At 35.8% G+C, this 144,179-nt stretch overlaps 2 protein-coding genes across 4 annotated transcripts; one reads left to right on the forward strand and one right to left on the reverse strand.

The window, feature by feature from the left end:
* Positions 1–402: 402 nt before the first annotated feature.
* On the forward strand, positions 403–95,209 carry LOC131160245 (uncharacterized). 3 transcript variants are annotated; one of them, XM_058115687.1, is made up of 10 exons: positions 403–755; positions 20,175–20,250; positions 21,785–21,824; positions 23,359–23,417; positions 23,496–23,533; positions 23,823–23,886; positions 24,087–24,140; positions 32,108–32,209; positions 33,874–33,961; positions 67,045–67,356. In XM_058115687.1, the coding sequence occupies exons 1-9, from the start codon at positions 556–558 to the stop codon at positions 33,928–33,930; spliced, it is 690 nt and encodes a 229-aa protein (XP_057971670.1). In that variant the 5' UTR covers positions 403–555; the 3' UTR covers positions 33,931–33,961; positions 67,045–67,356. The 3 variants fall into 3 exon arrangements, with proteins under 3 accessions (XP_057971670.1, XP_057971669.1, XP_057971668.1); XM_058115686.1 differs by lacking the exon at positions 67,045–67,356 and adding an exon at positions 95,118–95,209 and having other exon boundaries at positions 474–755; XM_058115685.1 differs by lacking the exon at positions 67,045–67,356 and adding an exon at positions 94,787–95,016 and having other exon boundaries at positions 474–755.
* Positions 68,068–91,750, reverse strand: LOC131160244 (ubiquitin-like modifier-activating enzyme 5). Its single transcript, XM_058115684.1, has 14 exons — positions 91,535–91,750; positions 89,655–89,723; positions 89,447–89,560; positions 88,636–88,764; positions 88,336–88,404; positions 73,979–74,131; positions 73,786–73,822; positions 73,600–73,682; positions 73,350–73,424; positions 72,941–73,015; positions 72,560–72,646; positions 72,341–72,456; positions 71,912–71,958; positions 68,068–68,487 (listed from the first exon to the last, which is right to left on the reverse strand). The coding sequence occupies exons 1-14, from the start codon at positions 91,622–91,624 to the stop codon at positions 68,351–68,353; spliced, it is 1,281 nt and encodes a 426-aa protein (XP_057971667.1). The 5' UTR covers positions 91,625–91,750; the 3' UTR covers positions 68,068–68,350.
* Positions 95,210–144,179: the final 48,970 nt, after the last annotated feature.

Genomic DNA, 144,179 nt, shown 5'->3' on the forward strand with positions numbered 1-144,179 from the left:
AGACTCTCTAGTGCCTTAAAATCACTTATTTCTTGGTCCCAATGCAAGGTTTAGAATTTTTGGATATTTCAAGGTAAGGAATAAGACTCAATGAAGGTGCTTTGTCAATACTAGTCGCCTAGACAAGAATTAGGTTAGAAAATGGACAGAGAGAATAATAACTGAAATTTTCGCGGCTAACAACTTTGTTGACGATGAAAAGTGGAATTTGCAGCTGGCATGGGGCTGAAAGAAGGATAACGTCATCTAAGGGATATGCCCAATTAAATATATATGCAGCTAAATTATAAAAAAAATTGTTGTAAAAATAAAAAATAAGAAATAAAAAAGTAAACCAAAAATAAAAAATACATTTTCGAATATATCATTATTTTATTTTCTTACCATTTTCCCTCTCAAAATATCCAAAGGAAAAAGGCCGGCTCGCCATGGCCACCGGCCCATTGGCGACACCACTCCTAAGAGCACGTGCGTTGCTTTCACTTTTTCCCGCCGCTTCTATCTTTTCGGCGCGCAAGCTCAAGTGGGACTGCAGTACCCTTTCTCACCCGCTGTATGTGCGCCTCTGCGATGAACACAAGAGAGCTTGCTCTGATCTCTGCGGCCACAGCCTTCGGCGCCCTGGCGTCCGCACTCGCGATTTGTTTCTTCTCGAGCACTAAAAAGCGTTCTCTTCGAATAGATTCATCCTCAAATGGCGTAATTGCTGCGAAAAGTTCGTCTCAGAGCCCTTTCGATCCTACCAAGCGCAAACGGTCAGTTAACAATACTCACTCCAATCATCTCAAACTCTAGTGTCAGTTACCTATTCAGGCTGCAGTACACATCTTACTTGAATAATTTTCATTTGTTTATATATGTTAAAAATAAAATATATATACACTGGCGAATCAGATGTATCTTCAAAACATGAAACTTAATTCATGATGCATGAATTTTACTGGAGACTTTGAACCTACATGTATCTGTTTTTTATTTTTATTTTTATTTATATTTCTTATTTTTATAAATACATTCCACATTAATCAAGTTCACATATTGGAGAAGGAACTGTGTTGTGAAAAACAAATTGCACAACGGAATAAATTGATCTTACAACGCAGCACTCAACGGTGAAATATACAGAACAATAATCACACAGATTATAATGAAAGCAATAACAATAACACAAAGAATTACGTGGTTCAGCAATGCCTACATCCACAGAGTAATTGACAATGTTTTTCTTACTATTTTGTGTCCAAAGACATGAACATTCTGAGTTACAACATATACAACATATATATAACCCTCTCAGAGGTTTTCCCCCCGAAACCCAACCTATCCAACATCCCAAAATTCAAAATTCGAAAAACCTGCGTCGGGAACCCGAGCCAAATTGTCGACGGTTTCAAACATACCATCAACGGTTTAATATTGAGAGCAAACAGTCGAAGTAACAAACTCAAAACCGTCAACTGTTTCACTGCACTTGGGCAAATCGTTGACCGTTATAGGGAAACCGTCGACGGTTTGATCCTGCAAAGCAGTTTCTTGTTTTCTACCATGTTTTCTCATTGTACATGCATGCCACTCAATGTATGAGCCACATATCACAACATATTGAAAGCCTGCAGATAAACTCACTAGTATTGATACTCCATAGCACTTCTCACTTTATTCCAAACTCAACATTTTTTCATGTAATGTTTGGTCATGGAGAGTTTGACGAAAAATGTTTTCTTATTGTATATGCATTTTACTTAATATATGAGCCACATATCACAACAATCTCCATCTTGGCGAATATACGCCCCTTAGGAGAAAAAATCGAAAACATAAACCCGCTGCTCCACTTGGGACAAAAATCGGTATAGGTTGGGACTGCATCCCGTCCAGCAACTGGAGACAAAAACCAAGTCCAAGCAATGCTTGAACTTGTTTGTGGCAGCTTCAGATTCTGTCATAAACCCCGACTCAGTTGTAAATAGTGCAACCTGAGACTGTACCTTGGACTTCCAACAATCAGGCCTTCACACAACAGTAAACACATACCCTGTTGTAAACCTTCTGTCATCAAAGCCCCCTGCATAGTTTGCATTCACAAATCTCATAACTGATGGATCACTCTGTTGCCTGTTGAAACACCCCACTGCACTAGCATAGGGGACCTTTGACATATCTCGAAAATCACCATCCGTCCTTGGATACCGAGCGGTAGACAATTTACATTGATTCTTCTGAGACAACCACAATCTTCTTGCAGTTCTGTCCACAAAGCCACCCTAAGATAACCCTAATCTCCCTGCAACTCTGTCTTTGCGAATCTCCAAACCAAGATTCTCCTTGGCCGTACCCAAAATCTTAATGTCAAAACCTTTTCTCAATAGAGTTCCCAATTGATTAGCCTCAGTCAAAGCCTTCCCAACAAATAACATGTTATCCACAAACAACAGAAACATCTTCCCCTTGCATCCTATCACCCCCCTTCCCTTTTGGAAGCTCCACTAACTCTCACATATGATTCTTATACAATAACTCCATTTCCTCCACCATAACACTCATCCATCTATTTTTCCCTTTGCTGTGTACCGCATTTGAAAAATAGTAGGAACCTTGTTGGTAATAATGAATGCATAAAACACCAGATCATCAAATTTATGCCTGAGTGGTGGCCTGATAGTGCATCTGGATTCATTGTGATCCTGCTGGTATTTTGAGTTAAAACTCCCTGTATTATGAACAACGTCAAACTCCACCTGCATCACATGTTCATTGCTGTTGCAGTTTCTGGCACCTGTTTTTCTTCCTTTACCCGAGTACGTTGCACCATAGCTTTCTCACCAAAAACCATGTTTCCACTGATCATAACCTTGTTTCCCATTGGATCACTAAGCTTGAACCCACTTTTCTTATACCACAGAAAGATGTACCATATGGACATTGCACCAAACTTAGATCTCACCTCACTAGAAACATGCACGATTGGACATCCAAACACTCTCACACCGGAATGGTCTACCGCATAACCTGTCCAAACCTCTCCTACAAATCTCTCATCTAGTGATACCTTTGGCGATCGGTTAAACAAGAAACCTTCCATACTCACTGACTCTACCAAGAAGTTCCTTGCAAGCCCTGCATAAAACCCGCTTTGCTGTTCACAAAACTCCTTGAACAAAATCAGCGTACTCAATTCCAATGTTTGACCTGTGCATCTCTCTCTCGGTTTAGTTTTTTACCTCAGCCACAAGTTAAACCTAGAAAACATCTCTGACTTGTGCCGCATGAGATACACCAAGACCTTTTGTGATAAACCCACGAAATACATATGTTCACCCTGTGATGCTATCCTCACCAGTCCCCAAACATCTGAATAAATGTAGTTAAGAATACCCCCTTTCTTGTGTGTGGTTATTTTACACAAAATAGTATTACCTGACTCAGATTCTACAGCTACAGCTCCACCTACAACTGTGGTACCCTACAGTGCATAGATATTACCCGCTAACTTCTATCCCTTCATTACCATCAAATTGCCTTCACACACCTTCATTATCCCATTTTCAAACTTGTAATTATGCCCATCACAATCTAAAGTGCCCAATGAAATCACATTCTTCCGTAAATCTGGTACATGCCTTACATCACATAAAGTTCTCACAACACCATCATACATTTTAATTCTGATATTTCCTATTCCATTTATTTTGCATGAAGCATCATTTCCTATTAGAACATAACCAAAATTAACTGACCTGTAGGTGTTGAACCAATTTCTATTTGGTGTCATGTGATAAAAGCATCCCAAATCTTCTGGTTTGACTGCTTTCCTTGGTTTCCTTTTGGTTAGAAGGTTTAAGCCTTAGGCTAGCAAGGTAAATGGATTTCGGAAAGATAAGCTTTCATAAGGCCAAAGACCACCTGAGCCCTTTTTGGCTCCAAAGACGACTCTCATCCTATGAATGTGCTAAGGAAGAAAAAGAAAGACTCGACATGTCTTGGAGACTGCTCGTGTTAATTGTTCTGCTCGTGGGATATCTTCTACCAATTCCTGCAAAAGGTGCGCAAACAGGATTTATCCCGAAGCCTTTATTCTGCTAGTCTGTGTCCGTCCCATGTCTGATTCTTGGCATCAATTCCTAGCTTTACTCTGTTGATTAGACCTCCTTCCTTTCCCCATGTGGAATCAGTCCCTGCTTTGGTTTGGCTCTTTTTGTAACAACCTACCGGGCAAGATAAGGAGGGAACGGATGTCATCAGTCCCACAGATCCAAGAATCTATGAGGCGTTTTGAACTCGATGAAATAGAAAGCATATCACCATCACTGCTCCTCGAGTCTCCTTCTTCTGCTACATTTGCAGATTTTGATGAACCCTATTGATTTTTAGCATTCCCCTTCTTCCACTCCGGACACTCCGGTTGTATGTGCCCAATTTTCCCGCATTTAAAACACCTCATATCTTTCTTATTTCCAGACTGCGACCGATTTGATATGCTCCGAAACTTGTTTCTCCCACGTTCTTGGTTTCCTTTCACCACAAGCCCTCACCATGTGAAATTTCATCGTTGGCCATCTTTCTTTGATGAAAACCCAGCAATGCGCTTGTTACCCCTTCCAAATTCAGGGTTTCTTTATCCTATGTTAGAGTAGTAACCAAGTTCTTATACGTGTGAGACGCAGGTAGGGAATTCAATAGCATCAACGCCTTGTCTTCCTCCTCGAACTTTACATCAACACACATCAAATCATTTACAATCTGATTGAATGCATTGATGTGTTGGTTCAAATCCGAACCTTCCACCATCTTAAGCCAATACAATCTTTGCTTAAGAAATAACTTGTTCGATAAAGACTTAGACATATACCGATTTTCCAGTTTCTGCCAAACTACTGCCGGAGAATCCTCATCCATGACGTGATACAACACGTCATCAGCCAAACAAAGTCAGATAGTCAACACCGCCTTCGCTTCCAATTCATTCCAACTTGTTTCATTCATGCTTTTCGGTTGAACTCTGTATAAAGCCTTCACCATACCTTGATGCACTAACAGATCCTTAACCCTTCTTTGCCATAAACCAAAGTTTCCTATTCCATCGAACTTGAAATCATCGAACTTTGCATGGGGAGTTCGAGAAGCCATTACAACAATGTTCTGATACCAATTTGTTGTGAAAAATGAATTGCACAGCGGAATAAATTAATCTTACAACGCAACACTCAACGGTAAAATATACAGAACAACAATCATGCAGATTAATTTGAAAGCAATAACAATAACACAAGGAAATATGTGGTTCGGCAATGCCTACATCCACGGGAGCAATCGATAGTATTTTTCTTACTATCTTGTGTCCAAAGACATGAACATTTAGAGTTACAACATATACAACGTATATATAACACTTTCAGAGGTTTTTCCCCTGAAACCCAACCTATCCAACGTCCCAAAATTCAAAATTTGGAAAACTAGCGCTAGCAACCCGAGCCAAACTGTCGACGGTTTCAAACATACCGTCAACGGTTTAATACCGAGTGCAAATAGTCGAAGTAACATGCGCAGAACCGTCGACTGTTTCACTGCCCCTGGGCAAACCGTCGACGGTTATAGGGAAACTATCGACGGTTTGATCCTGCAAACCAACTTCTTGTTTTCTACCATGTTTTCTCATTGTACATGTATTCCACTCAATATATGAGCCACATATCATAACATATTGAAAGCTTGCAGATAAACCCACTAGTATTGATACTCCATAACAATTCTCACTTTATTCCAAACTCAACATTTTTTCATGTAATGTTGGTCATGGAGAGTTTGACTTGAAAAAATGTTTATTTGGTAAAGCTTTAAACTCTTCCATTTACAAAATCAATGTGAGTCAGATAGTTATATAAAGTATCATAGGGATAAAAATGTGATCTACCACAAAGGTTTGTGTATTAGGTTTTAACTGTAGAGTACTTAAATATTCCTAAAAGAGAGCCAGATTTCCGCGTCTCAACCTAAATGGATTCACACTTCATATCTAATCATTTTGTTATTTATTTTCATATATTTCGACATATTTCAAAATAATTTAAAGGAGAATGGAACCTATACTTGAAAAACCCAATAAAAATGTTGGAGATCTCAACAAGTTTTTTCATTTCAAGAGAGCTTACTTCAAGAGATAGAAAGGAGATTTTCCCTTTGTCTCCTCAAAGTCACCAATATCCTTGTTTAGAAGGATTCAAAAATGGTAAATTTAATTTCTAATAGTCATAATTATTTATGAAAGCTCAATTGAAGCATAAAAAATAAGATAATGAGAAATTGTTCCACCAAAATAATAGGGGCAAATCTAAAAAAAAAGAAAGGAACCAATTACCCCCTTTTAATCAAAACAAGGGAAATAATAATTTCTATTTTGTTTGTGGAATAAGTGGACATATTGCTTAAGTTGGGAAATTTTGGAGACACAAACATATTCCTTAAGCTAATAATGTTGTGGAGCCATGTCTGTTACCATAAAAAAATGGTTCAAGGTGTACACTCCTTGTAAGGAGTCCAAAACTATCATGCTTGGTAACTCTCCATACCACTCCAGCACTTGATAGTGGTGGAAGTTCACTTTTGGAAGAGTATCAACATTAAAAGATGTGTTTCACACTCCTTCCATGCGAAAGGACTTGATGCTAGATTTTCTTCTTAATAAGATTGGTTTTAAGAAAACAATGGAATCTGACCAATACGTGGCCACTGGGAATGAGATATTTGTGGATAGAGGTTATACTTGTGAAATTGTGTTGGTATGTTTAAGTTGAATGTTGAAAATGATAATAAAGCATCTTCAAGTTCTATTTGCATTTTTAAAAATAATTTTTATATTTTTTATTTTTTAAAAGATTTTTGGTATATTTTTTTTGTCGTAAATAGTAGATATGTAGGAATCATGAGTAATTTTAGATTAATTCGAAATGGATTTTGAAAAATATGAATTATTTCGGAAGGCTAAAATCGCAAGAGATCCTTAGAAATGTGATAAAAGAAATACGTAATTGTTAGGATTAATTCATATAGATTTTTGTGAATTCTAAGGGGTTTTAACTTGTGGAGAAACTAGATATTTTATCACTTTTAGGTGAAGAAAAGAGAAGACATGAAACTTCAGATTTGAGATGTCTCAAATGGGATAGCCGTTTTCAGGTTTTCCATTAGAATTTGGCGTTAGAAAAGTCATATTGGAATAAAATGCTGCTTTTACCCACTTTGTAAAGTAGTCAATAGCCACCAGAATGAATCGATGACCATTTGATGCTTTGGGTATGATTGGACCAATAATGCCCATGCCCCACATAGAGAGAGACCATGGAGCCACCATATTGTGTAGGAATCTTGGGATAATTTCTTGTTAAAGACTGAAGCATCCCTTATTTTGTTACATAAAAAATTGGACCTGGTTTTGGAGAGCCTAAGCTGAGGAAGACAGTTTAGTCGTTAAACTAAGAATGAGTGAAGTCAAGTGTTAGCAACTTCTTTAGACTTGTTAAGCGAGTACGAAGATGCTACGCATCCATTGGTGCGACTACTCTTCTAAAGCTATGGGTTGATGGTATTTCAAAATTTATGCATATTAATTTGTTAAAAGATAAAATTGATGCTTGTTAACGATTGTCGTTAAAATTTTTTTTGCTCTATTAGAGGTTTGAAGCAAGGGAATCTCCTTTCCCCTTTACTGATTATATTTGTTGTCAAAGTTTTAGCCTTATGTTGAAAAAGCTTTTGAATTAGGCATCCTCAAAGGTTCTAGCATTGGAATGAACGGGAGGGAAATGGAAGTCTCCTATCTCCTATTTGTGGATGATAGCATTACTTATTTTGCAAATATGATCCTCAGACCCTCAGTCTTAGGTGCATCCTCATTGACTTTGAAGCTGTCTTTGGGTTGAAGGTGAACTTGGGAAAAAATGAGCTTATTCTGCTTGATAACATATTTAAGGGGCCTCTTCTTGTCAGCCTCTTGCAATGTAAGTTGGGGGCTCTCACAATTACCTACCTTGGGCTTTCACTTGTGCTAAATTCAAAGAAAAAGGTGTTTAGAACCCAATCATTGAAATATTTGAAAAAAAAGCCATCCGGTTTGAAAAAAGAATTATCTATCTAAAGGTGGTAGACTTACCCTTGTAAAGAGAACTTTGTCTAATTGTTTGGTCTATTATATGTCCCTCTTTCCTTTCCTTTGCTTAGTTGCCAAAAGGTTAGAGGGAATTAAAGGAGATTCCTTTGAGGGAGGTCGGGGGAGGATTTTAGATGTCATCTTGTAAAATGGAAAAAAAAAAGGGGGGGGGGGTTGTTAAACAACCTTGATGTGGAGGTTTAGGGCTAAAACCCCTATATACTTTCAGTAAATCTCTCCTTGGAAAATGGCTTTGGAGACTCATGATGGAGAAGGATGATCTTTGGAGGGAAGTAGATGCTTCAAAATATGGTCTTCTACATAATGGTTGGACCACTAAAGCCAGGAGAGGATTGCATGGCGTTGGGGTTTGGAAATTAATTAGAAATGATCAGGAGGATTTCTTCTTTCCTTGCATCAGTTTCTTAGTGGGGAATGGGGATAATATCTTCTTTTAAGGCGATATTTGGTGTGGCCAATCTCCCCTTAGTTCCAAATTCCCTTGTATCTTCATTTTGACTCATGGCAAGGATGCCCTTGTCAATAATCATCTTGAAATTTCTAAACCAAGCGAATTTTTGGAACATTGATTTGTTTTGGAATGATTTAGATTGAGACATGGAGCAACTAATTGACTTTTCTTATTGCTCATACAAAATCCATTATCGTAACACCACAAAAGTGGACCCTGAACAATAATGACTTGTTCATGTTCAGATCCTTCTATAGAAAACTCACTCCCTCGACAAAAACTATTGATAACTTTCTTCGAAACTCATATGGAGAGCATCATCCCCACTAAAATCATTTTCTTTGTTTGGGAGGCAGTTCTTGGGAAAATTTCTTGCTAGTCAATCTTCAAGAAAGGGGGCTGTCCCTTGTAAACCAGTTCTTCGTCTATTAAGTGCAGAAACTATTGATCACATCCTCTTGCAATGTTCCTGGACTAGAGCCCAATGGAACCTGTCCTTTTCCCCAATCAGAGGCTATTGCCAGAATAGTGGATGGAGAGTGATGAGCTTGGAAAGGTATCTACACTAGTAAGGAGAGGAAGAAAGCGTTGTCCCTCATTTACCTTGCCATCTTTTGGTTGGTGTGGAGGGAAAGGAATAAGAGAGCTTTTGGAGGAACAATAACAACTCAACATATTTTTAATGGCCAATGGATTATTGCTCTTACGAGATGGCATGGTGATTTGTCTTTAGTTGACTTACTTGAAATTCTTGATTTTGGCAGGTAAGTGTTGTTGTTTGTACATGGGTGGCATCCCCTTGATACCCTTTATTGACTCTCCTTTGCTGGTAAAATAAAAAGAAAAGAAAAATAAATTTGATGCTTTTTTAGAAATTAAAAAATTTCCTTCTTAACTTTGAAAATAAATTCTGACTTTAAGTTTGAATTATTGGAATTCAACTCATATGTTCAATTTTTGGGAATAATACACGAGTTTACCCCACCTTAGTCATCTGTTTGACTAATGTCATGTTGATAGAGTTGGGTGTGCCTCTTAATCTTAGGGGAGTAGTAGTTTTAGTTGCATGTATTAAATAGAATGCCACATAAAAAACAGAAGATAAACGTTTTGAACTTTAGAAAGAGCATAAGACCAATTTATGATATTTTATAGTTTGGGATTGCTTAGTTTTTTTTAAGAGCTATAGATTCTTAAGGACCTAAATTGGGTTTTAAAGCTTCCAACAAACAGTATTTTGGATGTTGAGAATAATGTTATTTTTGAATGGAGATGGTGGAGTGCTAAACATTGACATAATGTTTCAGTTGAACCAAGCTCTCTACTATTATTGCAAAATGAATTTTGAGATTGAACCTAGAATGAGTAAAAGAGCTAGAGTTGAAAAACATTTGGGTCTTGACTTTTGTGTTTATAACTTAGAGGTGAAGCAAATTACCTTGCAGCAGTTTTATCACCTGATGCGGTAATTTTGAGAGAGTTGGTAAATGATGGATGGAATTTTTTAGAAGAGAATAGGTTATTTCAGCAATTAGGCTGTGTGAGTGGGGTTATTTCTGTCAATAAGACTTTTATTATTGTTAATATATTAGAGGGCAGACCTGCTCTGTACGTAAGTCTCCTGGAAACAGCTTCCACATTCTTTCTCTTGCTTTCTTCTTCTTTTCTTCTTCTCTCCTCCATCTCAACTCTACAACATGGTATCAGAGCATTAATCACCTTAAGTCTGATTTATAATAGCTGTTTCTTTAGATAGTCTATGTTTCGTTTTTTCTCTTATCTTCTCCCAATTAATTCTCAAATCTGATTTTTTGGTTGGTTGGAGAGTCACTTAGGGACTCTTTTTCATTGTGATTTGGTTTTGCAGCATTCTTGATAGGTTGTTGTCTGTTTGTGGTAGTTTGCTGATGTGAAGCAGGTACGCTCTGTTTTGGGTTTACAGCCTGTGCTGTTCTGCTGTCTGGCTGGTGTTGGCATGATGAAGCTTTTTTAATGTTACGTGTTCATGATTGCTTGCTTGCTCGCAATCTTGTTTCAGTTGCTGGTGGTTTCCATTGGTGTTCAAAAACTTCGCGCTTTCTTTAGTTGCTGCCAGCAACAATTCCTGCGGCTGCTGTTCTACCATATAGTCTATTAAGTGCTTGTTGTGCTTGTGTGTGCTGCCTGATTCTCTGTAGTTGCTTCATTACTCATTCCCGGTAGTGTATGTGCTGATTGTAGTGTATAGGGGATGGTTTTGATGGCCTTTATAGAGAGATCTTCGGCTGATACTGTCAACGTACATATCACAACCATCAAATTGGTTGGATCCTCCAACTACTTGTTGTGGTCTCAGGCAGTGTGCTTGTATATTAATGCGAAAGGGATGCCCAAGTATTTTTAGCATTCTCATTGGTCTCTAGACTCCAAGGATTATTAAGATTGGCTGAAAGAGAATGATATATTGTTTGTGTGGTTGTGGAATAGCATGGAGCCATGAATTGCTGCAAACATGATGTTTCATAAGATAGCCAAGGCTGTATGGGATGATCTTCGTGAAAGCTTCTCTCAAATTAAAATTCAAACTCGTATTTTTGACCTACATGAGAATTTCTTCAAATATAACCAAGAACGTAGGTCCATTAGCGAGTATTATAGCACTTTGAAGGGTATGTGAGATGAACTAAACATCTATCAACCAGTTAGTTTCAACTTTGAGATGATTAAGAGGCAAAGGCGGGATTTTGGGCTGTCAAGTTATTGTCTAGGCTGAGTTTTGAGCTCTAACTGTGATCAGATTCTTGCCAGTGAATCCATAACATCCATGAATGAAGCATACGCTAAATCCAACAAATCACCAAGATGGCTCTCAATCTTCTCATCAAGCTTCTTCCCGTGATAGTTCAACAATGTTTAGCACTGCCTCCAATCGTAGTAAAGGAAGTGTTGGAGGACGAGGAAGGGGTTTGCAAAGCAAAGGTAGTGCATCTAACCGTGGAGCCCATTATGGAAATTCTCGCATGTCAACACATTGTGGCAAGAAAAACCATATTGTTGGTCATTGTTGGGATCTACATGGGAATTCAACTTGGGCTAGTAAGTCTGTTATTGAGGGTGACTCCATTGTTGAAAGTTCTAGTGCACTTAGCCACTCGAATGGGGAGTTAAGTACATCATCTATCGTGTCTCGAGAAGAGTATAACAATCTTGTCTGCATGGTTCAACAACTCCAAACTTCTTCTACATCTAATGCTACTTTGGCCCCCCATTCATGTACAAATGGGCTTCTTGCTCTTCATCCTCTTTACCCTCACTTATTGATTTTGATGCCTCCTCCCATATGACTAGTAGTCCTAATTTATATCAGTCCTTAAAACCTACTTCTTTACACTCTAAGGTTACTCTTGTTTAATAGTTCAATGATGTCGATTTTTGGCTGTGGCAATTTTCTTTGGTTTCCTTCTATGCCTCTTTCCTCTATCTTATGTGTGCCTAAATTTCCCTTTAACCTATTATTAGTTAGTCAACTAACAAAATCTCATAAATGTTTTGTGACCTTCTTTCCTTCTTGTTGTGTTATTCGGGATCTCTAGATTGAGAAGAAGATTGGTGGAGGGCTTGAGAAGGACGACTTGTACTATTTCGATGGTGGTAATGGTCAATCTAGTTCTTGTTAATACCACTTCCTCAATTTCTACTATGGTGTTTCTTTTGATTAGTGGCATGCTCGTTTTGCTCATCCATTCCTTTAAAAACTACAAGTTTTTCTTATGTTTGAGTCTGTTTCTCATTTTGAGTGTAATGCATGTTAGTTGGGAAAGCATGCTATACTAAATCATTGTTTTCTTTTACTATTTCAAATATTTGGGGTCCATGTAGAGTCAATAATTTGATTGGTCATCAATATTTTGTGTCTTTGTGGATGATTTTTCGTGCATGACCTAGATTTTTTTTTTTGTTAAAAGGTAGGTATGAATTTTTGAATGTATTTACTCAATTCTACCAAGAAATAAAAACTCAATTTGACATTGGTATTCAAATTTTTCTATTTGATAATGCATTTGAATTTGTTCAAAATAAGCTTCATTCTTTTTGATTGGCCAAAGGGATTATTAATCAAACATCATGTGTACATACCCCTAAGAAGATATGGAGTAGTTGAAAGAAAAAATAGACATTTACTCGACATAGCACGGTCTCTCCTCCTTCATATGCATGTTCCTAGAGCTTTTTAGACTAATGCTCTCTTACAATTTCTTTTTTGCTCAATAGGATGCCTTCTAGTGTCCTAAAGGGACAAATGCCCCTCCCATTCGTGTATCCAAAAACATCCATGTTCTTTATTGTGCCTTATGTCTTTGGTTGCACATGTTTTCTTTGTGTTCCACATACTTGACAATACAATTTCTCTCCTAGTGTTGTTAAATGTGTCTTTGTTGGGCACTCAAGCACTCAGAAAGGTTATAGATGTTATGATCCCTATACTTGCAGGAACTATGTTAGTACATGCAAGGTCTTAAATTTCGATTTCGACTCAAATTTCGAAGCTCCAAAAGTATGGAAATTGTGACGGAAATTTCGATTTCGATAGAAATTTTGATTTCAATTTTGATTTTGATTTTAAAAAATAGTGAAAATTAGTAGTAAAACATTGAATTCTTTTGTGAAACTTTAGAAATGGTTAACAAACATAATAAAATAAGTTTTAGGACTAATATATAACAAATTAAATGCCTCTATGTTTTGTATGAGGTGGAAAAGTTGTAAAATAGTATGTATATCAAACATATTTGTAAGATAATATATATTAAGCATATTCATTTAATACAAATGAAATTCATAAATCATTTAAATGTTATCTATTATACAAATAATGATAATTTAGACATGAATGGTTAAATAAAATGTTACTGTAAGTTTATTTTTTCATATAATTTCAAAAGCACTTGTAATAATCTTTTGTTTCGATAAAATAAATAAAATAAATTAAGATAGAAATTTCACTTCACTCCTAAATTTCTCATTTGAATTCTGACGAAATTTCATTGTATAGTTAAAATTTCGACAAGTTTCGCTAAAATTTCGAGATTTCGATAAATTTCGAATGATTCGTTGAGACTTTGATGGAAATTATGCAAGACGGAAATCGACTGCCATTTCGATTGAGGGTTACGGAAATCGAAAATTTCGACGGAAATGTTGACAATTTCGTGGAAATTTAAGACCATGAGTACATGCAATCTTTTTTGAAGGAACACCTTATTTCTCTAGTGCAGGGTCCTCCTTGGATGAATCCATTTTGAGTCCATCAACGATTTTTGATTCCCCATCATGTGTTGATCCTTTTGTTCCTTCTGTTATTCCTTTCTAAAAATCTGCTGCACTTCCAAATCCATTAGATACTTTATGAATGAAGAAAAACTAGCACATATGGTATTGAAGTGCTTGCAAATCTTGGGTGGAAGCATGCAATGGATGTGGACGTGGATGCTTTGACCATTCGGGGGGCATAGGACTTGGTGGATCTTTCTCCGTTAAGGAGTTGGTTAGGTGTAGATGACGGCTCTATTGAACGACTTAAGGCTCGATTGGGTGCCAAGGGTAAACCCAAGCATACAATACTCATTATTTTGACCTTCTCTCCTGGTGCTCGACTAAATTCTGTTCGTGTTGATTTGGTAGTTAATTTCTGATTGGCCCTTATACCAATTGGATGTGAAGAATGCCTTTTTATATGGAGATTTGCAAGAAGAGATATACATGGAACAACCTCTTGGGTACGTTGCTCAGGGGAAGGATGGTAAAGTATGTTAGTTGCATAAGAGCATTAATGGTCTTAAGCAGTTTCCTAAAGCCTACTTTGACTAATTTAGTGTGGCAGTCTCTACATTTGGCTTTATCCTATGCTATTTTGATCATTTGGTCTTTGTTTACAAAACAGAGGCATGTGTGGTACTTTTAGTAGTTTATGTTGATGATATCGTCATTGGCAGTGACTAGAGTGGGATTGTAGATGTCAAGCAGTGGCTTCAAGCTAAATTTCAAACCAAGGTCTTGGGTACTCTGCGTTACTTTCTTGTTATTAAGATTGTATGGTGCAATAAAGGGTTGAGTCTATCTCACGAAAATATACCTTGGACTTGCTAAGCGAGACTGATTTGTTACGAGCTAAACCAACTATTGCTCCTATGGATCCTAACATGAAGCTGCTAGGGATGTTGGATCAGAATTTGAAGATGAGTGTTAATATAGGTAGTTGGTTGGCAAGTTGATCAACTTGATTGTCACTAGACCTGACATATCTTTTGTAGTAGGGGCGGTGAGTCAGTTTGTGGAAAATCCCACAACCACATCGTGATGCCGTTTGTAGGATTTTGCAGTTTCTAAAAAGGCTCTCCCAACAAAGATTTGGTATATAAATGTAATAAAAATAGTGAGATCATGGCATGCTCTGATGTAGATGGAGCTGGTTCTATTGATGATCAAAGTTCTACTGTCAGATATTGTACATTTGTGGGAGGTAATTTTGTTGCTTGGCGTAGAAAGAAACAAGTTACTATAGCAAGATCTAGTGCTGAAGTAGAATATCGAGCTATGGCTCAACTGTGAGTGAGCTTATATGGCTGAAATCTCTTATGTCAGGGATGGGGTTTTTGATAGCGAAGCCAGTGGATATGTTTTGTGATAATCAAGTTGCCATTTGTATTGCTAGCAATCTAGTCTTCCATGAGAGAGCAAAGCACATTGAAGTTGATTGTCATTTTGTGAGGGATGTTGTATTGAAGAAGGTCGAGGACTCCTTTTTTGAAATCTGCAGATTAGTTAGGCGATGTTTTCACAAAGCCTTTATTTAAGCTTACCTTGTCTAATGATTGTAACAAGCTGGGGTTGGGTAATATTTATACACCTCTAGCTTAAGGGGGAGTGTTAGGAGAGAATAGGTTATTTCAACAATTAGGTTGTGTGAGTGGTGGTTTTTTTCGTTTAAAGACTTTTATTATTGTTAATATAGAGGAGGGCAGGCCTCTAGCTGTGCGTAAGTCTCCAGGAAACTGTTGCCTCATTCTTTCTCTTGCTTTCTTCTCTTCTTTTCTTCTCTCCTCCATCTCTAAACTTTACAACAGGATTTCTAATTTCAAATAAAACTTGGAATTTGGTAGATTTCATCAGGTTGAGAAACCATAGGGTTTAAAATGGGTACTTAGAAAGAAACTCAAATCAGATGGGTGAATATACAAGTATAAGGCTTGACTTGTAGCTAAAGTTCTTAAACAAAAAGAAGACTTTTTGATCGTCTTTCTAGTTTTAGAGGAACATCCATTGGATTATTAATTGCGAATGCTGCAATTTTTATTTACAAGTACATCAAATGGATGTAAAAATATTTTAAAGGAGGACCTAGATGAAGGAATTTATATGAACCAACTAAAGGCTTTGCTAGAGCTTGACCAAGAAAACAAAGTGCTTTAAATAAATCTTTTATGACTTAAAGTAGGCCCCAAAATAGTGACATGAAAAGTTTGATTCCTGCATGACTAGAAGTAGTTATAAAACAAGTTTGATAAGTGCATTTATTATGAGTCTTTGAAATAGTCACATGTCTATGTGGATGACTTACTAATATTTTATTCAAATTAGCATGTCATTTATAAAACAAAAGGCTTTAAAAATAATTTGAAATGAAAGGTTTAGCTGAGAATGAAGTAATTAATCAAAAGGAACATAATAGCATTTTTGGTAGCCTATGATATGCAACTAATTCTACTAGACTTGAAATTACATATGCAAAAGTATTTAGTTGATTTTCAAACAAGCCACAAAGAGAACATTGGCATGCCCCCAAGTGTTTAATGAGATATTTAGTTGGTGCAAAAAATTATGGCTCATTTTCCGTATAAGGTATCTTACTATGCTTGAAGGTTTTTGTGATGCTGACTGGCATAATTTCTGTCATGTCCCTATTTTTGGTCTGTGACTGGCTGTGACTCCATCCAAAATCTGATGGAGGCACCAGGCCCAGGGGAGAAATAGTTTTGCAAATATCATCACTTGACTGCAAGTGATAAACAAGCTGAGAAAAAGTGTTTGTTAAAATATAAGATAGATTCCTATATTTCATAAGGCAACCAAAATGGTTTTACTTCCACTGACAAGCTCTTTACATTAGGCTGTAGTTTATATACAACATTTACATTGCATTTCACTTTATATAAAACATTTTCACTTCTTAGACTAAATACATATTCACTAACAAAACAAATGCTTAGTATCTTCTTGCCAACTTTTAGTATATGTCAAGAGTGGCAGTCTCTTAGAAAACTTAACAAGCGGGGCTTTCCTTCAATTTGAATCTGAAATTATTATAGATTTAGGGTGAGCGGCTATAAGCTTAGTAGATATTATTAATTTCCCCTAACTCATATAAGGATTTCACTAATTTAAAATGTGATTTCTTGATATGCGTGCATAATCATATTGTCATGAACACATTTCTTATTCTAAGCAATCTCCTAATTTAGAGTGACCATCACAAGACATTCAAATAGCACACATATCATCATCATTTCAGCTATCTCAAATAATTGCCAACTTTCATCTCAAACAAGTTTCAATTTCCAATCTAGCCAACCACTACTTAACTCGGAGATACCCTTTGAAGGTTTAGGGCTTTTCACACAAGGGAGACACAATCCCTACTTGTTCAAATTTCACAATATCAAATCCATAACCACACAGTCTATTTTAAATAATAGCAATTAAATAGATGCACACACAAGTTATGCCATAGCAAGTAAAACTATCATCCTTAAAGATCAATATCCATTGCATGTAAACTTCCAAACAAAAACAAAAATATGCAGCTATGAAACCCCGAGAGAACATATTTGCAATCATATCTAGCAATTAGAACCAACAAGCTTAAAATCCTTTGTTAAGATTCAATTCTGTGCAAGTTTCTATCTTTTTTCCCTTGACTACCCAAAATCCCTAGATGCATAAAAGAAAATTAAGAAAACCTACCTTGAATATCAGTTTCTCCAAATTATTTTGGGGTTCCTTTGAATTTTATGTATTTTTTCCTAATTTTCTATGAATTTTTCCTTATGTTACTGGATTTTCTGCAGAATTTTCTTTTTCTTCTCTCTGCTCTCTTTCTAGAATTAGGTTTACAGTTGGTAACTGGTATATTTTGTTTTTGCTGGTATTCCTAATGCTGGAAATGGATTAGGACAGCAGCTTCTGCAGTGCTGCTGGCTGTGTGCGAGGTGTCTGCTTCTGGTTTGCAGTGTTGTCAGCTGCTGCTAGATGTGTGCTGCTGGTCTGCAGTGCTACTAGCTGCTGCCAGGTGGCTCACCTGGTTTCAACATGCCCCTGCTTTGTTTTTATTTATGTTTTCTTGACATGGGCTTTGTTAATTTCCTTTCACCTAAGCCCCTCCTACTACTAATAAACGAAATGAAATTTCCAATATCAATTAACATAATTAGTGCACAACATGCTTAGTATAAATCCATCCAATACAAAATCAAAAGCAACAATTGCAATTTATGAAAGTAAATTAAATTTACCATGGCTTAAGGGTATGGTTATCACACTTTGTCATGTGATTCTCTCTCTACCTCTAGCTATGTTTGACTTTAGGTGGTGGTTCTATTTGATTAAAATCTAAAAAGTAAATTATTATTGTTTAAGTTGTTAACTCACCATGGAAGCTAAGTTTGCTGGTTTAGCTTGAGCAAATGAGGAAGCAAATTTATATTGATGCTTACCTTCTTCCAAAAAGAAGTGAAGAAGCATATTGGTTAAGAGATATGTTATATGAAACTTCAATTTGGAAAAAACTGCTACCACCTATCTTAATTAATTATGATGCTGCTAGAGTGAATAACCGTCATTATAATGGTAAATCCAAAACCTTACGAAGAAAACAGTGTACCATAAGATTTTATTTAAAGTTTTGGCATCATTAGTCTTTATACCAAATCTTGTGATGATCTTGCAAATGAGGCCTTAGCAAGAGAAAGGTTTGGTAATACATCTAAGGGGATGGGGTTAAAGCTCATACAAGGATGAAGTGATGAACAATGTATAAGGATACAAACTCAAGGATGAAAGATCTTGTAATGGGGTTCACTGGAACAACGAAGCATTCAATGGTCACTAGAAATGTGTTATTTTATTATTTAGCCTATTCTATAGTGAGTGCATTTATTCTGTAATATTGGGGGTTGAATTTTTCTACCTCAATGAAAACTTGTATCTCTCATGAGTGGAGCGTCAGATTTATAGGAATACCCTTACGGATTTCACACATGTGAGTACTGAGTATGAGAGTGGGGCTGTTCTTTATGAGAATTGGGCTTATTCTCAATATGCTCGTCAAATTGGGATAAGCATGAGGCTGGCATGCTGGTTATTAGTGCTCATGTGAACACTTAGTTAAGTATGAGTAGTTTATTACATATAACTATCCCCCTTTGATTGACAAACTCTCTGCCAACTTTAATATTAAAATGAGTGAGGGAAAGTGGGCACATTTTAATATCAAAATAAATATTCATAGGTGAATGTGTCTTGGGAAAGATAAATGTATCTTACACTGAAATATTTTATACATGATTCTGTTTTGAATCATGGATTTTAAACGCTAAATTCTTGAATGTACTTTGAATCTACAAGTATCTCTTTTTACATATACATTTCATATTAATTAAGTCCATGTATTGAAGCCGGTTTTGTGAGCCTATAGATAGATTCATTAGCATTGGCACTACATCACAATTCTCGCTTCATTTCAAACTCAAAAATTCTTTATATAGTTTCAAGTCATAGAATTTGGATTTCAAAGAAAGATGTTTCTTAATTGGAGCTCTGGAATATTGTATTTTCTGTAGAATTTGTTTGAGTCATACGATTTAATCGAATTGTTGTATCTTAGGGGAGACATGTCAAGAGGTGATGCGCAGTTGCGCCCCAATTAACAGCTAAAGCCTAAAAAGATTACTTGAATCTGCATAAAGAGAGCTGAAGCTCATGGATCAGCCTAATTAGATTCATGCTTCTACTCTGATCTTTTTGTTATTTATTTTCTTATGTTTGTACATATTTCACGACAGTTATTTATTCATTCCTTATTATATAATAGCCATTGAACATATGTCTTCATTTATTTATTTATTTATTTTGTGAAATTGAGTATATATAATTATTTTTATATGTTTTATAATGTAATAAAAATTCTTTTTCTATTTAATTTTTAGTTACCTATGAATTATTGTAAGTTGTTAGGTAAATATGACCCAAGTAATAATAATTTTTTGATTGAAATTTAAAATTGCATAAAAATATTTTACGACGTTAAAATAGACAGAGATAGAGTTTTCAGTAGTCATAGATTAGTTATGAGTTATTGGATATTTGTATGTCATTTCTGAGTAGTTATGAGTTGATTACTAGATGTGTAATATATTCTTGTAATGTTACTCAGGGGTAATTCCTTTCATGTATCTATACTATTCTATAAAAGAAACACCTTTAGTAGATGTTCAAAATATCCAAGTTTAATTGTGTTGATTGCAGGTACTTGTCATGGGATGACTATTTCATGGCCATTGCATTTCTATCAGCTGAGCGATCCAAGGATCCTAACAGGCAGGTCACATCTCTGCTTCTTTTTTGTTAAAAAAGTGTTTCTTTCAATTAGTTGTGCTGACTTAATCCTGATTTCCCCCCATTAACCATGCAATACCTCAAAGAGAAGCTTCCACAGTGTCTCAAATACTCGATTTGGCCCACAGTTTTGCATGCATTTTCCCTTGATGCCTCCTTTATGAGCTACTGCTCTGCAATCCTACATTTCATGTTCATTCAGGTCAATTCATAGCTTTCTTTTTATTAACAATAGCCCTGGGGTTTGCTATGATTTTGGTAAGTCAGGCAGAATCCTTTTTTCTCTGTTATAGTGGCATATATGTTATATTATAGCTTCCAGTCTTGGTTTGTTTTTAAAGGTGCTGCTTTGATATATTGACATCTTGTTATAACAAGATCATTTTATACTGGAGTCCCATTAGGGATCCTCAAAAGTTAACTAGTTACTGCAATAATTTGCTTGTTGTATTGTGAAATTTCGGAAAGAGGTGCTGGGAAAAGACTAATGATTTATATAAGACTATTAAAAGATCAATTTGGTTTAGTGCTTGGGGATTATGGTAGCTGTTTCTGTATTGAGGTGACTGATTGATTGGTGTAGAAAGTAGAAAAAGTTTGCCCATTGGTTTAGAGTAACACATAAAAGGGTGGTAGTTTAATGAAAGAAAAGGTAATGGCTTGGTGTCAAGGTTTGCCTGCAAATGATGTGGCTCTGATTCATAATTTGTTTATTTATTTCTAGAGATGGGGTACATGCAATGCTTATATAGGCATATAGCTCTTAAAAAATCTGTAGATCAGTTGGAAAGGAACGCATATAGTGTTGAGAGTATACTGTACCCTTTCACTATTGTTTTTTTTTCTTTGAAAAAAAATACTATTTATTCCATTTTTCAAACAAGTACGGAAGATGATAGGGAGACTAAAAGCTCTTCCAATTTTGGATTCCATAAATGGTGGAAATGAAAACCTTAGCAAGAAGGGGATTGGCTGTTATGTTGATTATGAAGAACCTTACTCTGTTATTTTGCTATGTAATGCACAACAAACTAATGCAATTTCCACTTGATATCCAAATGCACCCGAAACTCTATGTTTTCTAGTTTTCTTTTTATTAGTTCAGCTGTATAATAATTATTTCTATGCTCTTCTCTCTCTCTCTCTCTCTCTCACTCACACGCACACACACGCATACACACACACACAAACACACACACACACACACACACACACACTCAAACTTATAAACTTGTGCATCTGAGATAGCTAGGATAAGGCCTTGTTCAATTGAATTTTTCCTTTGCCAGTTGATAAAAATTATTTGTTTCTTTTACTATTGATATTGGTATCCCTGCCATTTTTCTGTAGAACAAGAAGTAAGGGCTACATTGATGCTTTTTCTCTATCCAATTCAATTAAAGGCTATTGCTTTATTCAAAACTAAATTATATTAAATATTTTTTTTTTTGCATAATACTATGAAAAGTCTAAATGTTTGATTTGTTGACTTGAAAGTATGATTTTTTGTCTTCTTGTAGGTTGGTGCATGCTTGGTGAGTCAAAATGGTGTGATACTCGGTATGATCATGTAGTGTAAATAAAGCAACTTAATATCTAGTGCATAATACAAAATGTTCTATGCAAATTTCTAATGTTATCATTTGCAATCTGAAAAAGAAAAAGGAATCTGAAGTATCTAATATATGTTAATAAGAGTATGGATGGAAAACTATGATTGGCAACACAAGCTATATTTGCACTTGTGTGGACAGGGCTTTGTTTACATACAAGACAAATAGATTGCTTATGAGTGGTATTGTCATATTTTTTATTCTTCTCATGGTTTGTGTGTGTGTTAGTGGCAAAGTGAGTACCATATATGACTTGCATTAGACCTATTGAGGGTAATAGTGGTTTTGATGGTTTTTTTAATAACGGCCCAATAAGGATTTATTCCTTCCTCTTCATGCTACAATTGGTAGTAGACAGCCTTTTGTATCTGCCTCTTTATTTGATGAGAAAAAAGCAGATTTAGGTTCCTCTCTTTTACAAAAAATTGAATAATTGGAAAGTTGTTGGTATTATTGATCTTCTGGATTTGCTCCACAATGTATATGCTTAGGCCAAGAGAATAAAGGATGGCGCCAAATAATGATGAACTAAATTTTAAGGAGTGTTTTTCCACACTCTCATTTTCAAGTTACTTAGTATGTTTGGTGTTGCAGTTGCAGTTGCAGTTGGTGTTGTTGGTTGCTTTTGCAGTTTGCAGTTGTTGTTGCCATTGTTGTTAAGGTTCGTAGTTGCTATTGTAGTTATGGTTGGAGGACGAGGTAAAAAGTTACAATTTGGAGCTTTTGCTAACGATTGATTTTTAAGGTTTTATTAGCTTTGTTAGAACATTACCAAACGCTTAGATAAAACACAATTAAGCATTTGATTAATGCTAAGAATTTCCGAAGACACTTACTGTTAAAGCACAAACTATAATCTCCAAAAACATTTCAAATTGCTAAACCAAAAACACACTTAGCATATCTTCCGGTCATGGAGGAAAATTATTTAAAGAAACCAAAGCACTCACTACTCTTCGTTCCGGTCATTTAGGGTGATTTGCTGAGAATATTATTTATCCAAATTCCAAAAAGAAAAGGTAGAAACAACTGAACTGCTTATTGGTCTAAAACCTGCAATAATCATCAAATTAGTCTGTACCTGTGACTAGTCCACTGCCATTAACAACCACAATGACCACCACAACTATGAGCCCACATTTATGATGGGACATGAAGGATCAGCAACTTCCTTCATAACTTGGATGATTAACTCCTAGTTTAGATCAATATCACTGTTTCTCATTTGTTTCCATCAACCAAGATGAGGGGCAACGTTTACATTTCTTCCTTCCATATTTATCTTTCATATCCACTATTTAAATTGTGTATAATTGGTAACAACACAAGAAGCAAGTGGGGCAGCATGACTTGATGAAATAGCAATTTTATTAAGTTTCTAAAATCACAGGCAGTTACTTTAGTAAAATTACTCTGATAAAATTGTTTCTATCCAATATTATTCATGGTTCAATTCTTAAGCTACGTCTTTCTTTTGGCAGGCATTGGCTACAATGGATTCCCACGTGGTTGTTCAGATGACAAGCTGCCTTGGGCAAAGGTTGGTGTACACACACATTATTTCTTATTTCCTGATATTCATTATGGACTAGCAGTAAATCCTGCTCTTACATTTCAGAAATCCAAAAATGGGGATCCTCTACAGACGAAGTATCCGTGAGTAATCCGACTGTGTGAACACAATTCTTGATTTGCAGCTTTTATTTGATTTGATACCCCTGCTTTTAACTGCCAGCTATTTATTAGTATTATGGATAATGTCTGTTATTTATTCTAGTGTAAAAATGAATGTTGTGCAACTCCGCACTCTTCACATCACACATAATTGTGGATGCTAAGATTTATTAAAGCATTTATCTGAATTTTTTTTTCTTAAATTGTACTTTTTATTTTTTATTTTTCAATTTTGAGTTGTTTCTGATTCATCTCTAATCCTCTCTTTCAGTTATGTTTGTCATGCTGAAGTTAATGCTATCCTGAACACAAATCACGCATCTGCAGCAGGACAGGTTAGGTTCAATCTTGATATTCATATTTATGTTTTTTTTTTTCTGTGTTCTCTTTTGCTCTCTCATCTTATGCATACTTTGAATTTAAAGGAGAACGGTTTTTTTTTAAATTAAATTTATTTAAAGCTGATTGTATTATTAATTATTAAATAAACCTTTTATTTTACTGATGAGTTTATTTGTCCCCTGGATCTGTGCAGAGGCTATATGTTACTATGTTCCCTTGCAATGAATGCGCGAAGATAATTATACAGGTTTTGCAACCATGTTTTATTTCATTTTTGTAGTGCATTCTAATAGTCTCAATTATGATAATCAACTTTGTCCTTCTGGAGGCTGTGGGGGAGAGGAGAAAGACATCAACATTGAGTAAAGAGCTAGGTAGGCTTATTTCCTTGGTCAATACTCTAATGAGAAGGGAGATAGGCCTTGGGTAATGTCAGTATTAATTATTGAACTTCTCTCTTGAAATGTTTGGGGGCTAGGGAGTAGTAGAAAGCGTAGAGTAGTGAAAGAGTTAATCAATAGCATGGTTTTCAAAATGGGACCAGCGACCAACCTAGTAAAGCCACTAGGTTGGTCGAACCGGTAATATAATTAATAATTTAATACACACACACACACACACACATGTATGTATGTATGTATGTGTCTGTGAGAGTTAAAATATACTCTTTAATTCTTTATAAATTATAATAATTAATATAAAATAATAAATGATTAATAACACAACTTAAAATTTGTATTGCTTTTCTTATTGTTAAAAAATTGTGAAATTTATTATAATAATATTTTGATTATATAATATTAATGAATAAAATGTATTCAATTAAATCACATGAATAAACACTACTTATATATTTTTCAGGAAAACCACAACACAAGGTTTGTGTCGATGCGGTGGTAGAAGCCATAATGCTCTTTCAAGGGGTATAGGGTTCAAGTCTTGACTCCTCCCCACATTTCCCATTATTGTTATAAAGACCCTAGGTCAACCCAGTTGAACCGTCCGGTTTGGCTGAGTTAGGATGAGTCAACTAGTTCCAGCCGAGTTGACCGTAGTCCATGCCAAAACTGTTTTCATGACATGATCCGAATTGACCTAGTGACTGGTCTTGGTTAAGCCGAGTCGGATCGGACGGTCTGGTTTGGTGTTAAAAACCATGATCAATAATGTTGCTTTTGATACCCTTTTCCTTCAAGAATCTAAAGTAGGGGTGGTGGATAGTTTTCTGGCAAGGGGTGTTCAATATTCTAGGCTCGTGGATTTTGGGTGTTTCGCCATTCCTTTGGAGCATTTGAGGGTTATATTATTGTGTGGGGTATAATTTATCTAGGATTGCGTAGTGTGATCTTTTTCTCTGCCTATGTTGTTAGAAGTGTTGGTTTTTGGGATTGGCGGTTCATGCCTGTTTATAGGCTCTCATTGTCTTCCATGTTGTTTCTCTTTTTGATAAATTGACTAGTCTCTTCAGCCTTTTGTAGCCCACATTGGGTGGTTGGAGGGGATTTCAATGTCATTTGGCTGGCTGGTGATAGGTTATGGGTTTCTTGGGTGACTAGTAGTATAAGGATGTTCGACTCTTTATTTGGGATTGTGAGCTTATTGATATCCCTTTGGCTAATGGTCAGTTCATCTGGTGGCTTTGGGCGGTAGATTTGCTTCTTCTCGTATAGATCGTCTCTTGGTTATTGGTGATGGGGAAGTCATTTTTCCTATGTGTTGCTTAAGAGGTTTCAGGTAGACCGATTTCAGATCGCGGTGTTGTTGAATTCCAATCCCATTCAAAAAGGTCTTTACCCTTTTAGATTTAAAAATGGTGGTTGATGCATCCTTCTTTTAGGCAATGTGCTAAAAATTTGTGAAGGATTGTTTTCTAGGATGGGTGGGTTTAAAATTTATGGATAAATTGAAGTTTGTGAAAAATAATTTGGAAGTGTGGAATAAAGATCTTTTAGTAACATAAACAAAAGGAAGATTGTTATTGTTGTTGAGAATGAGTGTTTGATAGATGGGAGGAGTGCGATTTGGCTGGTGAAGAAGATAGGCTAGAAGGTGTTGCCTAGTAATAACTACTTGGATTTGATCCTTTTCCGAAAAGGTACTGGTTGGAGACAAAGTCTAAGGTTAAGTGTGTGAAGGAGGGGGACCATAACACCAAGTTGCTCCATAGGGTGGCCAGCAGAAGGAGGAGGAAGAGCCTTGTTAAGGAGTTAAGAGTTAGATTCAGGGAATGTGGTGTAGACCAAAGCATATCAGGGAGGCAATTATGGATTTCTATAGGAAGTTAGAGTGTACAGGTAGATGTTAGAGGGTTTTGATTGGAGTTTTATTGGTGAGGACCTAGTTGTTTGGTTAGAGAGACCATTCCATATGAGGAGGTGATGTAGGACAAGAAGCGGTCTTGGGCAGATCCTTGTTGGAGAGTAATTAAGAAGAATTGGATTGATGGTTGTTGGGTTTAGTTAGTAGTTATTAAATGTTTAGTATTAATTAGTATATGATTATGTGTACTTGGGGGTGGTTTGTAATATTTGTGTAATTCAGGGGTTTGTTTGTAGTTTCATGTAATGTTAGGGGTATATCTGTAATTTCATGTCGTAGAGGCTTTCTTATAAATAGTGAGTGAAAGCCATGTTGTAGACAGTTGTTGAATTTGAATTGAGTTGTGAATATGAGTTCCCCCTTGTATCTCTCTCCTGGCTTCCCCTTCCTCCTCAATTTCTTCTAGTCTCTCCATGGCAGCCGATCTTTGGTTCTGCCCCAGCATCATTTGGTATCAGAGCCCAATATCAAATTCTGTTCTTCCATTTCAGTCGTCCCATCTTTCCCTTCTCTCTTCTCTTCTACAATGTTCTTCTCTCCTTCTTTTCTTCTAGTTCTCTCTTAATTCTCCCAACTCTCTATTTCTGATTCTCTTCTTCTTCTTCTTCTTCTTCTTCATCTTCCATTCTCTCCATTAATCACTCCCCCTCTCTGTTAGTCTCTCATCTCATAATCTCTGTTATGAAATTTCAGTATTTAAAAAATAAAAAAAAAACCACCGAAAAGAAGTTTCTTAACAAATTGCAAAATTCCAGTCATGTCCCCAAATTTTTGAACTCCACTTTCCAGCGACCATCCTGTAACGCCACCCACACCCTCAGTGACAGAACACCGTGACCCCCCTTCCCCACAATTTCATCATCTTCCAAACACTGCAAAGGCCCCTTGTGCCGGTGGAAGGTTGGCCAGCTGACTGCCCTTCGAAATTCCCAACATCCTGTACTTTTCTCATCACTCCACCAGCACTGATGTAATCCTATCACCAGATCTACGCTCAACTGAAATTTTGTCACTGGCATACTGGTTCCAGTTTCGCGAGAATTTGCTCCGCCACGATGTTTAAAATTTCTTCCATGACATTTTAATCTGTGACATTATATTCTGTGGACCTGCTACTTTGCAAGCAAGCATGATAATTTGACACGGAATTCTTGAAATTGAAGAATAAGTGTACCATTGGAACTTTGGAGTGTGGATTTGTCACTGCCAGCAATAAAAAGTCAGTTTGCATCGCCATGTTTGCTAGTTTTCTTTGTGAATTTGTTTCATTTCAGCATGACAATCAATATCAAAGGTACATTGAAGATAATTTTTGAGAAGGGCGCAAGGCTTGTGGGCAATTTTTGTTAAGGCTTATGGTGATATATAGTTGCAGCATATATGAATAAATCCAGCAATAGGGCGACAGCTTACTGGGAAAATGAATGGCTTTTGTCATACTCTTAGCAAAATATTAAGCCATTCCACACCTTTCTTGAGTTTGGGGAAAAAGTATGCAAATTCCTTTTTTATGGAAGATGTCCTATGAATGTTGTTTCTACAAATGGAGTCATTCGTACGCAACTTCATCCGGAACCCCATCCAAAGCCTTATGACATATCTTGAATTGATAACACTACCTTATATGTTTGTGAAAGATGTTTGGTTCCTATCCATATGGGTGACTATTTTGATAATATTTGGTGTGATATCACACCCATGAATATTGGCCATGTACTCCTTGGTTCTCAATGGTTGGATGATTTGGCTGTGATCCAAGGACTTGAGAACACATAGGTCTTCCACCATAATAGAAAAAAATCATTTTGAAGCCTGCTCTACCAATCAACCAACACAAAGAATCAGCCATAGCAACTGAGCTTGAAGATACTACGAGCAAGGAAATGCAAGTGTCTAAAGACATCCAAAGTCATTCAGACATTCCTATCGTTGAGTTTGTCATACTTGATATGTTCATTGCTGCTAATTCTCAAGTCAAGTCAATAGTATAAGCACTGGTTTTTGAAGAATCCAAGTTTGCTTCTCACTTTTGATCCTAAATCATTTCAAAATTTGAGGCTGAACTTTTTCTAACTAGAGGAGAGTTGATGTAGGACAAGAAACAAGGCCTAGGGAAGATCCTTGTTGGGGAATACTTAAGAAGAATTGGATTGATGATTGTTTGGTTTAGTTAGTAGTTTATTGTGTTTAGTATTAATTAATATATGATTATGTGTATTTGGGGGTTTGTAAATTTGTGTAATTTAGGGGTTTGTTTGTAGTTTCATGTACTGTTAGGTGTATATGTGTAATTTTTCATGTCTTAGAGGCTTTCTTATAAATAGTGTGTGAAAGCCATGCTTTGGATAAATATTGTTGAATTTGAATTAAGTTGTGAACATGAGTTCCCCCTTGTATCTCCTCTCTCCTCCCTTCTCCTTTCCTCAATTTCTTCTAATCTCTCAATGGCTGCAGATCCTTGATGCTGCCCTTGCATCAGGAGGTTGCAAAGAGGGGGGGGGGGAGTGTTTGAGGTGGAGAGGGATAAGGCTCCCTGGCTTGATGGTTATACAACAACTTTTTTTTTTTTAGGATAGTTGAGAGGTGATTCGGGAGGATATTATGAGGTTTTTCAAGAGTTCCATAAGATGGGGTGGTGGGGAAGAATGTAAATTCTACTTTTATTGCTCTTGTTCCTAAGAAGGAGCCATTCTAAGAAGGCGAGAGACTATCAATCGGCTTGGTTACTGGTTGCTACAAAATTTTGGCTAAGTGTTGAGTGGTGTTGGAGAGAGGGGGGGGGGGGGGTAGAGGATGCAAGGAGGAGGAAAGGGAGGAGAATTCTACTCAAATTGGATTTTGAAAAAGCCTATGAAGGGGTGAGCTGGGGTTTTCTAGATGAGATGATGGCTAAGAAGGCTTTGGAGAGTGATACGGAACCCCAAGAATGAACGTCCGGAGACCTCAAATCAGATTTATCAAAACCCCAAACCCAAAATAAGATTCAACATGGCAGTGGATCCTTTACCTATTGCTTGACGCGAAGCACAAACCAAGAATATCAAATTAATGGATGAACGCCACAAAGGTAGCACCTTTGATAAGTTCGGTGAAAGTTCAATGAAGAACTTGAAGAGAAATAAACCTCACTTGTAATTGTATTTAGCCAAAAATAATCAACCTCTAATACAATAGAGAGTTGGCTACTTATTGAAAATAAAAGAAACCCATGACATCAGTTTGGCCAATAAAAATAGGCTATGACATCAATTTGGCCAATAAAATAGCCCCACATTACCTTAAGCATGCCATGTCATTTAATGAAACATGTGCAAGTCACATGTCATGCTTAATTGACACAATTGGCCCACTATTTAGTCCATAAAAATTCCCCAAACAGCCCTTATTGGCTTAAGGTTCCAGCTTCACACGTCTTTAGACAATTTACCATCTTAGGCTCTTCAAGAAAGTCCTTTTCTTTAGTGTCCATGGCCCTCATTGACTCTTGCTCAAGCAACTTCTCGATTAGTCCTTGCATAGCCTCCTTGACCTTCTTGGCTCTAGCTCTTGTGATGGGTCTGCTTGGCATGTGCATATCATTGTGTGCAATCGGAGCTTGTGGGTTTATATCAGAGAGGCCTTGAGGAAATTGATTAAATGGTGTTTATCCATGCTGACTATGTTTGTCATAGTGAATGGTCAACCAAGGGAGTCTTTGAGGCCTTGAGGGGGTTGAGAGAAGGGGGATCCCCTCTCCCCTTTTCTATTCACACTAGCAGTTGATCTATTGAGTAGGACAATTAGCCATGCTCAAGACCTTTATGTGATTCATGGCCATAAGGTATGCAGGGAGGTGGTTGTATTGTCCCATCTTCAATTTTGCTGATGATACCCTTCTTTTGCTCGAAGATGGAGTTATGAAAATTTGAAAAATTTTAACTGTGAAAATTTTGAGAAAATTTCAGGATTGAAGGTCAGCATGTCTAAGGGTGAGGGGCAGGTATTTATATGGCGAGGGGTGAGTTAGAGGGTTTTTTGCATTTGACTTATTTGGGTCTTCCTCGGAGGCAATCCTAATTCCTTTATTTTTAGGATCCGGTGGTGGAGACAGTAGGTAGTAGGTTGGGGGGCTGGAAGAGGGCGTATTTATCGTTAGGAGGTCGCATTGCTGTCATCAATGCTGCTCTTTCTAATATTCCTGTTTATTTTCTCTGTTTTTAGAATTCCTATGAGTGTGGCTGCTGCACTGGAGGGGCTTATGAGAGTTTCTTTGTGATCAGGGGAATGGGAGAGGAGAAGAGGTACCATCTTGTTAGCTAGGATAAGGTTAGAATACCCAAGTCTGAAGGGGGTTTGGGCCTCAGGAATGTGGTCAAAAATATTTCTTCGGTTGGGAAGTGGCTATCAAGATTCTCATCAGAGGTTGACTCCTTATGGCACAAGGTTATTAGAAGCAAGTATGTACATCGGAATGGTTGGGACATTAGAGATAGTGGCAATGCTTGTCATGCAAGCCCTTGAAAGTTTATTTCCCAGGTTTCTTCTTTCTTCTACCTTCTTACCCCATTGCAAGCTGGAAACAGGAATCTCATTCGTTTTTTGAGAGGGCCATTGAGTGGGCGAGAGTTTGTTGGAGTCTTTGGTCCCCTTTTTTCAGACCGTCTTCCATTCATAATGCCTTGATTAATGCATTTTATTCTTTGGAGGGGGCTCTCTTTCTTGGGATTTTCACTTTTTCATAAATCTCAATGAAAGAGAGGTTGATGACCATACTGTTTTGTTGAGAGTGTTGGACTCTTTTGTTCCTCAAGTGACGAACGATTCAAGGAATTGGATCAAGGATGTTTTTGGTTCTTTTACCACAAAATCTTTTTTTTCTCATTTTGTTGAAAACCTCAAACCCTTCTTCTTTCACCTTTAATAGTTATATTTTGAAGGTGAAGGTTCCTTTCATGGTGAGGGCTTTCATGTTGACTATAGCTCTTAATAGGCTTAATACTAATGACTTTTTGCAGTTGAAGAGGCCTGCTAAGGTTTTCAGTTAAGATAAAGGTATTATGTGTTTAAAGTTGAGTGAAACCAGTGAACATTGGTTTCTCTATTGTCAGGTGGCTAAGCAGCTTTGGGCCAATCTGTTCTCAGTTTTTAGTGAGGAAATGGTGCTGCCACGGACTATTGACACTTCTTTGTTGATATGGAATAGAGGCATTGGGATGAGTAAGGAAGGGATGGTCTTGTGGAAATGCGCTGTTTTTGCCCTTTTTTTGGACTTTGTGGATCGAAAGGAATGCAAGGATTCTTAATGGAAAAATAATTCCTTCACATTTATTATGGCATAGGATTTTTTTATTTTTTTGCTTCCTTTTGGGCTCATTCTTTGGGTTTCTTTCAGGGAGTTTCATGGTTCGGTCTTCAGAGGGACTGGAGGGGGCCGTGTTGTAAACTGTTTTTCTGTTTGTTTTTAGGAGGACATCTCATCCATTGTTTTTTATGACTTTCTCTCTTCTCTGTTAAGGAAGTTCTTTTGCTATCAAAAGAAAAAAAATTCTGCATCTTGCATTTGAAATATAATGAATGAGTTCATGAGAGAGAGATGTTCATTTCCTTCATTGCAAACTGGAATAGGATTTTAGCAACCTTTTGCTCGTTAATGTTTTTGGGTCTTCTAAACTAAGAGCTTGTAGGGAGCAATGGCAAAATAAGGAAACGATTTTAGCCATCTCTGAAGTCAAATAATCTTAATATTTTTTCTTCATTGATGTGTGGACCAAAAGTTACCTGAAAATTAAACCCTCAATGGCATGTTGCTCTAACCCTTTTGCTCCTTTGGATTACTTTTTGTTCTTAGGTTCCAATTTCATCCCTTGACTCTGGCATCTTTTTACTATTTTGATCTGCATTTCCTGATCCTTTCAGTCGGGTGTTTCTGAGGTTATCTATTTTGTGGAGAAGAGATTGAGTAATTCAGACACTGCTTATGTTGCTTCTCACAGGCTACTATCAATGGCTGGTGTAAAGGTAAGCCTTGTTTACTGCTCAAATATTTCTTTAGAATTTTTGATTTTTTTTTTCATTAAAATTGTTCTCTTAAGTTATCTGGGCTGGAGACCAGGTGAAACAGATGCTTCAAGCTTAAACATGCATCCACTCGCACAATAGTTCCAGAACTTAACATTAGTTGGCGCAGGGGTGCATGTTATTACTTAAGTCCATTGACACCCTAATATGTGGCCTACCTAATGCTAAATAACTAATTTTGGAAGCTCATGAGCTCCTTTCATGTCCTGCCAAATGTTATTTTTCAAATTTTCAAATAAATAATAATTTATAATTTTTTATGACAAAAATCATTAATAACTAAACAAAAGTACTGGAATTAATAATTTATAATTTACTTTATGACTAAATTGATTTCTTCTGCTTTGAGATGGGAGCTCAGCCTGAAACTTCACAACTTCTGTTTCATTTCCTTATGATTTTATAAATAACTTTACATGATAAATTCTAATAATTGCATCGATTTCTTCCACCTTTATATGGGAACTCAGATGAATTTTTTCATGTTGTCCCTTTGACTATACCATCCCCACAATTTAGCAGAGAGCGTCCCCAGACCACAAGGCTCCTCCCACTTTGTGAGGGTAGGGTTGTCAGATTATACGCAGCCTTACCCTTACTTTTATACAGAGAGACTATTTCCTTGGACTTGAATCCATGACTAGTCGGTCATAGAGAAGCAACTTTACTGTTGATCCAAGGCCTGCCCTCATCCTTATAGTTTAATATTAAATCATAAATTTTAAACTCCAAGCATTGGGTGGGTTACCACCCAGTTTCACTAAGAATGCATGCAAGTAAGGCCTGCATTGAACAGCTGGGGAGCAAATGTTACTCGACAGTACAAACCGTTTGGCTGGAAAGTAATATTTGATCTAAAATCAATTTGAGGAAGGCTCAACAGCCCAGATTTCCTTTAAAACTGGGTTTAGGTTTAAGTTCACTTCCCAATTCCAGAACTGTCACTTACCATCCCTCAACTTTGAACAGTTGGGTGTATTTTTGGATCCAATGCCTTTAAATTGTTTTTTTTTTTTTCGAATGAAATCATAAGTTAGTACCTATAGTATTAAGTGAAATCTATTTTATTCCCTATACTTGTAGTTAATACAATTAAAGACTTGTATTTACCGATTTCATGCAATTATTTTTGTCATCCTAATTAAATTAAAAATATTAGTGAATTTTCCTTACATATATAAAATGTGGAATTGACATTATATGTTGTATCATAATATTTGTTAGGAACCTGCAAAAAAAAAATTTCAAGAAGTTTTATTTGTGAGATCATGGCTTCAAGTACATAATTTCTATAAAATAATTCAAAAATAATATATATATTTTTTATTTTTTATTTTTGTAACCAATAAATTCTAGGGCCCAAATGAGTCAAATAATCCATAGGATGGAGGAGCTTTTTCTTAATTTCAACCATCCAATTCATAATCATTTAATTAGTTTTAGATGATAGCTTTAATCGAATAAAATTAATGAGTACAAGTCCTTAACTGTACTAATCAAAAGTATAGGGACAAAAAATATATTTCAGTTAACAGTACAAGGACTACCTTATTATTTCACTCTTTTTAAAATTTTTTTAAACAAACCCACTGACGTAATTGTAGGTCAGGAAACATCAACCACAGATGGAGCAGATTTTAATCAAGTTTGAGGAGCGCTAGAACTCTTGGACTTGTCAGCGATGACTTCTAGGTATGTTTGATAGTTTTTAAGTTAAATAAATTGTTACTCCCTTTTTTCTTCTTCCCTTGTAGTGATGAATTTTCATTATGGTCCCAGTGGTAGTTTGATCCTTACAATTTCCTCCTTGCCCTCTTAGTTGATGAAAATGTGTTAAAAGTTTGTACACAGTTACAACTTATTTACATAATATTTTTGGCGGGGGGTCGGGGGTGGTTGCGGTGGGGGTTGCGGTGCTCCAAGTTTTTACCTGTCAAGTGGAATGTCATACCAAAGCTGAACCCAGGAATAAACAACTTATGAGAGAATTTCTTACGCATTGAATATGCCTGGCTATCAATCAAATGTTCAAAATGCTATGTTCGGGCACAATGATAAGCAATGCAAAACTTCAAAAAAAATGGATGGAAAAAACAAAAGAAGAGGAAGCTGAGCCCTGTCATAGGAAACGAAGCTGCTGAAGCTACATAATCAGCCAGTACACGTCAGAAATATCCAAACAAGAAAATGGGAGACCCAGTGCAGCAGAAAATTACTTACTGAAGCTTTGGCAGAGTTTTTAAAATAAGATGGTTTGGGTATTTGAAACGCAGACCTAGTAGAGCACTTGTGAGGAAGAGTGAGTAAGTTATTGTTTCTGACATAAAAAAGGAGTAGGGATAGACCTAAAATAACTTGTAATGAGACAGTGAGGAAAGATCTAATAACCCTTATATAATAGAGGAAAACATTCTTGATTGGGTGAATTGGAGGAAAAGGTTTCATGTAGCCAACCCCAGCTAGTGGGACTTGAGTTGTTGTTGATGATGATTATGAGAAGGATTCAACAAAAGAATCTGAAAATTCATATCATACTTGGAAGCATTCCACTAAAAAAGGAATCGCCCCACCTGGAGTTGATTCCAACCACCCTGATTACTCGCCAAAGTAGCTTCACCCAGTTCAAGCCTTGAGAAGGCCTCTTGCAGCAGAAGCATGCTAACCAATGAATTCACCCCTAAGCTTGAAAAAGTAGGAATACAAACTGTTAGGAAAAGGGGAGAAAGATGGGCAGGCCTCCAAAGAGCCTGACAATCCTGGGGAAACACCCAAACAGCCCAACAATGATGATTAGCATCAGCAGATGGAGCTAGGGGTGCACATGGTTCAACTAACCAAATGATTAGCCCCGAATTGTTAACCGAACCAAAATTTTGATTCGCTAGAAAAAATGAACTGAAATCGCACCATTTAAATTGGTTAACTGAAATTTAGTCAACCAGTATTTAGATCAATATCCAATGGTTAAGCAAACTAAACCGTAAGTATAATTTAAAACTTTAAAGTTACTACAAATCATATATTTTTTCATAATAATCAACATTTAAATTTAAAATATTCAAAATAAAAATTTTTGCATGAACATATTAAATCAATAAAACTTTTTAAATTTAAATTATTAAAATTTTATATAATATTATATCGAATATGTATTATATATATTTATAGTATATTGGTTTAGTTCAGTTAATTGTGGTTATTGAATGGCCGAACCAAAACCAAACCGATAACTGAAAAAATTAAAATTCCAAACCAAGACCAAATCAAAAAAATATTAAACCAATTTTTTAGTTCAGTTTGGTTCGATTTTCCATTTTGGTTTGGTTTTTTGGTTTTTCTTGCTCACCCCTAGCTGGAGCATAAGGGGTTTAATTACCCAATCAAACAGGAAGAGGTAAGAAGGTTGATTAAGTCAAATTATGTTCAGGTGATTGTCCTTTATGAAATAAAAATCAAGCTAGCAGCTTTGCCAAAAATGGCCAAAAAATATCCAAAAAATCAGATCTTCTTGCATAACTATAGCAATGGCTCAATTGCTAGAATCTGGGTGGACATAAATCCAAAAACCATCAAAATCTCAGAAGTCCATAAAACCCCACAAGCCATTTCTCTTCAGGCTCTATTGTAGGGCGTTAGTTGCTGGTTCACTTTCAATTGTGCTTCAAACAACTCTCAAGCAAGGATATCCCTTAGGAATGAGCTGTTAAATCTAAAAAAAATAGCAGATTGCAAACCGTGGTTTTTAATGTGGGACTCAAAACACTTAGGGATAGCTCAGAAAGCAGCAACCCTACCCCTGCAGGTAGCTTATCAAGAACCTCTGATTTCAGAAACTGCCTATTCTCCACAGGACTAGATGACCTTCACTCTCTTGACCCCCTCTTCACTTTGTCCAACAAAAGAGATGGAAGTGCCCATTGCAAGGAAATTGGATAGGGTGCTAGTCTCGTGTTTTTTGTGCCTTGGCATTTCCTAAAATGCTTTTAGATTTCATATCTCCAGGTGTACCTGACCACTGTCCAGCCATGTAAAAAATCAGGTCCAATAAGGAAGATCCCAGAACCAAATCCTCCTTCAAATCCCTTAACTATTTGGTCAAGCATGAAGATTTCCTCGACACAGTTGCAGAAACCTAGTCAGTTATCATAAATGGTTCCCCAATGTATAAACTTTGTCAAAAACTAAAGCTACTCAAACAGAACCTGAAAATTTTCCATCACAAGCACTTGACAAACATGAGGAGCATAATTGCTGAAGCTAGGTGATGTAGGATGAGAAGTGGGTATTTGGATGGATCATTTTGACCTAATTAGGAGGCCTATGTCAAAGAAAAGGGTGAATGGTTTATTAGGTATGAAATCCCAATGTGCTTACTTACTTAGTTGTTTAAGTATGTGTGTAGTTTGCTTGTATTATGATTATGTATGTTGGGGGCTTTTTTGTAGTAATTGTGTATTCTAGGGGTCTATTTGTAATGCAATGTAGTTTTAGGGATATGTGTGTCATTTCATGTGTTTAGAGGCTTTCCTATAAATAGCGTGTGAAAGCCATGATGTACACAGTTGTTGATGAATTTGAATTAAATTGAAAGCGAGTTTTCCCCCGGGTTTCTCCTCCCTCCTCCCTTCCCCTTCCTCTTCTGATTTCTCCATGGCTGCAGAACCTTGATGCTGCGCCTGCATCACCAGGGTTGATTTATCATAATCATGAGAATACCTGCTTGCTCATAACCCAGATGTGGCCCACAGCCAATGCCAAATTGGAACACCTAAATGGGATTTCTGAATGCAGAAGAAGAGACATTAATACAGAGCCGGAGTGAACTGGCTGAAACTAGGTGGCAAGACAACAGGTTATTCACTTTTTTAAAAATTTTTTTTTTTTTTTAATAGAAAAGAAGATACATTTATTGAAGAAGAAAGAAGGTACTAATAGGAGAAAGACCCTCCTGTAAAAGGAAGTAACCAAAATAGACTAGAAAACAATCAAAATGAATCTGCCTTCCTATCTTTTTGAATATCAGAGTAAGGCACTCTTTAAAAACTCCCAGCTGCAAAAGACCAGAGAGAAGCCAAGTACTGAATCCTATTCCAAAGCAATGCACCAGAATTCCTCTTTCCAGAAAACATATGAGCATTCCTTTTCATCTAAATTCCCCTTGAAACTGCAAAGATTAACCAAAACCTGTAAAAGAAAAATGTAATAATTTCTCCACTGAATCCAGGCAGCCCCAATTCTCCCCAAAAACAGCAAGTATCTTATTCCAAATCTCCCAAGAGAAGGAAGGCAAAAAATAGATGTGAAGCAGATTCTGAGCTATAAAAGCACAAGAAACAAACATCTGGAGATAATGCCTTCAAGGGCCTCCTACTTTGCAGCAGATTGTTGGTGCTAACTTTATCAAGAACAACCAACCAAGAAAACTTCCTACCCCTAGTTATGCACAAGGCAGTAAATAGTAACAGAGCCAAATCCCAGATCTACTCATTAAAAACCTCTGAAGGGAAGCATATTGAATCCCACAAGGACATCACTAATGAATTGCTATCATTCTACAAAAAATTCTCTTGGGCCCAAAAAAAAATGATGAGATTCATACCTACAATCCTGATTTTCTGAGAAAGGTCCTTCACTTCATATGGAGTGGAGAAGCAAAAGCCCAAGCAAGCAAAGAAGCAGACATAGATGAAATAGGGCAGGTGTTTTCTCCTTCTCTAATGACAAGGCATTTGGCCTGGAAGGATTCAATGCCAAGTTTTCTACAAATACTGCTGGCACATTTGGGAGATGAATGCACCCTATCATTGTTCAGAGAAGCAAAACTTCTAATGCAGAAAAATGTAGCTCTATTGGTATCAGTCCCTAAACAAAGAACCCAAACACAGCCAAGGATTTTAGACTTATCGCTTGTTGTAACCTAGAAACATGGAAACATGGCAAAATGTAGAAACACGGAAAACTTTGAAAAGTGTGAAGAGGCAAGAAAAAAAGATGTGAAAAAGGCTGTTAGTGATGCTAAAGATAGATCGAATAAAAGTAATAAAAAAAACAGACCATATAATAATTTATATGCTAGAATAGATGCAAAAGAAGGGGAAAGAGACATATTTGAACTATAATTACCTAGAGTGTGCTACGTTTTGGATTGTGGTATGGGTACAGGAACAGGGTATGCTACTTAAGTAGTACACAGTTCTTAGGGAAGTAGCTTAGTCGGTACGCCATTTTGGATTGTGGTACGCATGTACCACTTATTTGGGTCAATTAGTCAATATGTTATGTCGGATCGCAGTAGTTTAAATTTACTCAGGATGGAATGATTACCGGCTGTACTCAAATGGAGTTCTCCCTCTCTCCCTCTCTTAATCTCTTTCTCCCTCTCTCTATCTCTACCTGTCAGTTTGAATCCATTCACCATTGCGGCGACAAAAAATCCTCTTTTCTCTCTCCACTGCAGACTTTGCACTGTAGGAAGCCTTCTTCTCTCTCTCATCACAGGCTTTGCAGCAGCAGTTAGCCCTAGTGTTTCTCCTGCTGCAGGCTTCACAATAGTGGAAGCCCCTTCCTCTCTCTCTCTCTCTCTCTCTCTCTCTCTCTCGTCAGAGGCTTTGCAGCCACAAAAAACTCTCCTCTCTCCCTGGCAGGCTTTGTGGCAGCAATGAATATTTTTGCATGATTTCTGAAATTTGTAGTATTTTTGACATGATTTTTTTTTTTAAAAAAAGGTTAACAAATCCAGGACACCATTTTTGGGGAATTGGACCCCACCATCGTCAATCTATGATGCTGTTGACCCATGAATTGGTACGTATGATCCAGATCACAGTTCCAGGGTGTGGGTAGCAGTCCAGGTAACTATGATTTATACTTGCTAAATCTGGAGAAATAAAGAGCAAGGACTTAGATAATGTAAAATGTATAAAAAATGAAGATGATATTGTCTTGGTTTAGGAAGCAAACATAAAAGAAAGATGGTGAAGTTACTTTATGAAGCTATTTAATGAAAACCAAGTAGAAGGCTTAAACTTAAAATGAAAAATGAGGAAAAGGCTACAAATATAATATTTATTCACAAAATAAGACTTAAATAAGTTAAGTTTGCATAAAAAGAAGATGAAAAATGGAAAAGCTACAAGGATTGCATGAATTCCCAATTGAAGTTTGGAAATGCCTATGTGATAATGGAATTATATAGTTAGCTAATTATTGACACAATTATAAAAACTAAGAAAATGCTAGATGAATAGAGGCACTTTAATATGTATATAAAAAACTAAAGGTGATATTCAAAATTTTAGTAACTATCTTGGAATTAAACTTATTAGTCATACAATGAAACTGTGGGAAAGGGTAGTTGAACAAAAGTTGAGGTTAGAAATGAGGGTCTTAAAATCAATTTGGTTTTATGCTTAGGAGATTTACTACAAAACCTATGTATCTTTTGAAAAGATCAATTGAAAAGTTCAGGGAAAAAAAGGGGAGGGGGGGCTTGCGGCTTACATTGACTTAGAGGATTCTTATGATAGGATACCTAGGGAAGTTTTACGGTGGGTTTTAGGAAAAAAAAAGGAATATGTAATAGGAATTTTGATGTGATTAAGTATATGTATGATGGAGTAATGACTAGTGTTAGGACAAAGGTGTAGGGAACTTCCAATCACAGTACTTGTACATGGATCTACCTTGAGCCCTTGTCGTTTTGCACCAATGATGAATGAACTTACTAGGAGTATCCAAACTGAGGTTCCATGTTGTATGCTATTTGCAGATGATATTGTCTTGATTGATGAAACTAGGGGTGAAGTATAATCTAAGTTAGAATTATGGAGGGAAGCTTTACAATCTAGAGGTTTTAGGATAAGTAGAAATAAGATAGAATATATGAAATGTAATTTCAGTCATAGTAGGAGGAATATTTGAGAAAAGATTAAATTAGATGGTCAAAAAATTAATAGCAGTAGTAGATATCAATACGTTGGATCTATTATGCAAGTTGAAGCAGAAATTGAAGATGTAATACATAGATCTAAAGTAGGTTGGGTAAAATGGATTAGTGCTTTGTGTGTGCTATGTGATTGTAGAATACCTTTAAAATTAAAAGGGAAGTTTTATAGGATAACTATAAGACTTACTATTTTATATGGATTAGAATGTTGGAGAGCTAAGAAGCATCATATCCAAGAAGTAAATATTGCCAAGGTGGATGAGTTGTATAATGTTAAAAGATAAATTAAGAAATGAACATATTTGTAGTAAGTTAGGTGTAGGTCCTATAGAAGATTAGATGAGGAAGTGATGATTTAGATGGTTTGAGCATATGCAATGTAGGCCAAATAGTGCACTGGTGAGGAGTGAGCTAGCTACTACTAGGGGTAATAGTAGGGGTAGGGGTAGAACTAAAATAAATTAGAATGAGATAGGAATAAGGATTTGATAGCCTGAAATTATTAGAGGAAATTGCCCACGATCACATAAATTAGGAAAAAGGATTCATGTAGTTGATCCTTTTTGACCTTGGAAGTAGCTTTCAATGGATCCATTTAAAATGATTGAGTACGTTAGGTTTGTGATGCATTCCTTAACTCATCCTACAAATTTGTTGGTGTTTTGATACAATGAAGCAACTGGATAATGAAGTCTCTTTGTATGGATGGATTCAAATGCTTTCATCAAGTCCACTTTCAAAGAAAGTTTTGGGGGTTTGATAGCTAGGCGGTAATTATGGAGAAGCTCTTGTGCCATTAGGATGGTCATCATCTATGCTTCTGCCTTAAATGAATGATGTTTGATTGGGGCTAATGAAAGAAATGAGGCATTTTTGTAGCCTGTTAGTCATAACTTTGGAGATGAATTTGTACATGAGGTTGCAGCATGCAACAATAACAACAAACCAAGCCTAAAGTCCCACTAGGTGAGGTGACAAAGGGATCCCATATCCCTATATCTCTTTGTTTTGATAATGGAGTCATCATCTGAATCCTACAACATACCACAATCCATGGCAAGCTATCCTTCCATCCAAAGTGTTGCAAACTTAAAACTAACAAATTTATGCTTTGCAGGTGATGTTTTGACCTTAGTCAATTGGGGGGGGGGGGGGGGAGGGTGCACATTGACTATCAATAGGATCAACCACATTTTGTCTATGTTCTACAAAATCACTAGTCTCAAATACAATAATGTTAAATCTAAAATGTTCAGTATTGGTATCAAGGCTTAGATAGTCCAAACTATTGGAATCCCCGAAGGACATCTGCTAGTGAAATAACTTCATGTTCCCTTAGTAATCAAAAGGATTAGAAAAACGGATTGTGACCTTTTGATTGAGAAAATCTCTGCAAAAATATCTACAAGTGGACACATAAATATTAATCTTATACAGGTACACTCTAGTTAATCGAACCCATTCTCCAAAGCATCCAAGGCTTCTAGCCCACTGCTTTTTTCCTCCCTAAGTCACTCCTAAAGGAATTAGAAAGGAGATTTAAAACTTTCTTTGGAAAAGAAATGATTGGATGATGTAGTGTAACGACCCCAGTTTTTTGCTCTTTTTTTTTTGTTTTTTTCCCCACATACTATTAATACTCTAATACCATAAAACGTAGTCAAAGTCAACCCGGTCCCATAGGTGCTGGGGATTTACTTGTTTATACATACATGTCATCTAAGCAGCGGAACTATAATATACTTATGTACAATACCAGAGATTCACTGTTCTACATATACACATATATACCCCAAAAATCCATCCTACCTTCGACATGATTACTTACCCTGCAACTGGGGTAATACCAACGAACTCCTCTATCTCGGAGCTTGCTCCACTCATCTGTGGGGGTTTCTTGAAATATTTTTAATGTTGGGGTGAGACACCTCTCAGTAAGGGAAATAAACTAATATCAGTGTGTGACAACATAAGTTTTATCATATTATAAACATATATTGCAAATAATATAACTGTAATATGTATCTTAAGCTGTAACTGATATCAGATGAAAATCTCTACTTTTTAACAGAATCATACTATATCATAATGAATTTTTGTATCATTAAAATCATCTGTTAAATCTATATATTACTGAAATTATATCCTAGATGTATATCTGTATATCATGAATTCAACCCTCATGATTCGGGTTGTGCGGCTCGTAGGCTAGACTTAACGCTGGTTGGCCTACCAGGTTAAGTCAAACATGACATATCTATGCACGATTGCCCACCCGTTCCTGGCTTGCCCATCCTACCCTTCGATCCTACTCTCTGCGGGTTAACACACAGAGGGTATCTTGCCTACACTTCGGGGCTAATCGGCCTCCAACCCACACTTCCTGAATAATGTGGTTGCACTGTCGGCTATACACCAACCTGGTTCGCCCAGCCTACTCTCCGTCAACCTCTTGGGGGTCGGAACACAGTGGGTATCCTGCTCTTCGAATGGACATCTTGCTCTCTGATCTAGCTAGCTAGCAACGGTACCGTGCTCTTAACATACGTAACCATCCGAGTTTTGTTACTATATAATACATTTCACATAATATATTTCTGTTCATAAATAACATTTTCATATTCCTGAAATATAATCTGGCTTTTACATATTTCTGAATAAAAGCTGTCATTTCATAATTTCTAAAATAAAATCTCATATTAACACTGAACACGGCATTTGCGTCGACTGTCTTATCACGGCATCTACGCCGGCTATCATATCTCGGCATCTGCGCCGGCTATCATTACACAATATACTACAAACATCTAGAAGGACGTTCGTCGATGAGGACCTTGGGTTTGTCGACGAATTCCTGCTGATACCCCTTTTTATATAATTCCTTTCTCCTTTTCTTTTCCTTTATTCTCCCTTTTTCCTTATTTATTTTATTATTATATTTTTCGGGCCTCTACATTCTCCTCTCTTAAAAGTTTCATCCTCGAAATTTGCTGACTATTCCTACATCAACTTCTAAAGGAAAAATTCGTTGTACTTTTATTAATTACCCTCACTTATGGCGGAGGAATATCGTGATTACACATATGGTTCTAGGACACTACAATAACCAACCAAAATTCTTCCAAAACCATTATATCCTATAAACCAAAACATAATTTATTCATATATTATCCTGCATGGCATAAAATAAAATCAAAACTATGCTTACCTTACCTGAACTATTACCGTTCCTTTTCTAACTAATGCTGATTCCCATTGAACAGATGTGAGTATTTTTGTCGTATCTCCTCCTCTAGCTCCCACCAAGCTTCCTCCATTGCTTGATCCCTCCACAATACTTTCACTAGTGGAATTTTCTTGGTGCGCAACTCCTATTCCTTTCTATCCAGAATCTGTACTAGTATTTCTTCATATGTTAAGGTATCTCTAAGTTCCAACTCCTCATAACTGATCACGTGGGAGGGATTTGAGACGTATTTCCTCAGCATAGATAACATGAAATATGTCATGAATCCTAGATAGTGCTGGTAAAGCTAATCTGTATGCAACTAGACCCACTCTCTCAAGTATTTCAAATGGGCCAATGTACCTAGGGTTTAGCTTACCCTTTCTCCAAAACCTCATCACTCCCCTCATCGGAGCTACTTTCAAGAACACATGGTCTCCTTCATCGAATTTCAGTTTTCGGCGACGAGTATCTGCGTAGCTTTTTAGCCGACTCTGGGCTGCACAAATTCTGTCTCTAATAAGTCGGACTTTATCATATGTTTGCTGTACTAACTCTGGTCCCAAAACTCGCCTTTCACCCACTTCATCCCAGTATAGCGGAGAACGACACCTCTTAACATATAATGCCTCGTAAGGTGTCATTTCAATGCTGGCCTGCTAATTGTTATTATATGCGAATTCAACTTGCGGCATAAACTGGGTCCAACTGCCCCTGAAGTCCAGCACATATGCTCGTAGCATATCTTCTAGTATCTGGATCGTCCTTTCCGCCCGTCCATCCGTTTGAGGATGAAATGCTTTGCTGAATGATAGCTAAAACCTCAAAGCCTCCTGCAGACTTCTCCAAAACCGTGACGTGAATCGTGAGTCTCGATCTGAGATTATAGATATCAGCACACCATGGGGTCAAACTATCTCTTGAATATATAATTCCGCCAGCCTGCTCATGGAGTAGTTGACTTTAATAGGGAGAAAATGAGCAGTTTTCGTCAGCCGGTCTACAATCACCCAAATGGTGTTCTGCCCATGCAACGCTGGCAGTAACCCTGTTACGAAATCCATGGAAATATGATCCCACTTCCACTCAGGAATGTGGACTGGCTGCAACTGTCCCGTCAGTCTCTGGTATTCAGTCTTTACCTGCTGGCATGTCAAACATTACTCAACAAACTCGGCTCTCTCCCTCTTCATACCGCTCCACCAGAATGACTCCTGGAGGTCCTGATACATTCTAATGCTTCCTGGATGTACTGTGTAAAGAGATTTGTGCGCCTCCTCTAGGATAGTCCTCTTAATTTCAGCATCTGCAGGTACGTACAACCTAGTACGGAACCTCAGAGTTCCATCATCTGAAATATTAAACTCCTCTCCCTGTCCGTTCTGCACTTTATCCATCAGTTCTTCTAATTTTGCATCATTCCTCTGAGCAACTTTAATCCTCTTCTGCAGGGTAGGTTGTAGTACTAAGTTGGCAATAAATGCCTGGTGCTGACCCTCTACCAACTCCACATCGAGCCTCTCCAAATCCATTTGAATCGGATGCTGATTCATCCTTGCTGAAAGTGCTACCCCCATTGATTTCCGGCTCAAAGTATCATCCATCACGTTTGCTTTCCCCTGGTGGTAGCTAATGGTGCAGTCGTAATCTTTTATCAGTTCTAACCATCTCTTTTGCCTCATGTTTAATTCTTTTTGCGTGAAGAAATACTTTAGGCTCTTATAGTCAGTAAAAATTTAACACCTACCCCCAGAGAGATAATGTCTCCAAATTTTTAGTGCGTAGACCACCGCAGCTAACTCCAGATCATAGATAGGGTAATTCTTTTCATACTCCTTAAGTTGCTGGGAAGCGTATGCAATAACTCTCTCGTACTGCATCAACACACATCCGAGTCCTTTTAGGGATGTGTCATTGTATATAGCAAATTCATCCTCTCCTAATGGAATAGATAACACCGGTGCAATGACAAGCCGCTGTTTCAACCCCTGGAAACTCTGTTAACACTCGTCGGTCCAGTTAAACTTCACATTTTTCCTGGTGAGCCGTGTTAGTGGACCCGATAATCTAGAAAAACCATTCATAAAACGCCAGTAGTACCCCACCAGACTTAGGAAACTTCTGATCTCCTGAACATTTCCCGGTCTCACTCAATTCACCACCGCTTCTATCTTGCTTGGATCCACTGATATGCCATCCTCAGAAATCACATGTCCGAGGAAAGTGACCTGCTTCAGCCAAAACTCACATTTCTTGAACTTAGCATATAACTTCTTTTCTCTCAGTACTTGCAGTACTAGTCTCAGATGATTTTCGTGCTCTTCAAAATTCTTTGAATAGACCAGTATATCATCAATAAAAATAACAACAAACTGATCTAAGTATTGATGGAATACCTGATTCATCAAGTCCATAAACGCTGCGGGTGCATTAGTCAGACCAAATGGCATAACTAGAAATTCATAGTGGCCATATCTGGTCCTTAATGCTGTCCTCAGAATATTCTCTGCTTTAACTTTCACCTGATGGTACCCTGACCGAAGATCAATCTTGGAGTAGACTTGGGTTCCCTGTAACTTATCAAATAAGTCATCTATTCTAGGAAGATGATACTTATTTTTGATCGTCACTTTATTAATCTCCCTATAATCAATGCACATCCTTAGCGTTCTGTCTTTCTTCTTTACAAACAGCACTGGTGCTCCCCAGGGCGACACGCTGGGTTTGATAAACCCTTTATCTAACAACTCTTGCAACTGGTCTTTCAGCTCCTTTAATTCAGCTGAGGCCATTCTGTAGGGTGCCTTAGATATCGGTGCTGTTCTTGGAAGTAAATCCATGGCAAACTCAATCTCCCGATTTGGTGGTAAACTAGGCAACTCTTCTGAAAATACATCTGAAAATTTTTCGACTACCTGGAATATCAACAAATTTCAATTCTTTCTCTGGCATCTCTTTTATATAAACTACATATCCTTCACAATCATCCTGGAGTAGCTTCCTGGCCTGAATGACTGACACTAACTGTGGCGCACACGCGATCCCACAAATTTGAATTCATGCTCTCCCGGGGGTCTGAAGATCACCTCTTTTTGATGACAATCAATGCTGACGTAGTTAGCTGCCAGCCAATCCATACCCAATATCATATCGAATCCCTGTATGTCTAATACTACAAGATCGGTTGGTAAAATTTTTTCCTGAATGCCCATTGGATAGTTTTTAAGTACCCTTTCACATCTCACTACTGATCTAGTTGGCGTGGCTACTGACAAATCAGTATCTAACAACTATGTCTTGACTCCAGTTAGCTGGACATACCCTAATGCTATGAACGAATGGGTGGTACCTGAGTCAAATAAAATAACAACTTTATATGATAAAGCAATAATCATACCTGTCACGACGTTGCCTGCAGCCTCAGCATCTCCCGGCGTCAACGCATAGATCCTCGCCAGAGCTGTATTCCTCTGCTGCCCGCCACCCTGAGTGCCTAGATATTCCCTCCAAATGGTCTGGGAGTAGAAGCAGTACTATATTGCGCACGACAGTCTCGTGCTACATGACCCAATCCACCACATTGGTAGCGGACATTCTTCCCCGCTCGGAATTTTCCCTAGTGTCTCTTTCTACATGTAAGACAAACTGGATATGCCTACTCATCTTGAAGCTCCCATCTCCCAATCTTCTGCCTCGGAGCTTTATCATATCCGTCTTCCCTCCAAGGGCCTCGGCTAGACCTTACCTAGAATCCCAGAGGCGTGGGCCTCTTTCTCTGACTCGATGTCCCCACATCCCTTTGGCTGCTCTCCTCTGCCTTTGTGGCCCTGTCCACTAATTCGTAGAAACCCTGCACCTTTAGGACTGCCACCTGTTTATGAATGTCATGCCTCAAACCTCTCTCAAACATTCTCGCCTTCTTAACCTCATCCGGAATGATGTAGGGAGTAAAGTGTAACAGCTCGATAAACTTTGCTGCATATTTCTGAACCATCAGTTGCCCCTATGTCAGATTCAAAAATTCTGCTATCTTAGCTTCTCCAGTAGTGGGAGGAAAATAACGATCAAAGAACATCTCCTTGAATCGGTTCCACGTCATGACCACTGGTATGGGTCTCTGTTCCTCAAGCAACTTCACGGTTGTCCACCATCTCTCAGCCGCACCTGTCAACTTATACGTGGCAAAGAGGACCCTTTGTTCATCGGTGCAGTGAAGCACCGTTAGTATTTTCTCGATCTCCTGCATCCAGTTTTCGGCAACTATAGGATCAGCTCCTCCTGAAAACACCGGAGGATTCATTTTGGCGAACTTCTCTATAATGCAGCCCTGGTCTGTTGATGGTCCTCCTTGCTCCCTAGAGCTCTGTGCAATCTCAACCATAACCTGCTGAGGTACACTACGCAGAACTTAGTGTGAATCACTGCCGCCCGCACTAGAGGGGCCTGCACCATCATCACCACTAGCGTGAGCGCTGCTACCCTTATGGTCCATCTTGAAAAGGAAATAAACATAGTTTGAGGACTCTGTCTACATAACTTAACTAACATATTTATCTAACTGAAACCTCATATCATCAATTAACTTAACGTCCTTATTCTCAATTTAAGATTTAGTCTAGCAATTGAGAAACACAACCCATCAATAGTTTACTATAGCTTTCCTGAAATCGTTGCCTCAAGAAAGACACAGAAATCACTATGGAAATCCTGCTTCCCAATCACGGAACAAAACCCTAAATATTCATCTTAATTGGGACATTGACTCACTAAATTCTTGATTTATTCCTATATCTAGTATTGTTTTCGTTGTACACTAAAGTCTACAGAACCTAGCAACTTAGGCTCTGATACCAAACTTATAACGACCCTAGTTTTCTGCTTTTTTTTTTTTCCACATACTATTAATACTTTGATACCAAAAAACATAGTCAAAGTCAACCCGGACCAATAGGTACCGAGGATTTACCTGTTTATACATACATGTCATCTAAGCAGCAGAACTATAATATACTTAACTTATGTACAATATCAAAGATTCACTGTTCTACATATACACATATATACCCCAAAAATCCATCCTGCCTCCGACATGATTACTTACCTTGCAACTGGGGTAATACCAATGAACTCCTCTATCTCGGAGCTCGCTCCACTCGTCTATTGGGGTTTCCTAAAATATTTGTAATGTTAGGGTGAGACACCTCTCAATAAGGGAAATAGACTAATATCAGTGTGTGGCAACGTGAGTTTTATCATATTACAAACATATACTGCAAATAATATAACTGTAATATGTATCTTAAGCTATAATTGATATCATATGAAAATCTCTACTTTTTAATAGAATCATACTATATCATAATGAATTTTTGTATCATTAAAATCATCTGTTAAATCTGTATATTACTGAAATTATACCCTGGGTGTATATCTGTATATCATGAATTCACCCTTCATGATTTAGGTTGTGCGGTCCATAGGCTGGACTTAACGCTGGTTGGCCTACCAGGTTAAGTCAAACATGACATATCTATGCACGATTGCCCACCCATTCCTGGCTTGCCCATCCCACCCTCCGATCCTACTCTCTGCGGGTCAGCACACAGAGGGTATCCTGCCTACACTTTGGAGCTAATCGGCCTCCGACCCACACTTCCTGAATAATGTGGTTGCACTGTCGGCTATACATCAACCTCGTCCGCTCAGCCTACTCTCCGTTAACCTCTTGGGGGTTGGAACACAGTGGGTATCCTGCTCTCCGAATGGGCATCTTGCTCTCCGATCTGGCTAGCCAGCAACGATACCGTGCTCACTGAACATGGCATCTGCGTCGGCTGTCTTATCACGGCATCTGCGTCGGCTATCATATCTCGGCGTCTGCGCCGGCTATCATTACACAATATACTGCAAACATCTTAGATTCTATACTGTTTATGATCTTTCTGAAAATTATTGTAAAATCATACTCATTCTATGAAATAATAATATATTCTGACATACTGTTATTACATTAAACTTATACTTATGCCACACGAGTGAGTTCTACTTTGTATTATATTATAACATGCTATAAAATTCTGTTTTCTCTGTTCAAAACCAGTATTCCTAAAAACTACATTATTTCATAAATAAATTTCTGAATCAAATACTGTATATTCAATAAATAAATTTTATAAAAATGCATGACTTAATATATTCCTTTACCTGTTTCCTGAGAAGCTTGTTAAAATCCTAAACCACGCTTACAACGTCTAGAACTCCAATCCTTGAAATTGCATTAACGCCAGTTCGATCAACTCAAACCCTAGTATATTACTATCTAACACCTTTCCTGGGTTCACATATTCCAAATAACCGCGTTGAAACCTAAGGTGTAGGTCTCAAGATGGGGGGTGAATTGGGTTATTTAAAATTTTTCTTTTAAGTCCCTTTTCGAAATCTTAATCTTTTACAACTCCTTTTTAAAGACTTATTATTTTCTTGTTGATTAGGAAATCCTCACGAAAAACTTAGGTATTCTATTCAATCCACATCCACAACATAAACAACCAAATAATCAACTACTCAAACCAATCAAACACAATACAAGCAATCAATTAATGTATGCTTTGCAGTATTCAGCTTAATTATTAGCAGCCCTGTATATGAATGTGCAAGTCCTATAGTTGGCCTTTGAACTGAAAATTAAAATAACATCCAATCACTCTTTTCAATAACTCAGATTTTAAATAAACCCTTAGTTAAAAGAATTTAGGAGTTGATTAACCAACGTACTCCCTTTCGGTTTCCGCAATCAATGATGATCAACCCAATCAATTTTAATTTTAGGTTTATTTAATATCCAAGGTTGTTTGTAAGATTAACACATCCACGCAGGTTATATTGTTGTTGGAATTTAAAGAGAGTAAAAGAAGAGAGTTACACGGTGTTTTTACGAGGTTCGGCTTACCCCGGCTTATGTCCTTGCCTTAAGTCAACCACCAAAGGATTCCCTTATACCTTGTTCCTTCCTGGTGGAACAAAAAACCTTTACAATAACCAACCTCTTTTTCAGGAAGAGAAACCTCTCCAAGCAACAACCTATGCTTGGTGCAACAATCCAACTATACCTTGAACCGTCAAAGATCTAGTAGAAAGGAACGGATATCTGCGTACAAAAACACTCTCAAACACAGAGCAAGTTGTACAAGTTAAATCACTAATCGTACTTCAAAACCAAAACTAAACAGAAAATATGAAGCTCAAGGTTTAGAAGTCACCAATGGCTCTTTCTTATTGATATAGAAATTTTATTTGCAAATCATAACCAAAGCTTTTTGATCAACCAGCAATTTCGTGGAGTTTTCCCCCAGCAAGAGTGTGAGCAATTATGAGCTTTAGGAGAGTTTTAGCGTAGAAATCGTGTATTGCTTGAGCATATATTTTCATTGAACAAGAGAGGTATTTATAGACTTCTTGAAGAAAAGTTTTCTCATTTAACATGGAGTATTTAGGTAACTTTTCAAAAGATATTAAATCATAAAATTAATTTTGAAAAACTTCCCGTATAGTTCGAAATTCAAAATCTCCGTAGAGTCAGTCGGCTGACTCACTCGACTGGGTCAATATTTGTATTGGTTAGTTGGCTAGACAGGCGATTGAGGACATTCTGTCTGCCAAAAATTTATTTCAAGAAAATGTCAGTCGGCTGACTGAACTATGTTCAAAATGGTCAGTCGGCTGGGCAGGTTTTCAAAAGATAACTTGGGTCAGTCGGTTGACTGATTCTAGTTCAGAAAGGTCAGTCGGTTGGACAGGTTTTCAAAAGATAACTTGGGTCAGTTGGCTGATTGAACCACGTTCAAATTGGTCAGTCGGCTAGGTAGTCCTCTCTTTTCAAATAATTTTATTTTTGATTTTTAAAATCCAGTTTACTTGAAAAACTCAAATACAACTATTCAAAAACATTTTCAAGGATTTTTCAAGTGCTGGTCTCCAAGTCTTTGTATCTTAACAAGTTTCACATATCTAAATAGTAATGAATTGAAGTACTTAAAAATATCCTTCTAAGCATGATCTCATTAACCACTAAGTCTTCCAGTCTCTTGAGATTCAGTCTTTTACTTCAAGTCCTATTTAGCCTTTAAGCTCTTTATTTGTCGTTCATTACTTCAATATACTGAGAAGTTTTCATTTGATTGACTTTGATTTCCAGCTTACTTCGATGATTAACCATGAGTGTCCTTTTACTTAGACCTGAATTAAAGCCACTCAACAACACATGTTAAAACATCCTTCATTTGTTATCATCAAAATAAGATTGAAAAACCCAGTTAGGCCAACAATCTCTCCCTTTTTGATGATGACAAACGAGGAGCAAAGATGAGGGTTCCTATGAAAAGGCTCTCCCTTACTATAAGCATTCTTTAACATGTGATATCAAATATGTATATCATGTGGAAATGTTCAATATGCTCTAAGTCAAAATCAAGTAACATACTCAACATAAGATTAAGGATATACGGATATACATAAAGAGTATTCATACTAAGCATGTGACTATTCAATATGGCATACATACTTAACATAGCTATTATGGCATGCAAACTTAACATTTCATTACATCTTTGCTCTTCTCAGATTTCTCCCCCTTTGGACATCACTCAAAAAACAAGGGGAAAGAGATAAATCATACAAGCAAACGAAGAGACAAACCCTACGTCAGTTGACTGACCACTCGAATGGCTCGGGTTTTTATAAACGAGCCTAAGGTTTTTCTGTCAGTCAGTTGGCTGACCTCAGGGTCAGTTGGCTAACTGCTCTCTAGTCTAGGAAGAATAATTCAGTCAGTCGACTGACTTCAGAGTCAGTTGGCTGACGAGCCTTTGTTCCAGGAAAACTAATTCAGTCAGTTGGTCAGTCAGTTGGCTGGCTTCAGAGTCAGTTGGCTGGCTGTAGATTTTTCTTTAAGTTTTGTCCTTTCACTTAGTTTCTCTACTATGTAGTAGACTAAGCTCTCTTCTAATGGTTATGAATCTATCTTCTGAGAGAGGTTTAGTAAAAATATCAGCCCATTGATCATTTGTATTGATAAATTTTAGAATGATGTCTTCTTTTTGAATATGATCTCTTAGAAAGTGATGTCTTATGTCAATGTGCTTGGTTCTTGAGTGTGAAATGAGATTTTTAGATATATTTATCGCACTCTTATTATCATACTTAATTGGTATAGTTGTGTATTCTAAGTTAAAATCTCTTAACTGTTGTTTCATATATAGTGTGTGTGCACAACAACTCCCGGCTGCTACATATTCAGCCTCAGCAGTTGATAAGGCTACGGAGTTTTGTTTCTTAGAGAACCAAGAAACTAAAGATCTTCCTAAGAAGTGGCATGTACCACTTGTACTTTTTCTATCTATTTTACACCCTACATAGTCCGTATTTGAATAACTGATCATTTCAAATCTGGTGTTCTTAGGATACCATAGTCCTAAGTCCATGGTGCCTATTAAATATCTAAAGATTCTCTTAACAGCTATTAGGTGTGATTCCTTAGGTGCTGATTGAAAATGTGCACACATACACACACTAAACATTATGTCGGGTCTACTGGTTGTTAGATATAGTAGACTTCCAATCATACCTCTATAATACTTTGTGTCTACAAGTTTTCCCTTTTCATCTTTGTCTAGGCTGATGGAGGCACTCATGGGGGTTTCTATGGGTTTACTATTTTCCATATCGAATTTTTGTATCATTTCTCTTATGTATTTTGATTGACTTAAGAAAGTCCCATGCTTGGCTTGTTTAATTTGCAGTTCAAGAAAATAGTTTAACTCCCCCATCATGCTCATTTCAAATTCATCTTACATACATTTTGCAAATTATTTGCATATATATTCATTAGTAGCACCAAATATTATATCATTTACGTAGATTTGAACTAGGAGTATATCATCTTTCTTGGTTTTAATGAACAAGGTACTATCAATTTTTCCTCTTGAAAACCCCTTCTCAATTAGAAATCTACTAAGTCTTTCATACCAAGCCCTAGGGGCTTGTTTTAATCCATACAAAGCCTTAGTTAGTCTAAATACATGATTAGGATTTTCTATATTTTCAAAACCATGGGGTTGTTCAACATATACTTCTTCATTAATGTACCCATTTAAGAATGCACTTTTGACATCCTTTTGGTATAACTTAAATTCTTTGTAAGAAGCATAAGCTAACAACATTCTTATTGCTTCCATTCTAGCTACAGGGGCAAAGGTTTCATCATAGTCTATCCCTTCTTCTTGGTTATACCCTTTAGCTACAAATCTAGCTTTGTTTCCAACGACTATACCATTCTCATCCTTTTTATTTCTAAATACCTATTTAGTTCCTATGATCGAATGATTTTCAGGTTTGGGTACTAATTGCCATACTTTACTTCTTTCAAATTGGTTTAATTCTTCTTGCATAGCAATTATCCAAGAGTCATCTTTAAGGGTCTCTTCAACATCTTTAGGTTCATCTTGAGATAGGAATGCATAGTGATTGCATAGATTCTTTAAAGAAGATCTAGTAGTTACACCTCTAGATGGTTCACCTATAATTTGATGTTGAGGGTGATCTTTTATACACTCCCATTCTCTTGGTAATTCAGGAATTTCTATAGGTTCATCTTTTGGGGTTTCTTCATTTACTTCCTTTTCTTCCTTGATTTCTACCTCATCATCCTTTTTGAAAATATCATCATTTTCTTCATTTTTGATTTCTCTTGAAAAAGGATTTGATTCATCAAAGTCTACGTGAATTGATTCAATTATGGTGAGTGTTCTTTTGTCATAGATCCTATAGGCCTTGCTATTTGTAGAGTATCCTAGGAAAATTCCTTCATCGGATTTAGCATCAAATTTTCCTAAGTTATCTTTGTTATTGAGAACAAAACACTTACACCCAAAAACATGAAAGTAAGTTATGTTAGACCTTCTTCCTTTTCATAATTCATAAGGTGTCTTGTTTAGACTTGATCTAATAGAAACCCTATTAATTACATAGTAAGCTGTATTTATAGTTTCGGCCCAAAAATACTTGGGTAAGTTATTTTCATTAAGCATAGTTCTTACCATTTCTTGAAGAGTTCTATCTTTCCTCTCGACAACTCCATTTTGTTGTGGGGTTCTAGGTGCTGAAAAGTTGTGACTTATACCATGATCATTGCAAAATTTTTCAACGTCTTGATTCTTAAATTCTCTTCTTTGGTCACTTCTTAGGTTTGAAACATTGTATCCTTTCGCATTTTGAAGCTTCTTGCATAGAGTGATTAACAAATTACAAGCTTCATCTTTGTTAGCTAAATACAATACCCATGTGTATCTAGAGTAATCGTCAACAATTACAAAGGCGTATTGTTTTCCTCCCAAGCTTTGAGTTCTAGTGGGACCAAACAAGTCTAAGTGTATGAGTTCTAGGGGTCTACTAGTTGATATATGTTTCTTCCTTTTGAAGCTAGTCTTGATTTGTTTTCCTAATCATAAATTTTATCTTTGATAAACTTGGTATTAAGCAAGCCTTTAACTAAATTCTTTTTGGAGAGTTTAGATATGAGATCCATGCTGGCATGTCCTAATTTTCTATGCCAAAGCCAACTATTTTCACTTATGGTAGCTAAGCAAGTTATATCTTGAGAGATCAAGCTATCAAGGTTTATGCAATACACATTATTCAGTCTATGTGCAGTGAATAGTGTCTTACGATCATTAGAATTCTGTATTATACATTTGTCTTTCTTAAACATTATTTCAAATCCTTTGTCGCTAAGTTGACTAATGCTTAATAGATTATGCTTTAGACCATCTACTAACAAGACATCATCAATAGTGAGTGAAGAGTCTTTATCTATTTTACCAATTCCAATGATCTTGCCTTTTGCATTGTCACCGAAGGTTACATATCCTTCATTCTTTTGAGTGAGAGTGAACTTTGATTTATCTCCCGTCATATGTCTTGAACATCCGCTGTCCAAGTACCATTTTTCTTTAGACGGAGTGGACCTAAAGCAAACCTACAAGAGAGGATTCGTGTGGTTACTTTTGGACCCAAACTTTCTTAACTTTCTTTAATTCTTGTCTAGTTTTTGTGTTTATCTTCCATTCATTTTTCACTTTGATGTACTTTTTCTTGAGTGGACAATTAAACATTATATGTCCTTTATTTTTACACATGTAGCGAGTAGTATGCTTATAAAAGTTTGTGGATGAAGTACTTGCATAGTGTTTAGATTGCTTTACAAAATACTCCATAAACAATTGTTTCTTTCTTTTGGTTGGTGTTCCATTGTAACCAATTCCTTCTCTATTGTTAGTCATCCTTTGTTGTCCTATCATTTTTTCGAAGTTTACTTTACCTCTAGTGAAGTTGTAAATAATCTTTTCCTTATCTTGAATTGAGTTTTTAAGATCAATTATTTCTAGTTCTCTCTTGCCATCTTCATTCACTTGAGACTTAGCTAATTTCTGAGTCATGTCATTTACTTTCTTCTCAAGCTCATCAATTTTTAGGTCTTTTTCTTCTTCAACAATTTTCAAAGATTCAAGCTGATTTCTAAGTGTTTCATTTTGTTGTTTCAAGATTATGTTCTTTTTTGAGACCTTGATGAATTTATTATGAAGAGAGAATAATTCAGCTTGAAGTTCTTTATAAGAAGACATACTTTCACATGAATCATTACATGATTCATTACACGAATCTACCGAAAAGGAGTAGTAAGAGTTTACCTCTTCGTTGTGTGCCATGAAGCACATGTTTGCTACTTCTTGTTCGCTGGATTCGCTCTCCGATTCACTTGAACTTGTGTCATCCCAAGTTGCTTTCATTGCAGGCTTCTTTTTCCACTTTTCCTTCTTGAGTTGTGGGCAGTCCGGCTTGATGTGTCCAGTCTTTTTATAGTGATAACAGGTGGATGGTTCATTTTTGCTTGTATTCCGTTTTGCTATTTTCACCTTTTTTAGTTTTTGATCCTCTGAATTTTCTAGTGAATTTCTTGTTTCTTTTGAAGAATTTTTCAAGTCTTTTAGTTATGAAAGCTAATTCTTCATCTTCTAATTCACTGGATTCATTATCTTCTTCACTTGAATGTTCTTTCAAGGCTTTTAGAGCTATAGACTTATTATTTTTATTTTCAGTGCTTCTTTCTTTCAAAGTCATTTCATAGGTTAAAAGTGATCCTATGAGTTCATCTAATGAAGTTGTTTTGAGGTTTCTACCTTTTGCTATGGCTGTGGCTTTTGGTTCCCAAATAGCTGGAAGTGCTCTTAAAATTTTGCGAATCATCTCATGGGTGGAATATGTTTTTCCTAAGGCACTTAGTGAGTTTATGATATGCGTGAACCTAGTATACATGCTTGTGATGGTTTCATTGGTATTCATCCTAAAAGTTTCGTACTCACTAGTCAACATATCAATTCTACTGTCTCTAACATCTACTGTGCCTTCGTAGGTTACTTCTAATTTTTCCCAAATTTCCTTTACTGTTTTACATGCCATTACTCTATTGAATTCATTTGCATCAAGTGCACAATATAGGGTGTTTATTGCGCTTGAGTTAATTTGCAACATTTTGTAATCTGATTCAATTAGTACTTTTTCTTCTTTAGGTACTTCTTTTCCATCCACTAGTTTAGTAGGGACTAGATTACTATTTGTGACAACATTCCATGCCTTCCAATCCATTGTTTGAAGGTAGATTCTCATTCGTTGTTTCCAAAAGGTGTAATTGAGTCCACAAAAAATGGGTGGTCTAGTTGAGGATTGACCCTCACCAAAGGGAGCTACTCCTATTTATGCCATCTAGATCTTTATATAGCTACTTGTTAGGATTTGCTATAACCGGACTCTGATACCAATTGAAATCTAAGGTGTAGGTCTCAAGATGGGGGGTGAATTGGGTTATTTAAAATTTTTCTTTAAGTCCCTTTTCGAAATCTTAACCTTTTACAACTCCTTTTTAAAGACTTATTATTTTCTTGTTGATTAGGAAATCCTCACGAAAAACTTAGGTATTCTATTCAATCCACATCCACAACATAAACAACCAAATAATCAACTATTCAAACCAATCAAACACAATACAAGCAATCAATTAATGTATGCTTTGCAGTATTCAGCTTAATTATTAGCAGCCCTATATATGAATGTGCAAGTCCTATAGTTGGCCTTTGAACTGAAAATTAAAATAACATCCAATCACTCTTTTCAATAACTCAGATTTTAAATAAACCCTTAGTTAAAAGAATTTAGGAGTTGATTAACCAACGTACTCCCTTTCGGTTTCCGCAATCAATGATGATCAACCCAATCAATTTTAATTTTAGGTTTATTTAATATCCAAGGTTGTTTGTAAGATTAACACATCCACGCAGGTTATATTGTTGTTGGAATTTAAAGAGAGTAAAAGAAGAGAGTTACACGGTGTTTTTACGAGGTTCGGCTTACCCCGGCTTATGTCCTTGCCTTAAGTCAACCACCAAAGGATTCCCTTATACCTTGTTCCTTCCTGGTGGAACAAAAAACCTTTACAATAACCAACCTCTTTTTCAGGAAGAGAAACCTCTCCAAGCAACAACCTATGCTTGGTGCAACAATCCAACTATACCTTGAACCGTCAAAGATCTAGTAGAAAGGAACGGATATCTGCGTACAAAAACACTCTCAAACACAGAGCAAGTTGTACAAGTTAAATCACTAATCGTACTTCAAAACCAAAACTAAACAGAAAATATGAAGCTCAAGGTTTAGAAGTCACCAATGGCTCTTTCTTATTGATATAGAAATTTTATTTGCAAATCATAACCAAAGCTTTTTGATCAACCAGCAATTTCGTGGAGTTTTCCCCCAGCAAGAGTGTGAGCAATTATGAGCTTTAGGAGAGTTTTAGAGTAGAAATCGTGTATTGCTTGAGCATATATTTTCATTGAACAAGAGATGTATTTATAGACTTCTTGAAGAACAGTTTTCTCATTTAACATGGAGTATTTAGGTAACTTTTCAAAAGATATTAAATCATAAAATTAATTTTGAAAAACTTTTTGTATAGTTTGAAATTCAAAATCTCCGTAGAGTTAGTTAGCTGACTCACTCGACTGGGTCAATATTTGTATTGGTTAGTCGGCTAGCCAGGCGACTGAGGACATTCTGTCTGCCAAAAATTCATTTCAAGAAAATGTCAGTTGGCTGACCGAGCCACATTGAAATTTGGTTAGTTGGTTGGGCAGGTTATCAAAAGATAACTTAGGTCAGTCGGCCGACTGATTCTAGTTCAAAAAGGTCAGTCGGTTGGACAGGTTTTCAAAAGATAACTTGGGTCAATCGGCTGACTAAACCATGTTCAAATTGGTCAGTCGGCTGGGCATTCCTCTCTTTTCAAATATTTTTATTTCTGATTTTTAAAATCTAGTTTATTTGAAAAACTCAAATACAACTATTCAAAAATATTTTCAAGGGTTTTTCAAGTGCTGGTCTCTAAGTCTTTGTATCTTAAGGAGCTGCACATATTTAAATAGTAATGAATTGAAGTACTTACAAATAACCTTCTAAGTATGATCTTATTAACCACTAAGTCATCCAGTCTCTTAAGATTCAGTCTTTTACTTCAAGTCCTGCTTAGCCTTTAAGCTCTTCATTTTGTCGTTCATTGCTTCAATATACTGAGAAGCTTTCACTTGATTGACTTTGATTTCCAACTTACTTCGATGATTAACCATGAGTGTCCTTTTACTTAGACTTGAAATAAAGTCACTCAACAACACATGTTAAAACATCCTTTATTTGTTATCATCAAAACAAGATTGAAAAACCCAATTAGGCCAACATGCGTAAACCCTAAAATAACTTACTTACCCTAATTTTGGGATGGTGACCAATAACCCCAAATAAGCAATCCTCTCTGGCTAAGTTGTATAGAATCTCCTTGAGATCATTGTGGCAACTTGTAATCGTCGAAACGGGGTATAATGGAGTCGGATCGGAGGAGAGAAGGAGGGAGGGCTGTATTCTAGAGAGAGAAAACACAGAGGAAATGAAACCCATGCCAAAAATATGACTTTTGCGTATATATAGGAAGTTGTTCATGCGGCTTCGTCGAAGAGACACGTGTACTTGTCGACGAGTTGTAGAAGGGTGTTCGTCTACGAAGATAATGAGTTTGGTTATGAACCCTCAATGACCTAAATTTCATGCTCTCGGTATCTTCTCGTCGACGAGATACGTGTACTTCGTTGACGAGATCTAGAAGGACGTTCGTCGATGAGGACCCTGGGTTTGTTGACGAATTCTTGTTGATACCCCTTTTATATAATTCCTTTCTCCTTCTTTTCTTTTCCTTTATTCTCCCTTTTTCCTTATTTCTTTTATTATTACATTTTCTAGACCTCTACATGTAGGACGGGAAAGGGTTGACCAATGTCCTACGGTTTCAACCTTCACACAAGCACATACACTCAATGCACTTTAAATTAAGAATTCAATTATCTGAACATAAACATCATAAATCATGCTATAGCTCACATGTTGTTGATTTTTTAAATGGCGTATGATGCTGTCTAGAAAATAAGTCCCATGAGTTCTTTCACAAAGGAATAAAGTGAAACGCGGAAAAGATGCTATTTTAATATTTCAAGAATGAAAGTTCTATGTTTAGCACAAGAATATTCCCTGAATTGATTTAAAGCTAGCAAGTATCAATATTGCAATCTATGGATTCAAAGGGCTTATCAATTATGGAATTTCATATTTCAAGCAAAGGCTTACAATATAAAATAAGGGTTCAAATAAGTGTTGAGATTACCAAGAGAATTGTTTTGATGACTTGACGTTGTTCAACACAAGTCTTAGACCATGGCAAAAAATTCCTTGGAACAAGCTTTAAAACACCAAGACAAACATAGCAATGTGATGGAGGGGAAGTGGAACTGCTGTAAGTATGTAATGATTCAATGATGCTGAATTTACCAATCAAAATGATGGTTGACTTGACGATATTCTACACAAGATAGAACTCTCCTGAAGTCCTTTGTGCAAACTTTGAAATGTAATATGTATGCTGCAATGGAATGGTGGATTGTTGGCCTTGGTGTAACTTGGTGGTGGCCGTGTGGGTGCTGGAGGGAAGTCGTGAAAGTGGGATAGGGATGGAGTCGCTGGATAGAATAGTGGTCTCTCACTACCTGATCTCCGAGGAGAACGACGTAGCCTCTCACTACACAATCACAAGGATTGGATAAAGCTTAACAAGCTTCACAAAGGAAAAACCTTTTTAATTCAATAACAATATTTTTCTCTTTACACATAGTTCTTACAATGAAGGGGTATATATATAGCTAGCATGAGGGGACAAAACATTAATAAGCTTAGCTAGCATGGGGGGACAAAGACATTAAACAACTAACAATTCTCACACAAGCATGAGAGACACAAATAATAAAGACACCAACTTACTAGACACATTAATTACTCTTACAAGTTACTAACAAAATAAATGCTCCAACTTTCTAGACACAACTTACTAACACACACGACTTACTAAGACATGCACATGCAAGCAAACAAGTTGTCTTGCATGGTTATATAGTAAATACAAAACAAAAGTCAAAGGGAGGCCTAATTCTGTGTGGGGCCCAATGGAGCCATGCAGGACCCACAAGACTATGTGGGGCCCACATGGGTCTTGAACTCGGACTTGCTTCGGCATCTCTACTCGGGTCTTTCCCACATTGAAAAATCTTTAAAACAAGTCTTCAAATAATCCATTCAAAATCTACTAACAATTATGAATCGATTTTGACATCGGGAGGTTGTCCTCGTGTCATCATGTCGGAAAAGGAAATGTGGACATCAGTAGGCCCCACGTGTGACAACATCTGAAAATGACATAGGTAGGGCATGGTGATCTCCATCATCTTTCTTGGGCCCAAAAGAATTCTTCTCCGAAAAATCAGAGGTGAAGTACTAGGAGTACCATTCCGGGTTAAGATGAAGGATGTCTTCCTTAAAATTCTAGCTTCTTTCAAGAAGTGGCTCACCTCTCCACTTGACAAAGTACTTCCGGTATGATCCTGCTTGTGTGAACTTTGTCTTGTCATCCAAGATTATATCAAGGTTCTTGGGCATGGGTAGGGGTAGAGGCAAAGGCAATTTTAGTTTTTCTGGTTCAAGAGGAGTGGGAATGGTGTGGGGGGGTCACCTGTAGGGTTAGAATTTGAAGGTTCCACAAAAGAAGATGCTACAAGAAATGGGGTTAGATTTTCAACATTAAAAACATTGCTTATGCTAAAATTAATAGGAATATTAAGTACGTAAGCATTAAAACCAGTTTTCTAAATTTTTGAAATGATCCATCTTATTAGCATGTAACTTCCTCACCTTTCCTACAAGAATCTGTTTAGGACGAATACAAACCATAACCATATCACCTTTTGAAAATTCTTTCAACATGCAATTTATATCAGCATAAGATTTATGATGTTCAAAATTCAAATTAACCTTCATTCTTATTTCAGAGTATAGATTGTGTATATGCTTTGCAAAAACATCGATCGGCTCACTCATTCTAGACTTAAGTGGTAGTGGAATAAGATCTACAAGCTTCCTAGGACTATATCTTGTGAAAACCTGAAATGGTCTTCAAGGCTTTCAAGAAGTAAACATCTTCGTTGGAAACAATGGTTTTGAGAAACCTATTCTCGATGACAATCTTGTTGGTTGCTCTATTATCGATGCATGTGCTCAAAGTGTTAGCTTCCTTGGGATTAGGGAAAGTAGGGCAGGCAAGTGGACCTAAACTCTTCTGAACAAAGTTATGTTCCTTCAATTCATTCACTTGTTTCATCAATGTCTCATGTTCTCTCGGGTTCATTCTAGGATGTGGTAAGTGAGGTAGAGATGAATAAGGAATAAGGTCAGTGACATGTTGATTGTCTCTCATGGGAGATGACTCACTAGGTGGCTCAGAGATGACATCCTTAAACTTAGAAGGTAGGGATGATACTTCTAGTGGTGTTTCTGTCACAGGAAAGGCCATTTCAGTCTCCTTTGTAACAATTTCATTCACTACCTGAGTATCTTGACTCTCCTGTTCAAATTGATTTTCACTTATGATAGTCAAAGATTCTCCACTAGTTTCCTTCTTGTCCTTCTTATTTTTCTCACTATCATCCCTATCAAGCGCCAAGTTCTCGGTGGGACATTATTTGGAAAAGTGTCCTTGTTTATGGCACCTAAAGTACACTGCACTGCTAGAACTCTGGTGAGAGCATAGTAGTTAGAGGCGCGAGGCGAGCCGAGGCGCAAAGGGTCTTTGAAGCCGAGGCGCGAGGTGCGAGGCGAAGGCGCGCGCCTCATGAAGGTGAGGTGCACAATTATTAAAATGGGGTAAAATGTCTATTTGGGGTAATTGATATATGAACATATGAATATCTAGTAATATTATAATTTAAAATGCCAAAAAATTCCATTACAAAATTGAAAATTTAGTTATAATTTATAAACTCACATTAATTAAACTAAATATTACAAATTAAAAAATAGTGGCTAAATTTGTAAAAAGAATAAATACTATGTATTAGCTATAATTTATAAACTTGCATTAATTAAACTAAATATTTAATTAGTAATTACATATAAAGAAGAAGAAGAAAAAGAGTAGCCAAATTTCAATAAAAAGAATAAATATTATGTATTAGTTATAATTTATAAACTTACATTAATTAAACTAAATATTACAAATTTAAAAACAGTAGGTAAATTTCAGTAAAATAAATAAATATTATGTATTAGTTATAATTTATAAGCTTAAATTAATTAAAGAAAATATTTAATTTATAAGCTTACATATAAAGAAGAAGAAAAAGAGAAGCAGCAGGCAGCAGTCAGCAGCATGCAGCACGCAACAAGCAGGCAGCAGGAAGAAGAAGAAGAAGAAGAAGAAGAAGAAGAAAAAGAGAAGCAGAAGGTAGTAGTCAGCAGCACGTAGCACGCAACAAGCAGGGAGCAGGAAGAAGAAGAAGAAGAAGTAGAAGAAGAAGAAGAAGAACTCGCAAGGGCTCCTGCTGGTTGGAAACGAAGTCGCGAAGGGTCGTGCTTCTTCAAAATGTCGAAGACGAACTCACGATCCTGGTTCGAAGCTCGAAGACGAAGTAGCGAAGGCTCCCGGTTGGTTCGAAGGCTCGTAGACGAGCTCACGTTGCTGGTTCGAAGGATCGCGAAGGCTCCTGCTGGTTCGAATGTGCAAGACGAACTCACGAAGGGCTTCGAAGGGCCGAGAGGGGCTAGGGCTATGTTCGTTCGAGTCGAAGGAGGGCTACGGGTCTGGCTGTGGCTATTTCTCTACTTTAAATGACTAAAAATTCACAAGGTGCGACTCACTGCGCCTGTCGCCCCAGTGCGCCTCGTCTCGCCTAGCGTCGCCTCTTGCAAGTCACCTCGCCTCACCTGGTTTGAGGCGCAAGCCTCTTCGCTTCACTGCGCCTTGCGCCTAGGAGGCGTGCTTTTAACTACTATGGGTGAGAGGATCCATTCATGGGTGCTTTTACTTTGTCCATAGGTTGTTGGACTGTGGAATTGCTCCCTTGAGAGATATCTTGACTTGATTGCGCTGGTTGGGACTTGTCATAACTCTGTTTCTTTCGAGAGTATGACTCATTTGAAGAGGTATCAAACCGTTTTCCCATGGGCCCTTTAGTCGTTTGCTCAAAGTCATGAGCTAAATTATAGGTCTGTTCAAGGGACTCAATGTGATAGGGAAACAATTTTCTCCTCAGTTCAAGCTTTAATCGTAAGCAAAATCGGGAGATCTGTTGACTAACAGTCTCATAGACACCACATCTTATAGACAACTCATCGAATTGACTCATTTATTCTGAAACAGTCATGCTACCTTGACGCAAGCTGTAAAGCTGATCTATAAGGTGCTCTCTATAACTAAGGGGTATATACTTCTCCTTTAAACTATCCTTCATTAGATCCCAATGCTCAATAGGTCTATGATCTAACCTTGCTTCCTGCCTCTCGACATTCTTCCAATGGAGTTTGGCTTGCCCTATTAACTTCATTCTTGCAAACTTAACTCGATGAGGGTCAGTCATCTTACACCAGTCAAAATAGGAATCCGTCCCAATCAACCAATCTTGGAAGACTTTAAGATCCATCTGCCCATCATAGGTTGGAGCTTCTATCCTCATTACATCTTTGTAAGGATCACGATGGTCCCTCTGGCAAGATCTCCTAACATGAAGGTCATCAACATCATAGTCCTCATCATTCCAATGTTGGGCATGGGGCTCATGACATGGGGGTCTCCTAGCAAAGTCATCTTAACGATTCACTTGTCTTTGTGGAAGAAGGGGAGGTCTTTCTCTAGGAGGCATAGGTGGTTCTCTTTCATCATTAATCCTACAACCTCAGTAAGGATTCCTGACTTGAGTAGACATCCTAGGGGTTGGGGAAGGATTCAGACACACTAGGGAAGCCCTTGGAATGGTGTTTGGTCACACAAAGTAGGGTTAAGTGTAAACCTAACCAAACTAAGTTCCAAATATCCAAAATTTAGAATATCGGTGGGCTGTTCTGGGCAAAATCCTGCAGCTATTTCAGTCTGAAACTAAAATCCTACGAGTTAAGGAAATGGGACTTTGAGAGTTTAGCCTATTCAAATCTAGGCTCTGATACTAAGATGATGTAGGATGAAAAAGGGTGGCCTAGTCCTACGGCTCAACCCTCACAAGCACATACACTCAATACAACTTTAAATTAAGAATTCCATTATCAGAAAATAAACATCATAAATCATGCTATAGCTCACATGTTGTTGAATTTTTAAACGGTGTATGATGCTGTTCAGAAAATAAGTCCCATGAGTTCTTTTACAAAGGAATCAAGTTAAATGCGGAAAGATGCTATTTCAATATTTCAAGAATAAAAGTCCTATGATTAGCACAACAATATTCTCAGAATTGATTTAAAGCTAGTCAATATTGCAATCTATGGATTCAAAGGGCTTATCAAATATGGAATTTCAGATTTCGAGCAAAGGCTTACAATATAAAATAAGGATACAATAAGTGCTGAGATTACCAAGAGAATTGTTTTGATGACTTGACGGTGTTCAACACAAGTCTTAGATCATGCCAAAAAATTCCTTGGAACAAGCTTTGAAACACCGAGACGAACTCAGCAAATGTACTGGAGGAGAAGTGGAACTGCTGTAAGTATGTAATGATCCAAATGAATGCTGAATTTACCAATCAAAATGATGGTTGACTTGACGATATTCTACATAAGATAGAACTCTCCTGAAGTCCTTCATGCAAACTTTGAAATGTAATATGTATGCTGCAATGGAATGGTGAATTGTTGGCCTTGAGTGTAACTTGGTGGTGGTCATGTGGGTGATGGAGGGAAGTCGTGAAAGTGGGATAGGGATAGAGTCGCTGGATAGAATAGTGGTCACGCACCACCTGATCTCCGAGGAGAATGACGTAACCTCTCACTACACAATCACGAGGATTGGACAAAGCTTAACAAGCTTTACAAAGGAAATACCCTTTAATTCAATATCAATACTTTTTCTCTCTACACATAGTTCTTATAATGAAGGGGTATATATATAACTAACATGGGGGGACAAAAACATTAAACAACTAACAATTCCCACACAAGCATGGGAGACATAAATAATAAAGACACCAACTTACTAGACACATTAATTACTCTTACAAGTTACTAACAAAATAAATGCTCCAACTTTCTAGACACAATAAATACTAAGCACAACTTACTAAGACATGCACATGCAAGGAAGCAAGTTGTCTTGCATGGTTATACATTAAATACAAAACAAAAGACAAAGGGAGGCCCAATTCCGTGTTCCGTGTGGGGCCCAATGGAGCCATGCAGGGCCCACATGGGTCTTGAACTCGGACTTGCTTCGGCATCTCTACTTGGGTCTTTCCCACACTGAAAAGTCTTAAAAACAAGTCTTCAAATAATCCATTCAAAATCTACAAACAATTATGAACCGATGTGGACATTGGGAGGTCATCCACGTGTTATCATGTCGGCAAATGAAATGTGGACATCGAGAGGCCATCCATGTGTCACAACATCTAAAAATGACATAGGTAGGGCCTGGTGATCCCCATCATTGGAACACGAGTGACTGCAAAATAAAATAGGACATTTGCAAATCTTATGAAGAAGGTGGCATCCCTATGTACTACCTTCCTTGCATTCTAGAAACAGTAGCTTCCGCACCTTCCTGCCTGCTGAAATTGATGTGAATGATCGTGACAGCTCTTGTAGATGATATGGTTTAGAAGATTGTATTTGATGTAAAAAGCAGGAAAACTTTAAGACTTGGAGTCATTCATTGGCCCTAATAAAATGCTTCTAACCCTAGTTTCAAAGTTAACACAAATATGTGGTTCATCCATGGTTCTCACTAACAACTTAGCCCTAGTTTGTTGGAGGAATCAAAAATGAATGAATAAGGGAGTATATTTGGTCACAAATTGAACTGAACTTTTTGCATCAGAAGCACTAGCTAAAACAGTTTGATGACTGCAAATTGGTGCTGTTATTTGACAGGTATTGGCTGGAGCAAGTGCCTTGGTTAACCATTCACCACAAGAGCAGGGCTTCAAGTAAAACAATGATGATGCTCTGGCGGTGTAACGAATACAAAACTAATCTCCTCACCAGGGGATTTGTTAAATATTTTTTTTGAGTGTTGTGTAAGATGTGTTGCCTTCCTGGCCAAGTTATGCTTTGCTTATACAGTCAACTTTTCCATTAAAAAAAGGAGATTGTACAACTGGTCTCACTAGGACTCTGTATTGCAAATTGCACGTTGCATGCTGTGGGCGTTTGGACTCAAAATTATTTGTTTGGTTCCAGAAATCTCATGCTTGGGAATTTTATGCCTGGAAATGGAAATGGATGCCATTCTCATAAATTTCAGGATTGCCAAAGAAATAAGGTACACATTTTAATGTTTTGAGGGCATGCTAGATTTCCAAAAAAAATTGGATGCTTGCTGCGTATAAATTTAAGACAAACTAAGCAGTAAACGTAAGATTTTTAACTTGCATGCTTAAGAATTCTGTATTAAGCTAAATGGGGCTTGAGAATTTTGGGGGGAGAATTCCTTCATCAAGAGAAATAAGATGACGCTAAGATGTTGCAACAAGATAGTAGGCCCTTTAGAAATCACTTCCAATGATGAGGATCCTTTTTCTCCATCGCTCCATCTCGACTGTGAAACTCAGTAGCTCATGCAAAATCCCATCTAAGTATTAATGCTGGGGTTATGTACAATAGTATTACCAAAAAATAAAAATAAAAAATATTATAAAGCAACTAGTATTTTAATTTTTCATTTTTAATTAATTGTTAGTCATATTTAAATGAAATTTATAATTAATAAATATTTGATACAGGGAATATACTAAATTTGTTATTTGTTATTTTCCTTTTCATTCTTCTCTCACACAATCATCACTACAAACGCAGCCCTGTTTCAGTAAGCAGGTGACCACAACTCATTCCAAGTCCAATTTTTTCCCTAATGCTTGATGTCCACATACCTCCCTAAATAGATACACAAGTAAATAAAAAACAAAAAAGGAAAAAATTATTATTCAAACCACAACTGCCTTTTTAGATCCAAGGTATTTGACCTTAACATATAGAGGTTATAAATTTAGTACCTCATGCATAAAATGTACACTAATAGGGCTAAAGTGTGTGTTCAGATTTCCTCCTCTAGGGCTAAGAGCACTTCTCGTCTGAGCACAGCACAGTAAAGGGTCTCTAATTTGAGAATGGAGGTTTCAAATGTCTCTCTGCTAAGGGCACTGGCAAAAATTTATGACCGAAGTCTTTGAGATGAAGATCAAACAGCATTAAGGGCATCTAGGTGCCTCCGAAGATCTTCTAGGTCATCTAAGGAGTTGGGCTCTTCTGGAGCTGGTGGTTTTTGAAACTCGTCAGCTGTTGGAAGTTCATGAACCAGACCTTCTGGAAGCGTGCCTGCACAAGAAGACCAATTAGAGAAAGGATCGCTGAGATAGAGCACAAACGATTGAAGGAAATAACGATCAGCGAACACATTCTAATTCTAAAAATACTAACAAAAAAACCACGGCAATGGTTTTAGACATTATTCCAATGGCTTCTCTCGTAGTTTATAGTTTTTAACTATGACTAAAGGGAAAAAATAAAAAAATAAAACCATCTAAAAATGTCCCTCGATGGTCATACAAACTAATTGACACATTGAAACCACAAGAGGGGGCAAATGAAGACGTGGTGGTGGAGGATCATGAGATCCACTCAAGAAACGCCAAACGTGTAGTGAATTTTACTAAGAACTGGTAGAATACCAATACTCATACCAAAGATACTAATGATCCTGATCAAATTGATACGTTACTCGCAATAATCAAATTTTTATCGAGACATAATCAAAGGTTCCATGTGTGCTGAAAGGTGTAAAATGTTTGTTTGGGAACTGTTTCACTCCAGACAACATGACCGGGGCATTGAGCTACAATTATCTATTTATGCAATAGATTGGTAGAATGTACAAGCTTGCTAATATATATATGTAGTTTTTTAGTTGTTTTTTCTGGTTTGTTCCAGATTTTCTTCAGGAGATGTCTCATCTCCCTCTTGTAAATTCTTGTCAATGAAAATTTCTTTTGCTATAAAAAAAACTATATATTTGTGCAATACATAAATCTGAATTTTTTTCATTGGGCTTCAAATACTTAAATAGCCTTAAAAACTGCCTATCTTAAATAGCCTTAACAACTGCTTTAGGCATAGCTGCAAGTCTCTCTCTCTCTCTCTCTCTCTCTCTCTCTCTCTCTCACACACAGTTCCGAAAGGCAGGTTATGACTCTGAGCAACCAATGGCAGCAGCACTTATACTCCACACTTCTAGAATTACTAAAAAGAAATTCCATACATTTTTGTTGGTCAAATAGGCAACTTGAAAAGACCAAAAAATGAGATTTATCTGTAAAATTAGAGTTAGTGAACTAAAAATTGCATTAAAAAGTATGAAAAGTGGGAAATCTAAAGGATTGGATAGCATCCCAATTTAAGTTTTGGAAATGTTTAGGGGACATTGGAAGTGTATGGTTAACAAATCTATTCAACGCTATTATAAAAACAAAGAAAATTCTGGAGTGGAGGAAAAGCACGGTAATACCTTTATACAAAAACAAAGGTGATACTCAAAATTGTAGTAACTACCGTGGGATCAAACTTACGAGTTATACGATAAAACTGTGGGAAAGAGTAATTGAACAAAGAATAAGGTTAAAAAAATAGGGGGTCTTTGAGAATAAATTTAGTTTTATCCCTTGGAGGTTGACAATAGAAGTTATTCATCTTCTACGAAGGTTAATGGAAAAGTTCATGAAAAAGAAGAGGGATTTGCATATGGTTTTTATTGACCTAGAGAAGGCCTATAATAGAGTACCTAGGGGAGTCCTTTGGTGGGTTTTGGAAAAGAAGAAAGTATGCACTAGATATACTATCGTCATTAAGGATATGTGTGATAGAATAACGACTAAGGTTAGGATTGAAGGAGGAGAGTGTAAAGAATTTCTTATCACAATAAGTGTACATCTAGGTTCTACTTTGAGTTTGTATCTTTTCACTTCAGTGATCGATGAACTTAGTAGGGATATCCAAAATGAGATCCCATGGTGTATGTTGTTTGCAGATGATACTGTTCTAATCGATGAAAGTAAGAGTGGAGTAGAATATAAGTTAGAACTATGGACAAAAAATTTAGTCTAGAGGCTTTAGAATAAGTAGAAATAAGATAAAATACATGAAATGTAACTTTGGCCATGTAAAGGGGAATATTGAAGATAAGAGTAAAATTGATAATCAAGAAATTAATAGCACTAGTAGATTTTGATACCTTGGTTCTATCATGCAAGTGGAGGGAGGGACCAAAGAGGATGTAATACATAGAGTTAAAGTAGGTTGCGTAAAATAAAGTACTTCAAGCTTGTTGTGTGATCTTAGAACACCTTTAAAATAAAAGAAAAGTTATATGGGATGGTTATAAAATCAATCATGCTATATGGATCAGAATGCTGGGCAACTAGAAACAACATACCCAAGAAGTAAAAGTTGTTGAAATATGAATGCTAAGGTGGATGAATGGTATAACTTTAAAGGATAAATTAAGGAATGAACATAATCGCATTAACGTAGACATAACACCAATAAAAGATAAGATGAGGTGACTTAGATGGTTTGAAAATTTGAGACGTTGGCCAAGTAGTGCTCCAATGAGGAGCGAGTTAGTTTGTTAATGGTAGTAGAAGGGGTAGAGGTAAACTTAAAAATAACTTGGAATGAGGTAGTGAGAAAGAATCTAATAGCTCTTAAACTAGCCAAGGAAAATGTTTTTGATTGTGTGAATTGCCTACCTAAGGTGCCTTAAGTTTTATTGTTGTTGTTGTGTCGAGCAGGCAACTTGAACTCTTCAATCATATATCATCTGAGTTATCTAACTCTATGCTCTTAAATATTGTAGGCATGAGAAAGCACAATTTTGCGCCAACATGAGGCAACCTTAAGGTTGAACTAGCTAATTCCATTACACATGACCAAGCATTTAGGTAAGCCTATCAGCAATCAAGGCACTGAAAACAGGGCAAAACCATCATAGTACAAAATAAATGTGATACTTCTTTAGCAAAAACATTCTGAAATATTGAAACACCAATGGGTCAGTTTCAAAATCATTTAATTGAGAAAAAAAAAATGTAGTAGAGGCTATAAACAATACCTATGACTATCTGCATGCTTTCACACTGGAGAAAACTGGGAAACAGCACCCTCCTCCCTTCTTGAAAAATTCTTTCAAATAAAGATGGGGCAGAACAATTTGGAAAATACTACTTTTGGGAAAGATTTAAAGGACCAAACAGAAGCCATAGTCTCTGGTTACAATCATATTTCAGTGTTGAGATGGACCTAGATTCACTTATCCTAGGGAAAGAAAAAGGATTGATGCACATAAGCGAGTTCTCTCACTCTATAGAAAGGAATAATGAATTAGTAACATGTCTGTTCCTAATAATGCATAGTAAATAGTTTTGAAGAATTTCCAGTGGCGTAGAGAAGTGTTGCTATATATTATGGCATTTTACCATCTACAATTCTCTTTATCACATCTCAGGCCCTTCAATTTTTCCAGATTTATGTGGAAAACATGCCTTCAAGGTAAAAAAAACTTGTAACTTTCAAAGACAAGCAGTAAAATTATAGATAAAAAGGAACTGCTCCTGACATATAAGAAAGCATGATGAAGTCTACATACTTCACCTTTCTGTTTATCCATTGGCAAAGATATCATTTAGTTGCATGGATGATAAGCCAATCCAAAGCTACAATGAATTTTGAGCAGAAAATGAAAAATAACCTGGATTCTTGGTGTGTGCTCTTTCCAACTCACTATCATCAACAACGCTGGACACAAAGAAGAATGGATAATATCAATTTGGCAACTTTAGCTTCCAAAAAAGTACTCACTGAATGATGGCATGATATAGGCTTCAAAAATAAAATCATTGAGACATTGCAGCAACACTAATGACACTTAAATTGTAATTTCATAAGTATCAACAGCAGCTTGCAAACTAGATCAAGCTTTCGTCTCATACCCAAGACAAGTATCTGGTAAGCTGAAACATAAGAAATCTATCTGGTATCCAAAAGGATTGAACTTTAAGGTTGATAGTTTTAAATTTTGGACCTCTCTCACTAATATCAAATATGCACACTATGGTGAAAAAATTTCATGGTTTTAAGAGGATTAAGCAATTAGTTGTTCCATCCCCAAGAAAATTACCTAATGTTCCATTCATTATCAATGTGAACTGGGCCTTCTGTCACTGATAATGCTTCTGCCTCCATTTTTCCTTTTTCTTCAGCATCCCTAGCTGGTTTTGCAAGTATGTATTCTTTCTGCACAATAATATTTAAACCATTAGACGAGTCAAACAACTTGAAATAAGTAAATTTCATAGTTCATCTGCCGCAGAATGAGGGCTTCATCCTGGAAATTTACCTGCCGTTCCAGACAAGATACATTAGAACATTGAGGGTTTGGTTTCATTTCCATGGTTGGGAAGTAATCTTTCAGAGCATTATATCCCTGAAATTAAGCACTAAAAACAAAATCAATCAAGTCTTAAGTCAGGATGACTGGCATGCAATTACTGATTTTCCAGGCTTCCAGCAAACTTGATAGTAATTAAGGCATAAAAGAAGCCTAATTTCTTTAAACCCTGCCAAGTCCAGCAAAAAGGCAGGTGGAAATTTTGCAAGATTCATTAAATAATGCATTAAAATGAGTGAAAAATAAGGGCTTGTTTCATATATATTAGTTACAATTTCAGATGCAATTCAGAGGAGAGAGACAGAGGGAGATAGAGAGAGTAGGATTTACCAAGTATGGGGAGACTTTTCCGAACTTCAGCAAGAATTTAAGTGTGTTTTGAACCAGAAGCCCAGCAACAACTCCCTAAAAATGCACACAAATCATTAGATAGATTTTTATTTTTTTAAAAGTGGGAAAAATGGATTGGTTTTACACACAACAGTCAACTACCATTCAAAAACACATCTACAGTCAATATATACAGAACTAATTTTACATGAAAATTACTTTGGTTAAAAGAATCAGCATTGAACAGCATTAAGGAAAAACCGTGTCCCACTAATTCTATACCTAATATCTACCAGGATATTTTATTCAGAGACATAAGCCCTTGCCTTGTCAAAAAGGAAAAACCGCCTATGGATAAGAAGATAGTGGGGAAACACATCCAAAAACTATGAAGGAAGAGAATCCTTACCATGGTGGTTGGGAGGGATGCAGCACACACACCTTCACGCTTTAGTGTCCGTTCATCTACTCCAGATGCAACAACCTAAGAAAAAACAGATTCCTGTCTTCATTTTTGAAATCCTATCCCCACTTACTGATAAAAATGATCATATAGGACTCAAATAATTAATCTAAGTGAAGTCTGAGAAATGTATACTGTATAAATAGTACTTCAAATTAAATAAATGAAAATAGCTTTAAATTGTTTAAACACTTACCAATGGAGGGGCACAAGCAAAACAAGCTGTTTCTCCAGGAATTAGTAATTGTATGTGACCTGAAACAGCATCTTCAGATACACCTGTTTAAAAATTTCATGTATCTAAGTTTCATTTACCTGGCCAAGAGAAAAGTTCAAATAGCTTTACTACAGAAAAGAAAAGTATAAGAATTATATTGCTTACCAGATTCCACCCATGTCTGATTCAGCTCATTGCAAGCCTGTTAAGTGATAATTAACTATTTTAACTTAGCAATGGACATTTCTAAGTACTTGAAAATTTGAATATTAAACACCTATTTAAGCCCCTGATTCTCAACAAACTGCTTTCAGACAGCAAACAGAAAAAGCCTGCTAGTTAATACAGTAACTCTTACCTGGTTGACAACCATCCTTGCTTCGTAATTATCCACACAGCTCAAAACAAGATCCACTCCACTGCCTTGTTTACTTGGGCAAAATGTTTTATTCCTCAGACTTGATATGAAGGTTTCAAAACCTTGCACTGTTGTGATGTTCAGTGTATAGCTCTAATTACATAATACATTAATCAGATGTTGTAAGTGAAAGCCAAATTGAACTAGATCAACTGCATAGACATAATACTAGAATATCAGTTTTTTTTTAAATCTTAGAAGAGTACAGTGGATAATAAATCAGATAATCCTAGAGGAAACGAAAAGGGTAAACATAATAAGTGAGATGCTAAAATAACCATAGGACTTCTAATTTTATACCATTCTGGGTCTGAATAAACTCACTGGCATGCAAGTGAGGGAGGTCGGCCTTGCATCATGACCATGAAGCAGGTGGTGTTCTCAGAAGCACATCAAGTATGACTCCTCAAGCAAGTTGATATTTCCCTGAGGAGAGCTAAAATGGAATAAAGCACTTGGAGGAGTGCTGTAATAAGATCAGCCTGCCCCTGGTGCCTGTAGCACCAAGCAAGCCTACCTTAGGTGCATCCAAATGACAGCTTAGGATTGTCCACAAGCCAAAGGCTTTATGCTGGACTAGAACTCCCAGAGTATGTCCCATCCATTTGATTCAGCACATTAACACCGAAAGCCTGGGAAACTCCACTGGTTGGACTTAATCAAAGCTCCCCGAAAGTGGGGTGCAGCAGAGTCATCCCATTGGTAGCCTAGAGTTGGTAGCAGATTTAGCACTTTGACGCATTGTTAGAGTCACCTCGCTTCACATGACAAGCATGAGACTAAAAAAGTGTCATTATTCCTGTTAAAATTTGATTAAAATGAATGACCTAACTTGAAGATAGGTCTCTCCCTCTATTTATAATACAAATTAAATATGTTCTGATGACAATAATAGCCTTACTAGCACACTTAATAACAATAATACTAAAAAACATAAATAACCTCTAACACTCCCCCTCCAGCTGGAGCATAAATGTATATGCTCCTAACTTGTTACAAATTAAATTTAACACGAACACCCCCCAATGCTTTGGTAAACAAATCAGCAAGTTGCATATCCAATTTCACATAAGCAGTCGTAATGAGAACCTGCATAAGTTTCTCCCGAACAAAGTGGCAATCAACTTCAATGTGCTTTGTTCGAGCATGAGAGACTAGGTTGGAGGCAATATGAAGAGAAACTTGATTGTCACACATCAACTTCATAGGTAGAGAATGAGAAATACCCAATTCTTCCAACATGTTCTTCAACTAGACAAGTTCACAAGCAGTGTGAGCCATAGCTCTACATTCTAATTCAACACTTGACCTTGCCACCAGTTTGTTTCTTACTCTTCCAAGAAACCAAATTACCACCAACCAAGCGATCCATTCTAATCTGCATCTGTATATCCATGGATACAAGTGTGACCCTGATCACGATATAAAAGACCTCTCTCGAGTGTACCTTTGAAATATCTCAAGATGTGAATTACGGCGTCCCAAGGACTTGTCCTCATAGAATTTAGAATGAATCACAACGCTTGTTGCAAAAGATATATCCGACCGAGTGACTAGGAGATAATTCAACTTTCCAACAAGTGTCCGGTATTGTCCAGGATTAGGCAGCAAATCACCTATATCCAACACTAATGTGCTGCTAGGATTCATGGGTGTATCAACCGATTTAGATCCCAACAATCCAATTTCATCCAACAGATCAAGGACATACTTCCTTTGTGACAAAACAGTTTTGATATGAGATCTAGATACTTCTATACCCAAGAAGTTTTCAACTGTCCCAAATATTTGGTTTGAAACTTAGTCCGTAGAAAAAGTTTGAGACTCTAAATACCTTTATCATCATCATCTGTAATAACAATATCAACCACATAAACAACAAGAAGGATCCTACTCGGTGAAGTATGACGATAAAACACGGATTGATGCACAACACACCGTCGAAGATCAAACTCAAGTGCTATAACACTGAAACTACCAAACCGTGCTATGGAAGACTATTTTAAACTATATAGAGCCTTCTTGAGCCAACACACTAAGCCTGACTCCCCCTGAGCAACAAACCTAGGTGGTTGCTGCATATAAACCTCCTCCTCAAGGTCACCATGCAAGAAGACATTTTTTACATCCAACTGATGTAGAGGCCAGCGACAAGTAATAGCCTAGGAGATGAACAGATGTACTAATGTAAGTTTGGCAACCAGAGAAAAAGTATTTGAATAATCCAAACCATGCATTTGACTGTATCCCTTAGCAACAAGACACGCCTTTAGACGAGCCACAAAACCATCAGGGTTGACTTTCATAGTGTAAAACCCAGCGACAACCAACCAGAGACTTGTCAGGAGGAAGAGGTAACAAGTCCCAAGTACCATTGTCATGTAAAGTATTCATCTCTTCAACCATAGCATCTCTCCACCCAGAATGGGCTAAGGCTTCCAAAACAGATTTAGGAAGGGTAGTAGATGATAGAGCAATAACAAAACAATAATAGGAGGGTGATAAGGAATCATGAAAAAAATAGATGGAAATGGCTTGTTGAGTACACGTGCGTTTACCTTTTCAAATAGCAATAGGAGGATCAACATCATGGGAAGTATGATCATTAGACAACGAAACTAAAGGCGTGGTTGTAGAAGCTAGAGGGGAGTCTCTTCCTTGGAGCCGCCGTCATGAATACACCTGCAAATTAGGATGATCAAGACAATGAGGAGGACTTGAGCAACATTGAGATTCAAACGGTTGGTTGGGAAAGGATAGCAACATAGAATCTGGAAGATTAGGCAAAGGAAGAGACTCATTAAGCTCAGAAGTGCTCAATGGTTGGGTGTAGTAAGGTGTAGACTCAAAGAAGGTAACATCGGCAAAAACAAAGAAGCAATGCAATATATGACTATAACAACAATATCCCTTTTAAGTATATGAGTAGCCCAAAAAGATTCATTTTATAGCACGAGGATCCAACTTATCCACCCTAGTAGTTAGTTGATAAACAAAGGATAAACACCCAAATTTACGAGAAGGAATAGAAAATAAAGGCAAATTAGGAAAGATAATGGAGTAGGGAATTTTACCACTAAGAACAAAGGATGGCATTCTGTTGATCAAATAACAAGCGGTAAGTACAACATCGCTCCAAAACACTTTAGGTACATGCATTTGATAAAGTAAGGTGCTAGTGATTTCGAGAAAATGTTTATTTTTCCTCTTTGTAACCCTACTTTGTTAAGGACTGTAGGTACAGGATGATTAATAAACAATACCAAATTGAGTCATATTAGTGAATTGTGCATTGGAATACTCTTTAGCATTATCACTTCAAAGTATTCAAACTGGAAAACCAAATTGAGTCTTTATTTCAGAACAAAAGGCACAAAATACATGAATTAACTCAAAACGATCTTTTATTAAATATAACCAAGTCATTCTTGAACAATCATCCACAAAGGTTACAAAGTACTAGAAATCCAACTTAGACACAACCCTACTAGGACCCCAAACATCAAAATGAACTAACATAAAAGGGCTTGCAACCCATTTATTGACTTGGGAAGCGAAAGGAACACAATGGTGCTTTTCCAACTAAGAAGACTCATAATTGAGACTTGACACAAAACTCAAACTAGGAACAAGACAATTTAACTTTTCCAATGACGTATGACCAAGATGACAATGAATTTGGAAATGTGTGGCAATCATAGTGTAGGTGGTAGAAGGAGATAGTAGCTCAAAGAGATATAGTCCATTAGCTTCATGCCCTCCGCCAATCATCTTCCTTGTCTTCAAATCCTAAATAAGCACAGAATCAGGGAAGAATGTCACTAAACAATTCATGGATTTAGTAATTTTGCTAACGGATATAAGATTGAAAGGAAATTTGGGAATATATAAAACCGAAGGAAGGGAAATAGAAGAAGTGGGATTTACAATCTCAATTACCTTGATTGCAGTGGTGGATCCATCAGCAAGAGTAACACAAGGTAAATTTGCAAGATATTGAAGAGTGGAGAAGAAGCTAGGTATACTTGTGATATGATTGGTAGCAGAGCCTATGACCCAAAGACTAGGACGAGAAGTACTGGATGACAAGCATACTGTGTGATTACCTGTTTGGACAAGAGATGCAATGGGAAGAAATCATACTATTGGATCTTGGAATACTTTTCCTCTGACATGGATACAGTACATTGCCCCCCCACTTGGCCCCAAAGGTGAGGAGTTGGTGGTGGCTGCATTGGTTGCCCCCAAAGGTGTGAATTTAGTGGTGGCTGCATTGGCAACACATGAAGGTTTGCCATGAAGATCCCAACATTGCTTAATAGTATGAGTACTTTGTCCACAATGAGTGCATTTACAAGTACCTCTACCTCGCCTATCTTTACCACTACGACCACTCAAACCACCTTAATAACTTTCGTGATTGTTTGGTAAAGAACTAGAAGCACCTTGTGCAGCAAAGGTCGTCCTCTCATAGCCAAATGCAAGAGCAGGAGAATGCGTGGTAAAGGAAGCACGAAAGACATGAGAATAAACATCAGAAAATGATGGCAGTTTGGCAATTCTAAGTATTTGGGACCAGACTGCCTCAAACTTGGGTCTCAAGCTTGCTAGAACATGAAGAATTGTCATCTACTCCCTCTATTTCTGCACCTCATGAACATCGGCAGTTATAAGTTGCACGGCATTAAGCTCCTCATGAATATGCTTCATCTCTCCAAAATAATCTGCAATACTCCTATCTCCTTGTTGTAACTAAAAGTACCCTTGGGATAAATCATACATATGTGTAACTTTATTGGAGTATAGAAGTTTGACATAATCCCAAAACTAATAACCTCTAATTGGGACAATCACAAACTATGTGAAGCACCGACACAACCTCGGACGAGGTGAACGACTCACTGACGGATATAGCACTGCCACAACCTCACAACTGAACATACAAACCCTGCCATGGCTCCAAAAAAAACTCACAAAGAAGCCTTCACAAACTCTAAACAGAGATTAACGGAATATTGCGAGTGCATGATAAAAAAAAGTTGATTTTTTGAACCAAAAAAGGCGTAACAGCTTGATAATATGGTCTAGAGAAGGAATCAGAACATGGCATAGAAAAAAAAAAGAGAAAAAAAGTGATCGAAACTTCACTTACGTGCCAGTGTGTGGGGTTGGCACTGCCGGCATTTGGCCGGGGCACGAGGGCACGTGGGTGCGCCTCTGGTGATGAGGTTTTGTGGGGTTAGGCTTCGAGGGGTTCTGTTTATTGGTGCATGGTTGGTTTTGTGAAATAATATGGGATGGAGATGGATCTAGGAAGTACAAATGTGGGAATGGTGTTTTTCGGCGATAGCTAAGGTGAATAGGGTTTAGGTTAGATTATGCTCTGATACATGTTAAAATTTGATTAAAATGAATGACCTAACTTGAAGACAGGTCTCTCCCCCTATTTATAATACAAATTAAATATATTCTAATAACAATAATAGCCTTACTAACTCTCACTAATTAACATACTAACACACTTAATAATAATAATATAAAAGACATAAATAACCTCTAAAAAATCCAAACCCCACATACCCTTGTTGAAACCCAACACTTGTGTCTATGCACTTGTCACACTTGAGAAGCCTCCAGTTTGGGGTGGCAAAAGATTTGTTCTAAATGTGGCGATGCAGGATGGACACAATTATTGGATGGATCAATGTTGACACACTTAGGAGGTTGACTTCAAAGAATAGTGCTAAATGATTGTTGGGTCCTAAACCCATATGTGTTTAGTTTAATTATTACTTAGGTTTGTGTGTATATTGGGCTGGTTTGTAAATAAATGTGTCTAAGGGGTATATTTTCAATTTTCTTGTATTTTATTCTTATTCTTCTTTCCATTTGTCCCTATTTCTATCTCTTCCCTGTTAACCCCCACTGTTCTGCATCATTTGGTATTGCAGCCAAGTTGATTTGATTCTACATTCTCCACTGCTGTAACTTTTTGCATCCAGATGACCCCCTTTGTTGGGAGGGTTTAGGGCTTAGGGTTTCTACGTTCTCTCTTTCTCCACAATATCCATTCTATGTGATTATTGTCGCAGGACAGCATCTTTTCGAACAAAGAGAGAGTGACACAGCCATTCCAGACATCTCACTTAGACTGCAGCACTGTCTCTATGGTATCTCTGCTAACACTTCCAGAACTGAGAAGAATTGATTCCAGCCAAGATATTTTGGTTTTCTTCTCAAGATTTTGAAGCTGTCTAATAGAAATCTGACAGATCGTGTTTGGTCAACATTTTGGAGGGTCAATTCACACTGCAAGCACTGAGCCTTTATTGCTGCATTTTGTGAGCTGTTCGCAAGAATTTGTTTAATTTCTGTGAGATATTCTAGATGAAAAGGCAATTAGAAGATACTTTGTGAGAAAATGCGAGTCAAATTTGAGAGAATTGCATGAATAGACTGAGAATAGTTGCAAGTTGTGCTTAGGGTCTTTGGTGAGATATAACCGCAGTTTTACCCCAAAAAAAAAATTGCAACCATGCAACTAATGTTTAACAGTCAGAAAAGGTAGAATTGTTGTCCAGTAGGGTACAAAACATGGAAAATGATTCAGAAGCCATTACTAGTACTTTGAATAGGCTAACAATAGAAGTTGCAGCCTTGGGTAAGAGGCCAATTGATCCTTTTACCAAATAACAAAGTGGCGTAATTGTTGTTGTTCACTATACTTTCGAGTATAATGAAGACCAAAATGATCATTTCAACAGGACAATTAAATTGGGAGTTCCATATTTTAATGGTGATGGCCTTGATAAATTTGATGATTGGGTGTAGTCTTTGGAGAACTATTCTCAATGGTATGACATGAATCAAGCTTGAAAATTGTATTTAGATGAATTAAAATTAAAATGAACAACTAGAGTTTGGTGGCTTCAATAATAGGGATCTTTAGAAGGAGAAATATGGTGAGATCAAAACATGGGATGAGATGGCAAGCTAGGAAAAGTTTTTTTCCCCCAAATACCAGCAGTGTATTTATTTACAACTTTTTGATTTGAAGTATGACGAGAAGATAGTAGCAGAATACACTAGTAGGTTCTATCATTTGGTTACTTGTACTGGCATAGAATGGAAAGAAGATGTGATGATTGATTTGTATGAAAGGTTGAAGTCAGCTATAACCTCCAAGCTTGCTGCATGTCACCTCATTATAGTTGTAAATGCAGTGCACGTTGGCACTTGGATAGAGAACATGCAGCATAATCCTCCTAGGGCTCAATTGACCCTTCGGTTTGAGAGGACTACTAGTAGAGGTGAGCAAGAGAGGTCAGTTGAATAATTGGTAAATGAGTTCAGACTACTACCCCTCAGAAGACTCCAAAGAACTTTGGAACAACTTCTAAGGTCCAGCCAACAATTAAATGGTTCAAATGTTAGGGTTTTGGGCCTCGAGTTACACAATGCCTGTCAACGGAACAGCAAACAGAAAAAGATTTCTTTCCTTATTTCAGCCCACAGTTATTTCCTTATTTTTCCATTGATTATTTTGTACAGATAGCATATATTTTTGACAGATTATAGTTTACATGTATAGGGCTAGAATCATGCTGGAACTTATTTACTTTCCACGTATAGCATTCTTGTAAAGTCTATATATAATATACAGAACTCAAGGCCAAACCATTCGGCCATTCACACAATACTTTGACATGGTATCAGAGCTTGCCGACTGCTAATTTTTTCCCCTCGAATTTTTTTTTTGTCTTCTCGGTTTCGGAGGTGTCTCTCGTTTCTGTGGCTGTTGTGGGTCTATTCTCTTCTAGAATTTTTTGGTTCTCTGTTTTTCGGTATTTCTGTGACTGAGTGGCTGTCAGAACAGCTTTCTGTTGCTGTTCCGGTGCTTCTCTGTCCTTGTGATTCTCAGCACAGCAGGTTTCTTGGTTTGCAATTTATTTTTAGTGCAGGCAGGTTGATCGGAACAGCTTTCTGTTGCTGTTTCTGGTGCTTCTCTGTCCTTGTGATTCTCGGCACAGCAGGTTTCTTGGTTCAAGATTTATTTTTTAGTGCAGGCTGGTTGATCTTGGTTTTCTTTGTACCTGCATTGATTTATTTTTGGGCTTCTCAATTTTATGGTAGTATTTTTCTTTCAGCAGTCTTTTTTTTTTTTCGCGCGGGGGGGGGGGGGGGGGGGGGGGCGTGCTTCTCGATTTTCTCCTTTATTTAGCATGGACTCCGCACCTGTGTGTGTCAAGTTTACGGGCAACAATTATTCTACGTGGGCTTTTCAATTTGAACTTTTCCTTAAGGGAAAAGATCTTTTGGGGTCATATTGATGGCACGGATTGTGCACCCAATCCTGATAAATCCAAGGATTCAGCGGCTTGTCCTTCATGGGCTATGCTTGATGCTCAGATTATGTCTTGGCTTCTTGCCTCGGTTGAGCCACATATTGTCCCCAAATTTCGACCTTATCGCACTACTTAATCCATGTGGACTTATTTAAAAACAATATATCATCAAGATAACGGTGCCCGTCGTTTTCAATTAGAGCATGCGATTGCAATGTTTCAACATGACAATCACTCCATCCAAGACTATTATTTGGCGTTTCTGACTCTTTGGAACGAATATTTTGATCTGGTTACCGCAGATGTTCCTATTGCCACTCTTCCCATTATTCAACGTCTTCACAAGACTAGTTGTCATGATCAGTTTCTTATGAAACTCCGTCTTGAGTATGAATTTGTTCGCTCTTCTCTGCCGAATCGCTATCCTGTTCCTTCTCTTGATGTTTGTTTTGGTGAGTACTTCGTGAAGAACAACAGCTTAGTACTCGAAGTTACTCTGGCACAATCTCATAGCAGTTCAGGGTCCGTCCCTATGGCTTATGCTGCTCAACAATGAGGACCGCCTACACATTCTAGCACCTTGCAGTGTTTTTTTTGCAAAAAATTTGGGCATATCGCTGCTAATTGTTTCCAGAAATACTGCTCTTATTACAAGAAGAAGGGTCACATTATCAAAGATTGTCGTATCCGCCCACAGAATCGTTAGACCTAGGCATTTCAGACTTCTATTATTGTACCCCCCACAGTGACTTTTGCAACTCCTGGCTCTTCTTTAGGTGACTCCTCAATTTGTGCACCTCCTACAGCGAATTACTGCACACCCGAAATGGTGCAACAGATGCTAATTTCGGCATTATCAGCAATGGGGCTCCAAGGTAACAATTCTACTAAACTCTGGTATGTGGACTCGGGTGCCTCTAATCACATGACGAATAATCCCACTACTTTGTGTCATGTTCGGCCCTACGCTGCTATTCAGATTGCCAATGGCAGTTCTTTGCCAATAGCTGTTGTTAGAGATGCCTTTTCTAAGTTCATTGATGTGTTTCTTGCTCCTCATCTTTCCACAAATCTTATTTCTGTTGGCCAATTAGTTGATAACAATTGTACTGTTAATTTTTCTGGTGATGGTCGTGTTGTGCAGGACCAGGAAACGGGGGAGCCAATCACGAAGGGACCTAAAGTGGGGCGCTTGTTTCCACTACTTTTGCTTGTTCCAACACTTTCTCCAGTTTCTTCTATTGAGTCTTTTGCTTGTAATAATGTTTCAAATCTTAGTATGGTGTGGCATCGTCGTTTAGGCCATCCCAATACTCAGATCTTATCTCATGTATTGAACTCTGGTTTACTTGATAATAAAGAACGTTCTTCTTTATCTCTTGAGTGTGCTTCTTGCAAACTTGGTAAAAGCAAAACTCTTCTCTTCCCATTGCAGGCTAGTAGAGCTTCTCAGTGCTTTGATCTTATCCATAGTGATGTTTAGGGACCTTCCCCGGTTAGTTCACATGAAAAATTTAAATACTATATGACTTTCATTGATGATCATAGAATATTTACTTGGGTCTACTTTCTTCTCTCTAAATTTGAGGTTTTTCGTACTTTCGTTGAGTTTTTAGCGTACGTTGACAATCAATTTTTTGCTTCTACTAAGACATAACGCACAGATTCCGGTGGTGAATATTTGTCTACTGAGTTTTAGGCATTTTTGGCTTTTCAAGGTATTATTCATTAATGTTCATGTCCCGCCACTCCCCAACAAGAATGGAGTAGCCGAACGCAAAAATCGTCATCTCCTAGATGTGGTAGTACTCTCTTGCAGGAATTTTTTGTTCCATCCTTATTCTGGGTTGAGGCTCTAAAAACTGCTACTTACTTGATTAATTGTTTACCTTCTCAAGTCCAACTCATGGAGTCTCCCTATTTCCGCTTATTTGCTAAGCAACCTAGTTACGATAACCTTGTACCTTTGATTGTGTATGTTTTGTTCATTTACCTCCTCATGAGCGACATAAATTATCTGCTCAATTTGTTCGATGTGCATTCTTGGGATATAATGTGTGTCAAAAGGGATTTGTTTGCTATGATCCTACATTACATCGTACACGCATTTCTAGGAATGTTATTTCTTTGAAAATCAACATTTCTTTCCTGTGTCCTCTGTACCCTCCTCTTCTACTATGATTCTCCCCTCCTTTGAGGAGCAATTCTCGGATCCTCATCAACTCAATTCTCACCTTAAACCAGGTATTGTGTATACGCAACGCTCCCGCCCACAGTCTCTTCCGGTGGCTCATCCGATATCAAATCCTACCACACTCCAGATTGAGCTAGTTGCAGCACCTCCAAAGCCTTTGGTACGTCACTCTCCTCGAGTGTCTGTACCCCCGGATAGGTATGGGTTTCCCTCTTCTAGTTCTGACAATTCTGTTTCAGCTTTTACTGCTACATTGTCCAATTTAGATATTCCCACATCCTACTACATGCTGCCAAGCATGAGTGTTGATGACAAGCTATGCAGTAAGAAATTGCCGCTCTAGAGGCCAATCACACCTGGGACATTGAGCCTTGTCCTCCCACCATTATTCCTCTGGGTTGTATGTGGGTTTACTCAGTCAAGGTCCGATATAATGGAAGTTTGGATCGTTACAAAGCTTGCCTTGTTGCACTTGGGAATAATCAGGAATATGGTGTCAATTATGAAGAGACCTTTGCTCCTGTGGCTAAGATGACTACTGTTCGTACGATTCTAGCTATTGTTGCTTCTAGTGATTGGCCAATACATCAATTGGATATCAAGAATGCTTTTATTCACAGGGATCTTAAAGATTGTATTTATATGAAGCCACCCCTGGGCTTGTTTCCCCCTTTGACTTCACATATGTGTAAGCTTCATCGCTCTCTTTATGGTCTCAAACAAGCTCTGAGGGCTTGGTTTGATAAATTCCGCACCACTATATTACAATTTTCATTCCAGTAGAGCAAGTATGACACTTCATTGTTTCTTCGGAAATCAGACATGGGTATTGTTGTTCTTTTGGTTTATGTTGATGATATTGTGATTACTGGTTCCAATTCTACTTCACTTGCTCAGCCCAAGACTCATCTCTCAGAGTCCTTTCATGTGACAGATCTTGGGTCTCTCACATATAATCTTTTTCTTGAGGTGCATCATAGTCCTTCTAGTATTTCACTCAATCAACATAAGTATGCTAGTGACTTGGTGGTTATAGCTGGCCTTCAGGAGGGTACTTCTATTGATACTCCCATGGAATTAAATGTCAAGCTTCGCAAAGAGGAGGGTGACTTACAGCAATTCAGCTAGTTTCTTCATACTCCTTATCATCTTCATGTGGCTGTTGTCCATAGGATCATACGCTATGTTCACGGCACTTCTGCCCGTGGTTTATTCTTCCCTACAGGCAATTCTACTCGCCTTGCTACTTATAGCGACGCGGATTGGGCTGGTTGTGCGGATACATGTCGCTCCATCACTAGTTGGTGTGTGTTATTAGGTAATGCATTGATCTCTTGGAAGAGTAAGAAGCAAGACAGAGTTTCTAAGTCATTGAAAGAATTTGAATACTGGGCTATGTCTCTTACTTGTTCTGAAATTATTTGGCTTCAAGGTTTGCTTGCTGAGCTAGATTTTTCTGAGATCGATCCTACACCTCTACATGCCGATAATATGAGTGCTATCCAGATCACGGTTAATCCTATCTATCATGAGCGCACAAAGCACATTGACGTCGATTGTCACTCTATCCGTGAAGCATTTGAAGCTTGTGTTATCACTCTTCCACATATTTCCACTAAATTATAAATTGCTGATATCTTCACCAAGGCTCTCACTCGTCATCGACATTGCTTCTGAAGTAGCAAATTGATGCTTGTTTATCAACCCGCATCAATTTGAGGGGGGCTGTCAACGGAACAATAAACAGCAAAAGATTTCTTTCCTTATTTCAGCCCACAATTATTTCCTTATTTTTCCATTCATTATTCTGTACAATTAGCATATATTTTTGACAGATTATAGTTTACATGTATAGGGCTAGAATCATGCTGGAACTTATTTACTTTCCATGTATAACATTCTTGTAAAATCTATATGTAATATACAGAACTCAAGGCCAAACCATTCGACCATTCACACAATACTTTGACAATGCCCTAACTAGGTAATGGCAATTGCAGGAAAAAAATTATGCTACCCACATAATTGAAGCAGAGACAAAGGTCCCAAGTAACTTAAATGAAGATGGAAACATGGGAGATTGTTTAGTACTTTGACCTGTCCTTTTCTCCCACAAGGTTTGGAGACAAACCAGTATTTTTCAAACTTGTGAGTTCACAAGCAATTTTGCACTTTGGTTATTGATCCTGGTAGTTGTAGAAATGAAGTTGCTCAAAGAAGCCGTGTGGAAGTTGAAAATGAAGGTTGACATCACATTATTGGGAATGTTGACAAATGCTGCAAACCACACAACCTTAAGGATTCTAGCAATTTTTTCCATTGCCAAATCCCAAAGGTGGTGAACCAAGCACCTTGTTGCAGTACTTTCCTCTTCTTACTTTTACAAAAGCCCCAAGGTGATTAATGAGCAATGCCATTGACCACTGTTTGGAAGGGATCCGAATAATTAACAACAATGGTGCACTCATTGAAGAAAAAACTGAGCACTAGTTTTTGGATACGCCGGGTGTCCCAGGCTTATGCACCAGACTAATCCCATGCCTACGCCAGTCGTGCCCTCAGCCAACACGTAGGAGGTAAATCGCGGATGTGCGCTACAGGCGGCAGGGTTTGATCCTCAGACTTTACCTTTGTCCAAGGCCGTCTGGTGAACCTCCTTACCACCTGAGCACTAATTGATTAGGTAAAATGAGTAACAAACAGTAATAATACAGCTGTGGCTTTAATCCAAGATCATTTTTTCTATCAATGCTTCAACACCTGTGTAGTGTACAAGAAAGAACTTGACGTGTCTTAATCCCTTAATGACATTCTTATCACAATTCCCCTTTAAGGTGGGGCTTGCACATTACTAGCCTTTCTCATCTAGTACAGCATAGGATAGAAAACAATTGAAAGAGTAACAAATATTGAATACTCTTTATTTTTTACAGCTGAAGTTGTATCATAGTCTACACACCTTTAAAGTAAAGAAGAATATATTCACAAACTCCATACACCATCAACAAGAACCTAGTTCAGCACCTCTCTGCCATTCAATAACAAAAATTTCCAACAAACGCACACTACGTAGATTTGGATCTTCAATCTGAAGTAGACACTGCTCAATCAGCATTCATGAAAGACTATGCTTTCAAATTTTGGGGTCTTAATTATTTTGCAACATGAAGATCTTACAAGCAATAGACTGTGCATCAAATGGGAGGCAAGTATATCATACAAAATCTTTTCTCGTCTTATTTTTTCTTTGTTTTGTGTTTTTCTTTTGGTTTTTTCATTTTTTTTTTTTTTTTTGTATTGTTTTTTTATTTTTATATGGGCTTGCGTCAAAGCATACTGCAATCCTCAGGTTATTGCAATCTGCAGAGGGTCATTGGCTATTACAGGCCTTCTTATCTAACCCAATGATGTAGAAAAAATTCTGGATAAAATCAGCCATATGAACTCCAGTTTGTATTCATCAGTGATTGCCTTGGAGGCTTCAAAGTTTCTAGGAGTTTCTAGGTAAGTCTCCCCATCTCCAAGCACTGTAATCAGTATCTCAGGTTCAAAAAGTATAACCTCATATTTGAACCTTGTCAAATCACCCTCCTAGAAATCTTTGTCAGTGAAGGAATTAATCAACTATTACATCTCATCTAAGCTCACGCAGAGATCATATACTAGCATTATCAACACTAATCAGGGTATGTTAAGGATAGGTAATAAGCATATATATCAACTGAAGATACAGGAACAAAATATTCACTAACAGTTACCTCAAGCACCACATCAGGGTTTATGTCTGAGAGAGTCTGGACAGCAGCATCGGTCTTTGTCATACCAGCCTAATTTGGAAAAACCAAATACATATGCCAATAGGGTAGTTCTATTAGTATTATCACATGACAATATGAATCTTGCTTACATTGCACAATTATTAACGTTAATGGTCAACATATTGGACGTTACAGTACTCAAGGAAACATATTACTTGAAAAATACTGTCATTTAAACTTTTTAGGCTTGTACATCCTCAAATATGAGAGATGCAAAAAGATAATAATGTGGAAGGAAACCTGCTCTGGACGAAAGAATAGCCTATTCATGTTGGCTAGCTCCACTTTGTCGTAATCATACAACAAAAGACGACCTATACCACACCTTGTCAGCATCTCAGCTGCCACACTGCCTACACCACCTATTCCCTGCATCCATCAAGAAACAACCCATACAATAACATTATTGCGCAGGCACTGTCTAAGTGATAAATCATTGCAGCAGAATCTGTATTACAAAACTGGTAGTATGCACTATTAAATATAATATATATATATATATATATATATATATATATATATATATATATATATATAATCCAGAACCAGAAGGGATCACTGCCAAAGTAGAAAATTTTGAATAAAGTTAGCACAAGCTTAAAGCACCATGCATGAAGAGGAGTTCTTGGCCTTTTGCTAGCCACTCTCACAGTGCATCAATCTATTCTTTTCGTATTCAAAATGGAAATTATCTCTGATTTTACATCCATTATTTTCCTATGCTCTGCCGTAAGTCACAGTATGACAGATACAGAAGTAGTTACTAATAACTACTATAGACAAAATTCTGGATGCGATTATAACTTCAAAATTGAAATGTCAATCAATTTATTCTTGAAAATTTTTTAGGGAACTCTGATCAGCATGCTTGCAAACCTTGCATACATATATTCAAAGGGTCACAAGAGCATGCATATGCATAAAATTGTGTATCAAATAGTAGAAATACTGCATCATATATATATATATATATATATATATATATATATATATATATATATATATTTAAAAACAAACGTAAGGGAAACAAGAAGAGGAAATATGTACAGACAACTATTGCGACTGAGAATTCCCGAATTCTTTCATAGTTTTTCACAATTCCCATCCTTTGAAGTGCCATGAGCCTACTATAAGGATTGCTGTCTACAACTTCTGCACTCATATCCTATCATTAAGGCAATTAATGCATGCATCAGTAATAAAATAATCAACTAACATCAGGAAGATAAACATAGAAATGGTGAAAAATTAGACAAAACCTTGACTTTTGATCGTCGGACAGGTGCAGACTTTGCAAGATTAGTGAGATGTTTGATTCGCAATTGCAGCTACAAGTCATATAATAGGAATCAAATTAAAGCAAAATACCCAAGAAATAAGTGTAACTCAGCTCTCTTCCTAAATAAATGTACAACAATAGTTCGGCATGCTTAGTTATTGTATGCTTGGTTGCCTGGAAAATATGGAAAATGATGAAGGTTTACATCTTCATTGATTAGTTTCAAAGGAAATATAAACTTTGTCCTATCAAGGTGGTTAAATGTACAAGAATTAGTTTAGGTTACATTTGGTTGGCAAAATAGCTATTAGGTAAAATAATATGGAATATAATGAGAAATTTGGAAATAGAGGTAATGGCTATTCCTTATATATTCGTTATTATTTAGGAATGAATGGACATTCCTATGGTGAAATTTGCGAATAGTTATTCATTGTCTATTCATTTTTATGGATTTGTAAAAAGTTTCACATTGTTATTTTCTTTATGGTTATAATATATATATATATATATATATATATATATATATATTATATAACTTGTTAAAACTAATATATTCCTAGGAATAGGCAGACGTGGCAAAATGGATAAATCCGTTAACCAGAACCGAATCTGACCAACTTAAATTGACTCATAACTGATCCACACATTAAATGAGTCAGATTTGGTTTAAAATTTTTTATCCACCCTAAACAAGTCGGTTGGCGGATTTCAGATTTTATCTTATGGATATCTGCCAATCCGTTAACAACTAATGCCCAAATCCATAGATAAGTCCATATACCCATGCTTATTAAGCATCAACCCACTCAGTATAAGTCCAACTGGCCAAGACCTAACCTCACACTCCCAACTCTCACACTACTGTATGCGCCTCAAGATTTGCCCTATGTTTTCATTCAAACTTAGGCACAAATATCTAATTCTCATGATCAAAACAAAAGCCCTAAATTCATAATCTTAAACAATTAAAAAAAAAAAAAAAGCTTATAATTTTATGATTATAATTTTAAAAATAACTTCAATTATTATGTGAAATAAATTATTCATTCGATGGTAAAAAAAGTTGTACACATGATGGGAATAACGAATTATCTGCCATTTGCTGCAGATTATCCGATTTGAACTGTCATAAATCTGCCACTTAATTGAGTCACATATAGATTGCAATTTCCTTACCGGATGATCTACCTAATCCACCCCAGATTATGTGACCCAATCTGCTTAGCTAGGTCTAGGAATAGACAGTCCTCAAACCATAACCTTAGTCCACCATTTTGCGACATGAACAAGGCATCCAACTTAGAGGTTTTCATACTCCCTTTAGTTTCTTTTCTTTCAATTTCCCAACAGCCAATGGATTGGCAAAGGTCTTCAGTAATTGATGGATTATGCGCCAATAAATCATAGCACAAGTCACATAAAATGAAACTAAGAAAAGAAAAACATGGAAAACATTTAGCAATAATTGCCTGTTTTGTCGTGCCACACCCAGGAACATATACAGCCAACCTAACATAATCCACACATTACTCTAATTCGTATATGAAAAAAATTTAATACAAAGATCCTAAATTCCAAGCTTCTACGCATTGGTTCTAGCGACACATGATCACCAATCGTAAGACGCGATTTTTATCAACGATGCAAGATCCCATCGTCAACAGAATATAAACAATGTCAGCTTAATATAGTCTAAATATTACGGTAATTTGTAGAACAATAAAATTTAATCCAAAGATATCAAATTTAAGACCACTAATTGTTGGTTATAGAGACGCATGATCGCGATTTATGTCAAATTATCAACGCTGCAATATCCATTTTCAAGGAATCGAAGGCGTAGAAACTGAAAAATACCAGCTCGATCGAAGCGCGATGAGAAGTCTCTAGCAACGATCGCTTGAGAGTTTCAAGATCGTCGAGCATCTCTTTGAGCTCGACCTCCATTGCTAATGATACAGTGGGAGAACTGCTGAGCCCGATGCCCGAGTTAAGAACTGCAACGCTCAGACAGAGACCACTCACCACTGTCTTGCTTTTAGAGGTGCTTTGCCGAAATTGTCAATTTAGCATGGCTGGGGTGGAGGGAAACACGATGCTTAGAAAATAAAAAAGAAAATAAAAAAACAAATTGACGTCATGTCGTGAAATTTAAAAAATTTATGCATGCCTATTACATTAAACTAGTCAATGGCTCCATGGCTTTCTATTTTTTAAAAAAGAAATTGAAAGTTATTAGAAAAATATAAGGATATTTTGAAATAGTTATAAATAATTACAAAGGTATTTTAATTTTTAATATAATTATGAGTAATTATAAGAATAAATTTGGCATAGTTATAAGAGCATTTTGGAATTGTTATGAGCAGTTATAGGAATTTTTGGGATAATTATTAATAGTTGTATTAATAAATTTGATATTTTTAAAAAAAATTCAAAAAAGAATTTCCTTTACAATATTAGAGACACTCATTAAGTCATTAGGTCCATATAGATCTTTCAATTTATTATATTGATATGCATATCCGATTATTTAACATTTTATACATACTAGTTGGTGCTTGTACATTGTAAGTAAAAAAAATATTTTATGTATCTATAAATAATTTTATTTAAAAAAATCAAATTTTAGTGATAAGGCAAAAATTTTCTCAAATTGATATATTAATTAGTGCACATTTGACTTTTGAAATATTTTACGAAAATAATTTGTCCAGTAATATATACCAAGGATGAACAAATAAATTTTAAATTGACAACAAATTTTTGGCTCAAGCCTATAAATAAATGAGAATTATACCTCATCATACATGTTAAATTTTTGAAATATAAATTTTTTTAGCTGCCTTGGTAGGTGGAGTTCTTAGAATAAATCTTATATTGTCCTTTCTAATGAAGGTTTCAAATGTATATTTTTCAAAAAGAAAAACTAAGTTATGAAAAAAAAAATCAATACATATTAAAATGGATCAAGAATTACTTAAAATATTAAGTCAATGAGGGTGATTAGAGACAGAGGCTTGGTGTAATAATTTGAAAAAAAATTTATTATTAAAAAAATTAATTAATTAATTAAAAAATTAAAATTAAGAGTAATTATTGATTAGTTAGTTAATTAAATTTTATTAAATTAATTAATTAAATAAATAAATAAAAGGGAAAAAATTAAATTAAAATTATTTATTATTAATCAATTAATTAATTAAGTATTGTAAAATTTAATTTATTGAATAAATAATATGATGTATATATGAATATATAAGGATAAGATATATATATATAGGTTAAGTTAAAGTAAAGAAAAAAAAAAAGAAAAGAGAAAGAAGCTTACTCTGCATGTCTCTCTCTTAATCTTTCTCTCTGCAAATTCTCTCAGCTTCTCTCACATCCCCGCCTCTTGCCTTCGTCCTCCTGCTTTCTCTTTTTGATTTTGTCAGCCTAACGAGCGCCGATCGGAAAACAGAAGGTGTCGTTGGATTTCTAACTCTGCCACCGACATTTCTACTTAAGCGGATTTGTCGTGGGAGCGGCGTAGGTACCACTTCTGGGAAAAAGTATATTTTCCCTAATTTCTTAATTTCTTGTTAAATTTGTTGTTAAATCAACGATCAGACACCACCATGTGGTCCTAGTCGTGGTCGTCGTCATTTTAGTGTAGGTAATTTTTTAATTGGGGTTTTCTAAACTCTATTCCAAAGCGAGAGTGAGATTTGAGAAATTTGGTAATTTAGCTAAATTTAAGGGTATATTTATTTATTTAGAATTTATGAACCTAGAAAATATTAAAATAATATTTTTTTTAGGGTTGATTTAATGGAATTAGGATTTTTGATTCAGGATCTGAGTGAGCGCCGTAGGCATCTTTTCGGGATCCCTGTTGGCGTAGTTCAAGAAATCAGGTAAAGGGGAAATTTATATATTAAATCAGGTTTTCATGAATTAAAAATGATTAAGCGTTATTTATGTATATATGTTTTTATGTGAGTTTAAAATGTCAGCCATGAAATTTATGTTTTCTGAACCTAGGATTGTCGATATAGTTATGTATATGTGAAAGTGAACGAATGAAAGTGAAAATAATTTTTTGATGAATTAAATAAGAAATGAAATGTATTTTGAGCATATAAATGTTAAATGTGAGTTGGCTTATTTTATAAGAAATATGTATGAATTTTACTACTAAATTGTGTAGCATGAGAATCTGTGCAAATTATATGTTAAATGTATGAGATGCAGACTAAGTAAGTAAAGTAATGAGAATAAAATATGATATGGATAATGTTGCCTGTGTATGTTAAATGCAACCATGTAAAAATATGACAGCTAAAAGTCGAGTTAGCAGATTCTAACGCATTTCTATGTAGACTAACTGATGACGGCTAAAGAGCGGTTGTAGTACAAAGGAATGAAATGAAATGACGAGGAATGACGATGCAATGAAATGAAATGTAAAATGTGAATGATACAAATGGGAAAGAGTCACTTAAAGTGAAACATAAGAAAATGTTAAGTTATGAACATTAAAGAATGTGAATGATTGAATAACGATGGAAATAATGATGTATTATGATATTATAAGTATTTATGTATGTAAAACATGTTACGATTGGGCGAGGCATACTCTTCACCTGAGAGCTTGTTGAGTAAGGCGAATGCACTAGTAGCTTCAGATGTGACAGTAGCTGCATAACGCACTAGGGCAGAGGGAACCTACTTGTATGGGCGGGTAGAATTCCCTATCCTTAGGGCCTTTGCTAATAAACTGTTGTTGAATGCGTGAGTACAAAATTAAGTTAACACTTGAGGGCTTACTAAGTAAGGTGAGTGCTCTGGTATGCTTTAGTAGTGACCTTAGGGTTACCTAAGTATCAGAGCAGAGGGGTGCTACTTGTATGGGCGGGTAATCACCCCTATCCTTAGGTAATCTCGTGGGTAAACCTTTGCATGTGAATGCTAGGTTCAGAAAATGACTTTTAGTATTATGTTAATGATTTGCAAATATTATAAAATGATATGTATAATCTCATGATGGTCACACGCCGAGTTTAATATATTGTTTCTTCCCTTACTGAGATGTGTCTTACCCGAATATGAATTCATCTTTTTCAGGATTTCTTTGAGATTGAGCTTTGAAAGCTCGAGGTTTTTATAGCGTTATTGGGAATTAGGAAAAGGAAAAAGGTATATTTCTATGTTAATTTTGGAGAATGTAAATATTTAAGTTTTATGTCTTTATGTTTTAAGGCTATTGAGTAAGGAATGATTGTGAAAATACTGAATTGTTTTAGAAGTTATGTAGATTTATGGAAATGCAGGTGATGGATGGTTTATTATGGATTATAGTTAGAATTAGTAAACTCTGGTATTATGGTATATGGAGATTATGTTTATGTTCTCTGCTACGTATATGTTGATTATGGATTGTCAGGGATTTTAACAGGTATAACGCGCTGGACCCGAATTTAAGGATTTGGGGCTTTACACTTGGTGCCCTGGGCTCCTTGTTTAAGTAGAAAGATTCTTTTTCTTTACACCAATCGACATACGGGCTTGAGAGAAAGTACTCCTATCACAAGTATTAAATTAATAAGACTGCCTAATAGTTAAAGAATTAACTTGAAAGTTCCTAACTAGATAGGAAAATCTAAGAAATAATATTTAATTAAATGAGGAACATAAAATTCAAGTTTGATCATTTTGACTATGAAGGAAAGTTTTTCTTCACAATTGGATGTTCACATACTCTCCAAGTTATTCTGTAATCCATGGGCTAGAAAATTTGGTAATCTTCTCTCTCTCTCTCTCTCTCTCTCTCTCTCTCTCTCTCTATATATATATATATATATATATATATATATATATAGGTACTTTAATAGTCAATGCCCCTACATATGCAATTGTTTCTTAAACTTAATAATTTATGTTAACATTGAATTTGGATGACCCATTTAGTTGCCAATAAATTTGGTGACTATTTTTAAAATAAGTATAGATAACCAAATCATTGATTATCCTACTCACTCCTTTTATTTTACAAAAAAAAAAGTAAAAGTGGAGTTGCCATTTTATTTTAGTTTTTGAAAAAGGTAAAATAAAGGAAATTTTTTTGAAAGAATTTAAGTTCGGGAGTACAACTGTGAATAGAGAAGGTAATATTTAATTCCTTGTAAATAGAATTAAGACATTATCCCCCTAAAACACCCATTCTACAAATGATTATTGCTCTTATCTTGTGTGTGTATTTCCCTTAAGAAAAATTAATTTTCTATAATAAAAAAGTGCAGAATTTTCAAGTGCATAATTTATGAAAAATTAGAAGTAATAGGGACTAGTCGACCACCCCTAGAGGCTAATCAACCTTCTTGGCTCTTGGACAAGGCCAGTCAATTGTCCCTTAATAAGTAGTTGACTACTTGCAGAAGGCCATCCTCCCTTTTTATGCATAGAAAATGTTATGTTATCTAAAATTCCTTTAAAATGGCTTTCATATGACCTATGCATGCAAAGGATTAAATCTCATAAAGACCTTACTACTTTTATGTCTCTCCAAATTATCAAACAACACACAAGACACTAAAAGAAAAAGAAAGGTTTGTTATCGTTGAATTTACAAAGTAAATTACCTACATATCTTTAACAAAGAAATCAAGCCATTCTTAGTTCACCAACATATTTTCAATTAAAAATATTTAGTGATTTTGAAAACACCTAAAATTTTGGTTGAAATTCTTGTTTGAATTAAAACCTTGATTTTTGGGAACTTTCTACAAAAATAGAGTTTTGAAGTTTGTTTAGTTTAGAAAAAATGACATCTTTCCACCTCAGACCACTTCATGGGCGATCACTTTGAAAAATGATCTCTTTTTTCTAAATTGACTTAAAAAATAGTTTTTTTTTTTTTTGGTGAGAGATCCGCAAATCCACCTTGAAATCTCTTTGAAATTGAGTTGGAAAACCTTTGGAAAATGCACAAAAGCGACATCATGAACATTCATTCTAAAATTTTAATTTTCTTGAAAACACTTGAAAAATTATATTTTTATTATTATTTTATGGAGAAAACCATTAAACCGCATCAAATTATTAGCAGCCAATCTTAATCATACACTCAAGTAAGTATTTTGACCCATCAGCAACTCAAAATTTTAAAAAGAAACTCCAAACAAAAGGGTTATAAAACAACATATGGACTAGGGGGTCAATCGCGCCTTGAGTCCAGTTGACCATTTGTTGAGAAAGAGGGACGATTGATCGTGCCTCGAGGCCAATCGATCATCTACATGTGTTTTTTAAATTTTTCCAAAAACTTCATGTAATTTTATGAATCCAATGCATGAACATTATTTGCTCCTACCTTAGATGACATGCTAATTCAAAAAATCAACATGCATACATGAAAAAAGGAGAGAAAAACATTTGAAATTCATTTTATCCAAATGTGCATTTTGAAGAAATATGATGCTAAAAGCAAATGTGGTTTTACAAAATGTATACAAACTGTTAGCCTAAGTGGCTATATGATCCTAATTGTCGTATTTTGATGATAACAACCCATTAGTGGTTCGTAGTTAAAATAATCTGTACATACTAAGCTGTGGTAGGTAGTAGTGGCGAAATCACATATATACATGTTTTGAGCAAAGATCAAGCGAACATTCTCATAGGCAAAGATCGAGTGGACAATCAAATAGGCAAAGATCAAGAAGACACTCAATCGGAAGAGCTCAAGCACATACCAATGGAAGCTAATGTAGAAACATATGTAATGGGGGGAGTGTTTGGGGCAGTATTTGTTGTAACTCTTGTAATTCTGTTTCACACATGTTTATTGAGTAAGAGTTGAACAATTGCATATGCATACTAGTACATACAGTATATAGGATATCACTAGATCATAAATTTCATACTTAAGAGTTTTTCAAAGACAAAACCATGATTTACATGAAAATATCATATACTTAATTTTGTTTTAAATGAACCAAGTGTTAAACAATCTGAATATTATTTATCTTCACACACTTGGTCCTGAATGGGTTAAAACATCAATCATGCACCTAAAAATCAAGATATTGAAGAAATAGGGCAATTGTTGACAGTTTGGCCAAGTGAATCGACGGTTTCAAGCAGTAGCTAAATATGGATTCTGCCCAAATGAAACAGTCGACTATTTAGGGTAAACAGTCGACTATTTGGGGTAAACAGTCGACGGTTTACGTCGGGGTCTAAACCCCAACGGGCAGAAAACGGCTAGTTCTCACAATTTTTTATTTTTTTAAATGCCTAACGGCCATATAACGGCTAGTTCATCCATTTTCCTTCAAATACTAGCCCAATGACTTGTTTAAGGATTGATCTCAATGATTAACATCTTTAGGATATCATTCACAGTACTTTGCATCTAGTTAATTATCTTAAGTGCTCAAAATCTCTCTTGCTCTCTAATCTTCTATTGATTCATTACTTGAGAGATTTGTGTGAGATTTGTGTTGTACCAAATATACACTCATTCAAGGAGCTTTGTTTGTAATTCATCTTCTTGTTGCAAAGGGTTCTTGGTGAACCAAGTTGCGAAGGGTTCTTGGTGAACTGTGATTGAAGGTTTTTGGTGAACCGAATTGCAAGGATTCTTGGTGAACCTTGCGGCTCTTGGTGAGTGAAAGGGATTGGTTCACGTGTGAAGGTTCTTGGTGAACCTTGCGGCCTTGGTGAGCGAAAGGGATTTGTTCCCATTTGTAAAGACTTCTTCACCGGTGAAGGAGGCTTATAGTGGATTGTGGAATCCTTGAGTGTGTCTCAAGGCATGAATGCAGGCAAGAGGCTGAACCACGTTAAAATTGTTTGTTGAGTTTTTCTTCTCTACTCTTTTATTTTATGTCTTGTGCATGATTTATATTTTACATATTGTGATATAATTGCTTGTATATTGCCAATATTTATATTTTGTAAAGAAAAGCGAAAATACGTAAAAGAGCCTGTTAACCCCCCCCCCCTTCTAGACTCAACTCTAGGGCCAACAAGTGGTATCAGAGCAAGGTGCTTACATTATCAGAGTAACTTCTATAGCGAAAAGATCAATGGAGTTCATGGTGAATACTTTTTCCTAAGGACAATCCGTAGACAGACCACCGAGATTCAACGGCAACAACTATACAGCAAGGAAGAATCAAATGACCATCTTCATTCAGTCACATGATCTGGAGATGTGGTAGGTCATCACAAAGGGAGACTTCATCTTCAACAATGATAAAGAGGAATTGAAATCAATAGAAGAGATGTCAATCACAAAAAAATAGGTTAGTACAACTTAATTGTGCCTTGAGTGATGATGAATATATATATATATATATATATAGGATAAGATTGAAGTCACATATGAAGGTACATCCCAAGTTAAGAAGTCCAAAATAGACATGCTAGTTAATGAATATGAAATGTTTAAAATGGATGAGGGAGAATCAATCACATCTATGTTCACTCGGTTTGCACACATCACAAATGGATTAAAAGCACTCGGTTCTATGGAGGATAATGTACAAAAAGTTCTCCGATCTTTACCAGAGTCATGACATGCTAAATCAACCACCATTGAGGAAGCAAAGGATCTAACCAAAGTCACACTTGATAAGTTAATTGGGTCCTTATGACCTATGAAATTAAGAAAAACAGGACTTTGGATCCTAAGAAGCTTAGGAAGGATATAGGTATTGCATTAAAATCATCTAGTTCAAAATATAAAGAAATGCTAGAAGAAGATGAAGATAGTGAGAATGATATAGAATCATTCACAAAAAAATTTAGGAAACTCCTAGTGAAAAGACAACAGTTTGGTAAGCAAATTGGAAGAAAGGAAACAAGCAAAAATGATAGCATTTGGTGCTACAACTGCAAGAAGGCTGGGCATATAATAACTAATTGTCCTTTGATCAAACACAAAGGAAGATTCTGAAAAGAAGATTATAATGCCATGAATGCTACTATTTGGGATGAAATCGACAGACCTTCCACCGATGATGAAGTGGAGGAAGAAGCAAACTTGTGCTTTATGGCTAACAAACAAGAGGAGGTAAGTTCCGATGATGATGAACTTACCTATGATGAATTAGAGATCACATGCACTAAATTGTACGAAAAATTAGGTGTGATCAAAAGAAAGAACAAAAATTTGGAAGATAAATTGTCAAAATGCAAACAAAAGGAACCTTGTCTTTGTTCCATCTTGAAAGAAGACAATAGTTCCTTGAAGAGGTAAAATGAGGAGTGCATTGCAAGTACCAAAAATTTAAAAATTCAAATTGAAAATACCTTAAAAGAAAATATCCTCTTGAAAAAGAAAAATAAAGATTATGGGAAAATGATTTGTAAAATCACAAATGGGAAAGAAAACTTTAATAAGCCCTTAGGAACCCAAAGAAATAGATTTTACAAAAAGAATTTAATTTTTGGTTCCTCCTTTGAATCCCTTAATAATGCTTCATCAAGTAAAAATATGGTTAATTAGACAAAACATTCACATGCAAACAAAACTTGCTTGTATTGTGAAAGGAAAAGTCACATTCGTTATTCTTGCCCTTTTAGAGGTGCAAGAGGCAAAGAAAGAAAGTTAGAATGGGTAGTTAAGAAGATCAACCCCTTGGAACCCAAAGAAGAATGAGTGCCAAAGCAAACTACCTAAATTTTAGACTATTGCTTCTTTAAAACCTAGGATTTGATAGGAATTAGGCAGATTTAATCATACCTAGGCAAAAAGGGATAAGTGTTGACTAAATAAGTTTATATAGTGCTAAATTAGAGACACTACCAAAATTTTTGTAGATAAAGCTCCTAGTGTAAAAAACCCAGTTTATGCATAATAATTGGTTGATTACTACGTTGGGAGCTTTAGAAAATCAAACTAATATTGATGAGTTCAAATGTTAAAATCAATATGATCTTTTAACTGTATATATCCTTATTGATTCGTTAATTTATTTTAAAAGTATTGGTTACAATTTATGAAATGAAGTAGCATGCACACCCTCACAAGCTCTTTACTCAAGCTTGTTCTTTAGGAATAAATTTATGGGTGAGATGAACAACCTAGGTCATCCACTTTTGATTAAAATCTCAGAAGCATGCCTAAGAAACCCACGTCTTATAGATAAGAGATGTCTTCCCTAGTCATAATGAACATATGATGGTAAAACTCTTGAATATGCATAGTCAGCATATTTCTTGCATAAAATTGAGTCCTAGAGAAATTAATCTTAACTTATGGTATCTTCCCATTAGTAGTTAATCGGGAGAACATGTCTCCTATCACTAATAGCTTTTTAAGCTAAAAGAATAGTTCCTCTCTTTTTGATGATGATCAAAGTGGGAGAAGTAGGTTGGTGTTAATAGGTTGGGTACTATAGGTGGGTGTATTAAGAACAAATCTGTAGTAATGCTTTAAATGTTTTTAATGAAAGTTCAAATTTGTTACTTAATGAAAGTTCAGTTTATTTGTTGATTTGTCTTAATATAAAATGAACTTTCAAATTTGTATAATTGTATGCTATAGCTCCAGTGGATATAAAGCTTCTAGTTAAATGTTTTAATTATGACTTATATGCATATAGTAAGGGGAGAAAAATTTTATCTTATTTAACAATATGCATAAATTAAGGGGAGCTTATAATTATATCCTATAACAACACCAATGGTTTGCCATCGTCAAAAAGGGGGAGATTGTTAGCCTAAGTGGCTTCATGATCCTAATTGTCATATTTTGATGATAACAACTCATTAGTGATTCTTAATTAAACTAATTTTTGCATACTAAGTTGTGGCAGGTATAAGTGGCGAAATCACATAGATGCAAGTTTCGTGCAAAGATCAAGTGAACATTCTCATAGGCAAATATCGAGTGGACAATCAAATAGGCAAAGATCAAGAGGACACTCAATCGGAAGAGCTCAAACACATACCAATAGAAGCTGATGTAGAAACATATGTAATGGGGAGTGTTTGAGGTAGTCTTTGTTGTAACTTTTGTAGTTATGTTTCACACATGTTTATTGAGTAATATTTGAGTAATTGCATATGCATGCTAGTACATATAGTATATAGGATATCACTAGATCATAAGCTTCATACTTAAAAGTTTTTCAAAGACAAAACCATGATTTACATGAAAATATCTTATACTCAATTTTGTTTTAAATGGGACAAGTGTTAAACAATCTAAATATTATATATCTTCACATACTTGGTCCTGAATGGGTTAAAACATCATTCATGCACCTAAAAATCAAGATATTAAAGAAACAGGGCAAACTGCCGACGATTTGGCCAGGTGCATTGACGATTTCAAGAAGTAGCTAAATATGGATTCTGCCCAGATGAAATAGTCAACTATTTGGAGTAAACAATCGATGGTTTGCGTTGGGGTCTGAACCCCAATGGGCAGAAAACAGCTAGTTCTCATAGTTTTTTATTATTTTAAATGCTAAACGGCCATATAATGGCTAGTTCGTCCATTTGCCTTTAAATACAAGTCAAAAGACTTGCTTAAGGATTGATCTTATTGATTAACATCTTTAGTATATCATTCACAAGCACTTTGCATCTAATTCATCATCTGAAGTGCTCAAAATCTCTCTTACTCTCTAATCTTGTGTTGATTCATTATGTTAGCCTTAGTGGCTATATGAACTTTATTGTCTTGTTTTGATGATAACAACCCATTAGTGGTTCTAGGTAAACTTATCTTTGCATAATAAGCTTTGATAAATATAAACACGAATGCAACGATTAAGTAAAATAGTAATAAGTTAGACATCATCAAAAAGGGGGAGATTGTTAGCCTTGGAGGCTACATAATCATGGTTTATATGTTTTGATGATATTAACTTGTATGTTGTTCCTAGTATTTCCTATCTTTGCAGATCATGTTTAGTGCAGGTTCCGGTGACGAAAACATGAAGTATTGGATCAAATTCTAAGATCAGATTGAGTAGACGTCAAGTAGGAAAGATCAAAAGGACACTCACTTAGAAAGGACTCAAGCACGTCCATGGAAGCATAATGTAGAAATTATATGTAACAGGGATTGTGGTTGAGGTTGTAATTTCTGTAACTTTTGCGTTTTGTTTCATACACGATTTCTGAGTAAGAGTCGAGTAATGCACATGCATACTAGGACACATGAGTTTATAGGATTTCACTTAAGTCACAAATTCAACCTTTATAGTTTTCAAAGTTAAATTTAAGAGTTTGTCAAAAAGAATTCTAAACTCAAAATATGTTTTCATAAGGGATAAGTTTTCGACATCCTAGTTTTAAGAACATTTTCATACTTAGTCCTGGCTTTGACAAAACATGTTTTAAGTCTTAAAGTACAACGCCCTAACCTGGGTCTGCCAGAGAGCACTACGTCTCTCCTCCTCCTCTTGGACTAGACAACAGGAGGGGCGGGCCTTATCGGATTAATGACTGGCCCCACAGACCAACACATGTCATTTTTAGTGTGTTTTGTCCTCACTCACACACTTCCTGAGAAAACTTCCCAGAAGGTCATCCATCTCAAGATTACTCCAAGCCAAGAACGCTTAACCGTGGAGTTCTTATAGGAAGACTCTCGAAAAGAAAGGTGCACCTTAGTGATATGAGTGGTAACATCTAACCCTTTTATGCCTTTCTTCCACGGAGTATCGCATTCTCCCCCACTTACAGAACGCAACGTTTTCGTTGCGAACCCACATTTCCAAACCCAGGCGATGTGAATCTCATCACACTTCCGGCTGGGTAATTACTCTGATACCATTTTGTAACGCTCCAACCTGGGTCTGCCAGGGAGCACTGCGTTACTCCTCCTCCACCTGAACCAGACAACAGGAGAGGCATGCCTTATCGTACTAATGACAGGCCCCACAGACCAACACGTGTCCTTTTCAGTGTTTTATCCTCACTCACACACTTCCTGAAAAAAACTTCCCAAAAGGTCACCCATCCCAAGATTACTCTAAGCCAAGCACGCTTAACCGTGGCGTTCTTATGGGAAGACTCTCGAAAAGAAAGGTGCACCTTGTTGATATGGGTAGTAACATCTAATCCTTTTAAGTCTTTCTTCCACGGGTATCACATAAAGCCTCAAGAAAGTCAAGCATATTTTTATAAAGGACATACTAAGCATATAAGATATCAAATGAACTTTCAAATGTGTTTTCATAAAACAAGATATCTTATATTTAAAGGAAAACTCTTTTGGACAAGTATTAAACTTTATTAGACTTAATATATTTCATATACTTTTGTCTAAAAATGTTTTAAGAGATTAAAATGCTTTTTGACAAGGAAAAATAGAGCAATCATCGACTAACGTAATGCCTTGACCCCTGAACACCCTTCGGTATTTAGGGCATAACTTTTGCTAGAAAAGTCCAAAGAGAAAAATCGTGGTGTTCTTGGAAAGCTAAGAAAAAATCTGACAACTTTCATGTTGATAACTTTTTTTTGATTCAGGGAACTCGTCGACGAGTGGGGGCCACTAATCGACGAGTATCAGAGTGTGACTAGTCGACGAGTGTCATCGTGAATAGCATCTCAACAACTAGAAAATGGTTTGTTTCTTTTGGGAATTGCCCCCAACGGTCCAATAATGGCTAGTTGGGTGTTTTGGCTATAAATACAAGTCCATAGACTTGTTTAGTATGGTTTTGAGCATTGTTGATCATATTTGTGAAAAATATCATTTTATCCAAAACCTAAGCACTTTGCAATTTGCATTTTAGACATTCATCACAAGTGCTCAATCCTCTCTTGCTTATTCATCGTGTTTATTCATTCCTTGATAGAATAGAGTGAGGATTTGATTGAATTTAATATTTGCTCATTTAAGGAGCTTTGATTTGTAATTCCAATCTCTTGTAAGGTTCTTTGTGAACCGTTGTTGATGAAGGTTCTTTGTGAACCGAAGGCTCTTTGTGAGCGGGTAGGGATTTGTTCCCGAGTGTAGGGTTTGGTACCTGAGTTGTAAGGCTTACTCCGTGGGTGAAGGAGTATTCATAGTGGATAGTGGTTGGTTTGGTGCTAAGGCATGGATGCAGGCTTGGTGCCAAACCACGAAAAAATATCGGTGTTGATCTTTATCTACCCTTCTCTTAATTTTATTATTTTGCGCTTAATTTATTTTATATATATTGTTATATAATTGCTTGCAATCTTGCCAAGGGATTTTATTTTGTAGAGAAAATAAAAATACACGAAAAGAGTCCATTCACCCCCCTCTAACTCTATATACTCCCGGGTGGGACAATTAACACATTTACTTGAGAGATTTGTGTGAGGTTTGTGTTGTATCAAATATCCGCTCATTCAAGGAGCTTTGTTTGTAATTCATCTTCTTGTTGTAAAGGGTTTTTGGTGAATTGAGTTGCAAATGGTTCTTGGTGAACCATGATTGAAGATTCTAGGTGAGCTGAATTGCAAAGATTCTTGGTGAACCTTGCGGCTCTTGGTGAGTAAAAGGGATTGGTTCCCGTGTGAAGGTTCTTGGTGAACCTTGTAGCTCTTGGTGAGCGAAAGGGATCTGTTCTCGCTTGTAAAGGCTTCTCCGCCGGTGAAGGAGGCTTATAGTGGATTGTGGAATCCTTAAATGTGTCTCAAGGCGTTGACGTAGGCAAAAGGCTGAACCACGTTAAAATTGTTTGTCAAACTTTTCTTCCCTACTTTTTTTATTTTATGTCTTGTGCATAATTTATATTTTACATATTGTGATATAATTGCTTGTATCTTACTAAAATTTATATTTGTAGAGAAAAACGAAAATACATAAAAGAGACTATTCACCCCCCTTTAGACTCGACTCTAGGGCCAACACAAACCATAACTAAGACACTAAAAATAACTTAAATGTACAAAAATACACATAAAAACATGGCCAAAAGACACTAACCTCCCCTAAGCTTTGGAAAAAAGATAAAGACTTCCTCTAAGGTTTTAAAAATTCCATTTACCTCCCTTGAGGTTTCAAAAAATGTTACAGACCTCCATAAGGTTTGACAAAAAGACACAAACTTCTACTCAAAAGACTTGTCTTTTAGCAAAATATAAGGAGATGTTTGTATCTTTTTGGAATCTCAAGGGAGATCCCTGAAATTCTTGAAATCTCAGGGGAGGTCTCTCTAAATTTTGAAATCTTAGAGGAGGTCTCTGTCTTTTTGCTAAACTTTAGTGGAGGTTAGTATCTTTTACCCTAAAACTATCATGTCATATACAAATTACACAACACTATGCATACCAACATTTAAAATCATAATGACATTTGAAAATAGATGTAGGAGGGTGATATGTCTCACTTGTAAACATGAAGGATTGTAGTTTTAGTGGGAGATACACTTAAAACATGCATACACCCAAAGATTAGAAAAGAATGGATTGAGAGAATGATGATATCTCTTTAATATTTCCCTAAAATATGAATTGTTTGCCTATCACATAAAGAAATCAAATTCTTCCTATAAATTCTCACCTTATCCCCCTTCTTGGACACGCAGGAAAAGGTATAAATAGACCATACATGGTGAAGAGAAATAGGGGTTGGGATATGATTTTGAACTTCAAATTCCCAACTTTTATAACCACCAACTAGCAACAAATACAATCCAAGTATGTTGTTGACACATGATAATGATCAAAAAAAAAAAACAAGGAACATTAGTCTACTTATGATAAGATTTTAGTTCCATTAATGTAATGAACTCCAACCTAGAACATTCTTTACATCCTAGAAACAATTCTTGCTATGCATACTCTAGCAACTCATAAAATATCTTTATTGTTTCATTTGGTTCCTCATTAGGTGGCCTCGTGCTTACTGCATTCACATTATAACCTCTATTCAAGTCATGCATGAGTTTGAGAATATCATCACATCCCTATTCATCCTACTCACCATTTTTTTTCATTATTGTTCATGTGTTCCTCACCATGGCGTGATCACCATTAAAATTCCTTACGATCCCATGCAAAGTTATGTGCATAAACAGAAAATCTTGAGTCTCAAATTTTGAATTAACACACTTATAATAGGGGCCTCAAATCTTATCTCTACTTGTAACACAAGCAAACACAGAACCAACAAATATGTTCACTCAAGAGCTTCTACTGGTAATATCCATCCAGCTCTTATCCATTATGTTATATACCTACAAAAATTGGTCTAATTGTATAACATTAATTGCTTAACCATTCTTAACCCTGACCTACAAAGTCTTAAAATTAAATTAAACATATGTTATCCAGAGAAATTATCATATGGAAACAAAAAATAAATGTACAAGTGATGTTTCTAACAAATCAAGTTCAAATCTTGTTGCTTCTATGTTACATACCCAAGTTCAATAAAAGCACAATTAAAATATATATGGCTTGTCAAGGGATGACTACCTGGAAAGTATAAGCAAATCTCTCTCTCTCTCTCTCTCTCTCTCTCTCTCACACACAGTTAAATTCAACCCTTATTTGAAATCCATGGAAAAAGCACTCTTTGACTCTTCAACCATTGCCACTCTCACCCCTTTAAATCAAAATTTCCGTATCTCTCTCTCTCTCTCTCTCTCACCTTCCAATTTTCTTTTGCTAAATACTCTACAAATTAGACTCTAGTTAAGCTCAACTCCCCAAATACAAATTTATTTTCTCTCTCTCTCCAATTTTCTCTTACTAAATACCCTAAGAATTAGCCTTTAGTTAAGCTCAACCTAAAAAATAAAAAATTATTTTCTAAATATAAAAAATTTAATTAGGTTGAATGGGAAGAAGAGAGAGGTACTAGTACTAATGAGAAGTTATTGCAAGAAGTTCTAGAAGGTTCTTTGACTTTGCTACAAATACGAAGCAATTAAGCAATATGTCACATAGGTGGAATTCTCAATGGCTAGAAGGAATCGCACTTGCCAAAATTCTCCAAAAGTGTCACGGAGTCACACTCGTGTAGTGGCAAGATTACACCAAGTCCCAGTTGTACTCATCCTTCTCCAAGGAAACACTAAGTGTCTAACCTAGTGGTCAAATCTGATGGCTCCATAGCCTTTGAACCAACTAAACTCATCACTAAGGAACCCGAACTTGAATTGTGAGGAAAGTAACTCACATTCCACTAGTATTGAGGGTAACTCTAATCCCCTCAACATAACTAGAGGTCTTAGATGATACCACCTAATTGTATATTAGATGACTAAGAAGGACATACATCCAAGCCTCTAGACCGAGAGTACTTATGCGAAAGTCCAGATCCGAGGACCCGAATCCTATGACCCTGATCTGAGAACCTAGATCCATGAAACCCCTAACTTGAGTCCAAGTCAATTGATCCTTTAACCCATAGCTTAAACTCGTTTGTCTTAACTTAGCCAAGTTAACCAACCCAATATCCCCTAGCCCAATAGCCCAAATCCAAGCTGAGCCCAACACTCATTCAATCCAAATCCTAAACTAACTCAACTCATTTAAAGCAAGCCCATTATCCAATTAAACCCAGACCTCCTTAGACCCAATTATACTTGACCCTAACTCAGCCTAAGCTTAGATTCAACTTACCCATGTCCCAATTACAGTAAGAGTTTGTTTGGAACCACTTATGTAAAAATACTTTTCAGAAAAAAAGTATTGAATTTAATGTGCTGATAAGAAGTATTGAATTGAAAAGTTGTTGAAATTTATAAACGGTAAATAAGCAGTATTTAGATACTTTCTTTTATTATAGGGCACTATATCTTTATTTTTAAATATATTTTAGATTAAAAATATTAATATTTTTAAATTAACAATTTCATTAATACTTATTTTAATTATCTAGGATTAAAATTAAAATATTTTATATTAAAAAATAATATCGGATTATTATTTTTAATTAACAATAATTTTGTCATTGATGTTTATTTATAACATATCACTATCAAATTAAATTATGAAAAAAATATTATTAATGAAATTCAAAATTTTAATTTATTTAATATTAATTTAAGTTAATAAATGGTTCTTGTTCAATCTAAAATTGAATTATAATAAATGATATATCATAATGGCAAAATAATATATAGTAAAATTTAAATATATTTTAAATAAAAATAAAAATATTTTTATAACTATATTTAATTGATAATAATATTAATTTTCTATTTAAAATTTTGAATATTTTTCTATTAACTAAAATAATATCATATTCTTATTTATTAATTACCAATAATATTATTATTAATGTATATTTATAACATATGATTATCACATTAAGATATGTTACAAATAGTACTAATAACTAAATTAAAATCCAAAAAAAAAAACTAAATTAAAATCTTAAATTTAATTGAATATTAATTTAATTATAGATGGTTCTTTTTATTCATTTCAGAATTTAATTATATTTTATTAATAATTAATAGGCTATAATGGATGGTAAAATAACATACAGTTAATTAATTAATAATCATGTTAACTGTTATTTTTAATTAATATATAAATACTTTTATTAATTTAAAAATAATATAATATTACTTTTTCATTAACAATAATCTTGTTCTTAATTTATATTTATAACATATGATTATTATATTAATTTATATTAAAATAATATTATTAATTAAATTAGTATTTTTAATTTGTAATATTATTTCAAATTAATAGATGGTTTTTTCTTTATTCCATAATTGAATTATGTTTCATTAATATTAAGTGGCCAATAAGCTATCTTAGGTTGCGTCTCAAAATTCACTTAAAAAGTTATCAAAAAAAGTGATTTTAAAAAAATAATTTTTACAATAAGTATTTGTTGTAGTACAAGATGAATGTCACTTTTGTTTTTTTTTTTTTGTAAATATATATATATATATATATATATATATATTTTCTAGAGTGTTCCCAAATGGAGGACTAAGTCTAGCCCATCCCAAACCAACATGGGTCAATCCAACTCAAATCGTAGACCTATGATCCATTTACATAGCTCTATCCTTGGACCATCCTTTTTTTTTTTAAACTATTTTTTTCATTTTTAATTCAAAAAATTGAAAAAATAGTAAAAAAAAGGAAAAAAGAAAAAAAAGGGAAAATTAGAAAGAAAAAACAGGGAAAAAAAAACTCTTTGATTCAGTTTTGACTTAGGGAACCAAAAAAATATAAAAAATAAAATACTAAAAATAAATAAAATAAAGAAAATTCTTTAAAAATCCCAAAACACTATAGAAAAATATTGAAAAATTCTAGAAAATTCTTGAATTTTTTTAAAAATTTGATAATATTTTAAAGATCCTTTCTGCTTAAATATGATGAATTTGCATGATAATTTTATATGTTTAGTATTTGTATATATCTTATTATGCATATTTGTGTGTCGTGATGATAAAACAAAGGGTAAAAGCGTGTTTCAAAACTCACCTAAATCAGTTTTGAGGGAAGGTTTATTTAATAAGATCCACTCTTTTGGAAGTCTTGCTAGACATTCTTAAATCGTATTTGATTTTACATTTTCTTTTGAAATTTTAGTGTTCATTGAATTGTTTAGGAGTTAATTAAGAACCATATGATTCAAGTTGGGATAATTTATAGTTAATTAGTTATCGTTCATAGAACATGTATGTAAGGGTGCTCATACATTCTCCTTGCATAACTGTACCCTCGGTCCCAATTTTGATAAAAGTATACCAAAACTACTGGTTTCTTGGAATTATAATTAGTCTAAAGACTATTCAATAAGTAATAAGTAGGTGAACAAACCGCACATAGGAAAATAATAGGTTAGTAACGATTCCATCAAATTATCAATATTTAAAACTAGGGGTGTACTCGATTCTTATCGGTTCAATTTTGACCAAAATCGTAATCAAACCGAAAAAATCAATTTTCAAAATCTAAACCGAAACCAAACCATACACCGACGATTTAGTGTAACTATAAACCGAATTTTTATGATTCAATTCAGTTTCACTTGATTTTTAATATTAAATTTATATGTAAAAAAAATATTACAAACCCAAAAGAGTCCAAATCTAAATCAAGCCCTTCTAAATGTAGACAAGGCCCAAGGATAGCCCACCCGCGCAACTAGAATGCTTCTATTCTACTTCCAACCAATGTGGGACAAAGGTTTCCACAGGCCAAGTCCCTAAACCAACTTCTACTCCACTACACTTGTCTCACATCACTAAAATGAGAATTTTGAGAGTCATGCATCTTGTATAAATCTCTTTGCCACTCCTTTCTTATCCTTGAGCAAGGCCAACAACCCAGATTTAATTAGTTAAAAAAAATTAATTAATTAAATAAAATATTCAATGGTTTCAATTATATAATTAATTGAAAAAATAATATATTTTATAGTACACATATATACAATATTACAAATAATAATTTTAAAATTTTGTACACCCCTACCTAGTCCCCCACTCCCCAGTCAGATATATGATATATATATAAAGTAATTATATTAATTCATATATTTTTTTAATTTAAATATGTTTTTCGATTTTTCCGATTCCTTATGTTTTGAAATAGAAACCAAAAATTTATTTTTTTGAGAACCGAAACAGAAACTAGGAATCGAAAAATTGAATCGCTTTTGATTTTGGTCTGGTTTCGGTCTGATTTTTTATTTTTCGGTAATTTTTATACGCTCTTATTAGAAACACCCATCACTATTTTAGACCCTTTTTTGAAATGTTGCAACAAATGCATTGATAGTTTTATAATATTTGTAAACAGTAAAAATAAAGATATCAATAGAATTGAATAATTTGTTAAAGAAAAAAGTTAACATTTAGATTTTAAAAGTTTCAAATCTTAGCTTTTAAAAATTCACCAAAAAAGTTAAAAATTGATTTAAAAACTTGAAAAGCTGTTTACTGAATACGTGCAATTCATCTTTACCTTTTAAAAGAAGAAGTTGGAGCGAAAAAAGGTTAGAAAGGGGGGGGGTTGTGGTGGGGTGGAAACTCAAACTTAGATCTTGCCTAAGCTGTGTGAATAGATTATGGCTCTCTTGTGCTTCGACTTGTATTGTACACCATGAGGGAGAGACTAAAACAAAGAGAATTTTTTATATTTATTTGATTCTCTAATCGATTGGAGAGCTATAAATGGCTACTAAAATGGAATTTATTAACCATTAAGCATGTTTTTTTTTTTTTTCCCATCAATGATTTTCAATATATGTGTTTTTTTTTTTTTTTTGCATTAATGATTTTCTTTTTTCTTTTTTGCATCAAATTACCTAATATTTTAATTTGGAGAACAAAAAGGTACTTAATTGCATGTTTAGTAAATAGAAATGTAATAGAATCGACCGAATAGAGTTGAATTTATATTTAATTTCTTCAAGCTCTCAAATTTTCATTTCCTTCCATTCTTATCTTATTCCATTCCTCGGCCCAAACATGATGTAATGTGTGTCATATATGCATTAGGGTCAAAGTCAAGGGAGTGAAGGAGAGAGGGAAACCCTTAGGGAGTGTTTGGTTCATGGCATTAAAAAAATTCTCATAGAACAAAAAATTCTCATAGACTTACATTCCCGAGAATCTCATTTTGGGGAATGAGATGTCTCCCTCGTGAGAATATTTGTTGTTTGTGGTTTGACTCTTATACTTTGGATTTCATAAACAAAGAAGAAAGAAAAACATGAAGGGGCAGCACAGTAGGGGCTCGTCGACGAGTGCCCTGTGTTCATCGACGAGGAGATAGTAAGGACTCGTCGACGAGTGTCCTGTGCTCATCGATGAAAAGATCTCGAGAGGCCCAAAAGTTCAGAGTTTCTAAGATACCGCGAGCCGAAAAAAGGGATCATCAACTAGTGGGAATGATTCGTCGACAAGTGTTCTTCTTGGTCTCATCGACAAATTCCTTATTCCTCTCGATGAGAAGTTCTAGGCTGCGAGTAGTTTTTTGAATTTTGAATTTGAACGTTGGGCTGTGTTGACTCTATGAGTCCAATTCAATTTTGATAATGACAAATCACTTGGTATTTGATCTATGCATTGAGTTTGTGAATATGAATCATATTAAGCATGCACGGAAAGATAATGAGTCATGGAAGCCATAAAGTAAAGCTGACACATCTTGGCAAGATCCATGGAACTCAAAGTGTACGAGAATAAAGATGCAAGTGGCAAAGTTCAAGAACATCTTGGGAATGGGTATTTAGAACTCGTGTACTTACATTTTCGTATGATTTAATCTGAGGCTCATCGTAAATTAGAATTGCTTTAGGATTCATGCATTTCATGTATATCATTAGGGAACCTTCATGGACTTAGAAATGTTTTTGAAATTATGGAATATATGTTTTATAAAAGACTCAAGCAAAGAATCAAAGTAGAATTTTAAACTGGAAATGAATATGTGTGAAAAAGGGGACTTCGGTATCCTGAAGTTATCCTCAAGCGCCTGAAGAATTTCTTCGGTAGCCTGAATATTAAGTTTGGTAGCCTGAAGAATTAAAGGGGAAATACAAAACCTAGTAGAGGTACCTCGGTCGCCTGACCTTGGAACCTCAGGCGCCTGAAGTTGCCACTTCAGGAGCCTGAAGTTGAGTTCAGTTGCCTGAACTCGCGAGAAAGCCTAAAAATCAGTTCTTTATTAAAAAGGACACGCGAGGTATCTTATTGATCCAACGGCTGAGATCAATCCTAAAGGTAATATACTATATATTATGAATATCTAAACCCTAGAACAAGAAGTTAGACACACAAGAAAGAGAAGAATACACCTTGTTGCAAGATTGTTGATTATCTACTCTTAGTGTTATTCGATTGCATATACATCAATCTCAAATCTTCAAGCTTGGGCAAATCAAATCAGTTTTTCAAACGGAACTCGTTTACTCTACTGTACTTCAATCTAGTATTGAGGTTTGATCTTTCGAGTTATTAGTCTTGTGAACTTTACATCTCATTCATTGCTTATTCTTGACTAGTATTGAAAAGTATTGATCTTGAGCGTGCCTATTCGTACAAAAATTAATTTTCTAAGAGATCATTACTTAAGAAAGTTTATCTAACTTGGTAGATTAAATTTTGATTTAAGAGAATATAAATATACATATATTTTCTCAAAGAGCTTATTATTAAAAAACCTAGTTTTGATTAAAAGGGTGATCTTGAAAGTACGTATACATATACAAAGCTATTTTAAAAAAGATCATTATTTGACTCATGGTGTGTGATTGATTGAAAGGTTTGATTCAAGTGTGTGGTTTCTAAAAGGATCTATCTTTAGATACATTAGAGCTTGATTTAATATCCTTGGTACGTAGAACTATAATTTTAATTGAGAGATATTTTCTGCAAATTAATATACTCAGTTTTGTGATTGAGTACATGAAATAAAACTTTGTGATTTTGATTGAGTGTATATTCAAGACAAAGTTTTTGCTAACTAGTTCACTTCAATTATATAAGTGTGCAATTTTGTAAAGTGAACCTAGAACCCTAGTTTATTCCAAAACAGTTTGAATTTATCTTTACTTGAAAGTTTTGGTTAAAAAGGGATTTGTGTGTTGAGGCATATCATATATAAAACGATTTATTTGTTTTCATTCATTCACGAGCTTCAAGTTATATCATATGTCAATGTTTTAGGAATTTGAATTGTACTCACCAGCTTTTGTTAGAAGCATTGTTTTTGAGTGTATTTTCTAGATTCTATTGTATACATGGTTTGGTGTGTGAACCAGTGTGAGAGGAGAGAGCTGTATCTCTTGTAAGCAACGAAGTAGGAGGAAGTTGTGCCTTTTGTAAGTAGCGGATTGTAAGGGAAGTTCCGTCCCACTTTAAGGAGCAGGGTTTTAGTGAATCCTTGAGTGGTTGCTCAAGGCAAGGACGTAGGCCAAGTAGGCTGAACCTCATAGAACTGTGTTTGCATTCTCTCTTCCCTTCATTATTTATTTTCAGTATCGCATTTAATTTCCTGCTTGCTTGTATATGTTGAATAATTTTATACGCACTTAATTGAGTAAAAAGGAATTCATTGATAAAATAACTTTAATTTAGACATAAGTTCCTATCATTAATTAGTTAAACTTAGAAATAGGGATTGATTGGTAAACAGGTTTCAAAGAATTTTTAAAATACCCAATTCACCCTCCCCTCTTGGGATTACACCTTAATCAATAGGGTGGTTGGGTAAACAGAGGGAAACCTCCAAGAGAATGTTATATATGTCATTCTAGGCATGTATTGGAAAGTAGAGCGGTTATTTGAGAAGTATATTGTGTACTTTGTGATTTCCATAGTGAAATTTGTGTGTCGTTGCTTTCATGGATGTAGGTTTTGCCAAACCACGTAAATCTTGTTGTTGTTCTTATTTTGGTTGTGTTTCATTTACTTGTTGTTTTTATTCCGTTGTGCATGTTGATTATTCAATCCATATCACAACAAATTGATATCAGAGCGATCGTAGTTATGGCATCGGGATCATCTTCTGCAAGATTTGATATCGTCAAATTTGATGGAACCGGGAACTTTGGTTTATGGCAGAGGAGAGTGAAGGACATTCTTATGCAACAAGGAATGGCTAAGGCTTTACTTGATACTCAACTAGAAGGAATGGATGAGGCAACATGGATAGATTTGAAAGCAAAGGCTGCTTCTACAATATGTTGGTGTTTGGCCAACGAAGTACTCTATCGGGTGATGACGGAGGATTCTCCAGAAGCTATATGGTGAAAGTAAGAGATTCGGTACATGTCCAAATCTCTTCATAATAAACTTTTTTCTTAAGCAACGTTTGTATTGACTTAAGATAGTTGAAGGATCAAACTTAGATCAACACATTAATGCTTTCAATCAAATTATTAATGATTTGATGAGAATAAATGTTAATTTTGATAAGGATGAAAAAGTTTTGATGTTGTTAAACTCTTTGCCCTCGACTCATACCTATGAAAATATTGTGATCACTCTTACATAGGGAAAAGAAACTCTTGATCTAGAAGAGGTAACAAGTGTTTTGCTAAATTTTCATCAAAGATTGGAAATATGTAATGAAGGAGAAGGACTTGTGATAAAGGGTAATAACGAGTGAGACAAGGGAAAATACAAACATGGATCAAGTCAAAAATCCCTAAATCAATCCAAGAAGAAGAAAGAAATTTGGTGTTATAAATGTGGTAAAAAGGGGCATGTGAAACCGAAGTGTCCGGATTGGAAGAAGGAAAATTCTGAGAAACATGAAGGTACCTCAAAATCTATGAATGTTGTTCAAGAAGGAGGTTCAGCGTGTAGTGATGGTGATGTTCTATCAGTTTTAGCGGGGTCGGATAATCTAACAGACTCTTGGATACTTGACTCGGCATGTTCTTATCACATGACTTCGAACTAGGAGTGGTTCAGCACTTACAGGTTAGTGAATTATGGATCAATTCTTATGGGTAATGATGCTTCTTGCAAGATCATTGGCATAGGAAATGTAAAGATAAAAATGTTTGATGGTGTTGTAAGAACGTTGTGTAATGTAAGACATATACCAGAGTTGAGGAAGAGTTTGATATCACTTGGTACTTTGGATTGTAATGGCTTTAATTATAAGTCCAAAGGTGGAGTTCTGACGGTATGGAAGGGTAGTCTGACTGTAATGAAAGGGCAGAAACTATATGGGAATATATACACATTGGAGGGAACTACCATTGTAGGTGAAGCTGCAATTGTAGATGCTGAATTAGATGAGACCGTCTTGTGGCATATGCATCTTGGGCATATGGGGAACACGGCATGAAGGAACTACACAAGAGGAAACTTTTGAAGGGCTTGAAATCATGTCAGCTAGAATTTTGCAGGATTTGTGTTCTTGGAAAACAGAATAGGGCAAAGTTTAGATTAGCTAAACACAATACAAAGGGTTTTTTTGATTATGTGCATTCAGATGTTTGGGGTCTGGTTAAAGTTGCATCAAAGCGTGGACATGTGTATTATGTGAGTTTCATTAACGATTACTCATGAAAGGTCTGGTTTTACTTCATGCGTCACAAATCAAGTATGTTTGCCAAGTTCGAGATTTGGAAGGTTGAAATGGAAAACCTGACAGGGAGGAGAATCAAATACTTAAGATCGGATAATGGGACCGAGAACGTTGATTCTCGATTTATGGAGTTTTGTATGACACAGGGCATCAAGAGACACTTTACAATTCGCCAGATACCTCAACAAAATGGTGTGGCAGAACTATGAATCGGACTCTTAATGAAAGGGCTCGGTGTCTTAGATTAAATGCAAGACTACCGAAGAACTTCTAGGTCAAGGGAGTGAGTATGACTTGTTTTCTAATAAACCGATCACCAAGAGCATCACTAGAGGGTAGAGTGACAGAAGAGGTCTGGACGAGAAATACATTAGACTACCCCGGATTGAAGGTATTTGGGTGTCCAACCTATGTTCGCGTATCTAGTGAGGAGAGGTTTAAGCTTGACCCAAAGTCTTGTCATTGCATTTTTTTGGGATATCCAGAGGGTGTGAAGGGGTATAAGCTATAGGACCCAATGGCAAATAAGGAAGTGATTAATAGGGATGTAGTTTTGATGAAAAGCTTATGGTGAAGCGTACTCAAGAGTATGATGAACGGAAACAGGGGTTAGAAAGCTGGGGCAATGATAAACTTATTGTGTAGGTGCAGTTAGAAGCTCAAGGCGACGAAAATGATCATGGTCCTACGGTTGCAGGGAGCTCTAGCTTGGGAAACCAGCAAGTCGACGATGTTCCTATACGGAGATCCAGATGCACTATCAGACCTCCACCAAGGTATGGATTTAAAGAATTAGTATCTTATGCTTTCCTTACTAGTTGCAACGATCCAACTACTTTTCAAAAGGCAGTGCACGGCCAGGAGAAAGATAGGTGGATGGGTGCGATGATTGAGGAGATGGAATCGCTACTTAAGAACCAAACTTGGGATTTGGTGGAGCTTCCAGATGCGAAGAGACTGATAGGTTGCTAATGGGTATATAGGAAGAAGGAGGCAATTTCAAAAAAGGAATGAGAGAAATTCAAAGAATGGTTGGTGGCAAAAGGATACTCACAGAAGAAAGGGATAGATTATGATGAGATCTTTTTTCTAGTGGTCTGACATACTTCTATCAAAATTGTGTTGGGATTGTGGCCCATTATGATCTTTATTTGGAACAAATGGACGTGAAGATGACGTTTCTTTATGGTGACTTGGAGGAACAAATCTATATGGTACAGGCAGAGGGATTCATTGAATAGAGAAAAGAAAATTTTGTTTGTAGGTTGAAGAAATTTCTTTATGGGCTGAAACAATCTCCAAGGCAATGGTATAAATAGTTTGATTCTTACATGATCAAGATTGGCTATAAGAGGTGTGAGTATGATTGTTGCATATATGTGAACAAGCTTGAGGATGGTTCTCTTATTTTCTTATTATTGTACGTCGATGACATGTTGATAGTTGCAAAAGATTTAACTGAGGTGAATCAATTAAAGGACTTTTTGTATAAGGAATTTGACATGAAAGATCTTAGCTCAACCAAGAAAATACTTGGGATGGAGATTCGTCGTGACAGAACTGCAAGAAGATTATGGCTATCTCAGGGCGGTTATGTACAGAAGGTGTTGGAGAGGTTTAGCATAACTGATGCAAGACTAGTGTGTACACTGTTTACAACAAATTGCACAAGTACGGATGAGGAAATCTGGGACATGTCAAAGGTCCCCTATGTAAAGACCCAAAAAATTAAAATGATTAAAAAATAATTAAATAAATAAAATAATAGATAAATAAATAAAAGGAATGGCGAGAGAAAAAGAAGAAAAATTAATTAAAATTAAAGGAATTAAATTAAATTAAGATAAATTAAATAATTAAATAATTAGTAATTAAATTAAACATTATTACATTGGAAAAAAAAACTAAAAACTAATTGAAATAAGATATATATATGTATATATATGTATATATATATATATATATATATATATATAAATGTATAAGTTAAAGTTATATATATAAATCTGTAAAGTTAAAGTTAAAAAGAAGAAGAAAGAAGAAGAATAAAGAAGAAGGAGGAGAAGAACAGAACGCGCCCCCGCCCCTCAGAATATTTTTTATTCTTCTGCGTTCGTCTCTGCCTCTCTCTCTTCTTCTCCCAATTTCTCGGCGAGTTTGTGACGGATCGGGAAACGGAAGGTGCCGTTGGAATCCTGGTTTCGCTACCGACATTTCTACTAGAGCAGATTTTTCATGGGAACGGCTTAGACACTACTCCTGGGGAAAGGTAATTTTTTCTCATTTTCTCAATTTTTTTGTTAATATGCTATTAAATCGACTAACGGACACCACCACGGGGTCCTAGTCATCGTCGTCATTATTTTGGCGTAGTTAATTTTCCAATTGGAGTTTTCTAGGCCCTATTCCAAAGCGAGAGTGAGATTTGGAAAATTTGACAATTTGGTTAAATTTAAGGGTATTATTATTTATTCAGAAATTATGGTCCTAGGAAATATTTAAATAATATTTATTTAGGAATAATTTATTGAAATTAGGAATTTAATTTCAGTGTCCGGGTGAGCGCCACAGGTATTTTTCGGAGTCTCTGTTGGCGTAATTCAAGAAACTAGGTAAGGGAAAAAAATATATATTAAATCAGAATTTTTATAAATTAAATGAAAAATAAATTATGTTATATGTACGTGTAATTTTTCAGTATGGGTAAAATGCCAGTCGTTTAAATTATATTTTTTTTTAAGTTTAGGACTGTTTATTAGATATGTATGTGTGAAAATAAACTGAAAAAAGTGGGAAATATTTTCAAAATATTTATGTAAGACATGAAAGGTATTTTTAGTATATAAACATTAAATATTGTTTGACTTATTTTACAGGCAGTGTATGAATTTTATTACTAAATTGTGTGGCATGAGTAAATAGAATGCTGTGTGGAAATATATGTTAAATGTATGAGATGCAGGTTTAGTAAGTAATGCATTGTGAATAAAACATGACCTGGACTATGTTGCTTGTGTGTTTTAATGCAACCATGTAAACGGCTGAAATATGCTGGGTAAACAGCTGAAATATGCTGGGTAAAACAGTTGAAAGTGGCTGGGTAAATGTGTAACAGTTGAAAGTGGCTGGGTAAATGTGTCACAGTTGAAAGTGGCTGGCTAAATGTGTCACAGTTGAAAGTGGCTGGGTAAATGTGTCACAGCTGAAAGTGACTGGGTAAATGTGTCACAGCTGAAAGTGGCTAGGTAAATGGGTCACAGCTGAAAGTGGCTGGGTAAATGTGAAACAGCTGAAAGTGGCTGGTTAAATGTATGACAGCTAAAAAATTCTGGTTAAAATAGTTAAAAGATGCTAGGTATGAAATGAAATGAAATGAAAAAGGAAATGAATGAAATGGAAATGAAATGTGAAATGTGAATAATATAAAATGGGAAAGAGTCACTTAAAGTGAAATGCAATGCAATGTTAAGCCATGAATATGAACAGATGTGTATGATTGAATAATGATGGAAAGAATGATGTATTATGATATTAGAAGTATCTATGTATGTAAAACATGTTACGATTGGGCGAGGCATACTTTTCGCCTGAGGGCTTACTGAGTAAGGTGAGTGCACTTGTCACGACCCACTCATTTTACACATTTTTTTTTATATATCAATAACACAAATTCCCCATCCAACTCAGCAGGTCACCATCCACCTGGACCCGTGGGTACAAGGGATAAAACACAACATACAGTAGAAGCCTACGCAGCAGAAAATATACAATCATATTCATTCCATCATAACATACATCACAATGTACCAGAGTTACTACAATCACTGTACCCCCATATATACATCTCAAAAATGAAATCTAGGAACAATTCCCACAAGACCATACTATCCCTACCAAAACTTACCCTTCCAAAGAGGGCAAACAACTAATCTAGTTCAGCGGGGCCTTTCCCGCTCTCCTATCGGGGGCTCCTAAAAAATGTATGAATTTTAGGGGTGAGACACCTCTCAGTAAGGGAAATAAACTAATACTAGTGTGTGGCAACATGAGTAATCTGTGTTCTACATATAACATACATATCATATCCAATACTGTTTAACAAATCTGGGAAAACATAAGTATATCAAAATCATGGTAGAACATACTGTATTTCATAACATAACTCATCTCTTATCATAATAATAACATAAAAACATCCTGGTAGGTTAGCTAGTTGTTGTCATGTATTATCCCCACATGACTGGGTTGTGTGGCCCGAAGGAGGGACCTGACAATGGTTGGCCGACCACTATCAAATCGATAGTCTAGTCTGTAGGTCCGATGGGTCTTCCCAGACTGGTCCGTACACTAGGGGCGATAACAGCACACTCCTCAAATATAACCACATCGACCATCCAATCTCACACCACTCCGTACAGCGGCGTTAACACAGATATCATGATCACAAGGGCCATGGACACATAGCAACAGTACCGTGCAAGTGCTAGCTTAAACCAAGTCAACCAGGTTCTGATATCATATACATATACTGAAATTGTGATACAGAGATATATCATATCTTTCATTTTCACATTAATCATATCATTTTACATATACAAGTGTATCATGAAAATCATCAGCTCGTATGTCGGTATTACACATTATATCGTAGCTCGGCCCGTACACCAGCTACACATAGCACAGCCCGTACACTGGCACATCACATCACATAGCTCGGCCCGTACGTCGGTAAATCACATCACATCGCACGGCCCGTACGCCAGCAAATCTCATCACATAGCACGGTCGTACGCCGGCAACTCACATCACATGGCACGGCCCGTACGCTGGCAAATCATACAAAATCTCATCATAAAAATCTCAGCCCATAAGCCAGTTTTTCCATCATAATAACCATATCACCACATTCCCAGAACAACAGTATGTCACAATCATTACTACTCATGCCACACTAAACCAGTTTTCCACGTATACAACATATCATTATTTTCAATAGGGTTTTCTCAAGTATAAAAAATATACATAACATATGTATTTTTCTTGAAAATGAGTGTCATAAATATATACATACATATTACAAAAAGAACTAGCTTAGTTTATCCCCTTGCCTGATTCCTGAATAGCCCCTAATAAAATTGCCCCGCCCCTGCAGGGTTCCTAACTCAACACCTGGAAAATGAAAAATCCCATCATTAAAGTTCAGTATTTCAAAGCATACAATATTTTCCTCAACTGCTAAAAACTTAAATATTGGGTAGAAAGTTTTCACTCAAAAGCATTCAAGTTTAACACCTAAGGGGTTTCCTAACCAATATTCCGAAACTGAAAACCCCTAGTATTAAACTTCAGTATTTTCATGCGTATGGCACTTCTTCTAACTAGCGCAAGACCAAATATGGCTTAAAAAGCCTTACCTCAACTTTGAGATGATTTCCAACTAGCTTTCTCCCACGATCCGCTCTAGCAGATTTGAAGAGAACTCTGCCAGGAGCGTCGTGGTGACTTCGGATCGTCGATCTGACGACTGGTGGGGCCGGAAACGAAGAGAGAAGGGAGAGAGAACCGTAGAGAGAGAGAGAGAGAGAGAGAGAGAGTTTTCTTAAAAATATGATATTTCTCCTGGATTTTTCACTCTTATAAAGCAAGATTTTGTCGACGAGCCCGACCTTTGTTGACGAATCCTTCACAAATTTCGTCGACGAGGCCCTGTGTTCGTCGACGAAATTCAGGCTGCCTCTGAACCTCTCTTGGTATTTTCTTGTCGACGAAGCCCTGTGTTCATCGACGAATTCTCTTAAGCCTTCGTCGACGAATATAGGGGATTCGTCGACGAAGTCTATGACTTCCTTCTGGTTCCGATTTCCATTTCCCTTTCCTTATTATTTAAATTTCATTTTTAAATTCGAATCGTTACAGCACTAGTAGCTACAGATGTGGCAGTAGCCACATAACGTACTAGGGTAGAGGGAACCTACTTGTATGAGAGGGTCGATTTCCCTATCCTTAGGGCCTTTGCCGGTAAAATTTTGTATGAACCATGTGAGTACGAGATCAATTTATCACTTGAGGGCTTACTGAGTAAGGTGAGTGCCCTTGTATGCTTTAGTTGTGACCTTTGGGTTGCCAAATGTATCAGAGCAAAGGGGTGCTACTTGTATGGGCGGGTAATCACTCCTATCCTTGGGTACTCTCATGGGTAAAATATCTTGCATATGTTTGAATAGGATCAAAAAATGATTTCGGAAATTATGTTAAGAATTTGTAAATGTTACATATTATGTTGATTATAAACTCATGTTGGCCACACACTGCTTTAATATATTATTTCTTCCCTTACTGAGATGTGTCTCACCCGAATATGAATTTATCTTTTTCAAGATTTCCTCAAGATCGAGCTTTGAAAGCTCGAAATTTTTATAGCATTATTGGGAAATAGAAAAAGAAAAAGGGTATATTTCTATGTTAATTTTGGGGAATGTAAATATTTAAGTTTTATGTCTTTATGTTTTAAAAGTTATTGAGTAAGGAATAATTATGAAAATACTGAATTGTTTTGGGAGTTGTGTAGATTTATGGAAATGCAGGTGATTTATGGATTATAGTTAGAATTAGTAAACTTTGGTATTATGTTGTATGGAGATTATGATTATGTTTTCCGCTGCGTATGTTATGGATCATGATTATCAGGATATTATCAGGTATAACGCACTGGACCCGGATTTAAAGGTTCGAGTCGTTACACCTTATGCTAGTGTTGTGGGGAGTTTGATGTATGTCATGGTGTGTACTAGGCCAGATTTGGATCATGCGGTAAGCGTGGTAAGTAAGTTTATTTCTAATCTAGGAAGGCAGCATTGGGAAGCTGTCAAATGGATACTTAGATACTTAAGTGGTACATCGAGATATGGCATCATGTTCGGCAAGCAACAGGGTTGTCTTTCAGTTATGGGGTTTGTTGATGCTGATTATGCTGGAGATATGGATGATAGAAGGTCTACAACGGGATATGTGTTTACCCTTGTAGGAGGACTGGTGTGTTGGAGATTCATGGTATAGTGTCTGGTAACATTATTCACGACTAAGGTGGAATATATGGCAATTTCCAAAACTGTAAAGGAAGCCTTATGACTTACTGGTTTAGTTAGAGAGCTAGGGTTAGAGTAAGATGGAGTGGTGTTGCATTGCGATAGTTAGAGTGTCATTTACTTGGCGAAGAATCAGATATACCATGCTAGAACCAAGCACATTGATGTGAGCTTCCACAGGGTTCGGGAATTAATTGCTTCAGGTGAGCTTGTGTTGGAGAAAGTTCACACGCCTGAAAATGCAGCGGATATTCTGGCGAAATCACTTACTTCCGAGAAGTTCAAGCATTGCTTGGACTTACTCCATGTCTCCAAGTGATAGAAGGAAGAGATACCCAACCAAACATTTCAAGTTCAAGGTGGAGCAGTTAAACATGTTTTTTGGGATTCTCCTAAGGGGCGTATAATCACTAAGGTGGAGATTGTTGTTTGTGGTGTGGCTCTTATACTTTGGATTTTATAAACAAAGAAGAAAGAAAATCATGAAGGGGCGGCACAGTAGGGGCTCATTGACGAGTGCCATGTGTTCATCGACAAGGAGACAGTAAGGACTCGTCGACGAGTGTCCTGTGCTCGATGACAAGAAGATCTCGAGAGGCCCAAAAGTTTAGAGTTTCTGAGATACCGAGAGCAGAAAAATGGGATCGTCAACTAGTGGAATGATTTGTCAACAAGTGTTCTTCTTAGTCTCATCAACAAATCCCTTGTTCCTGTCGACAAGAAGTTCTGGGCTGCGAGTAGTTTTTTGAATGTTGAATTTGAACGTTGGGGTGGTTGGATAAACGGAGGGAAACCTCCAAGAGAATGTTATATATGTCATTCTGGGCATGTATTGGAAAGTAGAGTGATCATTTGAGAAGTATCTTGTGTACTTTGTGATTTCCATAGCGAAATTTGTGTGTCATTGCTTTCGTGGATGTAGGTTTTGTCGAACCACGTAAATCTTGTTGTTGTTCTTATTCTAGTTGTGTTTCATTTACTTGTTGTTTTTATTCTGCTGTGCATCTTGATTATTTGATCTATATCACAATAATATTATTATTTGGTTTACATTGTAAAATTTCCAAGAATGTACATAGGATTTCACATCAACATTTGGTTCAACATTGGAAATCTTAAGAAACATTTTAAGAAAAATAATTATTATACCATTGATATGCATATAACTAATATATAAACAATAATTAATTATTATTTTTTTTTATTAACGTGGAGATTCCTACTACCGATGAGCCCTTCAGATCCCCCGATGCGGCACCAACACCCACGGAACGACGACCTTCCCCCTTGGTTCGCCACCCATATACATCAGTTGCAGTCACACATATGTACTTAAGTAAATCCATATCATAAATGCACAACAACTATTAATTATTCAAGAAAAAAATTCAACGCTTAAATTGTTTAATTAACCAAAATAATTAAGAAAATATGATACATAATGTTAACCATCATGCAATATTACTATATAAAATAATATTACATCTATTGTATTAATAATTTGTTAATTAAAAACAACAATAGATTGTCATATTATTTAGATATTACACAGTATTATTAAAAGTGTATTATTATTCAATCAACTAAAATATGAAAATAATATGATATAAAAAGTAAAATTTTTATGTAAAATAAAATTTACATAATATTTATTAAAATGAATGAAGGGAAGCTTAGGTCCAATGGTAAGGTTATCGTCATGTGACCTGAAGGTTACGGGTTTGAGGCGTAGAAACAACCTCTTACAAAAATGTAAGGTAAGGTTGCGTACTATAAACCCATTATGATCCAACCCTTTCCCAAATCCCATATATGTCAGAACTTTATGCACTGAACTACCTTTTTATTATTTATTAAGAGGAATGAGAATAGAATATCAATTTAAAAAAAAAAAAAAAATAGTAGCGTAAATATTTTTGTTACGTAAAACTTCTATGTATATTTTAGAACCATTATGAGTTGGAATAGAAAAAGGTCCCTATATATCAGCATGAACAAGATTGAAAGAAGAAATTTTATTATATGAATGAATCTCAAAAGGAAGCCTTCTTTTGTTTGGCTAGAGGACAAACTATACAATGACCATCAAGTTTGTCTGAAAAATTGATATCTCATACATTCTTTGAAAGGAAATACAATCGAGACATAGAAGAATGTCCTAATCTACCATGCCAGATTTTAGAATTTGTGATAGAGTTCACTGTTTTTAAATTTTATGGAAGCCCAATAGCATAAGCACCTAGTTGTTGCTGTAGTAATTGGGAAAAATAAAATTTTAAAAAAAGAAAATAATAATAATAAAATAATAAAATAAAATAAATTAATTAAATTAACAAGTAAAATTAATAGTATGATAAGGAAAAGAAAAAAAAATATATATATATATATATATATAAATAAGTTATTATGATATATATGTAATATATATAAGTTAAAGGTATATATATATATATAAAGTGGTACAAGCTTCTCCAAGAAGCTTTGTTTTAATTAATAGTTATCCTGATATTTATATATATATATATATATATATATATATATATATATATATATATTAATATCATAATATCTTTCTAATTAAAGTAAGCTTCCTAATACAATTATATATATATATATATATATATATATATATATATATATAAAATTTTACAAGATTCTCCAAGAAGATATATTGGATTTGGTGTGTTCTCTCTCTCTCTCTCTCTCTCTCTCTCTGATTCCGAGCTAGTTTGACGCCGGATCGACAAACCGAAGCCACCACGACGCTCCTGGCAAAATTCTTTGCAAATCTATCGGAACAGATCGTCAGAAAAACGAAGTTGGATTTCATCCCAAATTTAGGGTAAGACTTTATACTCAATATTTGGATTTTTGACAGTTGAAGAAAGTGTTATATGCGTTAAAATATTAAAATTTAATACTGGGAGTTTTCGTTTCCAGGGGTGTTGATTGGGAACGTTGGGAATCATCCCTAAATTGAGGTAAGACTTTTTAAGTCGAATTTGACTTAGTGGTAGTTATAGAAAATGTTGTACGTACGAAAATACTGAACTTTAATTCTATGAATTTTCATTTTCAGGGTGTTGAGTTAAGAATCCTGTAGGTACGGGGAAGATTTTCTTAGGGGCTTTTCAGAAATCAGGTAAGGGGATAAACTAAACTAGTTTTGTTTTGAGAAAATGTATGCATATATATATATATATATATATGTATATATATATATATATATTTAGCATCTGATTTGCGAAAAATGTATATATATGATTTATATTTGGAAAATACTGTTTAAATGATAATATGTTGAATACGTGGAAAATTTGTTCAGTGTGCCATGAGTATAAAAATGTTGTGAAATATTTTTTTTTGGGAATGTGGATGATATGAATTTTTATGATGGTAAACCGGCGTACAGGCCGAGATATTTATATATATATATATATATATATATATGTGATTTGCCGATGTACGAGTCGTGCTATGTGGATATGTCTGTCGATGTACGGACCGTACTATTTGGATGAGATTTGCCGGCATACGGGCCGAGTTATGTGATTTGCTAGTGTACGGGCTGTGCTATGTGATTTGCCGGTGTACGGGCCGAGCTATGATAAAATGTGAAATACCAGCATACGGGCCGATGATTTTCATGATATATGTATATGTGAAAAATGATATGAATGATTTGATAATTAATGATATGAGTTATCCATGTATCACGATTTTTAGTATATGTATATGATATCAGAACCTGGTTGGCTTGGTCTAGGCTAGCACTTGCACGGTACCGTTGCTATGTGTCCATAGTCCTCGTGATCATGATATCTGTGTTAACGCCGCTGTACGAAGTGGTGTGAGATTGGATGGTCGATGTGGTTATTTTCGAGAAGTGTGCTGTTATCGCCCCTGGTGTACGGACCAGTCTGGGCATACCCATCGGACTTACAAACTACTGTTTGACTTGGCAGTGGTCGGCCAACCATTGTCAGGTCCCGCCTTCAGGCCACACAACCCAGTCATATGGGGGTAATACATGACAACAGCCAGCTAACCTACCAGAATTGTTTTATGTTATTATTATTGTATGAGATGAGATATGTTTATGAAAATGCAGTATATTCTTCCATGTGTTGATATATATGTATGTTTTCCTAGATTTGATAAATAGTATTGAATATGTTATGTATGGTATATGTAGAATACAGAAAATCATGTTACCACACACTGGTATTAGTTTATTTCCCTTACTGAGAGGTGTCTCACCCCTAAATCTTATTAACTTTTCAGGAGCCCCAGATAGGAGAGCAGGAAAAGCCCCACTAATATAGTACGGTTTATCTGCCCTTTTTAAAGGGTAAGTTTTTGTAGGGACTGTTAGGTTTTGTGGGAAATGTCCCTAGGTTTTATTTTTGGGATGTATATATGAAAATACAGTGATTGTAGTAACTCTGGTATATTGTGGTATATGGTATTGAGATGTACATGTTTGTATATTTTCTGCTGCTAGGGCTTTTGCTTTATGTTTTGATATATCCCTGGTGCTCACGGGATCAGGTGGATTGTGACCTGCTGAGCTGGAATATGGGATATGTGATATTGATATTATATATAAAAAAAAATATGTGGAAAAATGAGCAGGTCGTGATAGTTTCAAGATGTATAACCCAGCAATCTTTCTAGCAATCCCAATCATCCTCCGTGGGGTAAATTCCTAAATAAAACAAAAATCAAGTAAGAAAACAAAAGTGCATTTCTGAGTTGAAGTAAGCTTGCTAATTGGGAGCAGATTATATGATAAAGATGGTACACAAAGTACATCTTTAAGAATTAGGCTTTCAGATAACTTGACTGTGCCAAGATGAGTAACTGGTACATTTTTTACATTTGGAAGCACAACAGAAGTATTTAAAGACTTTGTATGGAAGTAAAGATATCAATAGAATGAATAATGTGATCTATAGCACCAGTGTCTACAATCCAATTATTCTGAGATGTTGATGAAGATGTTGAACAACTTGAAGAAAAGCTGGAAAGTATCATACCTTGGATATTTTGTAAAGGAATGTTAGAAACAATATTGACTGCTTGATGAGTGACGTTTTCATTAGATTGTAAGTGGATTAAGGCTAACAATTTCTGACAGTCATCCTAAAAGAAAGGCAATTGATTATGATACTCAAGAGTTGTATCAAGAGGTTGGCTTATGACTTGGTTTAATGATGAAGACTTTCCTTTCTGTTGATAGTTGGTAAATTTAAAACCTAGAGGATAGCCATGTATTTTGTAGCATTTATCAACTATGTCATTATTCAACCCACAATGAGTACAAAACAACTTTTCTTTCCTTTGCTACTAATTTCCAAAAACACATTTATTGCTTGATGAATTCATATCTTGCATTTTTGTCGGAATTGGTGTGATCCCAAGAGGGGGTGAATTGGGTTTTAAAAATATTTTGACTAAATTAAACATTTATGCCGATTCACCGCATATCGTAACTCATTAAATATAATAACATGTATGAAAAATGATTAAGCTATTAGTGTGAACATACATGTGCATCATATCTCATTTAAATAAAAGTATGCATGCAAATAATTATAATCATAAATGAACAAGCATACACATTTTGAATTTAAAGGGCATAAATTAAATAAGATAAGGAGAGAGTGACGCACAATATTTGTTATTGAGGTTCGGCCAAACCAGCCTACGTCCCCACCTTAGGCATACCCCCCAAGGATTCCACTAAACCTGCTCACTTAAACGGGCAGAGCAAAAGCTGTTACAACCTCTCCTTATGGTGCGAGGTAAACCTCAACTCAATTACAAGGTTGAGCCCAACTTATCTCACTTACGGGGTTGAGACTCCCCAATTCAATTTTCGGACTGAGCTGAACCAGTCTCACTTATGGGGCTGAGACTCCCCAGTTCAATTAATGGGATGAACCCAACCAATACAATAAAAACATTTTTGTACATGATAAAATGCTTTTAAATACAAATAAAGATGCACAATATTTAAGCTCTAAATACATGCACTCTAATATGATATGAAATATGCTCAGTAGAGTAAGGGTGCTTTCAAAATAATTTTTGTAACCTTTGAATATAATATGTATGATGAGGACCTCAAAGATTTAAACCCTAAATCAAATATTTCTCCAAAAATATTTGCAATAAGAAATAGGAGAGCCTAGGGTTTTACTTTCAAAAGATTTGCACACTCAAAACAAAATACAAGCATGTAAAAACTTTATGTGCAAATCAAAACAAGGATATATTTCTCCAACAAAATATTTACCATGGAAATATGTGGAGAAATTCCAAAGCTTTACTCTCAAATAGGTTTCTCAAACATGCAAGCAAGAGAAAGTAAAACTCTTAAATGAAATAAATGCCCAAATAAAAATACTCTCTTGTAAAAATGATTTTCAAGAAGAAATGAAAGAGAGTTTGGAGAGTATAAAAAATGGCCCCAAAATGATTTTGCAATAAAAAGGTTGTTTAGGGAACTTTGATTAAGAAATAATTTAAGAGAATTTTAATACTAATCAAAGTTGTTAATATGGAGTTATGAGGGGGTATTTATAGATTTTTTGAAAATTATGACCGTTGGGGATATGATCGGTATTTTGAAAAAGTTTAATTAAAAGTTAATGACGATTTAGCCCTTTAATAAATTTTCAACTTGAGAGGTTTAGTCGACCATATTCAAGGTTCGGTCGACCGTATTAATAGGTTCGATCGACTGTGTCAATTTTGAACTACAGATTTGGTCGACCGTGAACGTCCCTCAATTTCTTAATATAAAATATCACATAATAAATAAAATGGTCAACCCGAACTCGTGGGTAGCGGGGACACCTGTCATACACAGCGGAAAACCTAGCAGCAGTACACATAAAATCTCAAACATCCAGTCATAAAATATAATACCAGAGCATTCTATACATCCTCACATACATCCAAATGTCTCTAGGGTCAAACACAAAATAACTTTGATGCTATTACAAAATCTTACCCTTCTCACAGGGTAATCTCACTAGCTTAACGGCGGCCCTGACCCGCCAGTCTCTCAGGAGCTCCTGAAAAATTAATTAAGTTTGGGGGTGAGACGCTTCTCAGTAAGAGAAAATAAACTAAATACAGCTGTGTGGCAACATGAATATTTAATGCATTTGTACATATACAGTACATTTCATAATTCTATAAACATAATCATATCGTACTGGGTAAATATTTATTTTCACATCTGTTAACAAATCATATCATACATAAAGTCATCTATTATAACTGTAGTACTGAAAACAAACCCAGGATGACTAGCTAGCTGGTGTCATGTATTACCCCCCATGACGGGTTGTGCAACCCGAAGGCGGGACCCGACAATGACTGGCCGACCACTGCCGAATCAAATATGTCTATAGGTACGATGAGCCCGCCACACCCTGGTCCGGACTGCCAGGTGGACGTCCACACTCTACTGAAAGCCACATCGACTATCCATCTCCCATCCCCTCATGGGACGGTAGCACTAATAAGGCCTCGTGCCAAAATGAACCCATAGCTACGGTACCGAGCTCATGATCTGAACTAAACTAACATCCTGGTTATGAAAACATATAATACATGATCATACATAACATCATTATGGCCTCGTGCCGAAAACATAGATACGGCCTCGCGCCGAAATCATACATATGGCCTCATGCCAAAATCATAGTAAATATGGCCTCGTGCCAATAATATAATTACGGCCTCGTGCCGATAGCATAAATACGGCCTCGTGCCGATAACATCAATACATGGCCTCACGCCAAAAACATAGATACGGCCTCGTGCCGATAACATAAATATATGGCCTCGCGCCAAAATTGTTTCAGGTATATATATATACTGAAAATACATCATTTATCACAACATAACTCATATTTCCATAAATGCTTGGTTCGTAAAATCTTTCACATCATAATACATTTCACATAAAATAATATTCATGCCACACATATGCTGTTAAAAGTCATACTTCATATTCTAAAAACGTGAATTATTTACATCTCATACATACATATACATTTTCATCATCATAGCAGTATTTTTCTCAATCGTACATTTCATGCGTAATACACAATATAACATATGCTTTTCTGAAAATAAATTTACTCATAATCAATAATAATTTGTATGAAAAATTACTGCTTTAGTTTATTCCCTTACCTGACTATTGAGAAATTCCTTAGGACCCAAAATTTCACGCCCTTGGCGCCCGAAATTTAATTCCTGCAATTTACATTTTTCCCCAGATTAATTAATCTATTTCTCCAAAATAATACTCATCTAGCCTTCCTTAGGCTCCATATACCTCAAATTAATATTTAAACTATTATTTAATATCCCTACTTAATTTTTCCAAATTTTGCCTGCGGGTCCCAAAATTACACCCGCGGCGCTCACCCGAGTCCTAAATTTCAGAAATCCTATTTCAGTCGCAGATGCTTAATATTTTAGCATTTCTAAATTAATGCTAATTAATTAAAAATAAGTCCCTTAATAATCGCCGCACCCCAAATTTGGAGTTTTGGCCCGACACCCCTACGAGAATTCCGTCCCACTAGACTTGTAGAGAATCATCCCTAGATTCTCGTGGTGGTGTCCGCTCGTCAATTGAGCTTATATTTTACAAGAAATTAAAGAAAAAGGAGGAAATGACTTACCCCAGGGAATATGCCTACGCCGCTCGTATCACCGATCCGCTTCGGTAGAAATGACGGCAGCAGCGAATGGAGTCCAGTGGTATCTTCGGATTTTTGATCAGGCAAAAATCCGTCACGAAATCGAGGAGAGAGGGAGAGAGAACGTGAGGAGAGAGAGAGGGATTGCAGGTTGCAGGTAAAATAAATAAATAAATAAATAGAGAAGAAGAAGAAGAAGAAGAAGAAGAAGAAGAAGATATCTGGGGGGGGGGGGGCGACCTTTCAATTTAAACATCCTTCCTGAAGGATTCAGATCCTTCAGGAAGGTATATAATAATAATAATAATAATAATAATAATAATAATAATATATTTAATTAATAATAATAATATATTTTATTAAAAAAAATAAAAATTAATTTTAATTAATTAATTTTTTTTTCTTTTTCTTTTAAATTCGATTAATTAATTAATTATTTTTTTTCTTTTTTTTTAAATTCGTTTAATTAATTAAATAATTATTATTATTTTTAATTATTTGTTTTTATTTTTATTTTATTTTTTTTTAAAAAAATCAATCCACTAATATTTTATATCTCTTTTTGGGGTTTTTACAGACCGTCTTAGGGCGATTTTGAACCCTTCGTAGGTTGGCCGACTGTGGCTTAGGTTCGGTTGACCGCACTGTTGGAATTAGTGTATTCCCAAGACAGGGGGTGGATTGAAATTTTAAAACTTATTCTTACATTAAACCAGATATTAGCAGTATTTCACAACCTAAGGTCTTTCTTGGCAATCTCAAATACGCAAATAAATATAATATGTGGTATGACTCTATGAGTCTGATCCTATTTTGATTATGACAAAACCAATGTTTCTCACATTTGCACTGAACTTCTTGAATAAGTTTATTCTTAGCATGCACTACTGGTAGGAACTCAAGCAAGCAATACAGACTATGAAGATCAAGCTTCATTTATGGCGTCTGAAGAATCGAAAGAATGAAGACCTATTCTCTATTGTATTTGCATTCTTTTTTAATTGGTTTATAATAATTTATATGGTCTGTAATAATGCATTTGCATGCATGATAAGATTTAATGTTCAACAAGACCATAGGGAACCGAATGACCTTAGGGATCACCTTTCCATCGACCAATGTCGGATTTTTTTGGTGTCCTCATAGACCTTAAAAAGACTTTATGTAATAACACGGGAAAAAAAGAGTTATTAAATAAAAAAATATTAATTAATTAAAATTATTAATCAATTAATTAGTTAAACATTATTAAATTAATGTATTAAATAAACAAATAAAGGGAATAATAAAAAAAGAAAAGAATTAAATTAAATTAAAATTATTTATTAGTAATTAATTAGTTAAACATTATTAACTTGAATTAAATAAGTTAAGTAAAATGGTGATTATATATATATATAAGTATATGATATAAGTTGAGTTAAAGTAAGTAAAAAAAATATTAAAAAAAAGAAGAAAGAAAGAAGAATGATAAAGAAGCTCGAGAAGCTTCCCGCGAATTGCAGACAGAGAGAGAGAGCTCCTGTGCTCTCTCTCAGTCCGTCACTCTCCTCCGTTCTTCTCTCTCTCTCTCTCTCTCCTAGTTTCTCGACGGATATTTGGCCGATTGGAAAACGGAAGGTACCGTTTAGTTCCTAGCTCTATCATCGACATTTTTACTAGAGCGGATTTATCGTGGGAGCGGCGTAGGCACCACTCCTAGGGAAAGGTATATTTCTTATAAATCCTTAATTTCTCCTTAAATATGTCGTTAAATCGACGATCAGACACCACCACGGGGTCCTAGTCGTGATCGTTGTCATTTCGACATAAGTAAATTTCCAATTGGGATTTTCTAAGCCCCACTCCAAAGCGAGAGTGAGATTTGGGAAATTTGGTAAAATAATTATATTTGAGGGCATAACCATTTATTTGGAATTTACAAGTTTAGAAAATGTTAAAATAATATTTTATTTAGGGTTGATTTAATGGAATTAGGATTTTTGATTCAGGGCTCGGGTGAGTGCCACAGGTATTTTTTCGGGGTCCCTTTTGGCATAGTTCAAAAAACCAAGTAAGGGAAAAAATATATATTAAACCAAAATTTTATGAATTTAATGGAAAATGAATTGTATTGTACATACGTGTATATGTTTTGGTATAAGTTTAAAATGTCAACCATTTAAATAATGTTTTTTCGAATTTAGGGTTGTTTATTAAATACGTATATGCGAAAATAAACTAGTGAAAGTGGAAAATATTTTCAGGATAATTATATAAGAAATGAAAGGTGTTTTCAGTATATAAACATTAAATGTTGGTTGACTTATTTTACAAATAATGTATGAATTTTATTGCTAAATTGTGTGGCATGAGTAAATGTAAGTTCTATGCAAATATATGTTAAATGTATGAGATGCAGGCTAAGTAAGTAAAGCATTGATAATAAAGTATGAAATGAATTATGCTGCTTGTGTATGTTAATGTAACCATGTAAATGTATGACAACTGAAAGTCGTGTTAGCAGATCCTAGCACATTTCTATGTGGACTAACTGATGACAGCTAAAAGGAGTTGTGTTAGCAGATTCTAACTCATTTCTATGTGAACTAATTGATGACGGCTAAAGAGCGGCTGTTGTATGAATGAATGAAATAAAAATGGAATGAAATGACAATGGAATGAAATGTGAAATGTGAACGGTGTAAATAAGAAAGAGTCACTTAAAGTGAAATGCAATGCAATGCTTAAACTATGAACATGAACATATGTGAATGGTTGAATGATGATAGAAAGAATAATGTATTATCATATTAGAAATATTTATACTCGTAGAACATGTTATGATTGGGCGGGGCATACTTTTCGCCTGAGGGCTTACTGAGAAAGGCGAGTGTGCTAATAACTTCAAATGTGGCAGTAGGTACATAACGTACTAGGGTAGATGAAACCTACTTGTATGGGCGAATAGATTTCCCTATCCTTGGGGCTTTCACTAGTAAACCTTTGTTTGAACTATGTGAGTACGAGATCAATCTAATACTTGAGGGCTTACTGAGTAAAGTGAGTGCCCCGGTATGCTTCAGTAGCGACCCTAGGGTTGCCTAAGTATCAGAGCACAGTGATGCTACTTGTATGGGGGGTAATCACCCCTATCATTGGATAATCTCGTGGGTTAAATCTTTGCATATGTTTGGTTATGCTCGGAGAATGATTTCAGTGTTTATGATAACGTTTTGCAAATGTTATTAAAATGATGTTTATAAACCTCATGTTAGCCACACGCTGTTTTAATATATTGTTTCTTCCCTTACTGAGATGTGTCTCACCCGAATATGAATTTATCTTTTCAGGATTTCTCTGAGATCGAGCTTAGAGAGCTCGAGGTTTTATAGAATTTTTGGGAAATAGAAAGAGAAAATGGTATATTTTTATGTTAATTTTGAGATGTACAAATTTATGTTTTATGTTCTATGTTTTAAGTTTTCTGAGATATGAATGGATGAAAATACTGGTATTTGGTGATTATGTTTTGGAGACATGTACATATATGATTACAGGTGGTGAATAGTTAATTTGGATTATGGATAGGAATAGTAAACTCTGGTATTATATTTGTAGAGATTATATTTATGTTTTTCGCTGTGTACATGGTATTAGTATGGATTATCAGGTTTTTATCAGGTTTAACGCACCGGACCAGATTTACGGGTTCGAGGCGTTATAGATGGTATCAGAGCAATATTCAGCCAGAAGTGTGATTAATTTCACATTGCCTAGATATAGAAATATTAGAGTATTAGGTTAGAGATGATTTATACCAAAGTATAGGATTGAGTTGCAATAAGGATAGGAATGGGTAGATTAAGATACCGTTAGGAATTTTGAATTATGTTTTGTGAGCTTGGGAGCAGAAATCCCTTGATGGTCTTCTGTGTTTTTCTGAAAATGTAATTATTTCATAAAATCATGGTAAATCCATCGGTGATGTTTCCAAGCAGGGAAATAAAAACTTGGGATTTGAACTCGAAGGTTAGGTTGGTTTAATGTGGAAAAAAAAAAAAAAAAACCTTTGAAAGAGAATAATTTAGTGATGTGATTAATTGGTTTATGGTTAACTTGAGTGTTTGATATTTAAATTGAAGTATATGGAAATGTGTGGTATGAGGTTGGTTAGTTGATTTCAAAGGTTATGATCCCGCCGAAGGGGGGGGGGGGGGCAGCAAGTACCTCTAGGTAGAGATGGATCAGCACGAGTGTACTCGTTGATCCTGATTGAACCAGATAATGCCAGGGGTGCAAATATAAGTTATGTTTAAGATAAATGATAGTTTTATTTAATTATGGATAGTGTAGAAATTTATATAATGATATGTACTAGATTGTGTGAGATAGTTAGTTGATAAATTTTAGAAATATGAAAAATGATCGGGTAGCGAATTTCGAGGACAAAATTCTTTTAAGGAGAGAAGAATGTAATTACCCAGGAAAAAAAGAGTTATTAAATAAAAAACTGTATTAATTAATTAAAATTATTAATCAATTAATTAGTTAAACATTATTAAATTAATGTATTAAATAAAAAATAAAGGGAATAGTAAAAAAAAGAAAAGAATTAAATTAAGTTAAAATTATTTATTAGTAATTAATTAGTTAAACATTATTAAATTGAATTAATTAAGTTAAGTAAAATGGTGATTATATATATATATATATATATATATATATATATATATATATATATAAGTATATGATATAAGTTAAGTTAAAGTAAGTAAAAAAAATTAAAAAAAACAAAGAAAGAAAGAAAGAAAAAGGATAAAGAAGCCTGAGAAGCTTTCTACGAATTGGAGAGAGAGAGAGAGAGAGAGAGAGCTCCAGTGCTCTCTCTCAGTCCGTCACTCTCATCCGTTCTTCTCTCTGTCTCTCCTAGTTTTTCAGCGGATATTTGGCCGATTAGAAAACGGAACGTACCGTTGGGTTCCTAATTCTACCACCGACATTTCTACGGGAGTGGATTTATCATGAGAGCGGCATAGGCACTACTCCTTGGGAAAGGTATATTTCTTCTAAATCCTTAATTTCTCCTTAAATATGTCGTTAAATTGACGATCAGACACCACCATGAGGTCCTAATTGTGATCGACGTCATTTTGATGTCAGTAAATTTCCAATTAAAGTTTTCTAGGCTTCACTCCAAAGCGAGAGTGAGATTTGAAAAAATTGGTAAATTGGTTATATTTGAGGATATAACAATTTATTTGGAATTTATGAGCTTAGAAAATATTAAAATAATATTTTATTTAGGGTTGATTTAATGGAATTAGGATTTTTTATTTAGGGTTCGGGTGAGCACCGCATGTATTTTTTTAGTGTTCCTGTTGACGTAGTTCAAGAAACCAGGTAAGGGAAAAAATATATATTAAACAAGAATTTTATGAATTTAATGGAAAATGAATTGTATTGTATATACGTGTATATGTTTTGGTATAGGTTTAAAATTCCAACCATTTAAATAATGTTTTTTTCGAGTTTAGGACTGTTTATTAGATACATATATGCGAAAATGAACTAATGAAAGTGGAAAATATTTTCAGGATAATTATATAAGAAATGAAAGGTATTTTTAGTATATAAACATTAAATGTCGGTTGACTTATTTTACAGGCAATATATGAATTTTATTGCTAAATTGTGTGACATGACTAAATGTAAGTTTTGTGCAAATATATATTAAATGTATGAGATGTAGGTTAAGTAAGTAAAGCATTGAGAATAAAATATGAAATGAACTATGCTACTTGTGTATGTTATTGCAACCATGTAAATGTATGACAGCTGAAAGTCGTGTTAGCAAATCCTAGCGCATTTCTATGTGGACTAACTAATGACAGCTAAAAGGAGTTGTGTTAGCAGATTCTAACTCATTTCTATGTGGATTAATTGATGACGGCTAAAAAGCGGCTGTTGTACGAATGAATGAAATGAAAATGGAATGAAATGGTAATGAAATGACAATGGAATAAAATGTGAAATGTGAACGGTGTAAATGAGAAAGAGTCACTTAAAGTGAAATGCAATGCAATGCTTAAACTATGAACATGAACATATGTGAATGGTTGAATGATGACAGAAAGAATAATGTATTATCATATTAGAAGTATTTATGCTCGTAGAATATGTTACGATTGGGGGGGTCATACTCTTTGCCTGAGAGCTTGCTGAGAAAGGCGAGTGTGCTAGTAACTTCAGATGTGGCAGTAGCTGCATAACGTACTAGGGCAGAGGGAACCTACTTGTATGGGCGGGTAAATTTCCCTATCCTTGGGGCCTTCGTTGGTAAACTTTTGTTTGAACTGTGTGAATATGAGATCAATTTAATACTTGAGGGCTTACTGAGTAAGGTGAGTGTCCTGGTATGATTTAACAGCGACCCTAGGGTTGCCTAAGTATCAGAGCAGAGTGGTGCTACTTGTATGGGCGGGTAATCACCCCTATCCTTGGGTAATCTTGTGGGTTAAATCTTTGCATGTGTTTGGTTAGGCTCAGAGAATGATTTCAGTGTTTACGATAATGTTTTGCAAATGTTATTAAAATGATATTTATAAACCTCATGTTAGTCACACACTTTTTAAATATATTGTTTTTTCCCTTACTGAGGTGTGTCTCACCCAAATATGAATTTATCTTTTCAAGATTTCTTTGAGATTGAGCTTAGAGAGCTCGAGGTTTATAGTATTTTTAGGAAATAGAAAGAGAAAATGGTATATTTTTATGTTAGTTTTGAGATGTACAAATTTATGTTTTATGTTCTATGTTTTAAGTTTTTTGAGATATGGATGGTTGAAAATACTAGTACTTGGGGATTATGTTTTGGAGACATGTATATATGTGATTACGGGTGGTGAATAGTTAATTTGGATTATGGATAGGAATAGTAAACTTTGCTATTATATTTGTGGAGATTATATTTATATTTTTCGTTGTGTACATGATATTAGTATGTATTATCAGGTTTTTATCAGTTTTAAAGCACCAGACCGAATTTAAGGGTTCAAGGCATTATACCTTAGGTCCCTACACAAATACACAAAATAGTCCCCATATCACATATATTATCAATAAAAATAATTGAATTAAAAATTACACTTAATAGGCAAAACTGTGAGAGGTCGGGTGACCAAACCCGCTGTGTTCAAAACACCTCGGGCGCCTGAACAATTGAAAAGTTAGCATGTTGACTTGGTTTCAAACGACTGAACCAAAAATGAATGTATCGCCCTGGGCGACCGAACGTCAATCCTGACTTTTCCCAACAACTTAGCAGCCCGAACTCTCACGTTCATTTTACCCTCGGGCGACCGAAAGTTAAAGTTCGGGTTACCAAACTTTACACCGGGCGACCGAATCGTGAACCTTTTTGAAATCGCCTCGGTTTAGCAAATCGAATCTTGATTTGGGCACCTGAACTTCAAAATGAACTTTTTCCACTGTGTCTGTTCGGGCGATAGAACCGTGGCTCGGGCACCCGAAACTCTTGGGTTGGTTTTGTTTTTAACCGAGATAAAAGGGGTTAAATAGGGCTAAATTATTAAACTCATTTAAAATCTTTTTAATAATGTCCATTGAGTCCCCAACGGTCATAATTTTGCCCATGCCTATATATATCTTCTCATTTGCAAAATTAAGCATTGATTAGCAAGATCATTAAGGAAAAACTCTCTTAAATTTTCAAACCCCATTTAGCTCATGCTACTTCCACACACTCTCTATTTTGCTATTCCCTTGATAGATCAAGTTCCCAAGAGTGTTATTGAGTATTTTACATTACTAAAACTCTACTTTTTTGTTGATTGATTATTTTCATTGAGAATTCTTAGTTAGGGTTTTTCCCCGATTTAAATAATAAATCTTTGAGCGGGAATACCCTTATAGCTAGTGACTCTTTGCATCTTGATTGCAAGACTCATCAAGCTTGTGGATTTTGATTTGCAAAAATATTATTTTACACAAGCTTGCATATTATCTTTGATATTGTTTTTGCTAGCTTCAATCCAAAAATATCTATTGTGCTTTACATTTAGAATATCCTAAAGATATTTGATTTGGATTGTGTTAAATTTTATTTGATCATTTGTGTGTTGAATATCTTATCTTGAATCAAAGGTTGAACTCTCACATATACATACACTCACACATCTTAGAGAGTTTACATATTGGATCTCACCTAAGCATTAAATCCATATCATCTGTGAGTGCCTATTTATCTGGACTGTATTGTAGTACATATATGCTTGTGTAGAAGCACTTAAAATTGTACGCAAAATTTCATATTCATTGATTGTATTCCAGGCGTGGCCTGAGGGGGTGGTAATCCAGCATAGAAGGATTGTTTGTAAAGGTTGAGGTCAGCCTTGTGCTAATTGACCTGGTTGTTTAGGTGTCGCTCCACCCATTAAGTGAGCCTTATGTGTAATCTTTGTGTGGGTGTGCCAAGGCGGGGACGTAGGCAGGATTGGCTGAACCTCGACATCATATTCGATGTCACATTTACATTTCTTGCATTATATTATGCTTTGTGTTTGATTTAATTTTCCTACTAAATATACTATGTATCTGATTGAAACGGTATTGTATCTTGTTGAGAAATACTGAAATTGTAGTGCATGCACTGAATTTGGTTAATATAACATATCTGCAATTTCATACACATTTAGATTGCTTCTAGGCTTGTGTAGTACTACTGGATTAGTTGAACTTAGGAGGAAATTTTTTAATATCCAATTCACCCCCCCCTTTTGGGATTGCACCAAAGCTAACAATTGGTATCAGAACCTCGTCACTTAGACATAAACGTTATTTAGTAAAGGATCACGATGACTTGTGTTGGTGTATCCCAATCGTGTGAGGGTAGGTTCTCTGCAAACCCTCCAATGTTTTCTGGTGAAAAATTTTTTGATTGGAAACTTAGAATGACTATTTTTTATAAAATCATTGAATTAGAGGACTTGGAGAGTCATTACTCTAGGGGATATCGTACCTATGAAAAGTGTCAATAATGTTGAAATCCCCAAATCAGAAATTGAGCTGAATGATAATGATATGAGTTTAATTCAGATAAATTTTGATGCCATGAATATTCTATTTTATGATTTAGATACTAATATCTTTCGTGAAGTAAGGGCATGCCAAAACGCTAAAGCAATATGGGAGGAACTTGAAAAGAGATATGAAGCATCTAAGCATGAAAATTCTGTAGCTCCATGTGACTCTAGCTCAAAAGGCCATGAAGGAGAAAAGCATTGCTTTATTGCTTTGACCAACAATGAGGAAAATTCGTCTCCTTCAGCTTTATCAAATAATCCATGTAATGATTCATGTGATAAATCTTGTGATGCATCCGATTCTGAATCATGTGATAGTTCTAATAGTGAAAGCATGTCATCTTATGAGGAATTGCAAGTTGAATATGTTAGAACTCATAAGTCTCTTGTTAAAACACTTAAACGCTATACTATTTTGAAAAACAAGAATGAGACATCATTGAAAGAACTTGAATCACAAATTCTTGTTAATAAAGAAAAGGATTTGAAAATCATGAATTTGGAAAACAAGAATGCTATGTTGCAAAAAGAGCTTAAAGACGTAAGATCCCAACTTACAATTGAAAATGAAAAGGATCTTCATATCCTTGATCTCGAAAATAAAGCAAACAATATGTCCAAAGAATTTATGAAACTTTAGAATGTTTGCAAAGGTCTAGAGAACTTAAAAATTCAAGATCTAGAAAAGAAAATAGAATACGAGTCTAAGATCATCCATACATTCACTAGAGGTAAAGAAAATTTTGACAAACTCTTAGGTTCACAAAAATGACCTTAGATAAAGAAGGTATAGGTTTTAATAGAATTGAAAATAGGAAAAGGAAGAACATATACATGGGGTACTTTGTAAAAGAATTGAAATATTATGCTAGTACCTCCTTCGGTCGCCACATGTGTCTTGTGTAAAAAAAAGGGGCACATAAAATTTGATTGCCCGTTTAAAAGGAAAGGTATAAAATGCAAACGGGTCTGGAGAGTCAAAGTGCCACTTAGTCCTAACCCATCAAGACTCAAAGATAGAAAAATGGTATGGGTTGTAAAGAAAGGAAACTCACTAGAACTTAAGGAGGAACAAATTCCAATTGGAGTTACGTAAATGCTTTTCTTAGGTTCTAGGCTTTGGGGGAGTGATGTCTATTGGCCTATGAAGTGGTCTATTCCTAAAATGTCAAATCTTAACATATTCATTCCACCTCTGATATACTAAGATCATTTGAAAATCAAGCCAATTTGCAAATCCAAGTATATAACCAATCTGAACTTAATGTATATATTCTTTGGTTAAAATATGAAATCATTGGCTATAGCTTAATAAAAATCCACTTCCAAATGGACAAAAGTATCCCTGCTTAGTATCAAATTTTTAATGCTTAATTCATGGTTGAATATACAAATCTTAAGTTAAGCATATCTTGTCCATTGCACATATTTGAGTTTTAGGGAATCCATCTCGATATATATCATTTAAACCTAAACTCATTTTTGAATATACAAACCTTAACCATAGTTTAGTCATCACTCTAGGCTTAAGCACTAATGATCATTAGTCCTTATTCTAACGAGTGCTTACTTAAAACATCCTTCCATAATCAAAATTAGAGGCAACCACTAAGGGATTCTAGTTTCATTGATTAATCAAAATATTCCCCTCTGTGCTTAAAATATAAAAATCTTCTAATTTTGGTTCACCGTATCCTCCACAAGGAATCTTTACCAACCACGATCACATTCGGTAAAGTTTCCATCCTATTCCATGGTTTGTTTCCTTACTCAAAATAGTGATCATGCTTAAAGGATACTTTTTAATCACCATAGAGCTTAGTGAAAATTCATACACTTTATAATGCTCTTTACCAAAATGGTCAGGACATAATCTTCATCTTGCCTATATTAAATAATATCTTGATTTTCAAAAATACTCTCCCAAACTTAATAAAGATTTAATCTTTAAGAGTATTTATTCTTATTTCCTTCATAAGCTCTCAAACATTTAATCAAATCCATTAGAGCTTCATTTCCTTAGTGATTAGTTGAATGGCTAAGTTGGTTGCACTAGGTCTCAATCTAGATGAATGCATAAAATTCAAGTAGACATATGCACGCACATGCAGTTTAAATCGAAAGCCATTCCAACTTGGTGCCTCTCACATTTTGAAGATCAAATAAGATGAGGCAGTTATAGACATTATTCATTGAAGGAATATTGACTATGACTTTTTGGTCTTTTAAAGTCTATGTATCTTGAGTCAAGTTTTAATCATTGAGAATCTTAAATCACTTGGCTAAGAAGATGAAAGAAAATTAAAAGCATAAGATTATAGTAGTGCATAACTCAGGGGGAGCTTTTATCTCTCATATCTATATATATTAAAATGCTTTCAATTTTTATTTATGCTTTTATGTCAATATGCTCTTGCGAGAATAACTCTGCAAATCTCATAACTATCCATTATTAGCTATTGTTCATATCATCTATTGGACAGTTCATTTCTTTTATGAGTTGTTGATTGAACTATTAGAAAGCCTGCTTGTGTTGAAAGCCTCCTGCATGGTGGATGCAGTGATATAATTTGCATGCTAATTATGGATATTAAGTTGTGGCTTGCTTTATATGATTTATCTATTGAAAACAACCCAC

Source organism: Malania oleifera, chromosome 7 (genome assembly GCF_029873635.1).
Source record: "Malania oleifera isolate guangnan ecotype guangnan chromosome 7, ASM2987363v1, whole genome shotgun sequence".
NCBI lineage: Eukaryota > Viridiplantae > Streptophyta > Magnoliopsida > Santalales > Ximeniaceae > Malania > Malania oleifera.

What these genes read in the sequence shown, in the direction of transcription:
- LOC131160245 (XM_058115687.1), top strand. Translation starts at nt 556, where the DNA reads ATGTGCGCCTCTGCGATGAACACAAGAGAGCTTGCTCTGATCTCTGCG. An exon ending in ACGCATCTGCAGCAGGACAG is followed by an intron (nt 23,887 to 24,086) that starts GTTAGGTTCAAT and finishes GGATCTGTGCAG; the next exon opens with AGGCTATATGTTACTATGTT. An exon ending in GCGCGAAGATAATTATACAG is followed by an intron (nt 24,141 to 32,107) that starts GTTTTGCAACCA and finishes TGATCCTTTCAG; the next exon opens with TCGGGTGTTTCTGAGGTTAT.
- LOC131160244 (XM_058115684.1), bottom strand. Translation starts at nt 91,624, where the DNA reads ATGGAGGTCGAGCTCAAAGAGATGCTCGACGATCTTGAAACTCTCAAG. An exon ending in TATTCTTTCGTCCAGAGCAG is followed by an intron (nt 88,405 to 88,635) that starts GTTTCCTTCCAC and finishes TTTCCAAATTAG; the next exon opens with GCTGGTATGACAAAGACCGA. An exon ending in TTGCTTGTGCCCCTCCATTG is followed by an intron (nt 73,425 to 73,599) that starts GTAAGTGTTTAA and finishes GTTTTTTCTTAG; the next exon opens with GTTGTTGCATCTGGAGTAGA.